This window comes from Miscanthus floridulus, chromosome 4 (genome assembly GCF_019320115.1).
Source record: "Miscanthus floridulus cultivar M001 chromosome 4, ASM1932011v1, whole genome shotgun sequence".
Lineage (NCBI taxonomy): Eukaryota > Viridiplantae > Streptophyta > Magnoliopsida > Poales > Poaceae > Miscanthus > Miscanthus floridulus.
In genome coordinates, this window is record NC_089583.1 from 52,387,941 (window position 1) to 52,532,119 (window position 144,179).

Here is a 144,179-nt window from a genome sequence, read left to right on the forward strand (position 1 = left end):
GAATTCACATGTCATGCACTAGATGGTCCATGTGTCGCATTTTTATTTAATTACATGGCCTATCCTAGTTCTACCATGTGCATGACTAATTACATCAGAAAGTAATTCGAGATCATCACTACTATACAGATTGACTACATAATTACTCAAGCTAGCAATCAAATACCATCAATTAACATTTCACACTGTCAGTAGTAAGCCACTAACAGAGTATCACCACAACAAACCATCACATGAGTCCACACAATAGACCACAAATGTTCACCGCATCAAGCCATAGGAGTTGAAGACTAAGAATTAATTGTCTAGAGAGCTTAAGTGCATGACTTGCTCAAAGAGCCTATTGTACTCTTCCTGTTGTCGTTTCTTGAATTCCTCAAACTCCCTTTTTAGACATTTCCGTCTTCCTCTTTAGTTCATCCACTAGTTCAACGAGGGTAGTAGAACTTTCCTCTTCACTAGCAAGCTGATCTCGAAGCGTTATCTCCACCGATGTCTCTGCTCTAGTGGAGCTTGTCAGGATACCGACATTATTAAAAAAAGGTTTTTGCCATTTGCCTAGGAGGGGGCTTTCTCTGGGAGAGGCAGAGAACCTTGGAAACAACATCAGCACTAGTCATTGGTTGCTACCCATCAGCAACAGGTTCTGCATACATAGCTTCCATAGCTTCCTAAAAAATCAATCAATAAAACATTAGGTTACAAGTAGTGGAAGAGGACTTCAATTGAAAATTCAAGAGATTAATTCATAACAAGTAATGCATAGGACTTCCTCAACCTACTACTGATAGAGATTATATAAGCATAATGCATAATCTTTTGCAGTCTACTACCAATAGAGAATACATAAGCACAATATGCAGGTACCATATTGATTGGTGTAAAATTGCAACTACAAAATTAAATGATGTTGCCACATTAGGCTCCTGCTGCATTTCCTTCTTTTATGGCAATGGCTTTAGTAGATTTCAAGGAAAGTAAATGAAGGTACTTATAACTGCTGCTCCTGCTGCATCACCCAGGCCCTTTTTTGTACTAGTATGGAAGTCCTTGAAGACTTCCATAGCATTAACATCTTCATTAGGTCGACCATGTTGTTCATGTCCTAGATCATCATGTTGTTCATCAAGTCCTTGATCGTGTTCTATGGCCTTCCTCTTGTTCTCCCTCTGTTCACATTGCACATGAGTTTCTGTTTATATTTATACAAAGGCAAGAGTAATGACAAACCACAAAGATCACTTACAAATATTTGTAGCTGGACAACATAGGACCAAAATCCTATAGACCGGTGGTACTTCACTTTTGCACGGTTTCACTTGTTCATCTTAGATGTTTCCTATAGCTTCATTTGTGTTAGACTATAGAACAAGTAGACCATAGCAAGAGTAGATAGGAAATCGATGGGTTCACACACACCTTGTTTTTAGCACTAGACCAAATCTCAACAAGTTCACATCACTGTGCATGGATCATGGATGGGACAGGAGAGATCATACAGATCGGATCAGTAGGGATGCCATTGAAGTAGGTTTGATTCATCCTATAGCATGGCGGTCATACCCCAGACTACAATACATTCTAGTAACCTTCTTGTATTGGTCGGTGAGCCTTGTTAATGTCCTAGCCTTGACTACACATAGTAGTGTGAATCAAAAGTAATTCCATTAAAGTTGCACAAAGCAGAGTTGAATGTCAAGAGGGGACACCCATACATATAGTTAGCCTCTCCATAAAATTTTTGTAATGGATGATACCAGAGAGCTTCTTGTAATGTCTCCAATGCATCAAAATTGGTACTTGATGCCTAACTACTACACCTACCTCTAGGGCAAACTTGGCAGCTTGCACTAGATCATGTTGCCTTCTGTTCCCCTCGACAATAGAGATGGGCAGCTTGCACTGGATCATGTGTCCTTCTATTCTCCAAGGCAACAGAGATGGCTAGCTTGCACTAGATCATGTGGCCTTTTGTCCCCATTGGCAATAGAGGTGGGCTTCCTCAATCATCCCAATGATTTACACATTTTATCAAGCAAAATTCCAAGATTTTGAGGCCTTGGCTTCCTTGCTCTGCTTGGCAATGGTACTACAAAGTTTTTATACATTTAGATTGTTAGAAAAGTAATATGGATATCAAATAGCTAGTGTGAATTGATTATATTGATAGACATATATAAGGTAATACCAACCTTGGCAACTTTCATTGTTCTACGGGTGGAGGAGATGGGAGTTTGCTCATAGGGCTCCTCTTCGGCATGGCTATCATCATCTGGCCATGGGCAGTCTCTCACAGGGCTAGGTTGGGTGATGTCCTAACAAATGTCTCTAGTCAATTCATGAACTTTGAATTGATCCCTAGGTTTAGGTGTCCGTGGTGATGGAGAATTATGTTCACCTACTGCTGATACCTCCACCCTTTAGCCAGCAACAGCCCTCTGAGTACAAACTCCATGAGCAAACTCTCCTAGTCATGTTGTGTGGTAGAACCGCCCAAAATAACATGCTTTCGGAGGCTCTCGTCTTCCACTAGACACTAAGCACCTTGAAAGTGAGCTACATCAGACAATTCCATCGAGCACACCCCAAGGGAGAACTCGAAACAATCCACGTTTTACATCTAGAATCCGATAACGAGTACAAGTTTACAATACTTAGTCCATTTCATACAATAATAGTTCTTGGAAATTATTTATTACAATACCAGAGTTCAGAGTGCGATAATTAAACATCAGTATGAAAATAAACATCTAGTGGAAAACAATACAAGGATCCGTCTGTGCCCACCAAAATAATCCTCCACATAAGAGCTACTCCTCAAGCTGCACCTGCAATAGGGGTAAAATAAACCTTGAGTTCATAATGTACTCGCAAGACATAACTGACTAGTGGGAATAGTTTCCTGAGTCCAAGGAGTATGATAGGCAATATGGGTTTGTTGTTTTCTTTTTGTTTACGAAAAGCATTACTAATAGTTCATCCTTATAGTCAAGTTTTATTTGCAGTTATGATTACTTCATTAGCTAACCATTTTAGGTAAGCACCTATTCTACTTTCAAGCTAGGGTTGAGCAATCAGAACCATTTCACCATCTTTCATCCTCAAGTTCTTACTACGGTGCTAGACCATAGCCTAAGTTGTATCATCTCACGGAAATGGCGATTTATGAACTAATGTATCCTAGCTAGGTACCCTAAAACACATGCCCTGTTTCTACCCCCAAGCACAAATAAGACCAACTCATTCCACTCCTGTCATGGGGTCTAGGTCCCCGCCAAACTTAGACTCCAAGCCCTATCAATGAAATCTAGTCAGGTAGTCTACCGAGGGGCATACCCATGGTAGTAGATGATTGGTGGAGGTGCGTGTAATAGGAACTAGATGGTGACACGGGCGTAGAGACAACGATTTAGATAGGTTTAGGCCATCTGATCAACGTAATACCCTATGTCCTGTGTCTTTGGTGGATTGTTTTGAATATGAGATGAATTCAGGGGGGATCCCTACCCACCTTATATACTCTAGGAGGTAGGGTTACAAGTTGGTTTAGGCCTAGATCTATTTGGCTATGTGGTAAGTATTTACAACTGAATACGATATCTATCATATCCGAACAAATCTTCCTTCATTGCTAAGATGTCTTTTGATTGCCTTGTGGCGCACGCTGACCAGAACTAGGGCACCATAGTCCTTGATCTTATGGGCTGGACCTCCCCTGGCGGTGCAGCCCATGTCCATTGTTGTGGGTACCTAGGGTTATAGCCCCCACAGCTAGTCCCCGAGTGCCTTGTATCCACTTGAGCAATGCCGTCTTGATCAAGTTTGAGTAGTTTAACTTGGAGTTAGAGAGTAAATCTAGCAATCCGACCAGTTCAACTGGTAGTTCAATCAACAAGATGAAGTGTCGACTAGTTTAACTGGCAATTCGACTAGTTTAACTGGTAATCCAATAAGCAAACTAAAGTGCCGACTAGTTTAACTAGTGATCCGAGCGGTGGAAGTGGAAGCCGACCAGTTTAACTAGTATGCAAATCTCGGACTTAGCCAAGTAAGGCCTGCTAGAAGGATGTAAGGAGCTCAAGTTTAAAATTTAAAAAATTGTCCACCTTCGATGAAGTGTACACACTTAGGCCTCGTTGGTGAAGTCAGATGATCATCATCCATGACTTAGTCAAAGAGGATGTTAGTATTGATACATGCACTGCTAGGAGCAATGTATGCATTGTAGTCCTTGAGCTTGATAGTAGGTGAAGAATACACCTAGTGTCAGGATCAATGGATATCAGCGTCTGAAAAAGAAAAATGAGAACTTAGCCAACCATTAAATTTGATACAAGCACCACTAGGTGCAATGTATACATTGTAGTCCCTAAGCCTGATAGTAGGTGAAGAATACACCTGGTGTTAGGATCAAAGAATTACAATGATCACTTAGTCATAATAATTGAGTCTCAACTTAGTCGAGCACACAACCAATCCCCAACTTAGCAAAAGACTAGTAAGAGGAAAAAAATAGTACATTCACTGCTAGGTGAAGTGTACACACTTAGTCCCTGAGACTGCTATACGATAGAGCAGTGTCTTGTAGTAGGATCAAAGAAACAAGTGAAAAGGACAAAATCCGCATGCTTAGCACTAGATGTTGTAGTAACATATGGAGAGTACTTAGCACTTAACATGGAGAGAGTGATTAGCAATTGACCGTGGTGAATTTTGGAGAGTGCTTAGCACTATACCATGGTGAAATAGGAGAACATGGAGAGTGCTTAGCACTATACCATGGCAAAATTGGAGAACATGGAGTGTGCTTAGCATTATACCATGGTGAAATTTCAAGAATATGGAGAACATTGGAGAGCATGGAGAGTGCTTAGCACTATACCATGGTGAAAATTGGAGAGCATGGAGAGTGCTTAGCACTATATCGTGGTGAACATTGGAGAACATGGAGAACATTGGAGAGCATGGAGAGTGCTTAGCACTATACCATGGAAAAAATTGGAGAGCATGGAGAGGTAAACCAATGAAGCAGGCTCAGCCATTTAGTATGCCCGTAGGCCCATTAGACGGGTCGAATATCCTTTGACGGACAAGTTGAGGGGCATGAAGGAAGTGGCACAAACATTGCGGAGGGGTGTGAACAATGCGGTGGGGTCAACGCGGTATCCCAAAAACCCTTAAGATAAAAGGTCAGGGTTGAACCAATTAAATCTACCCATGATGGCGCACTCCACTCATTACGCACTAGCGCATCATCTTCCTTGCAACCACACAACACTTTGGCACTTCGCCTTCTCGCACCCTTCTACAATTACAACTATGGCCTTTCCACATCCTAGAAGACCCTAGAAGGAATGGTGTTTGAAGGAGTCCTTCAAGATCAAGTAACCGCTGGATGGCGCCCCGCTCTAGGTGAACCATTCTCGACCCCCGATACTAGCGAACTCATTGTATTCGTGGCTTATTTCATTCATAGATTTAGGATTCCAATGCATCCTTTCCAATGGAAACTACTTGGCTACTATGGCATTAGCTTGTGGCATCTCCATTCCAATAGTATTCCTCATATCTCCCTCTTCATCAATCTGTGTGAAGCATTCATCGGAATCGCTCTGCACTTCAATCTTTTTTGCTATTTCTTCTGCCTCAAACCCTTTTCTAGATCTGGGTCCCCTAAAGTGGTTAGCGGAGTTTATTTGTAGCTGAGGGATGGAATGGTTAAGGAATATATACAAGTGCCTCTCAACACATCATTGAAAGGATGGAATGCTAAGTTGTTCTATATCTGAAATGTTGAACCGAGCCTATTGGCTAACATAGACCACTTAGCAGTGCCAAGCGCAAACTAGTCGGCAAGACTGAACAACTCGGATATGACCCAAGTTGTTGATCTTCTATAGATTCTAGGTCAGATGCGTAACAATCTTGATGGAGTTGGTGTAGCCATCAACTTCGTCATACGCCAGATCCAACCGAGCAAGGAGAGGTTCCGCCGCTCATATGTGTACATAGGGGATGAAGTTACCACTCGAGAAGCCCCTAAGAAGATAAATAAGGATGACGCCTAAGGTCACCTCCTAGAGCTCTTTTCAAGTAACACCAAACTGAGCAACATAGGATAGCAAAGAACATACAACATCATGAATCGACCACCACTAGTAAAAATATACCGTGTGAAGTCCTTGTAATGTCAAATCTTGTTGATGTTGAAACATCTTCATGAAACTTGTTGTCGATAGAATATGCTCGGCAGTTCACTAAGGGGCATCCTGTGATGGTAGATTTGTCAGTGGGGATGCACATAATTAGGAACCAGATGGTGACACAAGGCGCAGAGACAGCGATTTAGATAGGTTCGGGCCGTCTGATCGACATAATACCCTACATCCTGTGTTTTTGGTGTATTGTATTGAATACATGATGTCGAGTAGAGGACCCCTGCCTCTCCTTATATACTCTAGAGGGGTAGGGTTACAAGTAAAGTATCCTATTTGGTACTATACAATGTCTTGCGGTGCACGCCGAGCAGCGCTGTGCATGCCTTGATCTTGTGGGCTGGGCCACCCTTGATGGTGCGGCCCATGTCTTGGGGGCCATACCCCATAGCTAGTCCTCGAGCCTAGCAGTAGGTGACAGTAGTCACATGGTGCTAGGGTCATAAAGTAGAAAACTAGTCGAGCAGGCAGCCAGTCCCCGGGCAGTAGCCTCAAGATGAGAACAAGCACATTCACCGCAAGGTGAAGTGTGCCCACTTAGTCCCCGAGCCTGCTGGAAGATGAAGAATGAATCTTGTAGCAGGGTCAAAGGAAAAGAAGTCTGAAAGCTTGCCGACGTAGTCTGACATGCACATATCAAGACCCTAGACGTGCTGCCTAAGATCAGCACCCTGATCCAAACAGCATGGAGCAGCTTGTTAGTGCACTAATGAGATGTAGCAAGATCCAACCACCAAGGGAGCACCGAAGAGCGAGGAGTCCCCGGCGTCGTTGGCGATGTCTGAGCACGGAGGAGCGAGGAGTCCCCAGCGTCGATGGCGATGACCAAGCACCAAGGAGCGAGGAGTCCCCAGCATAGGTGATGATGTCCGAGCACCAAGGAGCGAGGAGTCCCTGACGTCGCTAGCGATGACCTAGCACCGAGGAGCGAGGAGTCCCCGACATAGGCGGCGATGTCCGAGCACCGAGGAGCGAGGAGTCCCCGGCATCACTGGCGATGACCGAGCACCAAGGAGCGAGGAGTCCCTGGTGTCGCTGGCAATGACTGAGCACCATGGAGCAAGGAGTCCCCAGTGTAGGTGGCGATGTCCAAGCACTGAGGAGCAAGGAGTCCCCGACATCGCTGGTAATGACCGAGCACCGAGGAGCAAGGAGTCCCCGGTGTCACTGGTGATGACCGAGCATCGAGAAGTGAGGAGTCTTCGGCGTCGCTGGCGATGACCGAGGAGCGCAGAGTCCCCAACATCACTGGTGATGACCAAGCTCTGAGGAGTCCCTTGCGTAGGTGGCGATGTTCGAGCACCGATGAGTCCCTAGCGAAGCTGGCGATGTCTGAGCATCAAGGAGTCCCTGGTGAAGTTAGCGAGGTCTGAGCACCAAGGAGCGAGGAGTCCCTGACATAGGCGGTGATGACCGAGCACTGAGGAGTGAGGAGTCCCTGGCATAGCTGGCAATGACCGAGCACCGAGGAGTCCCTGGCGTAGCTGGCGATGACCGAGCACCAAGGAGCGAGGAGTCCCTGGCATCGGCGGCGATGTCCAAGCACCGATGAGTCCCTAGTGAAGCTAGCGATGTCCGAGCATCGAGGAGTCCCTGGCGAAGCTGGCAAGGTCCGAGCACTAAGGAGCAAGGAGTCCCTGGTGTCGCTGACGATGACCGAGCACTAAGGAGCGAGGTGTCCCCAACATCACCGGTGATGATCGAGCACCGAGGAGCAAGGAGTCCCTGACATCACTAGCGATGTTCGAGCATCAAGGAGTGAGGAGCCCCCGGCGTCACTGGTGATATCTGAGCACCGAGGAGTCCCCAGCGTTGCTGGTGATGACCGAGCACCGAGGAGCGAGGAGTCCTCAACGTCGCTGGCGATGACCGAGCACCGAGGAGCAAGGAGTCCTTGGCGTCATTGGCGATGACCGTGCACCAAGGAGCAAGGAGTCCCTGACATAGGTAGTGAGGTCTAAGCACCGACGTAGCTGACGATGTCCGTGTGGTGAAGTGTGCCAACTTAGTCCTCGAGCATGATGAATTCGAGCGCTGAGGAGTAACCGGTGTAGCAGGTGATGAAGCACAAGCGGCGAACAGTCTGGTCAACTGGTCGGCGGCAAAGTGAGCATTGAGTAGAAGCGACCGGTGAACAGTCTGATCAACTAGTTGGCGGCGAAGTGAGCATTGAGTAGAAGTGACCGATGAACAGTCCGATCAACTGGTCAGCGACAGAGTCCATGGACCAAGCGGTCCGACCAGTTGATCGGTGGAGAAGTCTAAGCACCAGGTGGTCTGATCACCTAAATGATGATCTTGTAATACAAATATGTAGAATGGGTAGTACATGATGTAAAAATATATGAACTTTGGAGAAAAAATAGCGTATGTAGCTTGGCGATCAGTTGGAGCGAAGATGCATTTATATTTAATATAAACCACACGAGCAGTTAGTGTGTAGCTAAGTCTCCAGCCCTAGCTAGCCCATAGTCCATAACGTTGAGCGCGGAGCCCGTGCATGTGTAAGAGGAACAAGCATGACCAAGGAGCCGCTGCCGACCACCCATAATGCAAAGGGCAGAAGATCATGCACGTGTAGGGAGGAGCCGGAGACAGGGCCATCTCTAGAGGCGTCCGAGCATCAACATGACTGTTCAAGGGTTCAGAAAATTGTTTGAATAGCAAATATGGAGAAAACAGTTTGGAGAAACATTGTGGCAATATACGGAGATTGGAGAATATTTAGAAGAATATTAAAGCGTGACTTAGCTTTAGATGGAGCATCTAGTCGGTGATGTATGGTGTTATCTGGTCGGCGTTGACAGCGAGCACCTGGCAGGCGGTGAGTTGTTGGTGAAGACGACCTCGAAGGTGGTTCTGAGATTGAATCTACTATTATGGGGGCTATGTAGCCAGCGATGAATCATAGACTGGCATGGATCTCTATGAGATTGATGACAAGAATGTGTTGTTGGTTTGAGGTCCATCTGGCTCGCCATGGATCAAGCGCACACCCCCTACCTGGCACGCTAACTATCCGACAGAATATGCTCGGCAGTCCACCAAGGGGCATCCCACGATCGTAGATTTGTCAGTGGGGATGCGCATAATCAGGAACCAGATGGTGACACAAGGCGTGGAGACAGCAATTTGGATAGGTTTGGGCCGTCTAATCGATGTAATACCCTACATCCGGTGTCTTTGGTGTATTGTATTGAATACATGATGTCGAGTAGAGGACCCCTACCTCTCCTTATATACTATGGAGGGGTAAGGTTACAAGTAAAGTATCCTATTTGGTACTATACAATGTCTTACAGTGCACGCCGAGCAGCGCTGTTCATGCCTTAATCTTGTGGGCTGGGCCACCCCTGATGGTGTGGCCCATGTCTTGGGGCCATACCCCCACGCTTGTGGATAGGATCATGCTATATATGTCTTTGACATGCCGGATGGTACCTAGCCAAAGGGTGCATAGATGCCCCTCCAACCAATGCTCTGGCAGGAAATGGTGGAGAAAGCTCCCAAGCATCGGCAGCCACCGCACTGGGAAAGAATCGGCCCAACTAGAACTAGTGAAGAAGAAGAAGAAGAAGCCAAATACTCTGCCACCATGAAAGAGTGGCAGGATCTCGATTAGAGAGCCTTTAGCAAGATGATAAACTATCACAGACTAGTCGGATGATGGTGAAGAAGCAGGTGAGATGCTTGCAGCAGCAGAGCTGTATAGATGGCCGCTCCAACACCAACCACCAGAGCCTCTGACTGGCTAGCCCAAGGTGCAGCCGTCCTGAGACCCACTCAGGGCGAAGTCCCTAAGCCTAGATGAGAGGCTTCGGTCAGGTGGGGCACCATGGCTGAGGACAAAAGCACCAGAGGTGAACCGGCCACCTCCTGTGTTCTTAAGATTCATGTCGGCAACTAAAGGGTAGGGGAGCTCCAACAAGCCCTGGCCATATAGAGCTACACATAGGAAGTCCAACGAGTAAGTGTCTCTAATCTAGACTTAGTCCAAGCAAAATGAAAATTGAAGTATTGATGATATGATGTCATGTTGTAGAGATACATCAACTGAGGAATTATGCTCGGTCGACATCGGTGCTGCTCGAAAGGACACCGAGCCGAGTGCCATGGCTGCTACTGCTGCTCAGGGTGCTAGGGTGAGATAGCCAGAAGAAATGCGAGAGGCACCCATAGACCAGGCTAGTCCCCAAGACGAAGTCCCTGAGCACCCTAAGCAAATCAATGAAGAGGTTGCCACCGAGCTGACCAGTCACCCAGAGCCAGGGGTGAAACATCCTCAATTTTCCATGAAGGGAAAATCCACAGAATGAATTATAATATGATGAAACCATTAATTGATTCCATCATTTTATCATATATTAGTCGATATCACTGTCATACATCATAAGATTACAAGAATACAAGATATTCCGTCACTGGGGAACACACCTATTACAGAGTTAATCTAGTAGAAAACTATCGAGTGAAGGCTCCTCCTTCACGGGCATCATTAGAGTTGGCAGTAGTGCAGCGTAGATTCCATATCCGAACCAAACTTGAGCATAGGCATGAGACCTCCTAATCCTTTTAGAGTCAGCATCTCTGAGAAGCAGGAAATATGCACACCGCCAGATGTGTGCTGGCCATGGTCAGCACCGATGAGCTTTAGTGGAAAAGATAAAACTAGAGGATCTGGCGATCCTAACATTTGGCTGTGGTTTGCATCCTTAGCGCATGAGAAGTAAGTAACAGTAGTAATGTAATAATAATATTCAGTTTTGAACACATTCCCTAGCCACAGATCCACATCCATCCATATCCATCCACCAACCCATCCCAACCATAACCACACCCCCATCACCACATCTCATCTCACACACTCAGGTCGACAGGCCGACTCCCTCTCGGCCTTGTCTCAATGGCCCACGGCCCCCAAGGCTCACGACCAGAAAATACCCCAACCCTGGAGGGAGGAAAGGACTCATCTCCTATCTAGTTTAAGCAAAACCCAGGAAAGGTCCATAGCCGACAAGTCGGCATATGTATCAATTGATCAACCATACACTCTGCATAGGTTTTACATACCCACAAGATTAGCCATCTTTGGAGCCATGTATCTCCTAGGCAGAATTCCAGTCGCTTGCTAGCCTAGAACGATGCCACCCTACCTCTCAGCCCTGAAACATCCCAAGTCTAGTCTGGGATGGCTGATACTATGAGTCATAGACAGAGCCGGGGCCCACCGGATGTCAAGAGCCGGTCCACAAGGCCTCCTGAAGTCTCGGAAGGGTGTGGGGGAAAAACCACACACCCCGTACCTCCTTGCACATGTTCGCCTAGCAGTAGTGGCATCACTCTACCAAGTAGTCCGACCGTCCCGCACCATATAGGGCGAGTGGGATGTAAAGGATTCTCGGTGAGTCTGAGTACTAGTAAGTCCTTAGGGATGACCAAACCAGAATGTCTTCCTTAGGGTTTCCATTTTACGTGCCACCACAGCACCTCTACCCTGGGCTCCACCTCTCTGAGGTTCACACCCAAGGCCACCTCCAATTACCATTTACCCACCATAGGTATTCCATATCCAAGTGCCCAGGTAGCACCACATGGCAAGACTCGCCCCAGGCTCGTCGTTATTCTAGCTCGGTCGACACAACCCTCACTCTCCACGCACCCAAGACACACGCAGCATGCTCACACACCACGAAGTCCGGCTCCCATAGCCAAACCATTCCTAGGGGTTCACCACCAGCATCACATCCCTGACATAATGCGAAGTGGAGTTAATAATAAGTATAGTGATGTAATATGCAAGCAGACAGGCAAGTAAGCATATATAAGTGAGTGAATGCGCAAGGCAGGGTGACGTGGTAGAGTGGGTTGCATCAGGGTGATAATGGCTCAGGTAGTAGCATGCATCAATATACTAGCAAATGATTAAATATAAAGCGTTAGCAGTTCTAGATATTATGCAATGTCTAATAGGATTCTCTAAAAGAGGGTGCTGCCATGACACCTGCGATGTAGAGGTAGTAGTGGTACAATTCTTCATTCATTGGTGTTCCATTAGCGGGGTCATCTCCTCCTGCGTTGACTCCATTCTGCAGTCCTTGTTGTTGTCCACATTCTCTTGGTCTAATCGTCAGCTACTCCGCAAAGCGACACGCAAGGCAAGAGAGCACTCAACACTCGAAAGGACGACAAGACACAGGAAAATCCAATAACACCAGCAAGGCAATAAGAGATACACGGCTTAGCCCTCTCAGCGGTTGTCCTATTTCCTCGGGCCAAGAATCACAAGTGGTGGTTTGCTAAGCAGAAGCTTAAGTCATGGCCAAGCCGGTATGGCTTTACGATAAACGGTTTAAGCCAGAGCTTATCCAGAGCAAACACCACGGCTCACGATCTTTTGATCCGGTGTCATTGAATTGATGGGGAATGGAAGTCGAGTCCCAAGAAAGAAGAATGACAGGGTTTAGCTCTTATAGCCTTATCCCGCAAGTCACAATTGGACACGAGTAGCAAACAAGAATGATTAACACTATTGTAACTTGGCTCCAATGTACTTCGGCTCTCCCGCTATGGTAGAAAGCGGTAGCATAAAGAGATTGGACATCAGCGGCCCCCCCTCGACCCACATGACACAATAACGTCGGGAGGCGAGAAGAGAGTTGCTCAACACGGCAAAAGATGCGGGGGTTAGCTAGGCACATCCATGTCATGTTCTCAGACACATCTTCAGGAAAGATGGTTTTAGACGGTCGATCGGGTCGACACACATGGGTCTGAGGTACAACATAGACTATAGCTTCACTAACTAAAAAGAGATAGTCCAGTCTTTGATCCAATCACCATGGACGAGGTGGGATCGAATAGAGCGGGCTAATAGGGCAATAACAGCAAAGAACGGAGGTCTGCTCCTTCCAACACACACGCCACTGACAGAAGACAGGGCATCAGAAGGAGCGACTCACTAAAGAATACAAGTGCGCAACCCACTCATAGGGTACCCTGACCTGGGTGCACTGGCACTAAGTCATCTCTCTGATTCATAATGGTGCGATGGTCACCGCGAGAATCAAAGAAACACGATGGTCGAACGGGGTACAAGCATACAAGGGCTTGTGCACGAAGAAGCAAACAAAAGCGAAAGAGAGGTGTAGCTCCATGGTCATGGCGAGGCGAACTCGTGGCCACAAGCTACACCAATGAGTTGGCATCCATCATTCCATGATTGTTATCTCCCAGGTCATCTCCCACAGGACTTGGTCATGGAGGGCTCAAAGCGTGCGGGTGATATCCGCATCGATGTTAGTATCGACATCGAATCCATCACGACCATGTTCTAGGGCCAAAGACAGGAGCTAACACTCATGGTACTATGAAGTCAACTAAAAAGCGAGGGGTCAAGTTACACTTGGCATCACGGTCATGGTGAGACGGTCCAAACGAGGTACAATCCCTTAGCCAGCTCGAAGGCTCGGCACATAGGCAACAACACCAACAACCAGCGATAAGAACCAAACACAACCGAAAGACGCAACAACTCGACATGACTACGGAGTAGCACATCTCTGTAGCAACGAGGGAACTTGCATAAGGGCATGGCATAAGTGGATTCAGATAGGCATAGATCGTGAAAGACTGGTGTAAGATCGAGTGTATGAAAGAGAGAAGGGAGGGCTTTCATCGGCATCGGAAATGGCGTCCAACTAGGATTCATCCTTGCGGCAAAGGTGAAGATGGCCACGGGTGGTTGTAACTTGTCCTAGAGGGTTGTGGCTTGTTCTGGCCAGCTAAGGCCAGCTACGGCCTACTGTGGCTAGCTGTGGCTTGCTACGGCTCACTGTGGCTGGCTGCGGCTAGCTACAAGTGGCTATGGTTGGCTAAAGGCTGGCTATGGCTGGCCGGGCATGGCAGCGACTGGCCAGGAGGTGGCTACTGCTGTGATGTTGAGGCAAAAAGAGGTCTTGGGCTAGCGAGTGAGCGTGCATGGTTGTCCAAGCGGTGGCGTCGGCAAGGCCCGGTTTGCCGCCGTGATGTTCGTGTGCACCGCGAGCGTCAGGCTACGGCGGATCTTGCATGAGCGCGGCTTGGCACATCGAACGATGACATGATGAGGCCAGTGGGGGTGTGGCGATGAGGCTTGTGCGTGTGCCTACACTGTGGCGGCGCATGTCCGCGGCTCATGGCGTGTGAGCGCGAACGGCAATGGCGCCTCTGTAGGTGTTTGGTGAAGGTCCGAAAGGACTTGGCTTGCGCTCAGGCACGTGGTTGTGACCGTGAGTGGTCCACTATGATGGTGGTGTGCCGGAGCTTGCGCGGTGGCATGCAAGGCATGGCCGCATGTCACCGCTTGCAGGCGCGCGTGTGGGTGCGGTGCTCACGCGTGTGGCTGCAACCACTGTGGTCGGCTGTGGCGGTGATGCTGTGCTGTGTAGCTGGGGTATCCGGGTGCAGGTACTAGCCAGGGCGAGGGTAGCAGTAAGGGAGAGACTTGGCAGTGCATGTGCTAGTGCGGTATCTCCTTGCTAGTCCATGACGTGCCGGCACTCACGCAACGGTGTGCTAAAGGACGACCGAGCAGCACCGCGTGCAGCTGTGCATGTGTTTAAGCAGTGTGGCACCATGGCGGTGCGCCGTGGTCGACCGGTGAGTCGGTGACAATGGCTTGACGGCCAGCAAATAGAGATGGCAACAAGGGAATGCATAAAGGCGGAACTTTGGGGCTGGCTGTGATCGTGTGCCGCATTGTAACATCGTAGGCGAGGTTGCCGGGCTGGTGTGGTTGTGTCCGGTACTAGCACAGCGGAGTGGTGACTACGGCAGCGCGTGTAGTAGCACCGGGTCATGTGCCGCGTGCCAGTCGGTGCCATGGCCGTGAGGGTGGTGAGGCAAGCACTCATGTGCATGACGTGGACATCATGTTCCTGAGTAGCCAAGAACAGGCACTATTCCGGTGGCCATGCATGCAAGTGCAGGTGCCACAGGCAATGCGGCACGAAGGCCGGACAGACATGCATCAAGGTAATGAATCAAAGGCGGAGCTTTGGGGGTCTGGTGCTTACCGACGGGCTTGGCGCCAGGCGTCTGCGCGGTGCCGTTTGGGACACAATACAGGGGGATGTAGAGAGCATCGGTGTGGCGATGCTGCCATTCTTGGACGCGAACGACGTGATGTAGGCGCCCTGAGGTGGCAGCTTTGGCTGCAAGGGGCGCGGTTCCGGCAGTGCAGGTCGTGGCCACGGGGAGGGCATCGGCGTTCATCAAGGTGCGTTGGTGCAGGGGCTCGGCGCGGTGTAGATGGTGGCCGGGGCAAGGCAGGGCGCTCAGGTCATCATGGTCATGGGCCTGGAGTAGGGGCGCATCATGGTGCTCGGTGTAGGGGTGTCGTAGATGTCGAGGGCGTCGATGGGATGAGGCTGGTTCAAAGCAGGGCGAGCAGCCATGGAGGTCGTAGGGTGGTCGTGACCGGCTAGCGGCCTCCACCGGCGTGGCAGTAGGCGACCGGGTGGAGCTTGATGCGGCGCGGCGCGTCCCAGCACAGAGAGGCTATGACTTTCCTATGGTGAACCAGACATGGCGTGAAGGCCGATCTTCAGGCGAGGGCGACGATAGGGAATGGAAAAACAGGAGCTTTAGCAAGGATTTTGCTCACCGGTGTTCCATCACTTGGTAGGGAGGCGGCTTCGGCTACAGGTTGGTGGTCAGAGACGATCGCCGTGCAGACGTCGTGGTGGTCGTGATGAAGGACGATGGTGGCTTGGGGCGATGGACCATGTCTACGACCGGCTCGACGTCGCTCTAGCAAGGCGCCGGTGGCAGCATGGGCTTGACGATGTTCGTGTGGGTCGAAGTGGAGGGCACCAAAGCAGTCTCAGTGGAGCACGACGACATCGGCGTGGAGAGGCTCATCGTGGCTGAGACAGGGTCAGGCTTGGCATGGCCGCGGCCGAGGACGAGGTGTGGAGCAGTGGCTCAAGGTGGACGCCGACGAGGTGGTGCCGCTACATGGACGTCGCGGGGTTGCTGCTTGGCGTAGAGAAAGAGGGAGAGGGAAGGTGGCGGCGGCTGAGAAATGGAGGAGAAGGGGCGGCGGCGGCTCAGCTATTTATGCTCGTGGGCTAGGGCTTCTAAGAGCTCCGTCCATCCTCGACGTCCGTGCACGGGCAGAGACACGTGGCGCGCATCAAGCGGCACAGAGGCCGAGGCGCGTGGGGCCACGAGCTTGCATGCGGTGCGCGTGCAGGGCGCGTGCACGCGTGATAGAGCGAGCGGCGGTGGCGGCGGCATCTGGAGGCTAGGGCGGTGCGCCCTAGGGTTAGGGTTGGAGTGGGGCTTCGGCTACTGGCTAGGTGCTGTTGGGCCGCGTGGCTGGGCCAGCAGGCTCGTGTGCTCGTGGGCCAGTGGGGTGCGAGACGGGTCGGCGGGGCAAGGAGAGGGGGCTCGATTGGGCTGCTGCGCTGGTTGGGCCAAGCATGCCACACACGCACGAGCAGGCCAGAAGCAGGGGGCTAGGTTGGGCTGGTTCGGTTACTTGGGCCAGATGCCCCTTTTCTTTTTCCTCTGTCTTCTTTTCCTTTTCTTTTTCTTATTTCTATCCTACTCTATGCCATGGGTTTCTCACATTGGAATACATGTGTTGCCAACACGTATACCTCCTAGTGTGGTCCTCTAGGGGTCACTTAAGGCTCTTGGGTCCATGTGAAGGGTTGACAACTCACGTGCATTGATTTGATAAAGATAGTTGGTTGACTATAGAAATTAGGTCAAGGGGTTTATGAGAGATTCTAGAAGGAGTCAAAAGGATTTGCTACAGACTTGTGCTCTCCAACACAAAACACTAAACCAACAAAAGAACTCTGACAAACTCCTACAAGTAATTCTATATGCATGTAACAATTTATTTATAAATTGTTCTTAGTTTGACCTTGCATCTACATGCTTCACTCAATTGCAAGAAAAATTTTAAAAAGTTCGTATTTTTGGCTTCTCCAAAAACTCGGGTTGTTACAAAGGGTCAGTCCCCAGGCTTAGACACTAGTAATGGAACTTGTCCCCTCTATCCGACCATGAGCCGTTCAAGCACCAAGGAAGGCAAGGGTGTCCCCTGAGGTGATTGAAGAAATTGAGCACGAAGCGCCAAATACCCGGGATCCTCCTCAGCTTTTGTGGACCTTCGTATGTGGCAGGGATACAATGGAGTTGGTGGAGGACGAGGAGGTGAGAGAGTAGGTGAAGAAACTTAGGGTGGCACTAGCATCAGTGTCTGGCTAGATTGAAGTAAGTTAGTCTGCACGACCAATTAAGATTGTACATCATGCCTATTAATTGTTGGTCATCACAGGATGTAATGAAGATCTTTGAGAACTGCAAATGCCAGCTAGAGCGGGTGGCTCCATCTATTGTCAAAAACCAGTGGCTGCGTGAGTCTATGAAGACTCTAGATAAAATGCTGGCTGAAGCTCACGCCGACCAAGATAAGTTGCTAGCAGAAAAGATGCAACTTGAAGCAGAGAACTAGGAGCTAAAGAATCAGCTAGGCGATAGCGTGGTCCAAGAAAAAAGTAAGGCCTTAGGCCCCATGGTGTATTGCCTTCATCTCCTCAATTCACCCATGCTGATAGTAATCTTTCATTTGAGTAGAGCTTGATGAAGCAAAAAGGCGGGCGGAGACCAAAGCACATTTGGCGCTTGATGACAAGGCAGAGGCAGAGACCCAAGCATGTCTGGCATGTGATGCCAAAGCAGAGGCAGAGACCCAAGCTCTACTAGTGTGTGAAGCCAAAGTGCTAGTAGAGAAATAAATAGATGAAGCTCAGACGGTGGAAAAATGACTCGCCAAAGAACTAAAACATAAGTTACCCCTTATGTCAATACCCTTCTTGCTAAACTTGTTTAAGATGATTCCCCTCTTGTCTGTAGTGATCCCAACCAATAGTCAAGCGCAATTCCACGACTTCAAGCTCCGGTTGGAGGCCAATAGAAGTAAGGTGAAGGCCATGACCGACGGGATGAAACCCGTGCTAGACCTTATCAACCCATAGTGGCCGGAGCTCGATAGGCCACCATAGTCAGATGTCATCGTGGAGAGGTGCAAGTCGGCGCTGGAGAACTTCAAGCATTATGCTCATGGCATCGCTTCCTCTGCCATGGGCCATGCACTGGTGGTTGTCCGATCGGTCTACTCCTCGGTGAAGCTTGAACAAATCGATGGTGGCTTTGCTCAAAATCTGAGAGATGAGCAAATCACTGAGCTGGAGGAGGAGGTGGCTGATTTAGCAATCAAGCTGGCGGATGACTTGGATATATTCGGTGATGCTGATCATCAACCATGATGACATGTAATAGATTTGCCTGCGTTATGCCGAACAACTGGTTGGCCATGGTAGTAGATGATTGGTGGGTAGGTGCGTATCACCTCGGGTGTTAGTCCCAAGTTAATTAGTGGATTTGGACTTAAGTAGGATATATCAAGCAATGATTATGATCTGTAGTTCATAATCTAGAAGTAATGATGAAGGTATTGAGGTCAAACCTATGAAAAGGAGCCCCAACTTGAACCTGGACAATACACTTTGCTTACATGTTGACCCTTTTCAAATGTAGGCTTGAGTAGTGTTCAACATGCCTCTTCCATGAGCATCACCTTAGCGTCAAGCCATCTTGACAATTGGAAAAGTTTCATGAAGTTTAGAATCAAAAGGTCACATGAAATGATAAGTTATAACCTTTCTTGAATTGCTTCATTAGGTGAATGGGAACATGGGATGTTGACCAAACCTTGCTACCTTGCCCAAATGAATCTAATTGAACTCTACAACAAAAGTCATGAAGGGTTCATGTTGAGCAAATGTCAAGAAAATGCTTCTAAGTGTAGGAATAGCTAACATTGCCTTTTTCATGATATGGTTTTGACCTATGTTTACCAACTATTTGGAGTGCTTGCATGGAGTTGGACCTTAAATAAAAGTTGAAGTTTCAATGGAGTACAATAAACTTTATTTTTGGACCAAGACCTATTTCAACTCCTAAGTGTCTCAAACAGTGGTCTCAAGTTTGAATCAGCTACTGTTTTGAGCCCCGAAAAATATTCGATTGAGATTAGTGGCAAGGATAGTTGGCCTGTCGGGTTCTCATGTTTTTTGTTAAGCAACTTGACTTAATCCCAAAATAAAAGTTGGAGTTTACATCTTTGAGAAGGACATATAAAAGGTTTGGATCAGTTTGACCATGTTTGGACCAAGTAATTGGAGCACAAGAAAAGCAAGGCTTAAACCTCGTCAAGTCATTAACACTATCAACTTTGGGCTTAATTAACCGCTAATGGAGAGCTCTAATGGTCATATGCCCTTAATGAAAGTTGTAGAGCAGTTCATGGGCTTCAACTTTACTTCTGGGCCTAGGGTCCATTTCAGCCCATAGCTGGCCCAAAATAGGGTCCCGCAGTGGCAACACCGTCGCCTGCCAAGTGCTCGATGCTATGTCGGCATGGCGACCATGCTGAGCACCATGCCCTCCTACTCCCTAAGCCCCTACTGGCAACTTCCTCTGCACTCGCCTAATGCTTCCATGTGGACATGCCCGAGCTACACTTCTCGCTCACCCTCTCGCTGTGCTCCCTCCGTTCCGTCCTCGCTTTGTAGCTCATGGGAGCGGGCGCCACCATGGCCAAGGCGGGCCAAGCTTTCCACTACTGTGTTCCCTTCCCTATGGGCCTTCTTCACCCAAGGCAAGTGCTGCTACGCCTCCATCGCCATATGCCGCCCTAACGCGCCCCTTTTTCTAGTCTCGCCCGCCGCTACAGTTGGTCATCACTGGAGCTGTGCCTCTGCGCACCACGCACACGTGTGCCTGGGCCATCTTGGGGTGTCTCTAGCTGAGCTAAGCAGCCCTACGGATGCGAGCAATCCCTAGGATGCTCCATCGCCACTCCTCGGCCACCGGCATGGCCTCCTTTAGCTGGAACCGCGAGCTCCCGCACGTCCCTGTTTCAAAATCACATGAAGGGCCTTGCGCAAGAATTCAAATAAAGGGAAGGGCCTATCTGCACACCTGTGACTCATGTGAATAGTGCCTAGGAGGACCTTTTTGCTGGAATTTAATTTTGTGGAAGTTTGGGGTCCTCGGTGCAAGTTTGTTTTTCTTTTATGGCTAAAACTTTGGAAATCATAATAAATCAAACAAAATCATAAAATAGAAAATGAAGACTCTTTGGAATCCTTATGAGTAGATATACATAGTAGAGTCATCATATGATATGTGTTAGTAGAAAGTTTCTGATGTTTTTATTTTCTTATAATATGCTTTTAGAAATCCTTTTATGTTTGTCAGATGCATATCTCAAGGTAGGAATGTCATAAAAATGTGATTCTAGTTTTGGGAGTCTTATTTTGCCATGTGCTGGCTAAGAAAAATATTAAACATGTTGTTTGATCACTATTTTTATGATGTTTTGATTTAATCATGATTAATGGTTAATTCTAGCTTACTTTGCTTGCTATCATCATATCTACTATTGTACTGCTCAAAATGACATAAACATTTTATTCTAGTATACTTATAGCATGTGTGAGGTCTGGTTAAAATTTAATAATTGTTGGTGCATGTATGACTGAGGTATGAATTTAGCTTGATTAATGCTTGATAAATGGTTTTAAATAGTTTATAAATAATTTATATATGTAAAAATGTGAAATGTGGTTCGTTTGCCCTTGCATGGTGATATTGTGACCAGAGAAATCATAATATGGCTATATGTTTATAGAAAATGATGATCTTTAGATTTATCTTGCTTTTTCATGTTTTCTTGCAATAGCAATTTGTCTTTTTCATAGTAATTAAATTATAAATCCTCAGCATGTGAAATTTATGCAGTAGCCATGTTTTGATAACAACTACCACTCATAAAAGTCTCATCCCCAAACTAGTTGTTCTCGTATATCACTAAAATTACATATATATTTATTAGGAGAAAGGATTAATGAAAGCATAATTGTAGATAAAGCTTGTAATTGTATTGGGTGATGCTTTGAGTGATTGGTATTCAATAAAGTGTTGCTAAATATGTTAGTGGTGCTTGAAGTTCTTGAATGGCTCATGTGTGTATGCTCTTTGTTAGCAAAACAAGTGAAACATTAAATTGTTATATTCTGAAAATGGCTGCATGTGCATTTTCTGTTGTGATGATAACTTTGTGATGCAAATAATGTTTTCTATAGATATGTTGAATACAAAAGTTGTAGATAATTTTTTTATATTTCTTTTCCTAAAATGTCATGATTTTAGGCCTGATGGTTTAGGAGTTATAGATTTTACAAGTTTGCTATCAGGTTTTGCATGTCCTCTGGATAGATCTGAATGATTGTATTATTTGACTCATTTAAGCATGGAATCATGTATTGGTGATAATAGGAGAGTTGTAGTGCTTTTTCTAATATTTCTAAAATGTTTAAGATCACTGTTTTTTGTTGTCTAGAACTCTAGTTATTGTTGTTCAAAGTGGAATGGTAGATTCTATCCAAATCTGGATAGAGATTCCTTCTTGGTGTTGTTTATCCTTGTTAGATGTAGAATCATCTTAAGATGATAATAATAAAGTTATAAATAACTTAATAAGATTTCTATAAAGTTAAGAATCATATTTACTTGATATCTAGAACTTCAGATATACATTTATGAAGTTACTGTCAGATTTATGTCATAGTTTGTGCAGATCTGCTTGTTAGTATTTTTCAACATTGTTAACCTTTAAATCAGCTCTAGGTGTAAATAACAAAGTTGTAGAAAATTTATTTAGCTTTCCAGAAAGTCTAGGGTCACCTTTATTGGATGCTAGGATCTCTATTTATGAGTGAAACAAGTGATTGTTGTGCTGCTGTCTAGGAACTGCATGTGTAGGTTGATTGCTTTAGCTTGCCTTGGTTGGTTAAACATGTTAAGTTGACATCAATTGATGAATACTTGCCATGGCTACACATAAGTAATTTGGGTGCCATGCTTGATGTGCTTGCCATCTCCTATGTTATGCTTGAGTGATGATTAAGTTAAATAGCTCGGGGTGCTTACATCGGTTTGGTGTACTTTTATGAATGCTTTACGTATTGCACTTCCATGCATTCATTCATATGCATTGTTGCACCTCATTTAGGTACGCTAGATGCACCACATGAAGGACATGATGTTGGAGCCAAACCTGAAGATAGAGTTTGGTGAACCCATTTAGAAGACGGAAGGACTAAGCAGGTACCAATATGGGAGATGCTCACCAAGCGAGTGTCATCTAACAAACACTGACCTAGTGTTGGATCCTAGGCAAGCCTCAGAGCATTCTAAGCCTGCTATGTTTTACAAATATCAACTTGAGTCCTTTTATATTTGATGCATTAGGTTATAAGAGTTGATTAGAACCACTTGATGCATATAATTTCCTTGTCCAGAAATATACCTTGAACCCTATGTAGGTATAGGATCGAATATATGCTTAGCAATGCTTAGACTAGTAGAAGTAGGGTGATTTCCTGTCACCAGTGAAATATTGGTGGATACTAAAGCACGGTTGGCTATATTTGCTATCATGAAAAATAACCATGTGATGGTGAATAAATGGAGACCAGATGGGATATAGTGATTGAGAAGCAGCAGGACATGGAGCTCTTGTCTGCATGTTTTATCCCGTTTGTGTCGATTAAGGACCATACCATTGCTAACACTTCTGCCGAGATTGAACGCATACCTCTCACTTAGCTGGCCAGATAACTCATTTCGACCATGAGGCCAAGTAGCTCAACTTAGGCCAGGCCTTGTTCTGTAAAAGTGCGCACTCTGGATGGTAGTAAGGATGTCTAGGGGAGCTAGAGATGAGCCCAAGGGCAGGCCAGGCCTGAACGTCCTGGTAGCTGGTTGTCCTTGATTGTGCGGCACTGGGCAAACCCATGAAATGTGGACTTGAGTTGTATCAAAGGTGACCTAAGGTGACCGTTGATCTAGTCTGCCTGGGTTTGTATTAGGAATAAATTCCAAATTGGTTGAAATCGATTTGAATCGCCGTCTCTCCTAGATAGTGAGAAACTCGACTAGCTTCAGCATCGTAGTAATTGAATCATGGAATATGATGGTTATGATGAACATGGAATTATTACACCGGCTATGGTTACTATTGTTTTGCTACTAAATGATATACCACATGTTTGGCACATGTTAGTTGCTAATCTAGGGATGAATAGCTATAATTAACTTGATCACTGAATTATAAAATGTATAGCTGAATTAGTGTCATTTTATGCAAAATGTTGTCAAGCTAGCTCCTCTTATAAAGCCTTGCATGATCCTTGGAGTCACTTTATTTTTTGTTATGACGGGTAAGTCTAGCTGAGTACATTCGAGTACATAGGGTTTATCCCACCATGTTGGAGGTGAAATTTTTAGCCTGAGGAAGATGGTGGCTAACCACTAGTGGGCTCGGTGACTCTATATTTATTTCCCATCTATATGATTTTGCTAGAGGATGTCACTTATGCTAGCAATGTATTGAGAACTTATATTAATGTAATCATTGAAAGCTATGTTGTTTCCCTTAACCAGTTTTGAAACCCAAACTTGTAATATTATTTCCGCTGCAACTCTGTGTATGTGATGGGTATTTGCTTAATCATGCGATCTTGGTTGCGATGTTGATTTACTGAGGTCCTGCGTGACACTCGGCAAACTACCGGGTTTATATAAGTGAAAGTATGTGTGCGTCAACGTGTTAAACGAGGATAGTCGTACTTGATCTTGTATAAATTAGGTGGTTCTATCACAAAGTGCTAGTAGAGCTTTTGAAGTATGGCTCAGGGCTTTTCCTCTAGGATTGTATGGAGCGTGTCATCCAGAAGATCTATTTGGATTTGCACCATGTTTACCATTGGCGCAGGCTGGTCGACCTCAAGGAAGTTGATCTGATAGAGGTCATCGACATGGCTATGCTTGGCGTGGTCGGCAAAAAGATGGTGCATGGCTTCCTGACAGATTGGACCCACACCCACTAGCCCAAAAGAATAGGGCTTTGACATGCTCTCCATCGAGGAGAGGAGTGGTCGGTTTTGAACGGTACACCCTTTTGGAGTTGCCGTGATCACCAAATTAGAATCTAGCCACCTTGAATGAAGTGGCTGAGCAGGTCACTTGGTTGTAGTGGCTTGGTGATCTTAGAGTATGAGAAATTCATTGCTCACTCTAGTTGATCTAAGACCAAACCCACGAGGAGCTGACATTCCGCTAAGCGGTCTATGACCCGATCGATGGATGCAATCAGATCATCATTGTTGATGGATCTCCTAACCCAGCGACAGGACATCGGGATTAGAGATGTCATTGCAAGTGTTGGCATGATCGACGCAGGGTGATCCTGCACCGCTTCCATGATCTCCCCATTGCTATCGGTGCCGATGATCCAAATCATGGATCTAACCATGAAGATCTGGTTTGGCTCGGAAAAGGCCATAGAGCTCGGGAAAGTGACCATCTGGTTGCCCATGGAATCAGCACACACACCGCCTAATTAGCGTGCCACTATTGATGAAATCTCGTCGGTAGTCTATCGAGGGGTATACCCACTGTAGTAGATGATTGGTGGTGTGCATAATAGAAACCAGATGGTGACATGGGAGCAGATATAATGATTTAGATAGGTTTAGGCTATCTAATCAACGTAATACCCTAAGTCCTATGTCTTTGGTGGATTATATTGAATATGAGGTAGGGTTACAAGTTAGTTTAGGCCTAGATCTATTTGGCTATATGTTAAGTATTTACAACGAATATGATATCTATCATATCCAAACAGATCTTCTTCCATCACCAAGATATCTTCTGATTGCCTTGTGGTGCACACCGACCAGAACTGGGCACCGTAGGCCTTGATCTTATGGGCTAGACCTCCTCTAGCTGTGCGGCCCATGTCCATTGCTATGGGTACCTAGGGTTATACCCCCCACAAGCCCCCACACTTGAGACTTAGTCTTAGTATGGTGCTTAGACCTCCACCTTTCCCCGTCTCCAATCAGTTAGTTCAAAAAGAGCAGGAACCCATAACAAGAGTGTAACAAGCCTTCCCGCTCCCATAAGCAGGTATGTGCATAGGATAATAAGTCTGTGACCTGACTACCTTCCACAACAACGAATGGTCCTTAATCAACATGGATAGGGAAAACTTTGTAACCAAGCTAAGCCTCATTGGCCACAGGACACAACCTGTTACACCCACCAATACCCATACCATATCCCTCACCTGTCTCCATTTTTACTTTCATCATTTTATTATGAGAGTAATAATAATCATCTATTGTGAGTAACGATAGGTTACTCATGCTACTAAAATCCTAAACATAGCAGCTACTCGAACCTATACTAGTAGGACTCATAGGACAGATATATCTATGCATGTGGTTTCCATAAAATTCCTATAACATAAATGCACATCACATATATAAATAGTGATTATCCAAAAATAAGGGGTTATGCACTAGGGCTTGCCTTGGGCAAGTGCGGTGTCAGCTGAGTCAGTCAGTGGTGGCTCTAGGACCTCCACCTGGATGAGAATCTCCTCCTCGTACTCCTCGATGATCTCCTCAAAGTCGTGATCATCGATGATAATGATCTCTGCCAACTCGTTCTCTATAGGCATGCGATGATGATGCAACACTTAACATTTAAGCAATAGCAACTCCTAAACTAAGAATACTCATACTAAGCTACTAAGCTAGCTCTAATGACTAAGGTACTAAGCTAACTATCATTTTCATCAAGCAAGGTGTTGGATTCAACTAACAAACACCTAGTTTTACAAATGAAGGATATATCTTTATTTCTACTAATGATTTAATGTATATTTCAAACAAAGAGCATTTAACTACCCTAATGCTTAATCTATTTTGAAGCTACCAAAATTACAATGAGCACATAATAATACGATGAAGCTACCATAAAAATTTCAGGACTAAAGCTATCACCAATTTACCACAAAAATTCCTACAATATTGAACCTAATAATATTAAGCACTCACAAATGATTTAATAGCTCCTAGTATCAACATGTACATATATGAACTAAATATACTAACATATAGAGCACAATTTTAGGAACCTAACAAAATTTGTTTCACAATTTTTGGATAACTACATAATTTTATATGATTTACCAAAGATTAGCTCAGAAATTAAATTAGAAAACTATTGCTAATTCCTTATGAAAAGAAAAACAAAATCTCCCATGCGGCCCACGCGATGCAGCGCGCACGCAGCGGCCCACGCGAGGCTAGCCTACACGGAGACGACCCATGCTGGGGAATCCCGCATGCGTCAACGACTTTACAAAAGAGACCTCGAACTCCTCCCAATTTGTAATTAAGTACTAACACTATTTTCTCCTCTCTTAGAACTTGTCACTTAACCCCCTGGCCTTTCCCTAATTCACCCATGAGCACCCCCAGTTACCTAGCGCACAACGGAGCGGTGAGCGGCGGCACTGGGTGCTTACGCTAGCCACCTGAGACCTATGCAGGCCCACCTAATAGGTCGATCACCATCTCTAACCCAAGCGGCTACGCTAAGCCACGGTGAAGGGTGGCATGACTGGGTGGGGAAGACTGTAGCTATATGAAAGGTGCTATATGAAATCTTTCTTGATAGCTATTGTTATAAGAAAACTTAGCTAGAGTCTTGCATTCGTCCCACTTTTCTAGAAAAGAGATGACATAAGCCCTCAATATTCTTCAAGTACCTAATTGACCCTTTCTGTCTGACCGTCAGTTTGTGGATGATAAGCTCAACTTCTGAGCAGACAAGTACCAAGACAAAAACTGATCCTCTATCCAAAACAATGGTAAGAGGAACTCCATGTAGGGTCACAACCCGATCAAAATACAACTTGGCATACTTCTTGGCTGAATACCTTGTATCCACTGAGAGGAAATGAGCAAACTTGGTAAGGTGATCCACAATGACCCAAATAGAGTCATACCCCTTTATCATGTGGGGCAAACCCACAACAAAGTCCATGGAAATATCCTCCCATTTCCAAACAGGGATAGGCAAAGGGCTATAGAAATCCAGGCGTACGCATATGGTCCACCTTAACCCTTCCACAAATGTCACATTTTGAGGTGTATTTGGTAATATCCTATTTCATATTTGGCCACCAATACAAGTCACACAAATCATGATACATCTTGTTACTTCCCGGATGAATGGATAATTTGGAGTTGTGAGCTTCATCCAAAATTTTTCTCCTAAGCTCATCACTTGAGGGAACCACCAATCGGTTCTTGAACTTCACCACACCTTGATCATCAAACACTGAAATGAGGACCACACCCTTCGGCAATTAACTTCTTGATATGCAGAATTTCTGAAACATCTTGCCTTTGCTCTATAATAATTTGGTCAAGTAGATCCAAGACTAGAGCAATATGGGCTAACACCTCAGAATGGTTGAGAGACAAAGATTCTTCTTCAACTTGATGTGATTTCTAACTTAAGGCATCAGCTACCACATTAGTTTTTCTAGGGTGATAATGAACTTCTAAGTTATAATCTTTGATTAACTCAAGCCACCTCCATTGCCTCATATTCAACTCAGATTGAGTGAAAATATAATTGAGGCTCTTGTGTTATGTAAAAATGTGTACTTTATTTCCCAATAGGTAATGTCTCCAAATTTTTAGAGCGTGCACCACTACAGCCAGCTCTAAATTGTGGGTGGGATAATTCAACCCGTGCTTTTTTAGCTAATGCAAAGCATAAGCGATCACATGTCTGCCTTGCATAAGCACACATCCCAGTCCAGTCCTAGAAGCATCACAATACACATCAAACGACCTATCAATATCTGGTTGGGCAAGAATAGGAGTAGAGGTAAGAAACTTCTTCAGGGCTTGGAAAGCTTCTTCACAAGTCAGACTCTATACAAACTTGACATCCTTATAGAGCCACTTGGTCATTTGTTGAGCTACCTTAGAAAACTTAGGGATGAAGCACCGATAATAACCAGCAAGACCAAGGAATAGATGAATCTGATGCATTGACTTTGGAGATTTCCAATTTAACACATCCTGCACCTTGCCAAGATCCACAGAGATACCTTCAGGTGTCAAGACATGTCCCAAAAACTGCACTCGATCCAACCAAAACTCACACTTGCTGAATTTGGTAGATAGCTTGTGTTCCCTTAACCGAGTCAATACTATCCAAAGATGCTATGCATGCTCTTCATTGTTCTTAGAGTATATCAAAATATCATCAATGAACACCACTACAAACTTGTCCAACTCTGGCATAAAGACTGAGGTCATGAGGTACATGAAGAATTGTAGAGCATTGGTGAGACCAAAAGATATGAGTAGGTATTCATAAAGCCCATACCTACTAGAGAAAGCTATCTTTAGTATATCTTGTGGCTAGATCTTAATTTGGTGATAACTAGAATGAAGATCAATCTTTGAAAACACTTTTGCACTAGCCAACTGATCGAACAAAGTATCAATACAAGATAAAGGATACTTGTTCTTAATGGTGAGAGGGTGATAATCCACACACATCCGAAGAGTGTTGTCCTTCTTATTCACAAAAATAGCTAGACAACCCCATGGTGAAGAGCTTGGATGAATGAATCCCTTCTCCAACAATTCTTCTAACTATTTCTTCATCTTAGCCAATTCTTTTGAAGCCATGTGGTAAGGACACTTCAAAATAGGAGTAGTACCAGGTTTTAACTCAATTACAAACTCAACCTACCGATCTGGTGGTAACCCAGGTAGATCCTTGGGGAAGACATCGGAAAACTCACAAACCATAGGAATAAAAGCAAGATCAAGAGAAGCTTCAGTATGAGCAACAACTGGCAAGGTGGGGACTGAAGGCATAAGGAGAGACATTCTATCCTTAGAAGAAGGAAGCTTCAACTCAACAATTCTCTAACTAAGGTTTCGGACTACTCCATAACTTCTCAACCAGTTTATTCCCAGAATTGCATCTATGCCTTGCCTAGGCAATAACATGAACTGGAGATGATAAGAGTGAGTTGCTAGCACTAGCCTCATTATGTCCGTCCAAGTGTTAACGCACAACTATGCACCCAGAGCTCTGATTCTATAGGCAATAGGAATAGCCATAGTAGATATATTGTGTCATTGTACAAACCTCATACTCATGAATGAATGTGATGCACCAGAATCAAATAATACATATGTTGGGTGAGAATCAATGGTGAACATACCAGCCATCACGGGCTTTCCCTATGGGATCTCCTCAGCCTTAGTGAAGTTAACATGTCCCAAATGGCTCACAGGCATCTTCTTCCTGATGATAGTGCTCTTGACCAAATGAGAGTTGGTTTAAGGCTAAGAAGACTAAGTGAAAAGGTTCTAGGGGCACTCCCGAGCATAGTGGCCTTCCTTGCCACACTTGAAATAAGCACCTGGCTTGTTCCCCTATCCCTAACGAGGCAAAACCTGCTGTCCTTGAGGCTGCTGCACCTTCTAGTAGGTGCACGGTATTGAGTGGGATGTGTCTGGTGAGTATGTTGAGTCTAGCGAGATGACTGTCCACCCAGAGAGTGATAGGACACCCTCCTCACAACCTATACCTTCTAATACTATGGGTGACTAGAAGACCCAATGATCACCCTCTTGTGCTTCCACTTAGCCTGAGAGTCACGCTAAAGTCCCTCCATAGCAATGTGTCGGTGCAAAAATGTGTCAATGCGCCTGGCACACAGCAAGCCAGATGGATCAGCTTGATGGAGCAAGGCTAGAGATCCGCTTGGCTTCAACGTAGGGCTAGCCGATCCTGTGAATTCCCAAAGGTGTGCCAGTCAATTTGACCTGCAATTGACAAGGAGAGAAAGTTTATTAGTAATTTAAGGTGGAACATGTCGGTCTTGCCCAGATAGTTCCAAGTGTGCTGCTTCAGGAGAAGCCATACAGGAAAAATCGACTAAACAGCCGATACGCGAAGAAATGGGCTGTTAAGGACTATAAAGCTCATGGGTTGCGATTGAATTTATGATAACAAGTACAATGCACACAGATGTAAGTAAAATCATCAGCTAGGTGAATATTACTAGTGTAAAGCATTTGTACTAGACTGCCGATATGCTAATAAATTAACTGTCTAGTACAAATGGATCTACAAATGCTCTGAATCTAATCTCTTACTATCAACAGTGAGGTTCGACCGGATCAATTGCAGCTATGATGATAATAACAAACTAAAACCGAAGAATCCATAAAACCATCTATACATTGATAGGTTTTCTGAAAGACATGCTATATGTGTGAAAGCACAAGTGAATCAGCTGAAAAAGCTAATTTAGGTAGAAAAGGTACTATAGCAAATGAACAATCGACTATTTAACATGGACAGATCTATGAACTCATCAACCTAACCTTTTATCTTAAACAATGAGGTTCGACCGGATCGATGGTAGCCATGATAAAGAAAACAAATCAACACTTTAATGTAAATAGATCTATTCACATTTAATAGAATCATAGAGACACACTGTAGGCATTAAAGCACAGGCGATCGGCTATTTAGCCGATGCAGGCATAACAAATAGCCAAGGTCATGCCTGGTCGAAAGAAAATCTACCAGCTAGCATCCTCTAATCTAAAGTACTAACAGTGGGGGTCGACCAGATTGATACATCCATAATAGTGAGCTATGGACCAGATTCAACAAGCTAGTAAACCTTCTCAAGATCAGACATGCCTTGACTGCGTACTATGCACAACCAAGATCGAAGTAGAACGGCCGATGAAACATAATCCATTGTTTAAAGTAAGAACCATCATAATGTAATAAATAAACGATGGATTAAAAGGATGTGAGGTCAATCTAGATTGACCTCGATCAGGCAAGTTGATATCGCTAAAAACTAATGACAATAAGAACATCAGCAAGATCAATAACTTAATGAATCTACCAGAAGGATGCCACCCTTAGGTCGAGCTAATAACTTGACCTTAATCTAATTCGAGCAGTGGAGGTCGAACTTAACTAATGCAGCCATACTTGAACTAGATAAGAATCGATAACCAGCTTATGCTAGAGCTTGTAGTGGAGGTCAAACTTAACTGATGCAGCCTTACGAATAGAAGTATAAGCCATGATGGTACTCACAGACAAGCCGGAGGTCGGCCGGACCAATGCAGCCATACTTGTTGAAGAACTCACCAAGATCTACACTACTCCCACTCCTAAGGGTTGGCATGAAGCCAAAAAAAGTAATTGGTATTGATTTATTGGATGTCCTTTACAATAGCTGGGGTCCAATATTTATACCTAGAACCTAAGCATGAATCCTACTCAAGTACAACTCATTACAATCTTCAGTATAAGAGAAAACATTCCTAATTTAAGATAACTTGGACCCTGATCTTTCCCTTTTTGTTGAGTCCGACATGTCTTTCCTAACGCCAACCATAGCTCATTGATGTTGTCTGCTGATGTCATCCAAAGAGAGTCGATCCTAGTGCCGCATCTGAATTAGCTGATATCGATCCTTAGGCAATCGATTCCTTGATGACTTAATCTTGGAAGTTTTGAGTTTTCCCATGTTCTTCTTCCAAATTTTGGTGTAAACACATGCCCCCCAATTTTGGGATAAAAATAATTTTATTCCAAAATTACCATGTTTGTACCTTTGATGGGTCCATAGTCATGGGTAGAGAATCTTGATCTAGGGCCTACTATCCTTCACCTTCACCAACGTCCTTGTCTACTCATGAGCCCATACCTCAAAAGTTTCACGAGAGCATTATTGCTTCATGGGCGCTTGGATTCATTCTTCCAGATCGACTATAAATGTCTGTCTGACTCTAGCGAGAGCACCCCAACAACTCAGTTAGGTTTCTCTTCTACTTGCCTCCTCAAATGCCCTTAGCTTTGCCAGATCCTCCATGGTCTAATTCTTTGCTGTGAGGGTCTTGAGCGGTTAGAAGAATTCTTATGCATAGGGTGATTATGTTGCTCATTTCAGTGCCTTGTCGAGCAAGAGAATCAGCTGCTGTCGTTAGAAGAATTCTTGTGACATCACCAGAGTTTTCTCACCATGATCGCAGAGCTATTCTAGTGTTTGCAAGGGTTAAAATGTGTGGACACCTTTCCCTTGTTCACTCCATCAAATGCTCATCGAGGAAACCACAGACTTCTTTCCCACGGTTTCCGAGCCACTAAGAAATTGATTGTATATATGGGCATCTTTTTAGCAGGCGGCCTTTTCTCTCCCCTAATGCCACTTTTATCTATAGGCTAATATGACTCGGTCCATGATGACCTTTGGGCTTGTGGGGATCTGGACTTCCTTCAATCCAAAACTTTCTTAGTGGGCTAATCGTCAGTTAATGTAAACCTTTTGCATCAATCCCATAGTATCTTTAATTATGGGAAGCAATAAGTCTGAATCTATCATTTTTTATGATTTGTTCCCTGAATTTCTAGAGTGTTGATCTATTTCCGTAACTGACTTTAATTCCATAACCCTGACAAAACTCATCTTCTCACCTTTTTGGCTATATATATGGGCCATGGCTATGGATCAAAAAACAACCTGCTTTGACTCAAACCTTCTATGTCTTTAGTGCGATTTGCTTTTCAATAGGCTCAAAGGCATGGAGAATGGCAAGAGGTCTGCTGATGAGGCCCTTGACGAGTATATGCCACCACACTAGTGTCTTCATCATCAGGAGGATGCAACCTGTGATCTTAGGTAGATGGACTTTCATCTAAACATGTTGTAGGATGTTCTCACTATCTTGGAACATAGGGCCGACTCCACTCAAGCGAGGCTAGCTGAGGCCAAGGCTAGAATCATGGGTGAGATGTTCACCACAATTTTTTATTTTTCTTAGTTCCATCTTCAGGATCTTGATTATCTCTCCCTCAAATCTTTCTAGACCTATCAGCCTTTCCCTTGTTCACTCCATCAAATGCTCATCGGGGAAACCACAAACTTCTTCCCATGGTTTCCCAGCCACTGAGAAATTGATTGGATATATGGGCATATTTTTAGCAGGTGGCCCTTTCTCTCCCCTGATGCCACTTTTATCTATGGGCCGATATGACTCGGTCCATGATGACCTTTGGCCTTGTGGGGATTTGGACTCCCTTCAATCCAAAACAGTCTTAGTGGGCTAATAGTCAGTTAATGTAAACCTTTTGCATCAATCCCGTAGTATCTTTAATTATGGGAAGCTATAAGTCCAAATCCATAGCTTTTTATGATCTGTTCCCTAAATTTCTAGAGTGTTGATCCATTTCCATTACTGACTTTAATTCCATAACCCCGACAAAACTCATCTTCTCACCCCCTAGGGTATATATATGGGCCACGGTTGTGGATCAAAAAACAACCTACTTTGTCTCAAACCTTCTATGTCTTTAGTGCGATTTGCTTTTCAATAGGCTCGAAGGCATGAAGAATGGCAAGAGGTCTGCTGAAGAGGCCCTTGATGAGTCTGTGCCACCATGCTAGTGTCTTCGTCATTAGGAGGTTGCAACCCATGATCTTGGGCTAATGGACCTTCATCTGAACATGTTGTAGGATGTTCTCACTGTCTCAGAACATAGGGCCGACTCCACTCAAGCAAGGCTAGCTGAGGCTAAGGCTAGAATCATGGGTGAGATGTTCACCACATTTTTTTGTTTTTCTTAGTTCCATCTTCAGGATCTTGATTATCTCTCCCTCGAAGATTTCTAGACCTATCGGCCCAGTTTGAAAGCCTCCAATCAGCTGCAGAGTATGTGGCAGGATTCAACAATGCTAGGGGTGCCGTGCTGATGGTTTGCCTATATGATGTTCCAAACTACATCAGAGAGGTTGCCCTTCATGGTGTTCATCATGGTGATGTCGTGGCATTAGCTGTCGTGCAAGCTCATTCTGGCCACGAGCTTCGACTTCTTCCCCATGGTTTCCTAGCCATTGAGCACCCTGAGGACCATGAGCGCCTGGTCAAGGACTTCTTCAACACCACCAACTCTGTAGCCCTTGCTTCCTAGGCAGAAGACATAGTGAACAAAGTGTTCCCTATCCTTTAGCTTGTAATAGAAGAAGCTAGCAAACAATCTCTTTGTTCCAAGTGGCTTCTCTTTTGCCCTGTATTCATGTTCCATGTACCAATCTATCTATGTTTATTTTTGTTCTATAGGCGATATATATCGTATCACCTTTTACCCCTTCGGGTTTATTTTTTGAACTATAGGCAATACCCTTCTGGTATCGTCTATTAGAGCCAATGATTGAACAAATCGGCTATCAAGTATTAATCCAAATGATAGGATAATATTTCTTTAGGTATTTTTCATTGATTGCTCTATCAAACTCCTCTTCTCCTCCTAGTGTTTTCAAAATATAAGCATTGCTACACGCACAACGTTTAATCCGATAAGGTCCTTCACAATTAGGTGAACACTTGCGGAACTTGCTATCTCTTGACCCAATTAGTAATTTTACTTTCCAGACCAAGTCCCCTTTAGAAAATTGTTTGCTCTTGACCTTCTTATTGTAATATTTCACAATCCTTAGCTTATTGGCTTCTATATTCTCCAGAGCACGCAGTCGATGGCAAATTGAGTCTTCTTGGTCAGCTATCATAAGATTCTTGTAAACTTCAGCTGACAAATAATTTTGCAGCATGACATGCCTTGATCTAGTTTGAATTTCCTAGGGAAGGACTGCATTATGACCATACACAAGTTCATAAGGTGACACTTTAATCGATCCATGATAGACCATCCTATATGCCCATAATGGCTCATTAAGCATTGAATGCCACTTCCTTGGCTGCTCTTTGAACTTTTTCTTGATCAGCTTAATCATAATTTGATTGGACTCCTCTGCTTGGCCATTAGCCTAAGCATAGTAAGAAGAATTTAATAACTTAATTCTCATACTGGCTGCAAAATCTTTGAATTCTTCTGATGTAAACATTGTCCCCTGATCAGTAGTGATAGTTTGAGGAATCCCAAAATGATACACAATATGCTCTTTGACAAAATCTACCATGCTCTTTGAGGTTACCATATTCAAAGGAATTGCCTCAACCCACTTAGTGAAATAATCTATTGCTACCAATATAAACTTATGTCCTTTACTTAAAGGCTTAAAAATCTAGCCAATTAGATCAATTCCCCAACCTCAAAATGGCCACGGTTTGATTATTGGATTCATAGCCGATGCAGGCAATTTTTGAATATTACCAAAATATTGAAAATCCCGGTACCCCTTGTAATATTCAAAACAATCTTCTAGTATTGTTGGCCAGAAATATCCAGTGCTGCGGATAATCCATTTCATCTTATAAGTCGATTGATGAGCTCCACATATCCCCTCATGCACTTCACCCATCAACACTTTAGCCTCTTCTTGATTTAAGCATTTAAGCAACACCCCATCGACTGTCTTGTAATATAGCTGATCATCTAGCAAAACATACTTACTCGACTTATACCTTAGTTTCCTAGTAACCTTCTGTGATGGATTCTCAAGGTAATCAGCTATTTCAACTCTCCAATCATTATTCGAGGTCTCACTACTTAAGACCTCTTGAAACACTCAATAACCTAACACACTTTGAGCTAAACAATTAACCTCTTGATTTTGTGCTCTTGAAATATGCTGAAGAGAAACAAGAGGAAATTCCTTGAGTAACCTTTGGCACTCATCATAGTATCCCCTCAGAGTATCTTCTTTACATTCATATAGGCCGATCAACTGATTAATAATTAGCTATGAATCTCCAAATACATCAATTGCCTCGGCCTTTACTTCATGAAGAAGTTGAAGCCCCTTAAGAATAGCTTCATATTCTGCTTAGTTATTGGTAATCATTGGTTCAGTTAGAAAAGAAAACTCAAAACTTTGCTCCCTGAGGTGAAATAATAATAATACCAATGCCACGACCTTGCTTGCATGATGATCCATCAAAGAATAAGGTCCAAGGTACCAGCTCTACATAGCCAACACTTGGCTTATGATGCTAGCTGACAAAATTGGCTATTACTTTCCCTTTGACTGCTTTAGTTGATTCGTATCTCAAGTCAAATTCCGACAATACAAGAATCCACTTCCTCATTCTCCCATTTAATATCGGCATCGATAGCATGTGCTTGATCACATCAGCCTTGGAAACAACTATACACTTAGCTGATAGCAAGTAATGTCGTAACTTAGTGCAAGAGAAATATAAGCACAAGCATAACTTTTCAATAGGAGAATATCTTGTTTCTAGATCCAAAAGTCTTCTAGTTAGATAGAAAATGAGTCATTCTTTTCCTTTAAACTCTTGCATTAAGGTCGATCCAATTGTTTGGTCATCGGCCGATATGTACAACTTAAAAGGCTTACCTTGCTGAGGAGGGACCAGCATTGGTGGACCTTTCATGTATTCTTTTATCTCCTCAAATGTCTTTTGTTGTATGTCACCCCACTTAAATTCTTGATCATTTTCAACTTCAACAAGGGAGAAAACGATAGAACCATTTCTGACAAATTTGAAATAAACCTAAGGAAAGATTGTAACTCTATTTTAGTAGTCGGGGGCACTGCTTCATCAATTGTTTTTATACTTTTTTGACTAGTTTCGATTTCTCTCTCATGGACCATAAAACCTAAAAATTGTCCAGCTGATACTCCAAAGTCACACTTATTGGGATTCATCTTTAGACCATGTTTTCTTATGCACTCTAGAGTCTCTCGCAAATCAACTAGATGTTCCTTGTACCCCTTAGATTTTACCATCACATAGTCAATGTAGATTTCAACAATCCTACCGATCAACTTATGAAAAATATAATTCATTGCCCTCTAATAGGTTGCACTAGTATTCTTCAAACCAAAGGTCATCACAACCCATTCAAATAAACTGACTACGTCAGGGCATCTAAAAGCTATTTTTGCTATGTCTTCCTCAGCCATAAAAATTTGACTATATCCTACATTATCGTCCATGAAACTAATAACCTTGTGTCTGTCTACTGCATCTACCAACATATCTGTCGCAGAACCGACCAATTTATAAGAATACAAGTACAATGGCAATCCGCAAGCGGTCGCACTGTCATACTTGAACCCATATAAACCCGGTAGTCCGTCGAGTACCACAACGGGTCTTGATAAACGATTTACAACAACCAAGATCATACAGGATTCAACATACATGCCACATATTACATAAAGTTCACAGATACTTTTCATCATCAGAGTACGAATAAAAGTTATTACAAACCCAGTTTGATAAATAAAGCAGAAGCAAATAAGTTCGAAGATAAAGTTTCCAACATAGTTTGATACAGTGCCAAGCCAGATCACGGTCCACAAAAGCAAAGATAGGAATTACTAAGGAAGCCTGCCCAAGTCTTACTCCTCATCCACAGCGGGATAGAAGCAACTCTTGCAATAACCATGATACACAGTGCCATCTGCAACAATAGGAAAATAAACCCTGAGTACGAGAAGGTACTCAGCTAGACTTACCCGTCATGAACCAGAAATAAAATGACTTCAAGGATTATGCAAGGCTGTATAAGTGGATGTAACTTGACAACATTTTGCGTAAAAAGCAATTTACCCATTGTACAATTATGATTCCTTTATCAAGTTAATTATAACTATCCATTTCTAGATTAGCAACTATCCTGTGCCAAACATGTGGTATATCATTTAAAAGCATACAATAGTAACCATAACAAGTATTGTAATTCCATATTCATCTGAACCATCATGTTTCATAATATAGTTGCTACAATGTTGGGACTAGCCAAGTTTCTCACTATCCGGGAAAGACGGTGATTTGAATCGATTTCAACCAGCTGGGAATTTATTCCTAACACAAACCTAGATCTACCAGCCACGATAGTCTTAGGTCACCTTTGGTACAACTCAGGTACACATTTCGTGGGTCCGTACCGTGCCGCACAATCTGGAACACTAGATGCCAGGATGCTTAGGCCAAGCCTACCCTTGGGCTCAGTCTGATCGTTCCCCGGAAGGAGTGCACAACAGAACGGTTCCCGGCCTGAGTTGAATTACTCGGCTTCGCGGTCGGAACGAGTTATCCGGCCAGCTAAGTGAGAGGCATGCATTCAATCTTGTCAGAAGCGCCAACAATGGTACGGTCCTTAATCGACACAGATGGGGATAAGTCTGCACCCAAGACCTCCATGCCTTGTTGCTTCTCTATCGACTTCCCGTCCGGTCTCAATTTATTTTTACCTCATGGTTCTGTTCCACGATAGCAGATATAGCCAACCGTGCTCTGGTATCCACCTATATTCTCACGCTACACGGCGACAATTCTCTGCGCCGGTCGGCCACCGAAATGGTGATTCAGTTCGTCAGACAAGTAATCGTTCATGCCTGACAGCGCGGTTTGCTGACGTTCATTCACTTAAACCGTGCAGCAAAATCGAAATCCGTCAACAACAAACTTGTAGATCTATGTACCATCTCCAACTCTTGTTAAGGCAGCATACTCTAATTCACAACATAAACCAAGTAAAATCATCCCCAAAGTGAGCCTGTCAGTCGGTCAGTGTTCATGACTTAGCGAAATTTGCTAAGTGCTGAAATCAGTGATTTGATGATTCTTGAAATCCAAATTCAAGCATGTTAGGAGCTGAATCAATCAATGACCCAAAAATAAAAGTTGTTCCTTATACCAAACACTACAACATTGCTTTAGTGAACTCCTCCATGCAAGGTCTCTAACACCTAGTTCCAATTTGGTCAAACATGTCACATTTAAAAGAGGAAACACATCAAAGCATGGCTTAATGACCAAACTAGCCCTAGCCCTAAATACCAAAGTTGTTCATGATGATATCCTAAGCATGTTTAAGCAATTTGCAAGGCCATTCAATCATTTCATGTAGTAGTCACTCATAGAGCTATTGAAAGTAATCACATGAAATATGCCTTAAAGACTTGACCATGAAAAATGACATTCATGATCCATGTTCCATTTGTGAACCTAAGCATTGCCAAATATTTTTGGTGACTCAAATCTACCAAGTACATGTTTACATTCATGATCAGTTGCATATGTACAAAGAAACATGCAATAACAAGCAACGTTGCAGATGTTTCAAACAAATGTTTCAATTGTAAATGCTTGTTTATGAATGCGTGATGATCATGCTCATGTTATGCAAGTCAAGTTATGTAAGGCTAACACCCGAGGTGTTACAATATCAGCTATCGATATCGGATAACCATCCATGGGTGTAGCTTTGTTCAGATCTCTAAAATCGATGCAAACTCTTAATTTCCCATTCTTCTTATACATAGGAACAACATTCGATATCCACTCTGCATATCGGCTTGGTCGAATAAATTCTGCTTCTAGTAATCTTTTAGTCTCCTTTTTGATATCATCAAGAATGTTTGGGTTGAATCTCCTCAGAGCTTGTTTAAACGGTCGATATCTAGGTTTGGTTGGCAACCGATGTTTAACAATCGATCGGTCTACACCAGGCATCTCATAGTATTCCCAAGCAAAACAATCTTTAAATTCCTTTAATAAATCCACCAACTCTTGCTTATACTCAGGATCCAACTTAGCACTTACATACGTCGCCCTAGGCCTATCTCCAGAACCAATATCTATCTCTTCTAATTCATCGACCAATGTAAAGCCATGTCCTAGTTTACCATTTGTACCATCTATTGCATTATCCATTAAAACAAATTCTCAAAGCCAATTGCTTGGATCAGCTGTTGGCTTTCAACATTGATCTTAATGAAGCCTCCTTCCCATAGCTTGCTAGGAAAACACTCAAAGTCTTCCAGTTCCCAATATGCTAGATTGGTTGTTGCGATACTTACATAATCATCAGTGTGAACCAGCTCAACATCATCTCCATGCCACTGAACCAAGCATTGATGCATAGTCGATGGTACACAACAATTTGCATGAATCCAATCATGACCAAGGAGTAAACTGTATGACCCTTTTTCATCAATGACCAAGAATGTGGTGAGCAGAGTTTTACTTCTGATTGTCAATTCAACGTTCATTGCCCCCTGGTCTTGGATGCATTACCCCCCAAAATCCTTAAGCATCATGTAAGTCTCAATCAAATCTTCTAATCCCTTGCCAAGTTTAGGAAAAGTAGTATAAGGCATAAGATTGATAGAAGCACCTCCATCCACCAATATTTTGTTCATCAACTTCCCATCAATGAAAACCTTTACATATAAAGCTTTTAAGTGCCAATGCTTGACTAGCTTATCGAATATAGCTTGATGTACAACTATTAACTTGGCAACTATCTCCTCATACTCTGATTCATCAAAATTTGAATGGACTTCTTGGTCTGTTGGAGCTCTAAATTCTGACGGCAATAGAAAAGCCATTTGAATATTAGCCGATGGTTGACCCCTATCGACTATTTGTTTAGCACGCCACACCTAAGGTCTACCAGATGCCTGAGCCTATTCTAGCTCTATGTTCCTTAGGCATTGTACCCTTCTTTTCTAGCTTGTTGTCAAACCTCCTAGACACCATTGCCCTTCCTACCAAACATACTCTTCCTCATTATCTTCTTCTTCACAATCACCCTAGTTTTGATCAACAACTCACTTTCCAAGCCAATCATGAACACTTCTATTTTTAAGCATTGATCCATATTGTTATGATGATACTCATCTTGAGCATGGATAGACCGGCGGTTGGCTTGAGATTGCCTAAACTCCCAATATTGCTCACTGCATTCTAGGCAATTATTTCTAGTAGGCAATTTCAAACCTTCATTCCAACAATTTGTGAAGAAATGACAATTCCAATGTGATTCAGCTTGCTTTCTTTCATACCTCTCTTTCTCCTACTGACGCTGGTATTCTTTCTCTTCTAACCAATGCTGATAATCCTTTTTCTTCTGCTGCTTCCACTTATTTAACCAAAATTGAGATGTGACATGCGGCCTTATCACCCCATTTCTTGACGTCTCTCCCTGCTCGTATCAGCCCTTCTGTTGGTCATGACACCTTCTAATCTCTCTATATTCATTAGCCGATATTTGCATCTCATGATCGACTGTTCTAGTTTCTCTTGCTCTAGTTGATGTCAGGACCTTAGTCTTTCCTTTGACCAACCTAGCATCAGCCATGTTCTGATCTCTAGGGAAAGGATTATCATCGACTTTCATCTTCCGAGGTGTATCAAATTTGAGCTTCCCTAGCTGAATAGACTTCTATATTTGTTGCCAAAAAATTCTGCACACATTAGTAGAATGAGAAGTAGCGTTATGAAACTTGTTCTTATTCTTCAACTGATCAAGAGGCAACATAACATGATTGGCGGGCAACTTGATTTGTCCCTTCTAAAGCAAGAAATCGAAGAGCTTGTCTGATTTTGTGACGTCGAAATCATAGCTTTCTTCAACTCCTTTTCCCCAAAGATTTGGCACCATTACTGTCATATTACCCCAATTCCATTTGGCTATAGCAATCTCTTCTTCTTCATCGTCTCCATCACCGTCATCAACTGAATATGGGTTATAGGCTTCAGCAATCATGGTGTTCTTCTAGAATTAGGTATCCCTGCGCATACTCAGGGATTGGCTATTGAGTGCTGCCACTCATTGAGCCAACTGACCTAAATTGTCAAACTCTTGCCCCAGTAGCTTCTCTATCCACATTGGCAACATTTCTTGAATAGCCAAAGTAGCTAGCTGATCATTAGTTAGATTCAATGAGAAGCACAAATTTTTGGTCTCTTAGAATAATGGAGACGGGGATCCCGATCTTCCGTCAGGTGGTGGTAACTATCGTTGTGGCGGAGAATGACACACCGATCTGGCTTCAGATCGAAAGATCGAACCCTGCAACCTTAGCACCACAGCTCCTCTGGTTATCAACCGAGTCTCGGACCAGGTTAACCTCGCCAAGAAGGCTAATCCCTGCCTACGCAATGAAGAACACAAGCAAGAACAAGAAAGAACACAACCAAATTGTAGATGAATGATTAATCTCTCAAAGTTGGGGTCTCACAAACCGATGAATGGCGAAACTGTTCTTGACAGAATAATCTAAGCAAAACCCAAAACCTAATGACAGCAGTAGCGTATGATTATAAAGGTCTTAGGGTCATCGCCTACTAATGAGGACATCACTACTTCATCGCATACAAGCCAAGTAGAGGAGGACGTCCAGCATGGGCGTCCAATTCATCTTTTTCATGGTGGAAGCCGAGTCCAACTCAAGTTCGAGTCTAGTTTGGGCTCCAAGACTAGTCTGCCTTAAACTGGTCACCCAAGACGCATCCGAACTCTGTTTTCGATGATCCACATATGGATGGAAAGCTAATTTGATAAGGAAGCCAATCCAAGTGGTTTAACATCAAAAGCTTTTCTTAATCAATGGGAATCATCGAAACAATTCAGCATCCAGAATCTACCAGGGTGCTGCGACACCAGTTTTTGGTCCGTTGGACCGTATATCATGTTTGGGCCCATTAGGGGGCGCGTCCAGGGGGTGACGCCCAAGACTCTATAAATACCAGCCGTCACTCTCCTTAGGGTTTGGGTTTTGTTTAGTTCTTGATTTCCTCATGAAACAGATATCGTTTTGCTACAACTATGCCGCCAAGGCTGCTTGCTGTGAACCAGGGCCCCAGTTCTTGATCTTGTTCGCCTGTGGCGATTAGTCCTTTCGAATAAAGACTTGAACTCCATCTTATTTTCATAAGCCTCATATTTATTTGCAATTTCAGATTGCATTCATCCCATTCTTGCTTGTGTTCTCGATTCGCTTGTAGGAAAGCCTTCTCGGCGAGGTCAATCGCGTTCGCGTGGTTGATAACCAACGGAGCAGTGGTGTAACGGTTGCGGGGGTCCAAATCAGTCTTGATTCGAAGCCTAGATCATGAACATCGAGTCTCCACCAATCGACACTATCATACCTTTCAGAAGATCGGGCCTAGTCTACATCAAGTGGTACAGAGACCTTGTTGCCCGTTAGGTATACCTTTGTTTTCCTCCTTTAGATTATTACTATTTTTGCATTACCTACAGTCCACAAAAAGCCAAAAAAATATATACATCGTCACATATTCCCTGTCCTATAGAGTCATTGTGCCGTGCAATTTTGTCTCTGTTTCGCGTTGTTGAGTTTGTGCCCTAGGTCAAGTTCTTGTTGCTAGTTTTAGATCGTTTTTTAAGTCCAGTTTGTGTTTTCCCTTTGTTTTTCATCATAATCCGTGAACACCTTCAAGTATTGCTGTGATTCCTTTGTATTCATCAAACCCTAGTCCACGCCATCTTACATGTTACACTTGTCTTCACTGTTTTCATCAAATCCTTGCTGTCGTGACCAATTTTGCGCACATTGTTCCCATTTTGTCCTCTAATTCGGAGTCTGTTCTTAAAACTAGTCTAGTTTTCGCATACGAACTCCGTTTTTGGCGTTCCATATATGCAAATCGATCAAAAAAAATTTCAGATCCGTCTATCCCTTGCTTTGTTGGGGTTCAGAATTTTTAGATTGGTCAAAAAGTGGTCACAAGATCCTCGTTTCGTGGTCACAAGGTTTTTGTCGATTTTCATCCAGTTTTCTGAAAATTCCACAGGCCATGTCTTACACTTGTTTGAGCTCATATTTTCTGTGGTTACTTCTTTTGTGCTCCTAAGTAAAGGAAAAATATCAAAAAAATAAAATAAAAAAGTCAAAATTTCCCAAAAAACAACGACAGCCCAAAAAATAGAAAAAAAGAGAGGGGCAAAAGAGGAACAATATCTAGAGGAGCACATAGAGAGCGCCATTTGAGTTGTATTTGCGTGTACTGATTTCTACCTTGTTCCTAATCATATTTTTGCTGTCCACATCACTTGATACATCTGGTACTTGGAACATGAGTAGGCTAGCAACTAAGACAAGTACTTGGGATACTTATTCAGCTTTGCTATTCAGTTGTGAATTTTGTTATTCCTTGATACTATATTGTGCATGTCCAAGCTCCACTTTCTTCTAACCAAGTACAGGTTTGCCTTGCAACTGTTACACTCAAGCTACAATGGTATCACAATCACCGACCGATTGCATCGCCTGTTGCTTTGGTAAGAACACTTGTAAGACCGTGGTAAGACGCTTGAGAGTTGAGTGCCTTATTTTTCCTTGTCCACAACCTAAGTAGTTGGTAGGGATAATACTATTTGTGTTGTCTTTTTCTTTCTACTAACCATGTCAGGAAAAGCCGGAGGCAGCGGCCAAGGAAACGAGGATGCACCTATGGATTTCAATGACTGTGTTTCTAAGAATGAGCTCCATGCCATTCTTGATGACAAGTTCAATGAGATCCTTCAACAAATCACCAATTTGGCCAAGAGGATTGAAGATGTTGAATAGCGACATCCGGAACCATGTCCTAAAGAAGATGATGATGATCTCTCTAAGGAGGACGATGGCGACGTAGAGGCTGAAGCTAAAGCTCAACGACGTGCTGAGGATGCACATAACCGTAATTGGTTGAACTTTAACCGACGCGGTATGGGAGGTAACAACCAAGGTAATAATGATCTTTTCTCTAAAACCAAGTTTAAGATACCTCTTTTTTCTGGTTCTGCTGATCCTGAAGCATATTTAGATTGGGAGATGGTTGTAGATCAAAAATTTAGCTCCCATCAAGTACCTAAAGAATATAGAGTTAGACTTGCTACTAGTGAGTTTACTAGTTTTGCTCTTTTCTGGTGGAATGATATTTGCAATAATGCTAATGCTAATGCTCAAATACCTCAAACCTAGACTATACTTAAATGATGAATGAAATCAAGATTTGTTCCTCCATACTATCAACGTGATCTATGATTAAAACTACAACGTTTAAATCAAGGTAGTAAAACTATTGAGGAATATTATCAGGAGCTTTTAATTGGTCTAGCACATAGTAACATACAAGAGGACGATATGGATAAGTGTTCTAGATTTTTTGGAGGTTTATGTCATGAAATACAGGATGTTCTTGACTATAAAGAATGGACTAGATTTTCCCAATTATATCATTATGCTATTAAAGCTGAAAGAGAAGTACAGGGATGACAACCTAGGTGATCCACGACTCCATCCATTCCTTCACGTCCAACCGAGGTGAGTAAATTTTCTAATGTGCAGACACCACCAGCGCCTATAAAGAAGAATTCTCCAATCACACCTTTTTCTAGTGGATCTGCTACACCTTCCTCTAGCAGCTCTTCTAAAGTTGTGTGCCACCGCTGCAAGGGCATGGGACATATTGCTAAAGAATGCCCCAGCAAATACGCATATATTGCTATTGATGATGGTGGGTATGCTAGTGCTAGTGATGAAGAGAATGAATTTGCACTTGCAACTGATCTTTATGTAGATAAATTTGCGGATAGTGCTGAAGATCTTGATGAGGTAATTGATAGTGTGGCATGCACTAAAGACTACAAATCAATCCTTGTTCAGCGTGTTTTGAGTACACAAGTTGAGCCAGTAGACAAGCTACAATGCCATAATTTGTTTCAAATGTTCCTCATTGTCAATAATTTCCGTGTTCGTGCTATAATTGATGGAGGGAGTAGTAATAATTTAGTAAGTTCTGAGCTTGTCAAGACTCTTGGTTTATCTACACGTGCTCTTCCACATTCATACCATGTTCAGTGGTTCAACAATAGTGGTAAGGCAAAGGTAACACAATCTGCTCGTGTGCAATTTTTTATCGGGTCATACCATGATTATGCTAATTTTGATGTCATGCCTATGCAAGCTTGTTCACTTTTGTTAGGCTGCCCTTGGCAATATGATAATAATGTTGTACATCATGGTAGGCAAAATAGATATACTTTTATGTTTAAAGGAAAGACCATTGCTTTACTTCCTTTATCACCTGCTGAAATTGTGCAATATGAAAAGGAACTTGCTGAAAAGAAAAAGAAAGGTCATGATAAAGACTTTAGCAAACCAACAAATGAACCATCAAGTAACATGAAAGAAGTTTTATTTGCTCTTAAATCTGTTCTTGTTGATCATGATGAACCATGTTATGCTCTAACTTGTACATCACCGATATGTCCACTTGGTCCTACTCCTAGTGCTATGCCTCTTGTTGGTACTAACCTTTTACAGGAGGAGGGCGAATTCCCAATAGGGAAGCCACCATGGCAGCCGCCTTTGCGAAGGATGGGGTGCCAAGATGAACGTCTTCTTCTGGAACCATCGTTGCTGTCATCCAATGGAGGAGACGATCTACTTCAGTCGAGGATGACTTCAATTCAAGAAAGGGAGGATGATGAGGACATCACTACTTCATCGCATACAAGCCATATAGAGGAGGACGTCCAGCATGGGCATCCAATTCATCTTTTTCGTGGTGGAAGCCGAGTCCAACTCAAGTTCGAGTCCGGTTCAGGCTACAGGATCAGTCTGCCTTAAACTGGTCACCCAGGACGCATCCGGACTCCGTTTTCGATGATCCACATATGGATGGAAAGCTAATTTGATAAGGAAGCCAATCCAAGTGGTTTCATGTCAAAAGCGCTTCGGAATCAATAGGAATTGTCGAAACAAGTCAGCGTCCAGAATCTGCCAGGGTGCTGTGACACTAGTTTTTGGTCTGTTGGACCGTGTATCATGTTTGGGCCCATTAGGGGGCGTGTCCAGGGGGGTGACGCCCAAGACTCTATAAATACCAGCCATCACTCTCCTTAGGATTTGGGTTTTGTTTAATTCTTAATTTCCTCGTGAAACAGACATCGTTTTGCTACAACTGTGCCGCTAAGGCTGCTTGCTGTGAACCAGGGCCCCAGTTATTGATCTTGTTCGCCTGTGGCGATTAGTCCTTTCGAATAAAGACTTGAACTCCATCTTATTTTCATAAGCCTCATATTTATTTGCAATTTCAGATTGCGTTCATCCCGTTCTTGCTTGTGTTCTCGATTCGCTTGCAAGAAAGCCTTCTCGGCGAGGTCAATCGCGTTCGCGTGGTTGATAACCAACGGAGCAGTGGTGTAACGGTTGCGGGGCTCCGAATCAGTCTTGGTTCGAAGCCTAAATCATGAATGTTGAGTCTCCACCAATCGACGCTATCATACCTTTCAGAAAATCAGGCCTTGTCTACATCACCTACCCTGGACGCGCCCCCTAATGGGCCAAAACACGATACACGGTCCAACGGACCAAAAGAAGGTGTCGTAGCACCCTAGCAGATTCTGGATGCAGACTTATTTTAATGATTCCTGTTGATTCCGAACAAGTTTTGATATGAAACCACTTGGATTGGCTTCCTTATCAAATTAGCTTTCCATCCATATGTGGATCATCAAAAACGGAGTCCGGATGCATCCTGGGTGACCAGTTTAAGGCAGACTGGTCCTGTAGGCCGAGGCAGACTCGAATTCTTGTTGGACTGGGCCTCCGGCTTGTGTTGGACGTCCTTGCTGGTCATCATCACCTCCACCACTTCCTCTAAGTCCTTCATGACCCTCTCCAATGTTCCTAAGCAAGATAACATCATTAGGTAGTAGTCTATTCTCAAAAGTATGAAAAAAAATCACTTAAGAACGAGCTAACCTCTAAATTGAGTTGTCGCTTTCGAGCCCGGGTCATTGGACCTTGGATGACGGTTGGAGGATCAGCGGGTACTTCTGAAGAAGTGATGTCCTCATCATCCTCCCGCTCTTGAATTGGAGTCATCATCGACTCAAGCTCATCTTCTTCTCCCAAATAAGGTTTCAAATCTGCAGTGTTAAAGGTGGGACTAACCTCGAACTCGGGTGGCAATTCAAGTTTGTAGGCATTATCATTTATTTTCTCAATGATCTTATAAGGACCAGCTGCTCTTGGCATTAATTTAGACTTACGCAGCCCAGGAAATCTATCTTTTCTTAAATGTAACCAAACCAAATCACTCGGTTCAAGTTTGATCTCTTTTCTACCTTTACTACCAGCAATTCTATACTTTTCATTCATGCTTTCAATATTTGCTTTAGTTGTTTCATGCAACTTACGAATAAAATCAGCATGCTCTCTAGCATCACTATGTATTCTCTCAGTGGTAGGTAAAGGCAAAAGATCAATAGGAGCACAGGGGTTAAAACCATACACTACCTGAAAAGGACTTACCTTGGTGGTGGAATGTTCCGCCCTGTTATATGCAAACTCCACATGCAGCAAACACTCTTCCCACATCTTCAAATTGTTCTTCAAAATTGCTCTCAACATGGTGGATAATGTTTGATTCACAACCTCAGTTTGCCAATCAGTTTGGGGATGACATGTTGTAGAAAATAGCAGCTTGGTCCTCAATTTATTCCACAACGTGCACCAAAAATGACTCAAGAATTTTGCGTCATGATCTAAAATAAAAGTAGAAGGCATACCATGCAAGCAAATGATTTCTTGAAAGAAAAGGTCAGCAATATGAACAGCATCGTCGCTCTTATGACAAGGAATAAAATGTGCCATCTTAGAAAAACAATCAACCACCACAAAAATACTATCCCTCCCCCTCTTAGTCCTTGGCAAACCCAACACAAAATCCATAGATATATCAGCCCAAGGAGTAGAAAGAACAGGAAGAGGCATATACAAACCATGTGGGTTCAACCGTGACTTAGCTTTTTGACATGTGGCACACTGAGCCACGTACCACTCTACATCTTGCCTCATCCTTGGCCAAAAGAAGTGTGTGGACAGCACCTCCTCCGTCTTCTTGGCACCAAAATGTCCCATCAATCCGTCTCCATGTGCCTCCTGCAACAACAAAAGATGAACGGAACCAACTAGAATGCATAGGCGGTTAGCTCTAAACAAAGACCCATCATTGATCATAAACTTATTCCATGCATGTCCCTCTATAATTAAGCAACATGTCCTTAAAATTAGGATCAAGCACATATTGTTCTTTTATTGATTGAGGACCAAAAATCCGACAATCAAGTTGGGACAGCAATGTATATCTTCTAGACAAAGCATCAACAATCACATTATCCTTCCCTTTCTTGTGTTTGATAATATAAGGAAAAGATTCAATAAATTCAACCCATTTAGCATGCCTATGATTTAGATTATTTTGAGAGCAAAGATACTTAAGCGATTCATGATTAGAATGAATAACAAATTCTTTAGGCCACAAATAATGACGCCACATCTCTAAAGAACGAACAAGTGCATACAATTCCTTATCATACGTGAAATAATTAAGAACAGGACTGTGGAATTTTTCACTAAAATAAGCAACAGGTTTACCATCTTTCATCAAAACACCACCAATGCCAACTCCACTAGCATCACATTCTAGCTCAAAAGTCTTACCAAAATTTGGAAGTTGCAGCAATGGTGCGTGTGTAAGCTTGTCCTTCAAAGTGTCAAGGGACTCCTCATGTGCCTTTCCCTAATGAAACACCACCCCTTTCTTTGTCAACTCATGCAATGGGGCAGCAATGGTGCTAAAATCTTTGATGAAGCGGTGGTAGAATCCTGCAAGACCAAGAAAACTCCTCACCTGTGTGATGGTTTGGGAACCGGCTAGCTCTTTATGGCTTCAATTTTCATCTCGTCCACCTCAATGCCCTATGGAGTTACAACATAGCCAAGAAAAGAAACTCGATCTGTGCAAAAGATGCACTTATCAAGGTTACCAAATAAACGTGCATCACGTAAAGCATTAAAAATAGCACGTAAGTGATCCATATGTTCATCAAAAGACTTGCTATAAATCAATATATCATCAAAGTAAACTACCACAAAATGACCAATAAAAGCTCTTAAAACTTCATTCATTAAGCGCATGAAAGTGCTAGGTGCATTTGTCAAACCAAAAGGCATAACTAACCACTCATACAACCCGAATTTGGTTTTAAACGCAGTTTTCCATTCATCTCCAAGTTTCATTCTAATCTGGTGGTAGCCACTTCGCATGTCAATCTTAGTGAAAATTATAGAACCACACAACTCATCAAGCATGTCGTCTAGCCTAGGAATAGGATGACGATACCGAATAGTAATATTATTGATGGCTCTACAATCAACACACATACGCCAAGTTCCATCTTTCTTAGGAACCAAAAGTATAGGAACAACACAAGGACTAAGGCTTTTACGTACATACCCGTGGTCCAAAAGGTCTTGGACTTGCCGCTGAATTTCCTTAGTCTCCTCGGGATTGGTTCAATAGGCAGCACAGTTGGGCAAGGTTGCTCCCGAAATCAAATCAATTTGATGCTCTATTCCTCTCATAGGTGGCAGCCCTGGGGGTATCTCAGCTGGAAAACTGTCCTCATACTCCTACAAAAGGTTAGTGACAGCAGGAGGTACCGAGCTAATAATATCATCAAGTGAAAACATAGCTCATTTGCATACAAAAGCATAGCAAATATCATCATCAGAAATTTTAGAAAACATGTAGACTCCATGATCCAAATGCACACGATGTATGTCAACACTATCCTGCAAAAGATTAGAACTAACCAAAGACAATGTAGGAATAGATGGTCGAGCAAACATAGGTAGCAACCAACAATGCTCCCCTTCTTGGAAGTGAACTTGTTTCTTTAAGGAACATGAGAAAATGTTTGTATTATTATGGCTACCCTCTAAACAATCATAATCTTGTACAACAACAGGAGAATTCATATTATTATGAATGTATACTCGATGTATCATATATTGTCCCTTGTTGTTATATCTGCCAATAACATGATATGTGTGTTTAGAAAACTAAGGCAAATCAGCATATTTAAAAAGGCTCTCTTCCAAACAATCTAGGTTACACAAAACATCAAATTCAATGTAACCCAAAGTATGTAAAGAAGACAACAGTTTGAACTCATCAATTTTAGTAGCAATGTGAATAACATGTTTATTTTCAGCACAAGTCACTGGTTCCAAAACATGTAAACCTGAAGCATCTTTAACCAATTCATCTTTGTCACAAGGAACATCAAGCAAATTATCATGGGACAAAGATAAATCAAGAGAGGGTTCCACTAACAATTGCTCTATGACAGCATGGTTTGTGGAAAAATTTAGTACATTAAGACAATTTTCACCTTCCGTGAGTGTAGGACCATGGGCATTACCTATGTTCTTAGCATGAGTAATAGGTGCATGGTGAAGTGATGGTTCTGAATTTGCATATGAGGTTGTGAGCTCCCCATTTTCTTCCACATCATTCTCTCGCTTATGTACATTATTATGCAGAAGGTTAGTCATAGCAAGAGGAATAACAACAGACTCTTCCTCTAAATGGTGCACCTCAGCATATGAAGTCAAAATAGGAGGTGGACTAACAAAGGTTTCTCGCATAAGAAGTTTCATATCATTCCAAGTTTGAAGTTTATCAGAAGGATCTAAAGACTCCCACCAAGATAACGTAGAATGTCGCAAAACACTAGCTGCATTTTTTACCTTCCTCCTTGGACACATAAAGCGAGTAGCAAATATGTTATTGATGGTAATTTCCCACTCCATGTACTCATCAGCACCTATACCATCATAAGTCGGTGGATACGAACAACCTGTCATTGTAAACACAAAAACAAGGAACAAACGGTGAAAGTTATCCCTACCAAATGACTATGTGGTTGCAGTGGTGTCACTTTTCACAGCAAGTGGAAGCGTCTTACCAAGCTCTTACAAAGTTCTTACCAACACAAGCAGTGGTGGTACAATCGGTGGCTGGTTCATGATACCTGTGAGGCAGTGGTACCGAGATTGCAAAGCCCTTTTTCTGTACTGATCTGAAGAATTTGTGGAGCTTGGAAGGCAAACAAAGAGTAATATGTATATTTGGCACACAAGTTAGTAACAGAAAGTAATGCTGAATTATAGTCCAAAGTACTTGTTCTCGTTGCTGGTCTAAAATGTTTTAAGTACCAGGTGTGTGACAGGTGTATGAAAAACAAGTATGTTGGATAGCAAGGTGATAGGTGTATAAAAAACAAGTATGGTGGATGGAAACAACAACACAAACAAGGAATCAAATAGCACACGCTAACACAGCTCACTTTGGTCTTCTCTATGTGCTCCTCTAGATATTGTTCCTCTTTTGCCCCTCTCTTTTTTTTTATTTTTTGGGCTATCATTATTTTTTTGGAGAATTTCAAATTTTTTATTTTACTTTTTTGATATTTTTCCTTCACTTAGGAGCACAAAAGAAGTAAGCACAAAAAATATGAGCCTAAACAAGTGAAAGACGTGGCCTGTGGAAATTTTAGAAAACTTGCTCAAAATCGACAAAAACCTTGTGACCACAAAAAGAGGATCTTTTGACCAATTTAAAAATCTCCAACCTTGACAAAGAAGGGGATGGATGGATCTGAAATATTTTTCTGATCGATTTTGATATATGGAACGTCGAAATCGGAGTTCGTATGTGAAAACTAGACCAGTTTTAAGAATTGGCTCCGAATTAGAGGACAAAATAGGAACAATGTGCACAAAACTGGTCACAACAACAAAGATTTGATGGAAATGATGGGGGAAAACACACGAACTAGACTCTAACACGACCCAACCAGCAACAAGACCTCGACCAGGACACAAACTCAACACGATGGACTCTGAAATTGAAATATGCAAAGGCTATGGCACAGAAGGTTCTAGGCCAGGAAAAACGAGTATGGCACTGGACTATGGGACTAATGCGAAACACTCAAACTAGGGAATAAATGTGAACCTGATGGTATACCTTAGCTCTGATTACCACTTAATGGAGACAGGGATCCCGATCTTCCGTCAGGTGGTGGTAACTATTGTTGTGGCGGAGAATGACACACCGATCCAGCTTCAGATCGAAAGATCAAACCCTGCAATCTTAGCACCACAACTCCTCTGGTTATCAACTGAGTCTCGAACTAGGTTGAGCTCACCAAGAAGGCTAATCACTACTTGCACAACAAAGAACACAAGCAAGAACAAGAAAGAACACAACCAAATTGCAGATGAATGATTAATCTCTCAAAGTTGGGGTCTCACAAACCGATGAATGGCAAAACTGTTCTTAACAGAATAATCTAAGCAAAACCCAAAACCTAATGACGGTGGTGGCATATGATTATAAAGGTCTTAGGGTCATCGCCTACCCTGGACGCGCCCCCTAATGGGCCCAAACACGATACACGGTCCAACGGACCAAAAGAAGGTGTTGCAGCACCCTGGCAGATTCTGGATGCAGATTTGTTTCGATGATTCCTGTTGATTCCAAACAAGTTTTGATATGAAACCACTTGGATTGGCTTCCTTATCAAATTAGCTTTCCATCCATATGTGGATCATCAAAAACGGAGTCCGGATGCGTCCTGAGTGACCAGTTTAAGGCAGACTGGTCCTGGAGGCCGAGGCAGACTCGAATTCTTGTTGGACTGGGCCTCCGGCTTGTGTTGGACGTCCTTGCTGGTCATCATCACCTCCACCACTTCCTCTAAGTCCTTCATGACCCTCTCCAATGTTCCTAAGCAAGATAACATCATTAGGTAGTAGTCTATTCTCAAAAGTATGAAAAGTATCGCTTAGGAACGAGCTAACCTCTAAATTGAGTTGTTGCTTTCGAGCCCGGGTCATTGGACCTTGCATGATGGTTGAAGGATCAGTGGGTACCTCTAAAGAAGTGATGTCCTCATCATGGAATCTCTGAAAAAACTCAATGCCCGATTCATTAGTTCTCGACCTTATGGTCGTCAAATTGGTAATTTTCTTTTCTCTTATCCCAGTGTAAAAATATGTATGAAACTTCTTCTCGAGGTTAGCCCAATTGGCAATGGAATTAACTGGCAACGATGAAAACCAAGTGAAGGCTGGTCCTAATAGGGACAAGGGGAAGAAACAAACTCGATGGGCCTCTTCAATGGATGCTTCGCCCAACTGTGTAAGATATCGACTGACATGTTCTATTGTGATTTTGCTATCTTGGCTAGTGAACTTAGCAAACTCTGGGAGCCAGTAATTTGTAGGACGAGCGACTAAATCATACCACTTTGGATATAGATGTTTTTATGAAAAGGTCTACCCTTTTGGCTTCAAACTAAACTGATTCTTCATCATCTCGGTCACTCTGAGCAACAACTCATTAGCACTTGAATCTAGATTTCTTTGCAACTGTTGGCCCATCTGTGGATTAAAATTCTAGGTACCTTGATAACTTGGAATTGGAATAATATGAAGGGTATTGTAATCTATGCCATAATGATATCCCTATGGAATCTCTATCTATTGGGTCCTTTGCTAATTTGTTGCTTGGTGTTTCTAGTTATAAATGTTAGGATCTATATCTCTATGAATCCTTTGAACTAATAGCACTATTTTTTGAGCCAACGATGATATCTAGCCTGCTGTGCCAAAATTAACCATTTGATTTTGAACTTGCCCCATCGGCTATTGCACATGCTGCAGTGATGATCCAGGATTATACTGCATCTAATTAGTAGTAGCACTCCGTACTTGCTTAGATGAGCTCTGAAGTGCCTAGACATCATCATTACCAGCTGGCGCTGCTTCTTGATGGCTAGTATCGGCTTGATTAGTCCTCTGAGTTGATGAATGTGGAATATTGGAGTAAACCAGTCCAACCTAATCAATTGGATATCTATGAAACACCTCTTTCATGGTGTTGTGGAATGTGTTCAAGAAACTGTATTATGGTTAAATATAGCATCATGAACAAATTTGTTTACAGCCTCTATGAAGAAACACCTATCCTTAGCTTCGTCTATTTCTAACTGCCCATGCAACAAAACTCTTGGTAGTGGATATTTCTGAACAACTTTATTGTCACATGTCTTGGTGTAGGACAACAAATACTTGTTCTGAAATTCTTCTATAGCCTTACTGATGACATCTTTATCCTCATTAGGTAGGTCTTCAAAAGGCACGATAAGGATGTCACCATTATTGTGAGTTGCCATGATGATTATGGTGTCCCACCTGGCGTCCTAGAACGTGTGTCAATACAAAAATATGTCGATGTGCCTAGCACATAGCAAGCTAGAAGGATCAGCTTGGTGCAACAAGGCTAGAGATCCGCTTGGCTTCAACATAGTGCTAGCCGATCCTATGAATTCCCAAAGGCGTACCAGTGAATTTGACCTACAATTGACAAGGAGAGAAAGTTTATCAGTAATTTAAGGTGGAACATGCCAGTCTTGCCCAAACAGTTCTAGGTGTGCCGCTTTGGGAGCAGCCAAATGGGAAAAATTGACTAAACAGCCGATACGCGAAGAAATCGGTTGTTAAGGACTATAAAGCTCGTTGGTTGCGATTGATTTTATGATGACAAGTACAATGCACGTAGATGTAAGCAAAATCATCAGCTAGGTGGATATTACCAGTGTAAAGCATTGAGATGATGGATCTAACAAAAAAGGATATGACATGCGAACAAATCAACTGTTAGTACAAATGGATCTACAAACGCTCCCAATCTAATCTATTACTATCAATAGTGAGGTTTGACTAGATCGATGATAGGTATGATGATAATAACAAACTAAAACCGAAGAATCCATAAAACCATCTATTCATTGATAGGTTTTCTAAAAGACATGCTATATGTGTGAAAGCACAAGCGAATCGGCTGAAATAGCCGATTCAGGTAGAAAAGGGACTACGACATGTGAACAATCGACTATTTAACATGGATAGATCTATGAACTCATTAGACCTAACCTATTATCTTTAATAGTGGGGTTCGACTGGATCGATGATAGCCATGATAAAGACAACAAATCAACCCTTTAAAGTAAATAGATCTATTCACATTTAACAGAATCATGGAGACACACTATAGGCGTTAAAGCATAGGCAATCGACTTTTTAGCCGATATGGGCATAGCAAACAGAGCCAGGGTCATGCCTGGTGGAAAGCAAATCTACCAGCTAGCATCCTCCAATCTAAAGTACTAACAGTGGGGGTCGACCGGATCGATACATCCATAATAGCGAGCTATGGACCAGATTCAACTAGCTAGGAAACCTTCTCAAGATTAGACATGCCTTGACCGCGTACTATGCATGACCAAGATCGAAGTAGAACAACCGATGAAACATAATCCATCGTTTAAAGTAAGAACCGTCGCAATCTAACAAAATAAATGATGGATTAAAAGGATGTGAGGCCGATCTAGATCGATCTCGATCGGGCAGGTTGATATCGCTGAAAACTAATGACAATAAGAATATCAGCAAGATTGGTAACTTAATGAATCTACTAGAAGGATGCAAGCCTTACGTAGAGCCGATAACTTAACCTTAATATAATTCAAGAAGTGGAGATCAAACTTAACCGATGCAATGATACTTGGACTAGATAAGAATTGATAACTAGCTTATGCTAGAGCTTGTACCAGAGGTCGAACTTAACCGATGCAGCCTTACGAACAGAAGTATAAGCCATGACGGTACTCATAGACAAGCCAAAGGTCATCCAAACCGATGCAGCCCTACTTGTTGAAGAACTCACCGAGATCTACACTATTCCTACTCATAAGGGTTGGCATGAAGCTAAAAAAAGTAATTGGTATTGATTGATTGGATGTCCTTTACAATAGTCGAGGTCTAATATTTATACCCGGAACCTAAGCATGAATCCTACTCAAGTACGACTCATTACAATCTTCGATATAAGAGAAAACATTCCTCACTTAAGATAATTTGAACCCTAATCTTTCCCTTTTTGAAGAGTCTGACATGTATTTCTAGATGCCAACTGTATCTCATTGACGTTGTCTGCTGATGTCATCCGATGAGAGCCGATCCTATTGTCGCATCTGAATCTGCTGATATCGATCCTTATGTAATCGATTCCTTGATGACTTAATCTTGGAAGTTTCAAGTTTTCCCATGTTCTTCCTCCAAATTTTGGTGTAAACACAATGGCAACATTCATCAAAGCCCTAAAGGTTTGATAGCTCCCAATATACAGCTTCTCTTGCATGATGCAAGAGTGACCACAATTGAAATGGTCCATCTTCTTCTCATCGGTATCCACATGAGTCCTAGTATACTGTGCAAGATGGTTAAAGTTGTTCACATACTCCATCATAGTCATGTTTCCTTGCTTTAGCTCTAGAAACTCGGATGGCTTCCTATTCATCAAACTAGCAGGAATATAGTACTGACGAAAAGCAATGGTAAACTCCCACCAAGTCACATGGTGGTCCATAGGCTGCATGGCATTGAAAGTGTCCCACCAAGCACTGGTAGATCCCAAAAGTTGTTGTGCAGCAAAGCACAACTTCTGCTAGTCAGTCATACTGAGTAGCTGAAACTTTTGCTCCATAATACGAAGCCAATGCTCCACGTCCAGAGGCTCAGCAATTGACGTGAACATGGGCGGATGTGTCCCCAAGAAGTCTTGATAGGAACATGGCCTCTAGGGACCACGAGCACCACCCCCATTCCTACCATTACCACCAGGGCCTCCACGTGTGAAGCCACCAATAGCCTATGCTAGCATCTCTAAGGCACGGGCTGACTCGCGATGAGTAGCCAATATCTCAGCCATCATCTCAGCATGGGTCATCGGAGGTGGTGGTTGTGGTAGAGGAGGAGGACCAAGGAATGGGGCCTCATGGCTCTCCCCATTGGCATTGCCATGATCATCACCATGACCATTTTTGCACTAGTCTTCACCAACACCATGGCCTGTCCTAGCACTGGTGCTCCCACGACCTGACCTTAGGTTCATCTGTTAATAGATAGGAACCCACCATTAGGAACAAGGCCTCCATACTTAGAAACAAAAGGCTAAAGAGATGATAAGGCCTAATAAATGGTTACAAGCAAGAGCTATTCCTTAAGAATTAAAACATTTCTCTTTATTTATTATCCTATCAATTTACTATCCAAAAAATATACATGTGGGGGAGTTTAGTTTAAGCAAGATTCTCTTTTCATGATGCATGGATCGACCTATTTGTTCGCTCAAGCCAGAATATAATGGCATTCGTACATAATTTTTGGCACAGCGCACACTCACTTCCCATATGCTAAACGATTCTTATGTAGCGTAAGTTAGCGTACCTATAGAAGATTGATTAGATAAAACCAGTGCCACTATCCTAGATAGACCATATTACTAGGGCTTATACTTATTTACGTAATTTATTGCATTCTACTTTTCGCAAAGCTTTTGTTGGTCAAATTTTAGGTTTTGAAAAGGGTTTTTAAACTCATAGACTCATTACTAGGCTCTAATACCACCTATGGCACAACTACCCAAAATAACATGCTTTCAGAGGCGCTCGTCTTCCACTAGACACTAAGCACCTCGAAAGTGAGCTATATCGGACAATTCCGTTGAGCACACCCCAAGGGAGAACTCAAAACAATCCATGTTTTATATCCAGAATCTGATAATGAGTATGAGTTTACAATACCTAGTCCATTTCATACAACAATAGTTCTTGGAAATTATTTATTACAATACCAGAGTTTAGAGTGCGATAATTAAATAGTGGAATGAAAATAAACATCTAGCAGAAATAATACAAGGATCTGTATGTGCCCACTAGAATAAACCTCCACACAAGAGCTACTCCTCAAGCTACGCCTACAATAGGGGTAAAATAAACTCTGAGTACACAATGTACTCGCAAGACTTACCCAAATAGTGGGAATAGTTTCTCGACTCCTAGGAGTATGATAGGCAATATGGGTTTGCTATTTTATTTTTGTTTACGAAAAGCATCACTAATAGTTCATTCTTATAGTTAGGTTTTATTAGCAGTCATGATTACTTCATTAGCTAACCATCCTAGGTAAGCACCTATTCTACTTTCAAGCAAGGGTTGAGCAATCAGAACCATTTCACCATCTTTCATCTTCTAGTTCCTACTATGGTGCTAGACCATAGCCAAGTCGTACCATCTCATAGAAACAACATTTCATGAACCAATGTATCCCAGATGGGTACCCTATAACACACGCCCCATTTGAACCCTAGGTATAAACAAGACCAACCCATTCCACTCCTATCATGGGGTCTAGGTACCCATCCAAACTTGGACTCTAAGCCCCCACATTTGAGACCCAGTCTCAATATGGTGCTTAGACCTCCACCTTTCCCTGCCTCCAATCAGTTAGTCAGAAAAGAGCCAGAACCCATAATAAGAGTGTAACGAGCCTTCCTACTCTCATAAGCATGTATGTGCTTAGGATAATAAGTCTGTGATCTGACTACCATCCACAATAATGGACAGTCCTTAATTGCATGGATAGGAAATATAGTGTAACCAAGCTAAGCCCCGTTGGCCATGGGACACAACCTGTTACACCCACCAATACCCATAGCATATCCCTTCCCTGTCTCTATTTTTCCTTTCATCATTTTATTATGAGAGTAATAACAATCACCTATTGTGAGTAACGACAGGTTCCTCATGCTACCAAAATCCTAAGCATAGTAGCTACTTGAACCTATACTAGTATGACTCATAGGACAGATATATCTATGCATGTGGTTTCCATTAAATTCCTGTAACGTAAATGCACATCACATATATAAATAGTGATTATCTAAAAAATAAGGCTTATGCACTGGGGCTTGCCTTGAGCAGGTGCGGTGTCAGCTGAGTCAGTCAGTGGTGGGTCTAGGACCTCCTCCTACATGAGAATCTCCTCCTTGTACTCCTTAATGATCTCCTCAAACTTGTAATCGCCGGTGGTCATGATCTCCACCAACTCGTTCTCTACATACATGCGATGATGATGCAACACTTAGCATTTAAGCAATAGCAACTCCTAAACTAAGAATATGCATACTAAGCTACTAAGCTAGCTCTAATGACTAAGGTACTAAGCTAACTATCATTTTCATCAAGCAAGGTGTTGGATTCAACTAACAAACACCTAGCTTTACAAATGAAGGATATATCTTTATTTCTACTAATGATTTAGTGTATATTTGAAACAACGAGCATTTAACTACCCTAATGCTTAATCTATTCTAAAGCTACAAAAATTATAGTGAGCACAAAATAATACAATGAAGCTACCATAAAAATTTCAGGACTAAAGCTATCACCAATTTACCACAAAAATTCCTACAATATTTAACCTAATAATATTAAGCACTCTCAAATGATTTAATAGCTCCTCGTATCAACATGTACATAGCTAAACTAAATACACTAACATATAGAGCACAATTTTAGGAACCTAATAAAATTTGTTTCATAATTTTTGGACACCTACATAATTTTATATGATTCACCAAAGATCAGCTCAGAAATTAAATTAGAAAACTATTTCTAGTTCCTTATGAAAAGAAAAACAAAATCTCCCGTGCTGCCCACACTTGCAGCCCACGCGATGTAGTGCATGCGCGCACAGTGGCCCGCAGGTGCAGCCAACATGGAGACGGCCCACACCGAGGATTCCCACATGTCTCGATGACTTTGCAAAAGAGACCTCAAACTCCTCTCATTTTACAATTAAGTACTAACACTATTTTCTCCTCTCTCAGAACTTCTCACTTAACCCCCTAGCCTTACCCTAATTCACCTGCGTGCACCCCCAGCGACACAACGCACAGCGGCACGGCGAGCGACGCCTGCCTCCTAGGACCTATGCGGGCCCACCTAACGGGTCGATCAACATCTCTGACCTGAGTGGCTATGCTAAGTTGTGGTGCAGGGTGACACGACTGGCTAGGGAAGGCTATAGCAACACGTGACCATCCATGATGGCGGCGCCACTGGTCTAGTGGGTTGGGGTTGTTATAGGCCTAATAGGTTAGCGGGTGAGCATTAGGAGGCTACCATGGACCAGTCCGAGGTGATGGTTGGGACGGAGGATGAAGGAGGAAGGCTAGCCATGTGTAGCTGAGCCGTGTGGTGGCACACCATGGTGGCACGGTCACATCAATGATGATAGGGAGGCGGTAGTGGTTCGGCTGATGTGCACAAGTTGGAGAGGGAGGTGAGGCGAAGCTGGTGGTGCAGGTGAATTGCCTCGAGAGGGACGGTAGGAGGACTGCACACATCCATGGCCTAACACGGCCTTATTGGCATGGTAGCGGGGTAGGGACAGGTGGCTAGGTAGCTTGATGTCAGAGCCAATAATGTGATGAATCGACTTGAGGTGGTTTCTCCCTAATGAATTTAATGACGTGGCTCGACTACGGCAGCAGAGGGAGAAAGAGAGAGAAACATGGCATGGCATGTGGGCTTGTCTCGTCCTCACCTTGGTGAGATGTGGTCGATGTCATCATGGAGGCCCATGTGCATATGATAGCAGATAGGCTCACATGTTTAGGATTGGCATGGCCCACGCGCCGTAGTGCCATCAATGACAAGGTGACAGCGAGCCCGACCACATGTGCACAACAGAGGTGACATCGCACTAGGCTGGAAGCAATGTAGAGATGCAGAGGGAGGCACAAACATGATGGTAAGGTGATGGCACTAGCAGCAGCTATGTCATGGTGTAGGGCGTGTCGCAGTATGGTAGCACGGCGGGGCCGGCGGTAGCACCGCTCGAGCAGCAGCGGCTTCGTGCTCACAAAAGCCAATGGCAGCCAGGCCACATAGCAGCCATGGATGGCCACGCATGGTAGGACACATGCACGTAGGACAACTAGCATGGCGATGCCAAGTGGCCGAGCATAGTGACCACGCCCGCGTAGCCAACTGGCCCGAGACCGAGTCATTCACGAATTTTAAAGCATCCAAAACACTAAATGGTTGCTTCTAGAGCCAAACCATCTGCACCATGCTCAAGATGGCTTATGAGACTACCAAATCATGCTATGACACTACACCACCCCTTAACCCAATCTCTCAAAATAATTTGCTAAACATAGCAATGTCTAGCTATTGACAAACTTGGAAATTTTCTAAGTTTTGAGCTGAACTTGATTTCAATTTGCAATTTCATGGCTAGTAGAAATATTAGCTAGTAATGTCATTTTTCAATAGAAAGTATTTCACTATCATCTACAAAGTTTGTACCTCAAACTTTATTAAAGTATCACACACATGGTCTATAGTATTTTTGCTAAATAAAAATTGGTTTTCAACCCTACATGATATACATGAGCTATTGAAACAACTTTCATTTAACATTTTAATTGATCATTTTAAGTTACAAGAAATTTGTCTACACATTCTATCACATGCATTAACATGTAAACATGATCCTCATGACATGTTTTGGTAAATGATTTAGGGTGTAACACCGAGGGTGTTACATGTTGAGTTCTCTCAGCTTGTAGTGCCTTTGCCCAGGTCTCATGGCAGCATTGTCTTTTGTCTTACTGGTAGAGACTCCTCTATGGCTTCTTTGACCTAGACACTAAAATTGGAGATACAAATTTAAGCAGCAAGCATGTACAAATTGGATTATCCAAATAGTAAAGCATTGTGTTGCTACCTACACCTGCCCTTCGAACTAAATACAAGATAGAACAAGCACCTCAATTGCTAGGGGTACTGGCTCATCTTCTAAATCTGAATCTGTTTCATCTATATCATCAGATCCCTCAACTACCTCCCCTGGTTTAAGGATATATTCCCAATCTTCATCGTGTCTACCCTTTGTGCTTGAATTTTTGCCTTTGGAGACATAGGGTTTTGGCCCACACGTATTCCAAGTTCTTCCATCTTTCTAGATTATAAAGGCATTTATTAACTAAAGCTTCTATAGAATGTCAACACAATAGAGCAAGAGTATGCAAATAAGCACCTAACTAGTAACTATAACTTATACAGAAGTCATTAATCCAATAAAGGACATGTTAGCTACACTCAACTATAGGAAATATGTAACCCCATCACTATCTGCATATCCTTAGTTTCAGCCACTATAGTAGAGCATACATCAAAAAAGAAATTTGGGTATCTCTTCCTTTGTGTCTGTGTTCGCGGAGCTGGTGTGGCTAGCATTGATAAAGGGGTACTAGATCTAGGTTTGGCTAGGGTTTAGATCCGATCAGTCATGGCAGGTGCCAAGGTAGGGGATCTGAATTTGGCTTGTACCAGTCATCGATGAGGTCCTTCCATCGTTAGCTAACCTGCTGTTGATGGATCGAAGGGGATCTGGTTTAGGCTAGGGTTCAAAAATGTTTGAGAGAGGGTGCGGCTAGAGAGTGGAGAGGGAGTCGAGCTGCTTGTGCCGATGGTGCCTATTGGCGGTTCTTAACTCACATTTTTAATAGCCAACTATCATATAACAACTACTAAAATAAACACCAAGCTTAGACATAGGGTTTTAGAACTAACAATCTCCACAAGTTTTGGTGTTTGACCATTTGCAGGAGAGCATTCAAGGAATACATGGAAAGTACATTCATAATTTGCAAGGAAACAAAGTATGACATGGTATTGTGCAAAGCAAAAAGAGCTTAGAAGGAGAAGGCCCACTACCAAGTGAAATCAAGGCCCAACCATGTGGAGAAAGAGATCCCAAACCTAAATCAAATGATCTCCAATTGGCAGTAAAACTTGATAGGCATGGCCTATACACCCCTAGAGGCCCACCATGCAAAGGCAGTTGGTCAGAGGGCCTAGTTAGGGGTCGACTAACCCCTAGGGGTCACCCCCTAGCGCCTCTCTACTGCTCCTTCGAATGGCGATCACATGGTGCCATGTAGAGACGGTGAGACTAGGCTTCACACAAAATATAGACACACACACACACACCGCCTTACTCCACCTATAAAAGGAGGCCTCCCCCTCCTCATTCTAGACACCACAACAAGGAAGAAGAGCACTCCTCACTTGAGTTAGAGCAACACTTCCAAAGGCTTAGGCCCTAGTAGCTAGCTAGAGTTACAAGGGAGAGATGTGAGGGAGAGTTTAGGGAAGAGCTAGGCTTGTCGGTGTCTCCCCACCTTGTACCTCAATGGGTACTTAGTGCCTCAATGGTTTTCCCTCTAAGTGAGTTTTTGTGATTCCTTTGGTATAAAATCTTTGACTAGTTAAGCTATACTCTTACTAGTTTGTGGGTTCATCATCCGTCCCCATGGTGGATGCTCTAGTAGAAGGGTGCTGATAGAGATGGATAACCTAGGCATGCATGCTAGAGTAATAGTTGATGCGTAGATGTGGTGTCTAGGCTAGAAGCTATCTTTGTTTTCTTCGTTCACCATGGTTGAGGGGTAGGCAGCAGCCAGACTCGTTGCTAGACGAGTCATAGTACTATAGATCCTCCTCCTCACTAGAGTCACAGTCGGTGCTGTACAAGCCATCACTTGAGTATGTTGCCATTGCTCATCACTATTATTACTACTCGAATCGCTAGTGTAGTAGTTGAGGGGTTGATGCGTTTTCCTGCTCTAATAATGAGAAAGTCCATAGCTCTGTGTATTTAATGTGCCGGTCTTTCTCATAATCAGAGCAGAAAAATGCACCAACCCCTCAACTACTACTCTGGCTACTCATATTTTGAATCTATTTTATTAGTAATTAGTAACGCTAGGGGGACTCACATCTTCTAATGTTTGTTAGTGTCTACGTCGAGTATAAATATCCTTCCTGGTCTCTTTTACTTTTCACATGCAAGTTGCTAGCCGAGGAAAGGAGCTAGTGTTACAACTTCGTTAGCAGCTATAACAATAGTGATCGTCCTTGTTTTAGTGATTTTAGTTTCTTTGTCATTTTATTCTAGTTAGGATCTCAACCGAGGCTAAGATATGGCCTAGGTAATATTCTGTTGCTTTGTACTAGTTCTTACTTGTTCAAGGTGTAGTGTTTCATATGTGGTTTTTCCTAATGATTTTTTTCCTTATGTTTTTTGTTCTGTATGTATACAGAGAGATGTCATCATACCACAACACCCATGTTTACTCCACCAGCAAGCTTGCACTTTGGCAGCTAGGAGTGTTGCTAGATATCGTACAATGGGTGCTTGTTGCTTGGGGACGTCTGTTCATCAACACCCCCGATGGATCATTGTTGAAGCTGAAGTTCGTTATATGCATCATCAAGATTGCTTTGTTATAGTTGTCGAAGACTATGATAGTGGCAATTTTTTTATCCATGTTAGGAATTTCAAGCAAATGAAAAGACTTGGTAGTGTTACTATATTTGTGGGAGGAGACTCTGTCATCTTCACTCATGTTGACCAACTGAATGAAATTTGTCAATCGTCTGACATGAGTCCCCTTGGTAAGATGTGTTATTTTAGACATTAGAAATTAGACAAATACTACGTAATGTACTTTTGTATATAATGGAATGAAGTTTTTATGTTGGTCCAACTATATTTATCTTCCTTATTTCTTTCATACTTCATATACTTTGGTTGATTCTTATTACATTGAGTTTTTTATTTTGTCAAATTTCATAATTCTGACTCATCAATTTGGGATGGAAGGAGTAGTTGAATTTTGATTTGGGCAGATCACATCCATCAAAGGATGGATGCTCAACTATTGAAATGTTTCTACACCCTATAGATAGAACGATCCTTTAAACTTTTGAATAGTCGGACACTAGTGGAGCGATAAGATTTATCATAGAAGGTTCGGTGGTTAGAAATCATGACTACCCAGGGTAGCATTGATGAATGACGTGCGACATCCATTTTCTTCTTGTAGGCTCCTAGATTCCCACGCAGGCACGCTCGTGTGGGTGCCGTCAACAGACAGTTCCAGCAGGGTTGTCACCTCGTGGCCTATCGCATTCTTGTGATAGGGCGAAGCCAAACTACCCACCCACGCAAACATGTTAGTGGTCATGGGGTGTGGGGTGGTTCGACGCCCCCCAAACTATAGAAGATGCAAGGGCATGAGAGGAAAGGTTATCTAATGCCTTTGGCGGTCATCTACCTTCCCTCCCTAGATCTCCTCCTTCCATCCCAAAGCTTTTCCCTCCACCCTATTGTACCCTTTGCGCCGCTAACACCTCCTATGAGGACCATGACCACGCAGTGGATGAAGTTGTCTATTGAACGCAAGGCATTCGATGAGCTACGACTAAAGGTGGTGATCCTAGAGGCCACCGATGCGATCGGGTGGAGAGTCCCATCGAGAACCAAAGTGGAACTGATGCCAAAGGAGAATGAGGTCATCTCTTTCACCCATTTCCACTCTTTCGGGTTCAGGGTGCTAGCACACCCCTTACTCTGGTGGTTGCTATACTACCACAAGCTCTGCCTCCATGACTTGACCCCATAGGGGATCCTCCACCTCTCCATCTTCATCATGCTGTGCAAGGGCTTCCTAGGAGTGCCTGCCCACTATGAGCTATGGCGGTCTTTATTCTGGGTGGTTCATTTAGTGCTCGGGGGGTCCATCTTCGATGGATGGGGGCACCTTGATCTAACTTCATCCCAAAATGGAGGACAGGTACCTAAGGCTTGACCGCTACCTTTCTATGGACTTGTGGTGGCAAAAGTGGTGGCTCTACGTCCCTAATGAGAGCCTACCACTGCCATCTTATTCCCCTAACCGGCTGCATGTGAGCTCCTAGAGCTGTGGGAGCAACTACCGCCATAGGAGGACACATAGCATGTGCCCTACTTGTTGGATGAGATCATGAACCTAAAGGGCTAGGGACTGATGGGGACTGAGGGTGATCCATACCTTCATTGTCCTTTGGGTCCTCCCACTTGAAGATGAGGCACCTCCCTAGTTGGTGTTTCGAGGCCTGATGGACCTACAATCAGATTGAGGGTCACCATCCATGAGGATGACCTAAACCTAATGGGTGACGAAGGTTATGGGAGAGTGCATGATGGATCATGACAGGGGGAGTCCCCAGAGGCCATCAGTGTTGACCATCCTCCACTAATAGATGGACATCTCCTCGGCATGGTCTTGTACCCACCCCAAGATCTAACTGATGAGGTGATTTTTTTGTGTACCATTGTTCATGATGTATCTCTTCATTAAATTAACTAGAGTATGCAAGCAATGCTCACGCTAGTATTTGTGTCCATGCTGCTAAATTTAACTAGTATTTGGAAATTGCCTACTTTCTCAATAGGTGGACATGGGCATGATGATGTCTCAAGGATTGTGGGCACTACAGCCAGGGTTCTTCATTCATGGTCATGCTCAAAAAGTAGCGCTGAGAACCATCCCCCGGTGGGGGCAACCAACAGCAATGATTCCATCCCCTGCTGCAACGGATCGTCCCATAAGTCATTTGCCCTCTCAATCAGATTGCTCTCCCCCTTATCCTATGGTCTTGAACTTGGCTTGCATTGTGCAGAAAGCCATCCCATTACCACACATTGCCGCCCGATCTCGCTAGTCCCCGCATAGTCTTCTGGTGATGAATCAGTCATACGATGAAGAATACTTTAAGTTAAAGGAGTCTTACCTCAAGGCCACAAAATTGTAGTCAGGGGCTAGTTTGATGCTGATAAGCTATGCGATGAGGAAGCATGTGCATAAGCACAAGAAGGCATCTAGGGAGGCTCTCTAGGATATAGATGATGCTTATGTAGCATATGGGGCCCTATAGACTTAGATGGAACAGATCGACCAGCAGAGGGCTGCAACCTAGGTAGATAGGGTTGATGATCAGGCTATGCTGGCCAGACTATGGGAGCAGCTAAGGCCGCTCATGCTGAGGCATTCAATGCTATGCACTAGTAGATCCTAGCTAACAACCTCATAGCTCTAGCAGAAGCAGCACGAGACAGAGCCAAGGCTGAGGCCGTGCAATAGGCACATGTGGAGTGGGATTTGCACCATTAGCTTGCTCATACCCAGAATGTGGTGGTTGATCTCTAGCAAGAGATGCATTATCTGAACAACCAACTACACCTGATCTTTGATGAGGAATATGTTGGTAGAAAAAGATGGATGGGAAGAAGAAGAAGTGGAGCCTGTAGATGAGGATGATGTTATATCCAACCTCGACAGTGAGCACGCTGACCAGTCGACCTTAGGTGAGGCCACATTGTGCCACCGCCATCACCGCCATGGTTGTGGTGCACCACCATGCTCGAGCTCACCCATGGATGGCCCTAACTAGAGCCTCTCTAACCTCCCTCTCCCTCGAGTTGTCTTTGTCATAGGTCCTAGTAACTAGTGCCACAGCCCGTTGAACTGCTACCGCCTCGCTGGCGCTGGAATGCTTGTCCACGCTGTGCACGTCTACCATTACCGTGAGCACAAGCTTGCCATGTCCAGACCTAATTGGTTCCCCTCTTCTCCCTCTTTTGGTCATTTCTACACTGCCTTGAGCCCTAGTACCTAACCCTAGGACGAAAGCATGTTGCCGACAAGCACCTTATCGGAATGGCAAGCACCACCACCATGCACTGAGCACCACCCAGCTCCCCGCACATGGCTAGACCTCATCGCCGCTCCACCATGGCTCGATCCAAACCCTAGAGCTCCGCTAAATTCCCCTGGAGCCATAGATGGGCTTAGGCGATCCTGCCATTGCTATAGACAGCGATGCCACCACCATGCTGCGCCATCGGCCAATGTCAAGCTAGCTTAGGCAAGCCCCTTAGTCGACTAACCACACTAGTAGATGCGCACGGAGGTGGTGAACACGATGGTGGCGACCATACCATCATAGACCTTGTCCGTCAGTGAGCTCTTGCCGATCAACCGCCACCTCTGCTCTGTTGAGTATGACATGTGGGGCCAGGTTGACCTCAAGTCCTAGCTGTCAGTGCCTCAGGGTGTACCTAGCTGTAGAATGAGTTTAAGATTATATTTTAATTCTTTTTTTAAAAATTGAATACAAACTCCAAAAATTCATATCTAGAGCTAGGAGTGTCCAAATTGAGTGAACCAAATTTTGTTGGATTCATGTTGATAAGCACTATCTGTCAAAAATAAGAAACTTGATATATGCTACAATTTTTATATCTTGTTTAAATTATTTTGTTTATTCTTATTAATCTTAGAAAATGCATAACTTGAGTTTGGAAGACGCAAAAAATATGTTTCCAATTTTGGTAGCCTTGTTTTGACATGCTAAAACTAGGAAAAATATTAAGTCTACAGTGAGCATGCTTAGAATGTGACTTTGTGATTTAACTTGAGTAAATGCTTGTTTTTTGGGAAATTAATTGTTGTGATTATATGTAACCTATAAGCATGAATTAATTTCCACAAGTATGCTAATGTTATGGAGAATGTAGGAAAAATTTAAAATCTATTGCTTGACAAATTTCACTATACAAAGTATATTTAAGTAGAATTATGCCATGCAACTTTTAATTTTTGTAGATGCTGCTATACATATTCAAATGATGTGAAATTTTAACAATGATCTCTTGAGAGTATGTTTAAGGTACTATAATTTTTCCACAATTTTTTGTGCAATGGAAGTAGTAGTTCCAATTTTCATTCAAGTTAAATAAGTTAATAAAGGCTTATATGCAATTGATTTAGGTCCAACCATTATACCTTTCAACATTTTGGTGGTGTATATAATTAGTGGGTACAGTTTGTTGTGACCAATTTTGATTGAGTGTATGCAGTTATATATTTATTGCTCTATAATTCAATTGCATCTAGTTTTGAGTTGTTTGCTTTGTATTAGCATGATGCTTGTTAAATTAGGTGATTAGGTTAATTAAAATAAGTTGTTAGATGCAAGTGATAGACACCTTAATAATGATGAACAACTCTATCTTAGGTTGCTAGGGCATGGTGAGTGTATGTTTAAGTCATAAGCTGGCTTTCAATTCACATGTAAGCCACTTTGGAGCATTTTATCTAGAAAACCAGCTTGAATTAGACCACACTTCCTTAAGCAAAGTTGTAGATCTCGTATAGATCTACATTTTGTAGTAATGAAGTTTTTAGTAACTCAAGCTAGATTAGGAGATAGAGAGGGGGAAAAAGTGGTTGTTAGTCGGTCTGAATCGGCCCTCCACAGCGCGTGTCGTGGCCGACCAGCGCAGGGCACGGCCACCACTTGGTGTTCGTACGCCATCGTTGGCCCTGCTCATCAGGCCATGGAGGAGGGTAAAGGCACCACGCTGCTGCTACTTGCCCATCTTTGCTCTCACTGGCTCCCTCGCTCTCTCCCTCTTGCTCACGCGTAGCTCTAGAGCGAAAGAGCAGTAGCTCCATCGCTGCCGTGTCGTCACCGCTCTCGCCCACCGCCCATGCCACACCGCCATCTGATTGGTCTCACTAACTTGCTTCATCGTGACATACTCCACCTCCTTGACCTGCTACCATCGCTAGTGGACCTTAGGTGAGGCGACATTGCACCTACTACCATCGCAGCCATGGTTGTGGTGCACCCCTGCACTCGAGCTCGCCCATGGATGGCCCTAACTGGTGTCTCTCTGACCTCCCTCTCCCTCGAGTTATCTTTGCCATTAGTCCTAGTAACTAGTGCCATAGCCCATTGAACCACTACTACCTCGCTGGAGCTGGAACACGTGTCCACATCGTGCGCATCCACCATGGCCACTGAGCACGAGCTCACCATGGCTAGTCCTAACTAGTTCCCATTTTCTCCCTTTTTGCTCGTTTTCGCACCTGCCTTGAGCCCTAGTACCTTACCCTAGGATGAATGCATGTCGCCGTTAGGACACCTTGTCGAAATGGTAAGCACCACCACCATGCACTGAGTGTTGCCCAGCTCCATGCATGTGGCCGAACCTCATAGCCACTCCACCATGGCTCATTCCAAACCCTAGAGCTCCACTAAATTCCCCTAGAGCCCTAGATGGACTTAGGCGATCCTGCCATTGCTGAAGACGGCAATGCCACTACCATGTCACGATGTCGCCCGCCATGGCCACTGTCAAGCTAGCTCCAACAATCCCCTTGGTTGACTAACCCCACCAGTAGATGCTCACGGAGGTGGTGAACATGATGGTGGTGACCATATCGCCGGAGACCTCAGCGTCGGTGAGCTCTCACCGGTCAACCACTGCCTCTGCTCTGGTGAGTATGACATGTGGGGCTAGGGTTGACCCTGGGTCCTAGCTATTAGTGCCTCATGGTGTACCTCGCTATAGAATGACTTTAAGATTATATTTTAATTCTTTTTTAGAAATTTAATACAAACTTCAAAAATTCATATCTTGAGCTAGGAGTGTCCAAATTGAGTGAACCAAATTTTGTTGGATTCATGTTGATAAGTACTATCTATCAAAAATATGAAACTTGATATTGCTATAGTTTTTATACCTTGTTAAAATTATTTTATTTATTCCTATTAATCTTAGAAAATGCATAACTTGGGTTTCGAAGATGCTAAAAATATGATTCCTAATTTTGCTAGCCTTATTTTGACATGCTGAAACTACAAAAAATATTAAGTCTACAGTGAGCATGCTTGGAATGTGACTATGATTTAACTTGATTAAATGCTAGTTTTTGGGAAATTAATTGTGGTGATTATATGTAACCTATAAGCATGAATTAATTTCCATAGTATGCTGATGTTATGGAGAATGTAGGAAAAATTTAAAATCTATTGCTTGACACTTTTCACTATACTAAGTATATTTAAGTAGATTTATGCCATGCAACTTGTTATTTTTGTAGAGGCTGCTATTCATATCCAAATGATGTGAAATTTTAATGATGGTCTCTTGAGAGCATGTTTAAGCTACTGTAATTTTTCCAAAATTTTTTGTGCAATACAAGTAGTAGTTCCAATTTTCAATCGAATTAAATAAGTTAATAAAGGCTTAAATACAATTGATTTAGGTCCAACCATTATACCTTTCAACATGTTGGTGATGTATATAATCAGTGGGTATAGTTTGTTGTGTCCAATTTTGACTGAGTGTATGTAGTTATATATTTATTGCTCTATAATTCAATTGCATCTAGTTTTGAGTTGTTTGCTTTGTATTAGCATGAAGCTTGTTAAATTAGGTGATTAGGTTAATTAAAATAAGTTGTTAGATGCAGGTGATAGACACCTTAATAATGATGAACAACTCTATCTTAGGTTGCTAGAGCATGGTGAGTGTATGTTTAAGTTACTAGAGAAGAGATATTCACCTACTCAGTAAAAAAATTAATCTTGCCATTACCATGGTACCTTTGTTGTTAAGTATATGTGTGTTTATGCATTCCATCATATCCTATCATCCATGTCATTGCCTATGCATTCCTATATTTTATTCGCATGCTCATGCATATATGATTGCTAGAGGGCATAACTGCTGCTGGAATTCGAGATAGTTGAAGAAGAGGACCAGGACGAACCACAGTATGTGGCTCTAGAAAGCGAAGAGCAGGCCCTGGAGTAATTGCCGGAGTGCCCAGATCATAGACCTACATCCTTTCTAAAAGGACAAGCCTCGGAGCATTTTAAGCCTCCTATGTTTTATGAATATCACTTGAGTCCTTTATGTTTGATGCATTAGGTTATAAGAGTTGATTGGAAACACTTGATGCATGGAACTACCTTGTCCAAAAATGTACCTTGAACCCTATGTAGGTCTAGGATCGAACATAAGCTTAGCAATGCTTAGTTTAGAACAAGTCAAGTGATTTCCTATCCCCTGCGAGATATAGGTGGATACTGGAGCACGGTTGTCTATATTTGCTATCATAAAAAATAACCATGGAATGATATCTAAGTGGAGACCATGCGGGATTTGGTAGAAAAAGGTGTTGGGTTGGCCATGTTGATCCTGTCTATGTCGATTAAGGTCCTTACCATTGCTAGCACTTCTACTGAGATTGAACACATGCCTCTCACTTATTTGGTTGGATAACTTGTTTCGACCACAAAGCCAAGTAGCTCAACTTAGGCCAAGCCTCATTCTATAAGAGTGCGCACAATGGATGGTAGTAAGGATGTGTGGGGAGCCCAACATGAGTCCAAGGGTAGGCTAGGGCCTGAATGTCCTGGCAGCTGGTCAGTCCCTGATTTTGTGGCACTGATTGAACCCACAACATGTGCACCTGAGTTGTGCCAAAGGTTACCTAATGCAACCCCAATGTGGGAAGTGTGGGTTTGTGTTAGGAATAACTACCCAGCTGGTTGCAAATGATTCGAATCATCGTCTCTCCCGAATAGTGAGAAACTCGACTAGCTCTAGCATCGTAGTAACTGAACTATGGAATTTGATGGTTATGATGAACATGGGAATGTTATACCAGCTATGCTTATTATTGTTATGCTACATAATCATATATCACATATTTGGCACATGTTAGATGCTAATCTAGAGATGAATAGCAACAATTAACTTGGAATCAAATTATAAAATGTATAGCTCAACTAGTGGCTTTTATACAAAATGTTGTCAAGCTAGCTCCACTTATAAAGCCTTGCATGACCCTTGGTGCCATCTTATTTTTGGTTTATGATGGGTAAGTCTAGCTGAGTACTTTCTCATACTCAGGGATTATTTCCCCTTGTTGCAGATAGCACGGTATACCATGGGTATTGTAAGAATTGCTTCTCTCCCGCCATGGACAAGAAGTAAGGCCATGGGCAAGGCTCTTCTAGGTTATCTAATCTATGATGCCTTTGTTGGAAGTGATCACAAACTGCCATGTATTTGAACAAGGGTGTGGGATGTTAGTTTTAAAATGATATTAGCTTCTGTTATTGTATTTGAACTTGGTATTGTAATAACTATATTTGAACTCCGATGTATGTTGAGGTAGTTGTGAACTTATGTAACATGTGGCTTGTATGTTGAATCATGTACGATCTTGGTTGTATGTTGGATTATTTGAGGTCCTTCATGATACTCGACAGACTACTGGGTTTACATGAGCTCAAGTATGACCATGCAATCGCTTCGGTGGTTGCCATTGTACTTGTGTTCTTATAAATTGATTGGTTCTACCACATTAAACTCTGTTGAGCTTGGTGTAGCTCAGGTCTTTTTGTCATTTTGTAGATGGTTTCTAGCCCCTATTGGTTGCTTTTCACTGTAGATTTCTTTCTAGTTGTCTTTGATCTGATCTATAATATGCTAAACATTCATGAGTGCCTTTGATCTCTGTTGAAGCCAACTCGTGTCTTTGATAAAACTTGTTGAACTTGAAAGAATCATGTAGCGAGGAGTTCATCTGAATAAGTCTAGAATATGTTTTTGCTTTTGCCTTTCTATTGTTTTGTTTTAATTTTATTTGTTTCCCATTGGGATTTAATGAAAGTACTTGTATGAAATAGGTTTCCTTGTATAACGTGAGATGTGTCTAGCCTAGTCAGATTTACAGTGCTCATGTGATAGAACCGCCCAATTTATATAAGATCAAGTACGGTTATCCCCGCTAACACGTTGACAGCACCCATACTTTCACTCATATAAACCCGGTAGTCCGCCGAGTATCCCAAAAGACCTCGGTAAATCAACATCACAACCAAGATCGCGTGATTAAACAAATACACATCACATACATTGGGTTGCAGCAGAAATAATATTACAAAGGGGTTAACGAATAATAGTACAAGTTTGGGTTTCAAAACCGCTTAGTGAAAACAGCATAGCTTTCAAATGATTACATTAATATAAGTTCCAAATATATTGCTAGCTTAGTGACATCATCTGACAAAAGCATATAGATGAGAAGTAAGTATAGAATCACCGAGCCCACCGGCGGTTAGCCACCATCTTCAACAGGACGAAAACTTCACCTGCAACATGGTGGGATAAACCCTAAGTACTCGAATGTACTCAGCCAGACTTACCCGTCTTAAACCAAAATAAAGCGACACCAAGGATTATGCAAGGCTTTCTTTAGTGGGCTAGCTGACTCATTTGCGAAAAGCATAAGCTATCATGAAGAAACCATTTTAAGTACTTTGCATCATCTTTATTATGACCTATCCATCTAGGTAAGCACCTATACTATAGCAATCACTTGATTAACCAATAACATCCAATTACCAATTTAGATTTAGCATATCCCATATCATCCAGATAACCATCATTGTTCCATAATAATTACTACGATGCCATAAATCGAGTCAAGTGCTCACTATCCAGGAGCGATGGTGATTCGAATCGATTCCTAACCAGCTGGTGATTTATTCCTTACACAAACCTCACTCACCCGCTAAAGTGAGATATTGATCACCGAGTCAACTATCCAGGAATCTCGAGTTTGCCTAGGAACCACATGTACCCGGGGGCCGACCTGGCTACACATTGGTCTTATCATCTCGCCCCCAGTGTCCTACCACACCTGCTCCGGCACAGTGCGCTGCGGGCAATCTACTCGGCCCGAATAATCTCCCAGCTTTGCGGTCGGAAGGTACTTTATCCGGCCAGCTAAATGTAAGGCATGCGTTCAACATGACTCGAGGCCCAACAACGGACGGTCCTTAATCGACATAGACGGAAACTAATAGCACCCTAGAACCCTGTCTGGTTGCCTCCAACTTTTCCATCCGGTCTCCAATTATCCATCACACATGGTTAATTCCAGGATATCATTCTTTCCATAGCTAAATTCTTCCAGTAACCACCTATAAATGTAGGTGACCGGATATCACCGATCGCTACCGGTCTAAGCAAGGCTAAGCAGTTATTTGATCCTGACCTAATAGGGTAATAAGGCTAATAAGGTAAGCAAGGATAATACTAAATGCATCAACGGTTTCAATCAACTCCTACAACTTAATGCAACAATATATAACTCATATATAGAAAGAATTGCTTTTATAAAGTAGGAGACTTGGAATGCTCCGGGGCTTGCCTGGGACCCGACACAAGTTAGTTCAGTTAGCTTGCACCGTCTCCGGGTTCGGCTCCAACATCCCGTCCTTCACGAGGTTCATCTAGCATACCTAAATGAGATGCAAGATGCATGTGTATGAATGTGATGAATTGTAACACAAGATGCATCCCATAAGCATTCAAGATAAACACAAGATTATGCAAGACATAGACACCAATAGCTATTTAACTAACCTCACACCACTAACTATAGAGAGCAAGCACATCAAGCATGGCACAAGTTTCCCAAGATCTCAGGTGCTCTAACTCAGTCATCATTCAAGGCATAAGTCACACTTAACAGTATACAAGCAAACACTATAATTGGAATCTGCCAATTTCTGGACATGCAAACAACAGCTATAAGATTTAGCTATAACTGAAGTTACACAAATCCAAATGACTTGCAAGAAGACATTATGGAAATCTTATGAAAGTTCCTACAATTCATCTTTAATCATCTTAGCATGATTCTCAAGTTAACTAAGTCAAATATATCTATTTACAGAAACTGGTCTACAATTGATAGAAAGCAGCCATTTCTGAAACCCAACTTTAAACGGCTGTACCTCTTAAACTACTTGGCCAAATGACACCAAATTTTACTAGAAGCTAGATACATGAATTATCTACAACTTTTGTATAAACAAGTTTCACAACAAAGCAAATTATCATGAAGAACTTTGCTAAGTTCCCAGATCTATCCATAAACCACATCGGCAAGAAAATAATTATTAACTTATGTTGCAAATACATAATTGGGCAAAACCTAACTTTTCCAACATTTCACACATGACTAAAGAACACCAGAAAACCTAGTGTCCATGACCAAACAAATTCTTTTAATGCATTTCTTAATTTATTTTAGATAACAAGGTGACTTAATGAACATATACCAAAAGTATACAATAAATTCTACAAAAATGACAGTGGCTCACATATCCTCTCAATAGTCTACTGTACAAATTTCACTCCATTTGAATATGTATAGCAACCTCTATGAAAAAGACAAGTTGCTAAAGCAAGAAATCATGTGAGAGCAAGATAAACCAATAACTCACTCATACTTCATCCAATACTCATGAAATTTTTACCACACATCAACTATCACATGAGTAGCATGCCACAAAAATTTCACTTCATTTGGAGCCCTAGATCTACAGTTATGAAAAATAACAAATTCAACTAGCATTACAACCTTACTGCACAAATCTATTTTTACCATAAAATATTTAAACCAAAACATGCCATATTATAGATCCACTGCATAGACAATTTCACAAGGATTCCAAAAAGTTCTCATTTACTATTTTATGAATTTTCTATGATTTACTATGAATTTCCAAAGTTCCTACAAAATAATTACAAATCAGTCCTTATGGCACTATTCACATGAGTCACAGGTTCTGCAGAAAGGCCCCTGCTCTTCTTTGAATTGCTGTACGAGGTCCCTGACGCGAATTTGGAGCAGAGGATCGTCGGGGAATTGGCCGGTGGCGGACCGGAGAAGGGCTGGCGGTGGCGGGGGAGGATTGCGTGAGAACCAGAGTGTCCTCCCGCACCCGTGTGTGCACTCGAACTTGCCGGAGGTGGCCCACGATGGCCTGGCCACGCGCGTGCGCGGTGCGCAGGGGCGTAGCTCCGGCGGCGACGGTAGAGGAGCTGGCCGGCGTTGGCGGGCAGTGGCTGGCAGCGGCGTGGAGCACCAGCGAGAGAGTACGCACAACTAGGAGCCCACAGCTCGGCTTACGGTGGCCCAAGGACGGCTGGCCATGGAGCTTCGGCGGTGACGGCCATGGCGGATGTGGCCGCATGCAGCAGCAGAGCGAGAGGGAAGGAGAGTGGAGAGGCGAGCGGGGAATGGGGCAGCCCACGTGCTCGGTTGAAGAAGTAGAGGCGCGATAGAGAGGCAGGGCATGCAGCAGCGGCGGGGGCGCGCTGCTCGTGCATGGCCGCCACGCATAGGCCGCGCGGCGTCCTCTGGGGCATTTCTGCGAACACTTGGTGGGCGACGGAGTGGTCGGCGTGGAGCACGGGTTGGGCCAAATCTGGGCCGATTTAGACCTCGGGCCCAAAACAAAGTTTGAAGCCCGCGAGCTGCTCTACATTTTTCATTTAGAGACCAAGGTCATTAGAGCTCCTCAATAGCGGGTAATTAGGCCACAAACTGTCAGTGTCAGCGCCTTGATAACGGTCACGAAAATTCACTTTCGAAAGTCAAAACTCGGTCAAACTCAGTGCAACTTTTTGCATGCTCTTCTCCATAATATAACCTTCAACTTTTATTTTTGGACCAACTCAAGTTGCTTAACGAATTTCAGAGAACGCGGAATGCCAACGTCGTTGCTTAGCGAAACTCCAGACTTAGAATATTTCTAAGTGCTGAAAACAACAGCAAATTCAATCTTGTGACCTTGATTTGACTTACTTCCAAGCTGATCTAGCTCTTAGTCAACAAACAAAGTTTGTTCTACATGATATGGACTACAAGTTTCATTTAAGGTCCAACCTCAAAACTAGTATAGAACCTGCTGTTCTACTTTGACCAAAGTAGGATCGTGATGAAGCTTAAATTATCCTTTTTGATCCATTGGAGCATTTTCTTGGCATTTGCCCAACATGAACCTTTCATGACTTTTGTTGTAGAGTTCATCTAGAGTCATTTTGGTAAGGTTGCAAGGTTTGGTTGACATCTCATGTTCCCATTCACTTAATAGTGCAATTCAAGCACTTAGTAAAATCATTCCAACAAGGATATAACTTATCATTTCATGTGACTTTTTGATTCCAAACTTCATGAAACTTTTTGAGTGTCCTAATATAGATGGGTATTGATGTGAGACACATGAAGATATCCCAATCACACCACTCAAGCATATATCTTGAAAAGGGGTCTATAGGCGAGCAAAGGTGCAATATCCAAGTTTAGGTTGGGGCTCGTTTCTATAGGTTTGACCTTGACATCTTATCATCACTTAATATACCATGTTTTAGCTCAAACCCATTGCTTAACTGGTGGCAAACACCTAGGGTGTTACAGCCCTCCTCCCTTAAAAGAATCAGCGTCCCGAGATTCAGGACGAAAGACTTTTGTGGAAGAGAGACATGCTACCAGTTTCCAATATCAGCCAGAGCTTTAGGCTACATAGCTTCAAGCATAAGAGAGGCTAATTTGGTCAAGACACTTTCTGATACTTGTCCTTTGTAGTAAGTTTTGTCTGAAGAATTTCCTTCATTGGCCTTCATGATGTATTGTTACTTTGGGAGGAATCCAAGATAGCAATGTCCTACGTACTTCGTCCTTGATGTACGAAGAGCGATACAAACATAGACTAAATACTTGCAACATCTACTTCCCAAGTGGATATAGCACAGACCATATGGCACTTTGCACTAGATGATAATCTTCGGAAGGATACTCGTTGTAATGGTTCCATGTGTGCAGTTCTCTTTCTCTGATAACAATATTGTATGGTCTGAGTCTGCCGAGTGAGTGGTAAACGTAATAGCTGACTCTGTCGGCTCAATGTTCTCGATGATCATTCCTTAGGGAGCCTTTGGATCCAAGTTGCAACAGTGATTCTGGGTGGGATATGATGCAACCTCTTGGGTAAAAACACATATAAGGTACCAAAGGCATGTCAGCATTGGAGAACCATTGACGTAGAAGGATGTTAGCGAGGCTTGGAGGACAACACAAGTTGCAAGTAATCACAAAACTAGGGACTAGTTCACTACCAAGCAGGTTGAGTACAATTTGCCTTCGTGGTGCAGTTACACAGCAAGTTGGTTGGCTTGCATCGTAGCAAAACCAGCTTTATTAAACTATATTTGACGTCGAGGCTTCCATTCTTAGGCCAATCGATATCTCAAAAACCATAATCCAAAAATCTGTGGTTTGACACCTTTCCAATTGCTTTCGAATTGCAAGGGCACAATTTTGACTTCTAGAACACCTTGACTGCTCACACATTGCTGATCTAAGAGGGCAAAGGCAAGGCACATAGGGGTGCAATTAGTCTTCTCAAGGGTATGGAGGGTTGTCTAATCAGCAATATACCTACAAGTTGTAATTCCTTGGCATGAATTACAAACACAACCGTCTAATGCAAATGATGATCGTAGTCACCGCGAAATTGCAGATTCTATACCCTTTTGTTTTCTATTCATATCTCACAAACTACTGCTCCAATATGCACAAAATTTGGTGGGCTTGTAGATCCATGGGTCTTCTAACTACTCACCAAAAATCAACTCAAACGGACACCGTTTGACCATCCAAATAATTCCTCTACCAAAACTATTGTGTTCTGAAATGGCAGCAACCGAGCCGACAAGGTATCTCTCAAATCCGATGTTTTACTCAGCCAATACTCAAACCAACTTAGGACATTGAAGGATCCTAAGCAAAGAATGAGATCACCAAGTTTGGGGTCAATTCAACTTCGTTTGAGTTACTAATCGCTGACTTGAAGATAACCGGTTTAGTGCCACAAAAGATGGACAGATTTCATGTCCTCCCTTTTCTTCGCTCCACACGTTGAGGTGTGTGTTTGGCACTCTCTAATCTTTCTCATAGTAGCAGCAGCTTTTCTCTAGCCAAGGATGGAGGCTATAGTCTTCCTACCATGCTTCTTAGGTAACAATTTCCGTCGTTGATCTAGATACCAACTTGATGATGCACAAGCATTGGACTTGTGGCTGTTTTCACAAGGCACAAAACATTATTCCACATGTAGGGCATTTCTACATTGACAAGGAACCATTCCTATATATCCTTCGGCACTTCATCCAATAGAGTCCGGACACATGTGTAATTGGCACCTTGGGGCATAAAGATGCTAACTAAAATCAGGGACGTGCTTTCACTAGCTCCTACCTAGCCGATACAACATCTTGTACTATATACGTGATTGTCCATGATGGAATTGACTTGATAGCACATTTGGAGAAGAAGTAGCACTTGCATTGCAGGGCCAGGTTTGCTGTTTCCTTGATCAACATTGTTCTGTGAGATCTGGCCTTCATAGTTACCAAATAGTCATTACTTAACTGAAGACTAACTTTCCTACTGGTAACAAATCAGTTGTCCCTCAACACTAAAAAGGTTCCAAATCTTCACTCTTGATAATAAAAATTGTGGTCGAAGCCTACAGATGGTCGCCATTGAAGTCAGCAGAAAGGGGCACACCAAGAAGGTCGGTTTGTCTACGTGATCCTTATGCACCTAAAGATTGAGAACTTGGATAGGAACTCATATATACTAGGTGACCTATTACAGCACATAATATCTTGGTCCATTTACCTTCCGACTGATAACTTGTTCAACCTTAAGTGTTGTGCATCTTTTCTGATCCAACTGGAATGACCTAAGTCGCTCACTAGATGACCGACTTCATTACACGGACAGCTAAGGAGGGTCACTTGCCTATCACCTTGTAGTCCTGTTTATGTTCCTATTAGTGACCTGTTCTTCAAAGGTTAACCATTGGACTACTCCATAAGGAAGTCCTATTGCATCTAGTTCGACATATAAATCTCTTGACATGATAAGGAGAGATAACCAAGGAAGAGCTCAAGTGAGAATAACATATCGGTGTAGTTCTATAATGGATCATGACTAGAAACCTCGATACTAGCGCATGCTGAGTAGCATAGCCTTGTGTGTGCACCCACAGGAGGCTCTCGGTTTCATCGTGGCACCGTAGATCGCTAATTGTGGCACCATTACTAAACATACAGCCCACAAGAAATCTCACATGGCATAAACTGGGTGGCATAGGAGCAAGCACTATGTGACAGAGGGACAACAAACAAAGGTAGTCACAAGGTTAGGAGTCAACAAATAGGGGATCCGAAAATCAAAACACAACACAAGAGAGCATAGCTTAATTGCCAAAGACAACTGAGCAGGGGACTTCTTGCCGAATTTCCATATGCATCTTGTGTCCACCAAGTGATTACCAAAACTTGGACATGGTTCTAGGACAGCGCTCTTCAACACTTGTATGCTTACCGAGGACAAAAGGGGTGATAACTATGGCACTAATTAGATAACAAGCATACATACCCACCACTTGGCTAAACTAGAGGACATTATAGGTTAAGCATGTAACCATAATTATTTCTAGCAAGGCTAAGCACACACTTTTCTCAAGCACTTCCTATTCAAGCAACATGGAACAAGGCATTCTTGTTTAACTCCACACAAGGAAGATAGTGCAATACATCGACCACAAGTTACTTAGTACTTAGAATAAAGGAAGGGAAGCATATTTATGCACAAGCACAATCATGATGCATGCTCGTCCTATTCGTCCTCACGAAATTGCTAGCCTAAGGTGGCAATCACGTTCTATGTCAGTGGCATAACACGTACTCTCTTGATATATAGCTAGTCGTCAGCTACATTCAATCTATGCATTCATGGTTAGCGTACCTGCAGGCAAATTCATTGCAGCCCATCCCCACAAAGAGATAAACAAGCACACAATGAAAGCAGTAAACTAAGATACTCTCCATATATACATCCCTAGATGTATATACTTCGATATCCATAGCTACCTGATAAATATACCCGTAATTAAGTACCTTCATATATACATGGGTGTAACATGTAAATATTCTAGTAACCATAACTAACTCTCCCCTAGACCGATAGTTGGACGGTCATACTCTCACAACTCACACTTACCTGGGCATAGAGGCAATTGATCCATACAGTACCATTCAAGCGAATGACATCCATACAATAGCACGCCATATGGACGATGAAAGAAAAATTGCAATACAGTACATCTCTCAAAGTTAGTACTTAGATAGCCACCTAATAGTTCTTAACTAGGCATAAAGGAGGATGTCGCTAGCATAGTTTTGCAATTTAGTTTTGACAAATTTGCCTGTAGCTAAAGTTTTAGTTAAATAGACTTTTTAAAACCAAAACTTGGCTTTTAAAACTATGTACCTAACAGTATTATGCTTAATCTCGCTCTGATACCAGCTGTGATAGAACCGCCCAATTTATACAAGATCAAGTATGGTTGTCCCCGCTAACACGTTGACACACCCATACTTTCACTCATATAAACCCGGTAGTCCGCCAAGTATCCTGAAAGACCTCGGTAAATCAACATCACAACCAAGATCGCGTGATTAAGCAAATACACATCACATACATTGGGTTGCAGCGGAAATAATATTACAAAGGGGTTAACAAATAATAGTACAAGTTTGGGTTTCAAAACCGCTTAGTGAAAACAACATAGCTTTCAAATGATTACATTAATATAAGTTCCAAATATATTGCTAGCTTAGTGACATCATCCGACAAAAGCATATAGATGAGAAGTAAGTATAGAATCACCGAGCCCATCGGCGGTTAGCCACCATCTTTAACAGGCCGAAAACTTCACCTGCAACATGGTGGGATAAACCCTGAGTACTTGAATGTACTCAGCCAGACTTACCCATCTTAAACCAAAATAAAGCGACAGCAAGGATTATGCAAGGCTTTCTTTAGTGGGCTAGCTGACTCATTTGCGAAAAGCATAAGCTATCATCAAGAAACCATTTTAAGTACTTTGCATCATCTTTATTATGACATATCCATCTAGGTAAGCACCTATACTATAGCAATCACTTGATTAACCAATAACATCCAGTTACCAATTTAGATTTAGCATATCCCATACCATCCAGATAACCATCATTGTTCCATAATAATTACTATGATGCCATAACTCGAGTCAAGTGCTCACTATCCAGGAGCGATGGCGATTCAAATCGATTCCTAACCAGCTGGTGATTTATTCCTTACACAAACCTCACTCACCTGCTAAAGTGAGATATTGATCACCGAGTCAACTATCTAGGAATCTCGAGTTTGCCAGGAACCACATGTACCCGGGGGCCGACCGACTGCACTTTGGTCTTATCATCTCGCCCCCGTGTCCTACCACACCTGCTCCGGCACAGTACACTATGGGCAATCTACTCGGCCTGAATAATCTCCCAGCTTCACGGTCGGAAGGTACTTTATCCGGCTAGCTAAATGTAAGGCATGCGTTCAACATGACTCGAGGCCCAACAACGGATGGTCCTTAATCGACACAGACGGAAACTAACAGCACCCCAGAACCCTGTCTGGTTGCCTCCAACTTTTCTGTCCGGTCTCCAATTATCCATCACACATGGTTAATTCTTGGATATCATTCTTTCCATAGCTAAATTCTTCCAGTAACCACCTATAAATGTAGGTGACCGGATATCACCGATCGCTACCGGTCTAAGCAAGGCTAAGCAGTTATTCGATCCTGACCTAATAGGGTAATAAGGTAATAAGGTAAGCAAGGATAATACTAAATGCATCAATGGTTTCAATCAACTCCTACAACTTACTGCAACAATATATAACTCATATATAGAAAGAATTGCTTTTATAAAGTAGGAGACTTAGAATGCTCCGGGGCTTGCTTGGGACCTGACACAAGTCAGTTCAGTTAGCTTGCACCGTCTCTGGGTTTTGCTGCAACATCCTGTCCTTCATGAGGTTCATCTAGCGTACCTAAATGAGATGCAAGATGCATGTGTATGAATGTGATGAATTGTAACACAAGATGCATCCCATAAGCATTCAAGATAAACACAAGATTATGCAAGACATAGACACCAATAGCTATTTAACTAACCTCACACCACTAACTATAGAGAGCAAGAACATCAAGCATGGCACAAGTTTCCCAAGATCTCAGGTGCTCTAACTCAGTCATCATTCAAGGCATAAGTCACGCTTAACAATATACAAGCAAACACTATAATTGGAATCTACCAATTTCTGGACATGCAAACAGCAGCTAAAAGATTTAGCTATAACTGAAGTTACACAAATCCAAATGACTTGCAAGAAGACATTATGGAAATCTTATGAAATTTTCTACAATTCATCTTTAATCATCTTAGCATGATTCTCAAGTTAACTAAGTCAAATATATCTATTTACAGAAACTGGTCTACAATTGATAGAAAGTAGCCATTTCTGAAACCCAACTTTAAACAGCTATAACTCTTAAACTACTTGGCCAAATGACACCAAATTTTAATAGAAGCTAGATACATGAATTATCTACAACGTTTGTATAAACAAGTTTCACAACAAAGCACATTATCATGAAGAACTTTGCTAAGTTCCCAGATCTGTCCATAAACCACATCGGCAAGAAAATAATTATTAACTTATGTTGCAAATACATAATTGAGCAAAACCAACTTTTCCAAAATTTCACACATGACTAAAGAACACCAGAAAACCTAGTGTCCATGACCAAACAAATTCTTTTAATGCATTTCTTAATTTATTTTAGATAACAAGGTGACTTAATGAACATATACCAAAATATACAATAAATTCTACAAAAATTACAGTGGCTCACATATCCTCTCAATAGTCTACTGTACAAATTTCACTCCATTTGAATATGTATAGCAACCTCTATGAAAAAGACAAGTTGCTAAAGCAAGAAATCATGTGAGAGCAAGATAAACCAATAACTCACTCATACTTCATCCAATACTAATGAAATTTTTACCACACATCAACCATCACATGAGTAGCATGCCACAAAAATTTCACTTCATTTGGAGCCCTAGATCTACAGTTATGAAAAATATCAAATTCAACTAGCATTACAACCTTACTGCACAAATCTATTTTTATCGTAAAATATTTAAACTAAAACATGCCATATTATAGATCCACTGCATAGACAATTTCACAAGGATACCAAAAAGTCCTCATTTACTATTTTACGAATTTTCTATGATTTACTATGAATTTCCAAAGTTCCTGCAAAATAATTACAAACCAGTCCTTATGGCACTATTCACATGAGTCACAGGTTCTGCAAAAAGGCCCCTGCTCTTCTTTGAATTGCTGTACGAGGTCCCTGACGCAAATTTGGAGCAAAGGATCGCCGGGGAATCGGCCGGTGGCGGCCGGAGAAGGGTTGGCGGTGGCGGGGGAGGATTGCGTGAGCACCAGAGTGTCCTCCCGCACCCATGTGTGCACTCAAACTTGCCGGAGGTGGCCCACGATGGCCTGGCCACGCACGTGCGTGGCGCGCAGGGGTGCAGCTCCGGCGACGACGGTGGAGGAGCTGGCCGGCGTTGGCGGGCGGTGGCTGGCAGCGGCATGGAGCACCAGCGAGAGCGTACACACAACTAGGAGCCCACAGCTCGGCTTGCGGTGGCCCAAGGACGGCTGGCCATGGAGCTTCGGCGGCGATGGCCATGGCGGACGTGGCTGCACGTAGCAGCAGAGCGAGAGGGAAGGAGAGTGGAGAGGCGAGCGGGGAATGGGGCAGCCCATGCGCTCGGTTGAAGGAGCAGAGGCACGATAGAGAGGCAGGGCACACGGCAGCGGCGGGGGCACGCTGCTCGTGCATGGCCGCCACGCACAGGCCATGCGGCGTCCTCTAGGGCGTTTCCGCGAACACTTGGCGGGCGGCGGAGTGGCCGGCGTGGAGCGCGGGTTGGGCCAGATCTGGGTCGATTTAGACCTTAGGCCCAAAACAAAGTTTGAAGCCCGCAAGCTGCTCTACATTTTTCATTTAGAGACCAAGGTCATTAGAGCTCTTCAACAGTGGGTAATTAGGCCACAAACTGTCAGTGTTAGCGCCTTTATAACGGTCACGAAAATTCACTTTCGGAAGTCAAAACTCGGTCAAACTCAGTGCAACTTTTTTGCATGCTCTTCTCCATAATATAACCTTCAACTTTTATTTTTGGACCAACTCAAGTTGCTTAACGAATTTTGGAGAACGTGGAATGCCAACGTCGTTGCTTAGCGAAACTCCAGACTTAGAATATTTCTAAGTGCTGAAAACAACAGCAAATTCGATCTTGTGACCTTAATTTGACCTACTTCCAAGCTGATCTAGCTCTTAGTCCAAAAACAAAGTTTGTTCTACATGATATGGACTACAACTTTCATTTAAGGTCCAACCTCAAAACTAGTATAGAACCTGCTGTTCTACTTTGACCAATGTAGGATCGTGATGAAGCTTAAATTATCCTTTTTGATCCATTGGAGCATTTTCTTGGCATTTGCCCAACATGAACCTTTCATGACTTTTGTTGTAGAGTTCATCTAGAGTCATTTTGGCAAGGTTGCAAGGTTTGGTTGACATCTCATGTTCTCATTCACTTAATAGTGCAATTCAAGCACTTAGTAAAATCATTCCAACAAGGATATAACTTATCATTTCATGTGACTTTTTGATTCAAACTTCATGAAACTTTTCGAGTGTCCAATATAGATGGGTATTGATGTGAGACACATGAAGATATCCCAATCACACCACCCAAGCATATATCTTGAAAAGGGGTCTATAGACGAGCAAAGGTGCAATATCCAAGTTTAGGTTGGGGCTCATTTCTATAGGTTTGACCTTGACATCTTCATCATCACTTAATATACCATGTTTTAGCTCAAACCCATTGCTTAATTGGTGGCAAGCACCTAGGGTGTTATAGCTCGCACTTTCTTGCATGCATAGTAAATTTGAATAGCTATGTGGCTCCCTAAAGGAAACAAATTGGAAGACGGTACATGTGACAACCATTATAATTTCAGCACCAGGAGCAAGTCTTGCACTTAGAATCTGTTGAGCTTGGTGTAGCTTAGGTCATTTGGTTTTAGTTTGTTTTTTTGTTGCCTTGGTGTGTTTGTTAGTCTTTGTTGAACTTGCAAGAACCTTGCAGTGAGGAGCAAGTCTCGCCTCAGTCTAATGTAGAGCATAGGAGCCATTGGTGTTGAAATGTTATTACACACATAAGAAAGTCTAATTATAAGTCTTGCCTCAGTCCAGTGGAGAGCAGAGGAGCCATTGGTGTTGAAATGTTATTGCACACATAGGAAAGTCTCGAGGGAGCGCGACGGTACTCGAGGTGAATCACATCGGTTGGAAAACAATCTTTAACTTGCCTTGCCCTAGAGTCCATTTGATGGTCCAAGAATTGTAAATCTAGCCGTGCTAGACATGCTTTCATTTTGCCCCTCGACTGCTATAACTGTTTGGATTAGAATCAAATAAGTACAGAAAAGACCTATCACAACTGCACCAGGCATGCAAGTTTCAAGCGTGTCAAAAGCTCCTTTTCTCCATTCACTTTTTGTGTCCAGCTTTCCTACTCCTATCACATTTGCTTCACTCTCATATTTTACTGCACTCGAAAGAGTCCGAATACGGCACATTTGATCTCATCGAACACTATATAGTACAGAGCTATGAGTAAAACTATTGCCTACATAGTGCACTCGGTCACAACATTTGTATTAGTAGTAGTAGTAGTCATGAGTGGCTTTGATCTGTGTTGAACCCAACTCATCTTATTTTCGTGTATTTGATAAGGTTTGTTGAACTTGCAAGAATCATGCATCAAGGATTATTTTTATTTAGAAAGTTTATACTTCACAGGATCACGCAAGGTCCATCGCAAGTAGGCACTCATGGGTGGCATCAACTGCCTGTTACAGCAAGGGACGTCGCCTCCCAACCCATCGCATTGATGCGATGCGGCGAAGCCCCGTGCCCACCCATGCAAACATCTCAGTCGTGGGGTGGTTAACAGCCCCCAAACTATAGCAGTAGAGACAAGGGGCAAGAGGGAAGGTTATACCTGCTACCTTCTCTCTCTAGAGCTCCTAATTCCATCCCAAAGCTTTTGCCTGTCACCCTACTACACCACCGATGCCTCCTGCTAGGACCATGGTGGAGCGGATGAGGTCGTCTGTCGATGTGGGGTCCCTAGAGTACTTCTACACCACAATCCTCCACCAACAGACAGATCTCTTATTAGTGTGGTCTCTCACCTACCAGTTCCCCCTTTGGAGGTGGATCATCATCGCTGTTCACATTGTTTATCTTCATTTAACTAGAGTATGCAAGCAATGCTCACACTAGTATTTGTGTTCATGCTATTTAATTTAACTAGTATTTGAAATTTGCCTACTATCTCAATAGGTGAACATGGGTACGATGGTGTCTTGAGCCTCGTTGGCCCTAGGGGCCCATTCTTCATCCATGGTCATGCTCGAAAAGCGGCCCCATGAGGCATGCTCTGATGGAGGCAGCTGATGAGATCCAGACATGTGGGTATGTTAAGCCTCAGGTCCAATGGTTCCCAAATTAGGAAGACACCTCGACTGACCCCTCTAGGATCACTCGATGGCTCGGGGGCTATAACCATCAGATACGCTTGCATGCACCCTTTGAGAAGGAACCCTGCTAGGCCTGACTATGATGCGACCTCCGCTGGGGGCTCAAGGCTTGCTCGAGCCCCTAGGCTCCTGATCTATGCCAACTCTCTAGCCTGGCCCTTGGCTCCAGCATGCCATACAATGCCAGTTAAGGCCTGATCACAAGAAGATAAGCATCAAGCTACCGAGGCTTGGGGGCTCCCTCGATGTGACAGAACCACCCAATTTATATAAGATCAAGTACGGTTGTCCCCATTTAACACATTGATGCGCACAAACTTTCACTTATATAAACTCGGTAGTGCGCCGAGTGTCACGAAGGACCTCGGTAAATCCACATCACAACCAAGATCACACGATTAAGCAAATACACATCATATACACAGAGTTGCAGTCAAAATAATGTTTAGAATGAGTTCACAAATAATAATACTAGTTTGGGTTTCAAAATTGATTAGTGAAAACAACATAGCTTTCAACTTATTACAATAATATAAGTTCCAAATACATTGTTAGCATACGTGACATCCTCCAACAATAGCATATAGACAACAAAAACATATAGAGTCACTAAGCCCACCGGAGGTTAGCCACCATCTTTAGCAGGCTAAGAATTTCACCTCCAACATGGTGGGATAAACCCTAAGTACTCGAATGTACTCAGCTAGACTTACCCATCATAAACCAAAAATAAAGTGACACCAAGGAGTATGCAAGGCTTTATCAGTGGAGTTAGCTTGACAACATTCTTGCATAAAAGCTTAAGTAATATAACTTAGAGATTTAATATCTTTAGCATCAAATTGAATAACTATTCAATTAAGCATCTCTAGATTAGCACCTATACTAGAGCAATCACTTAATTAAGCTAACAAGCATTAGTAACCATATCCGGTGTATTAATTTGAGCATCATCATAACCATCAATTTCCATCAATTAATGCTACATTGCCGCTGCTCAGTCAAGTTCTCACTATCCGAGAGAGACAATGACTCGAATCAATTCCAACTAGCTAGGGAGTTATTCCTAATACAAACCCAGGCAGACCAAATCAATGGTCACCTTAGGTCACCTTTGGTACAACTCAGTTCCACATTTCATAGGTTCGATCAGCGCTACATAATCAGGGACGACCAGCTACTTGGACGTTCAAGCCCAGCCTGCCCTTAGGCTCACGTCTGGCTTCCCGCACATCCATACTACCATCTAGAGTGTGCACTCTTAAAGAACGGGACCTGGCCTGAGTTGAGCTACTCGGCTTCATGGTCGAAATGGCTTATCCAGCCAACTAAGTGCTAGGCATGCGTTCAACATGACATGAGGATGTACAGCGAATTGGTCCTTAACCAAGACAGATGGGGATAAATAGGCACCAAGACCTCCATGCCTTGATGCTTATCTATCACAATCCTGCCTGGTCTCCTTTTATTCATCAACACATGGTTATTTCCATGATACCTATTATGTCCAACCATGACCAGATATCTACCTATGTCTTGTAGGACAAGAAATCACCTAACTTCTACCGAACTAAGCATATATTCGATCCTGGACCTAAATAGGATTTAAGATATATTTGTCTAGACAAGGAAAGTATATGCAACAAGTGGTTCCAATCAACCCCTAGTACTTAATGCATCAATATAAAAGGACTCGAGTTGATATTTAGAAAACATAGGAGGCTTAGAATGCTCTAGGGCTTATCTAGGATCCGACACAAGTCAATTCAGTTAGCTCGCACCGTCTTGGTGACATCTCCGGTTCTAGCACTTGCTTAGTCCTTCCATCTTCGGGATAGGTCCACCATACACCATCTTCAGGTTAGGCTCCAATATCATGTCCTTCCACCATTCACATGGTTCATCTAGCACACCTAAATGAGATGCACCATGAAGATATATGAATGGAAAGAATGGACATAAGGGATGCATCATATAAAAGGATTCAAAACAAGCTCAAGGTTACACAAGAAGGCATAACACCTAGAGTTGTTTAACTAAACATCACACCATCTATTATAAAAATATAGCAAGCACATCAAGCATGGCACCCAGTTAACTTAACTTTAGCTATTCCAAGCATTCATCAATCAAGAATTAACTAAACGTGTTTAGCCAAATAAGAGTAAGCTAAAGCAATCACATAGCCCATGTACAGAAATCTGGACAGCAGCACAACAGTCACTTGTTGTAGATATAACTAGAGTTATATGCATTCAATAAAAGTGATCTTGGACTTTCTGGAAAGATAATGACATTCTCTACAACTTTGTTATTCATACCAAAAGCTAATTCATAGGTTAACATGATCAAATATGCCAATATTTCAGGTCTGCACAAACAAGAACAAAAAACTAATAGTAAATTCAGAGATGCATAACGGGAGTTCTAGACATTCAGCAAACATGATTCTTAACTTTATGGAAATATTATTAAGTTATCTATAACTTTCTTATTATCATCATAAGATGATTCTACAGCTAACCAGGTTAAACAACCCAATGAAGACATCTCTGTCTAGATTTGGATAGAACTCTGCCTTTCCACTTTGAACAACAATAACTAGAGTTCTAGACCACAAAAAGAAGTGATCTCAGACATTTTAGAACGCTTATGAAAATCACCACAACTCTTATAACATCACCAGAAGGTGATTCAAAACTTAGCAAAGCCAAACAACACAATCATTCAGATCTGCACAGAGAGCATTTAAAACCTGATAGGGAAATTGTGAAATCTATAGTTCCTAAACCATCAGGCCTAAAATCATGCAGTTTTAGTACAAGCAATATAAGGAAATTATCTACAACTTTTGTATTCCACATATCTACAGAAAACATCATTTGTATCTCGAAAATATTACCACCACAAAAACCGTACATGCTGCCATAACAGCAGAGATACAACTATATGCATTTACCATTATGGTTGTTAACAACTAACATTTTGTTGCTATATTTGCAGCTCCATGCAACTTCTAACTATAACCAAGCAATCACATTACCTAGCACCAATTATTAGAAGTATTACATGGCATAAAGACAAGCATCTACTAACAAACTTTCATTAGATTTTCTATATATAAAAACCTATATATTAATTATAGGTGATGTTGCAAACGCCTCATTGTGATCTCATTTTTTTATGAGAGATAGATGATGATAAAACATGATTACTGTACAAATCTTACATGCTTAGGTTTTATAGATTAATTATTACAAAAAAAGACAATTTGCCAGTGCAAGAAAACATTTGAGAGCAAGATAAATCTAAAACACACTATTTTCTACAAACACATGGTCATATTATATGTTATTATGGTAGAACAACATCATACAAAGGTAGAGGAACAACATTTGCCATTTTTACACCTTCATAAAAATTATAACTTATTTTAAACCATTTATCATGCACTGAACAAGTTAAATCAATAACTCAAACATACTGCATCCAATGAGCATGAAATTTTTACCACAACACACATATAGTATCAGTAGCCTACCATAAAAATTTCATAGCAATTGGAGCACAACAACTTTAGATATGAATTTATTTCTAGGAACCCTAATTAACATAGATAAATAAAAACAGCAAAAACCTTCTTCTAACGCTTATCATATTATGACTCTAACGCATAGATCTACTTTCAAGGATTCTAAAAAGTCTTCATTTGCTATTTTACAATTTTTCTATGATTTATTATGAACTTCCAAATTTTAGCCATAAAAGAAAAGTACATTTGCAAAGAGGACACTACACTTTCCACTAAATAGATTTCAGCAAACAGATCCTACCAGGCACTATTTATCTGAGTCACAAGATTCATAGTTAGGCCCTTCCCTTACTCATTTGAGCATGAGGTCCTTCTATTCCAACGAGTCGAGATAAGGGAATGACAGCGAGGATGGCCAGCCGGTGGCCCGTCAACGACGAGGAGTAGCGCGGAGCATCCCAAGGACCGTGCGCACCCATAGGGTGCTCAGCTCAGGTGGAGACGGCCCAAGGCAGCCTAGCCATGCGCACCGGCGTCTGCCTGCCGTGCGACATAGTGGTGGCGGTGCTTTGGTGAGGGTTGCCTTAGGCGAGCGTGCGCGAGAGATGGAGCATGATGAGGCAAAGGCATTGATAGAGGTGGAGGGTTGTGAGGTGCTTGAGGGTGGAGGAACGATGGTGGCCATGGAGCTCGATCGCTGGCGGCCATGGCGGGCTTGTCTGTGAGTAGTAGTAGCGTGAGAGGAAGAGGAGAGTGATTGAGGGAGGAGTGGAGAGCGGCTCGGCATCCCCATCGCACAAGGAGAGAGTAGGGGCACACGGCAAGGAGGTGCTGGCGTGCTGCCCTGCATGGACACCACAAAGGCATTAAGCCGAGCAGGTGTCGGGCGTTGATGTGGCCACTGGGGGACACCATTTTGGGGCAGCTATGGGCCGATTTGGTCCTTGGGCTTTAAACGAAGATGATCATATCTGAATACTCTCCAACTTTGATTAAGGGTGCTTTGCCATTAGAGCAACAAATTAGTGGGTAATTAGCGCCCAACATGATAATGTCAGCGCATTGACAGCGATGAGCAAAAATCCAAATTAATGGTCAAAATGAAGTCAAAATGGTGCCATCTTTTTGCATGCTCTTCCCCAAAATATATAGTCGAACTTTTATATTTGGCTCAACTTGAGTTGCTTAACAAAAGCATGAGAACGCGGTGTGTCAATTAAGTGGTTACTAATATTTCTGAGTCTGAAAACAGCCACAGATTCAATCTTCGAGCCTCTGTTTGACAAACTTAGAGGGTGATTTAGGATTGGGTCTTTGAACAAAGTTTGTTGTACACATCTTGCTCTGCAACTTTGCTTAAAGGATGATGGACTAGTTTGTATTGGATGGAGAGATACAAGGCTCCAAAGTGTAGTACCTGAAACTAAAACCAAAATTCAGTTCACAACTAGGAAATAGTTAGCTATTGCTGTTTTTGAACTTATTGTTGAAGGTCCAAACATGATCCAAACCTAATGAGACTTGTTTTATTGTTATCTCCATGGATAACACTTCAACTTATATTAAGGAATCCAATTGAGTTACCATACAATTTTGCAAGTGAAAAATGTCGCAAACTTGGCGCAAACCTGGTGTCAATTGTGGACTTAGAAATATTTTGAGCTTGACAAAACAGCAGCAGATTTGGATTCAAACTTTGAACCTCTTTTTGACCTTCTTCCAGGTTGATTTAGGGCTGGGTCCAAAAACAAAGTTTGCTATGCATTACTTAAACTTCAACTTGTGTTAAAGGTTAAACTTCATAACTTGTTTCCACACTATTATTTGACCTTGGTCAAAGCAGCATCTCAATACACCCTAAATTAGAGTTTTAGACAGATTGATGCATTTTCTTGGCATTTGCTCAACATGAACCCTGCATGACTTTTGTGGTAGAGTTCAATTAGAGTCATTTGGTCAAGGTAGCAAGGTTTGGTCGACATCCCATGTTTCCATTCACTTAATAAAGCAATTCAAGCAAGGTTATAACTTATCATTTCATGTGACTTCTTGGTTCCAAACTTCAGGAAACTTTTCCAATAGTCAACGTAGATGGAAATGGATATAAGGCACATGAAAGGGACACTTTTAACATTACTTAGGCATATGTCTGAAAAGGGTCAACATAAAAGCAAAGGTGTGTTGTCCAAGTTTAAGTTGGGTCTCATTCTTAGAGAGTTGACCCCAACACCTTTGTCCCCACATACAAGTTTGAACTAGAGATCTTGATTATGACTAAACTTGTCATGTTGGAGCTCAAACCCACTACTTAACTGGTGACAAACACCTAGGGTATTATAGCCCTCCCCCTTACGAGAATCTCGCCCTGAGATTCGATGCGAAAGACTTTTTAAGGGAAGAGAAGCATGTCATCCATTTCCCAATATCAGTGATAGCATTAGGCTACTTAGCTTTGAGCATCAGAGAGGCTAATTTGGTCAAGACACTCTTTGATACTTGTTCTTCATAGGGAATTTTGTCTGAAGAATTTCCTTCATTGACTTCCATCAAGCACTATTACTTAGGGAGGAATACAAGATAGCATAGTACTTTGTTCTCGGGATACATATAGTGCTACGGAGCAAAAACTAACTACTTGTACTTATCTATTTCTCTAGTAAAGATAGCATGAACAACTTTCAATAAGGGATGAGATCATAGATGGGGTAAACGTCTTCTGAGGTGGTGAAAAACCGACTAATCCAATAGGCCATGCCTATGTCGGTCGTAACTGTCCAATCACTCAAATGCCAACTGATGGAAAACTACATAATGTTCCATCTATATAGTTCTCTTTCTCTAATGATAATACTGTATTATCTGAGTTTGTTGAGTGAGCGGTGAATATGATAGCTGACTCTGTCGGCTCAGCATTTTTGACGATCATTAGTTAAGGGGATTCTCGTATCCAAGCGGCAATAGTTATCTAGGTTGAATTTGATGCAATCTCTTGGGTAAAAACACACAGCAAGTACCAAAGGATGAGCTAATGTTAAATATTGCTACTAAAAAGGAGAATAGTGATGCTCAAAGGACAGTAGTGGTCGAGTATTTATTCATGAAGTTTGAAAAGCAATCCTCTACCAAAGTAGCTTGAGTACAACATTCTTTCATGGTACAATTACAATCCAACAAAGCTTACTTGTTGAACTACTTTTGACATTGAGGCTTTCTTTCTAATGTCATTCAATAACTCAAAATCATAATCTAAAATCTATTGTTTGACACTTTTCAAATTGTTTTCAACTCATAATGGCACAAATTGACTTATATAACACCTTGACTGCTCAACCATTGTTGAAATGAGATGGCAAAAGTAAGGCACAAAGAGGTGTAAGGAGTCTCCTCTAGGGCACCTAAAGGATTATCTAATGGCAAAACATTGACCATGTTGCTAATCTTGGCATCAATTACAAAGACAACATTTCTAATGTGAGGGATGATAGCAGTCAATAGAGAAATCATAGATTCTATACACCTTGGTTTTTAGTTCATGTCTCACAAACTACTACTCCATTCCACATGAATTTTCATAGGCATGTACACCCACGAGTCCTCTAACAACTGACAAAAATTTAGCTCAAACGAACATCGTTTGACTATCCATACAAATCATCTACCAAAACTGCTCTGTTCTAAAATTTTAATGACCTAAACTAACAAAACATCTTTCAACTCCAATGCTTTACTCAATCAATCCTCAAACCAACTTAAGATATTGAAGTACCTTAAATGAGGAAGGAGCATGCCAAGTTTTCTGGCAATCTAACCATGTTTGAGCCCCTAATCACCGGCTTAAAGATAACTAATTTAGTGCCATGAAATCTAGATAGATTTCTAGCTCTTCTTTTCCGTTGCTTCACACATTGGGGAGTGTGTTCTACACTCTTTAACTCTTCTTATAGAAGCAGTAGTAGCTTTCTTACTAAGGAGAGAGGCTAGGGTTTGTCCTTGCCTGCCTCTTAGGAAACAACCTCAGCCATTGATTTAGACACCAACTCAACGATGCACAAGCACTAGACTTGTGGGCTGTTTTTGCAGGACACAATGCATACTCCATGTGGAGGGGCAGTCCGGCAAAGATAAGGGACCATTTCTAACTACCCTTCTATTTTTTATCCAATAGGGTCTTGAACAAATCCATTGATAGCACCATATACATAACGATGCTGACCGAAACTAGGGACATGCTTTCTCTAGCTCTTTACTTAGCTGATACAACATCTTGCACTACCCATGTGATTGTCCAAGATGGAATTGACTTGATGACATAGGGTCTGGAGAAGGAAGTAGTACTTGCATTGTTGACCGGCTTTGCTGTTTCTTTGCTTAACATTGTTCTATGAGACATAGGCTTCATAGCTACCAAAGAGTCGTTACCTAGGCCGATGTATGAACAGATGGTTGCCATCGAAGTCAGTAGACAAGGGTTCACAACAGAGAGGGTTGATTTCGACTGTATGATCATCAAGCACCTAAAGATCAAGAACTTGATCAGGAAGCTCATGAGCACCAGGTTACCTATTGTAGCACATAATATCCTAGTCCATTTATCATTAGACTCCTAACTTGTTCTACCTTAAGTGTGGTGCACCTTTCTGATCCAACGGGGTTGACACAAGTTGCTAGCTAGATGACCGATGTCATTATAGGGACAGTCAAGTAGAGTCACTTGTCTACCACCTCTTGTAGTCTGCTATTGTTTATGTCGGTGATCTATTCTTCTAGGTTATCCTTTTTGCAACTTTAGAAGGAAACTCTATATTTTTTGGTCTAATATATGGATCTTCCGATAAGATATGGAGAGATTGCCAAGAAAAAGCTCACAAGGAGACAACTCATCGGTGTAGTTCCATAATGGGTCATGACTAGAAACCTCAATACCAGCGCGTGTCGAGCAGCACAACCTTGTGTTGGCCACCATAGGAGGCTCTCGGTTTCGTCACAACACCGTAGATCGCTAATCGTGGCACTATTACTAAATGTACAACCCACAAGAGTTCTCACGTGGCACAAATTGGGTTGCATAGGAGCATGCACCATGCAAAGGAGGGATAGCAAGCAAAGGTGGTCACAAGGTTAGGAGTCAACAAGGGGTGGTCCAAAGTAACGACATGGCACATGAGAAACATAAATTATCTAATGAAGACAACTAAGCGTGAGACTCATGCTTTAATTTCACACACACCCTGCGTTTACCAAGGAGATTACCAGATAAAAGATTACATGAGATTTGGTCTTGTTGGGCAGCAACATGAGATCAAGACCGATAAACATTTTGAGACTTGAGAGAGTTGGAGATTAAACAAGCGAGATTCGAGGGACAGAGTCGATACACTACTCAGAGATTCAGTTGATAAAGCAATGAAATGATTTGCAAGGAAAAGACTCTAAGGTTTAGGCAGTAAGAGGTTAGCATTGCACCGGATCACCTTTAGGATAAGGGCACAGATGTTCAACAAGGATTTTTGGGTAGGGTCTTCACTCATAGGAGCAAGACATCCATGACATATGTAAGCGTTTAAGGGAACCAAGCTTAGGCTCACAAGTCAAGCAAAGGCATGGATACCCAAACATTCAAGGGCTAACAATCACACATACATCATGGTAATACCTAGAAAGCAAGCAACCACATGTCTAGAGAAGTAATGTGAAGATAACTTAAAAGGAAGAACCTAACATTATATTTAAAAGAAAAGCAGGTGTAGGCTTCTAACAAGGTATCACTACTAGTTTTAGTTTTCAAAAGGGTGAAGTTTTTGCTAACTACTAACCTATCATCTATTTCCTTTGGAAGCAAACATACAAGGCAAAGCTAATCCCACAATATCTTTAAGCACAACTATTCAAATAGCATGGAACAAGGTATTTTGCCTAGCTTTACATAGGAAAGATAGTAACATCACATTGATCACAAGTTACTTAGTTTTAGAACAAAGTGAGGGAAGCATATTTATGCACAAGCACAATCATGATGCATGACCGTCCTATTCGTCCTCACAAAATTGCTAGCCTAAGGTGGCAATCACATTATATATCGGTGGCATAACACTTATTCTCTCGACTTATAGCTAGTCGTCAGCTACATTCAATCTACGCATTCGTGGTTAGCATACCTAAAGAAGATTCCATTTCAGCCCAACCCCACAATTAAATGTATGCAAAAATGAAAATCTAGTCTCTAGGTTTCATTCTAAATACTTGCATATATATATAATGTATATACTTCTATATCAAAGGTACCCACTAGTAAATATGTCTATACATACATACAAAATATGCATATATAGCCATACCAAGGCTAACCCACAATTAGATACTTTCGTATATATATGAGATATATATACTTTAGTATCAAAACTACCTCTCCCCTTTGACCACATGCTCACATCTTGTGGTCATGCCACTCACCAACTTACCTAGGCATAGAGGTATATTGATCCATACATTACCATTCAAGCGAATGACATCCATACAATAGCATGCCGTATTGATGACAAAATAAATATTACAATTAAGTAAATCCTCCATAGTTAGTATGTGTTTACTTAGCCACCTAGTAGTCCTTAATTGGGCTTAACTAAAGGTTGTCGCTAGCATAGTTTTGTAAATTTGTTTTGACAAATTTGCCTGTAGCTAAGGTTTTAATCGAAATAGGCTTTTAAAATCAAAACTTTGTTTTTAAAACTATGTACATGATAGTATTATGCTTAATCTTATGACAGAACCACCCAATTTATACAAGATCAAGTATAATTGTCCCCGTTTAACACATTGACATGCACATATTTTCACTTATATAAACCCAGTAGTCAGCCATAATGAAGGACCTCAGTAAATCCACATCACAACCAAGATGGCACGATTAAGTAAATACACATCATATACACAGAGTTGCAATGGAAATAATGTTTACAATGAGTTCACAAATAATAATACAAGTTTGGGTTTCAAAATCGATTAGTGAAAACAACATAGCTTTCGACTGATTAAAATAATATAAGTTCCAAATACATTGCTAGCATATGTGACATCCTCCAACAATAGCATATAGATGATGAATACATATAGAGTCGCCGAGCCCACCAGTGTTTAGCCACCATCTTTAGCAGGTCGAGAATTTCACCTGTAACTTGGTGGGATAAACCCTAAGTACTCGAATGTACTCAGCTAGACTTACCCGTCATAAACCAAAAATAAAGTGACACCACGGTGTATGCAAGGCTTTATCGGTGGAGTTAGCTTGACAAATTTTTGCATAAAAGCTTAAGTAACATAAGTTAGAGATTTAATATCTTTCGCATCAAATTGAATACCTATTCAATTAAGAATATCTAGATTAGCACATGTACTAGAGCAATCACTTGATTAAGCTAACAAGCATTAGTAACCATATCTGGTGTATTAATTTGAGCATCATCATAACCATCAAGTTCCATCAATTAATGCTACGTTGCCACTACTCAGTCAAGTTCTCACTATCTGAGAGAGACAGTGACACAAATGGATTCCAACCAGCTGGGGAGTTATTCCTAACACAAACCCAGGCTGACTAGAACAACGGTCACCTTTGGTACAACTCAGGTCCACATTTCATGAGTTCTATCAGCGCTGCACAATCAGGGATGACCAGCTACTAGGACGTTTAGGCTCGGCCTGCCCTTGGTCTCACGTCTAGCTCTCTGCACATCCTTACTACAATCTAGAATGCGCACTCTTACAGAATGGGGCCCGACCTAAGTTGAGATCCTCGGCTTCGTGGTTGAAATGGCTTATCTGGGCAACTAAGTGCTAGGCATGCATTCAACATGACATGAGGACATACAGCAAATCAGTCCTTAATCAAAATAGACGGAGATAAATAGGCACCAAGACCTCCATGCTTTGTTGCTTCTCTAACACAATCCTGCCCAGTCTCCTTTTATTCATCAACACATGGTTATTTCCACGATAGCAAGTATAGCCAATCGTGAGCAGATAACTACCTATATCTTGCAGGTGAGAGGAAATCACCTGACTTCTTCCAGACTAAGCATATATTTGATCCTGAACCTATATAGGATTCAAGATACAGTTGTCTCAACAAGGAAAGTATATGCACCAAGTGGTTCCAATAAACCCCTAGTACTTAATGCATCAATATAAAAGGACTCGAGTTGATATTTAGAAAACATAGGAGGCTTAGAATGCTCTAGAGCTTATCTAGGATCTGACACAAGTCAGTTCAGTTAGCTCACACTGTCTTGGTGACATCTCTGGTCCTAGCACTTGCTTAGTCCTTCCATCTTCGAGATTGGTCCACCATACACCATCTTTGAGTTAGGCTCCAACATCATGTCCTTACACCATTCATGTGGTTCATCTAGCATACCTAAATGAGATTTACCATGCAGATATATGAATGGAAAGAATGTCCACAAGGGATGCATCATATAAAACCATTCAAAACAAGCTCAAGGTTACACAAGAAGCCATAGCACCTAGAGTTGTTTAACTAAACATCACACCATCTATTATAAAAAGATAGCAAGCACATCAAGCATGGCACCCAGTTAACTTAAGCTTAGCTATTCCAAGCATTTATCAATCAAGAATTAACTAAACATGTTTTGCCAAATAAGAGTAAGCTAAAGCAATCAACTAGCCTATGTATAGAAATCTAGATAGTAGCACAGTAGTCACTTGTTGCAGCCATAACTGGAGTTATAAGCATTCAATAAAAGTGATCTTGGACTTTCTAGAAACATAATAAAATTGTCTACAACTTTGTTATTCATACCAAAAGCTAATTCAGAGTTAACATGATCAAATATGCCAATATTTTAGGTCTGCACAGAAAAGGATAGAAATCTAACAGTAAATTTAGGTCTGATCAAATATGCGTTCAATAGCAGTCACATGAATCATAACTTTATGGAAAGCTTATTAAGTTATCTATAACTTTCTTATTATCATCTTAAGATGATTCTATTGCTAACATGGTTAAACAACCCAATGAAGACATCTCTATCTAGATTTGGACAGAACTCTGTCATTCTACTTTGAACAGCAATAACTAGAGTTCTAGACCACCAAAAGAAGTGATCTCAGACATTTTAGAAATCTTATGAAAATCACTACAACTCTTCTAACATCACCAGAAGGTGATTCAAAACTTAGCTAAGCCAAACAATACAATCATTCAGATATGCACAGAGAGCATGCAAAACCTGATAGGGAAATTGTAAAATCTATAGCTCCTAAACCATCATGCGTAAAATCATGAAATTTTAGGACATGAAAGATAAGGAAATTATCTACAACTTTTGTATTCAACATATCTACAGAAAACATAATTTGCATCTCAAAAATATCACCACCAAAAACTATATATGCAGCCATAATAGCAGAGATACAACTATATGCATTTACCATTTAGGTTGTTAACAACTAACATTTTGTTGCTATATATGTAGCTCCATGCAACTTCTAACTATAACCAAGTAATCACATTACCTAGCAACAATTATTAGAAGTATTACATGGCATAAACACAAGCATCTACTAACAAACTTTCATTAGCTTTTCTATATAAAAAACCTATATATTAATTATAGGTGATGTTGCAAACAACTTATTTGGACCTAATTTTTTTATGAGAGATAGATGATGACAAAACATGATTATTGTATAAATCTTACATGCTTAGGTTTTATAGATTAATTATTACAAAAAAAGACAATTTGCTAATGCAAGAAATCATGTGAGAGCAAGATAAATCTAAAACACTTTATTTTATGCAAACACATGGCCACATTATATGTTATTATATTATGGTAGCACAACGTCATACAAAGGTAGGGGAACAATATTTTCCATTTTTACACCTTCATAAAAATTATAACTTATTTAAAGCCATTTATCAAGCACTAAAAAAGTTAAATCAATAACTCAACCATACTGCATCCAATGAGCATCAATTTTTTACCATAGCACAAATATAGCATCAGTAGTCTACCTTAAAAATTTCATAGCAATTGGAGCAACACAACTTTAGATATGAATTTATTTCTAGAAAACAATAATTAACATAGATAAATAAAAACATCAAAAACCTTCTACTAACACATATCATATTATGACTCTAATGCATATATCTACTTTCAAGGATTCCAAAAAGTCTTCACTTGGTATTTTACGATTTTTCTAAGATTTATTATGATTTTCCATAGTTTCAGCCATAAAAGAAAAATACATTTACAAAGAGGACCCTACACTTTCCACTAAATAGATTTTAGCAAACAGATCCTACTAGGCACTATTTATCTAAGTCATGGGATTCACAGTTAGGCCCTTCCCTTTCTCCTTATTTGAGTGTGACATCCTTCTTCTATTCCAATGAGTCGAGATCAGGGGATGATGCGCGGGGATGGCCGGCCAGTGGCCCACCGACAACGAGGAGTGCTGGGGAGCATCCTAGGGACTACATGCACCCATAGGGATGCTTAGCTCGGTGAGAGATGGGCCAAGGTAGCCTGGCCGTGTGCGACAGTGGCTCCCTAACACGCGACACGATGGTGGCAATGCTTCGGTGATGGTTGCTTTAGGTGAGCATGCACAAGAGATGGAGCACAACGAGGCGAAGGTAGTGATAGAGGTGGAGGAACGACAGTAGCCATGGAGCTCGGTCGCGTGGCGGCCATGGCGAGTGTGTCTGCAAGCAATAGTAGCGCGAGAGGAAGAGGAGAGCGAGTGAGGAAGGAGTGGGGAGCATCTGAGAGCGGCTCTGCATCCCCATCACGAGAGGAGAGAGCAGTGGCATGCAGCAAGGAGGTGTGGCTGCCCTGCCCTACATGGACGCCATGAAGGCATTAAGCCGAGCAGGTGTCGGGCGTTAGTGTGGCCATTGCGGGATGCTATTTTGGGCTGGCTATGGGCCGATTTGGTCCTTGGTCTTTAAATGAAGTTGATCATCCCTAAATACTCTCCAACTTTGATTAAGGGTGCATTGCCATTAGAGCAACATATTAGTGGGTAATTAGTGCCCAACATGATAATGTCAGTGCATTGATAGGGATGAGCAAAAATCTAAATTGATGGTCAAAATGAAGTCAAACTAGTGCCATCTTTTTGCATGCTCTTCCCCAAAACATATAGAACAACTTTTATATTTGGCTCAACTTGAGTTGCTTAACAAAAGCATGAGAACACGGCATGTCAGTTAAGTGGTTACTAATATTTCTGTCTAAAAACAGACATAGATTCAATCTTCGAGCCTCTGTTTGACAAACTTAGATTGTGATTTAGGATTGGGTCTTTGAACAAAATTTGTTGTACACATGTTGCTCTACAACTTTTCTTAAAGGATGAAGGAGTGGTTTGTATTGGTTGGAGTGATACAAGGCTCCAAAGTGTAGTACCTGAAACTGAAACCGAAATTCAGTTAAGTCCTAGGAAACAGTTAGCCATTGCTATTTTTGAACTTATTTTTGAAGGTCCAAACATGATCCAAACTTGATCAGACTTGTTTTGTTGTTGTCTCCATGGATAGCACTTCAACTTATATTAAGGAATCCAATTGAGTTACCTTACAATTTTGCAAGAGAAAAATGTCGCAAACTTCGCGCAAACCTACTGTCAATTGAGGACTTAGAAATATTTTGAGCCTAACAAAACTGCAGCAGATTCAAACTTTGAACCTCTTTTTGACCTGCTTCTAGGTTGAGTTAGGGCTGGGTCCAAAAACAAAGTTTGCTATGCATAACTTAAACTTCGACTTATGTTAAAGGTTAAACTTCATAAGTTGTTTCCACACTGTTATTTGACCTTGGTCAAAGCAGCATCTCGATAAACCCTAAATTAGAGTTTTAGACCGATTGAGGCATTTTCTTGACATTTGCTCAGCATGAACCCTTCATGACTTTTATGGTAGAGTTCAATTAGAGTCATTTATGCAAGGTATCCTAGTTTGGTCGGCATCCCATGTTTCCATTCACTTAATAAAGCAATTCAAGCAAGGTTATAACTTATCATTTCATGTGACTTCTTGGCTCCAAATATTAGGAAACTTTTGAATAGTTAGTGTAGATGGAAATGAATATGAGGCACAAGAAATGGACACTTTTAACATTACTCAAGCATACCTCTAAAAAGGGTCAACAAAGAAGCAAAGGTGTGTTGTCCAAGTTTATGTTGGGGCTTATTCTTAGAGAGTTGATCCCAACACCTTTGTCACCACATACAAGTTTGAACTAGAGCTCTTGATTACCACTAAACTTGTCATGTTGGAGCTCAAACCCACTGCTTAACTGGTGACAAACTTCTAGGGTGTTACACTTGGTGCTGCCCCTTGGGCATGGTATTGCTGGCCACTTTCCCAACAAGATCACGCACTAGGCGTGACATAAGAAGACAAAGCATCTCCACGACCTCTAGGGCCTTGGGGGCTCCTGGGCCCACACATCATCCTCTAGAGTCGATCTCCTTCACTACCAAGAAGACTCTAGAAGGTCCACTTGGGGGAGGCCGGTCAAACCCGACACAGTTTGACACACAGAGTGTCAGAATAGAGCAGCCAGACAACGCCCAAGGCTTCTTTAGCTCCACGACACCGCCATGGTCCACAGCACATCACTACAAGGCCCTCCTAGAGTCTAGCGCATGTAGACCATAGACTAGTTCCCCCAAACTACCATGTACCCACCCTATCTCATGTGAAAGAACCGACCAATTTATAAGACCACAAGTACAATGGCAACCACCGAAGCGATCGCACTATCATACTTGAGCCCATATAAACCCAGTAGTTTGTCGAGTATCATGAAGGATCTTGAATAATCCAACATACAACCAAGATAGTACAAGATTCAACATACAAGCCACATGTTACATAACTTAACAAGTAGTTCAACATACATCAAAGTGCGAAAAGAGTTATTACAACCCAAGTTCAAATGTAGTAGCAGAAGCAATATAGTTTTGAAACCATCATCACACACACTTGTTCCAAATATAGGCTAGTGCATGATCAAGTCCAATAAAAAGGATCATAGGTAAGACAACATAGAAGAGCCTTGTGCCTTACTCCTCGTCCATGGCTAGAGAGATGCAATTCTTGCAGTACCCATGGTATACAGTACCATCTACAACAAGTGGGAAATAAACCCTAAGTACAAGAAGGCACTTCACTAGACTTAACCATCATAAACCAAAAATAAATGACACCAAGGATTATGTAAGGCTTTATAAGTGGAGTTGGCTTGACAACATTTTGCATAAAAGCAGAAGTAATATATATTTTGATCGGATCAGTTATTCTAGCAACAAGTTATACCTATTAAAATTAAGCTTGTCTAGGTTGGCATCTATACTAGAGCAATCACTTGATTTAAGATGAAGCAAACAATAGTAACCATATCCAGTATAATATTTGCATGTTCCTCATAACCATCACATTCCATCAAGTTACTAAGATGGAGAAGCTCAGTCAAGTTTCTCACTATCCGAGAGAGACGACGATTCAAATCGATTGCAACTAGCTGGGTAGTTATTCCTAATATAAACCTAGAGATACCTACGCCAAGGCAGTCTTGGATCACCTTTGGTATAACTCAGGTACACATTTCACGGGTTCGATTAGCGCCGCACAATCAGGGACAATAAGCTGCTAGGACATTTAGCCTTATCCTACCCTTAGGCTCATGTCTGGCTCCTTGGTAGTTCGTCTGGCTCCATTGTGCACACTCTTATAGAATAGGGCCCAGCCTAAGTTGAGCTACTCGGCTTTGTGGTTGGAACGAGTTATCTAGCTAGCTAAGTGTGAGGCATGCATTCAAAATGACAAGAGAGCCTCCAATGCTGCGGTCCTTAAGTGGCTCAGGTGGAATCACAAGTGTCAACCTACAACCTAGACTCCACCCAGCCTCCATTTACCTCATCACATGGTTCTTTTCCACGATAGCAAATATATCCAACCATGACCAGACATTCACCTACATCTCATAGGTGATAGGAAATCACCTGACTTCTTCTAAGCTAACCATAGCTAAGCATCTATTCGATCCTAGACCTACATAGGGTTTAGGGTATATATCTGGACAAGGAAATGATATGCATCAAGTGTTTTCAATCAACTCCTATAACTTAATGCATCAAACATAAAAGGACTCAAATTGATATTTGTAAAACATAGGAGGCTTAGAATGCTCTGGGCCTTGCCTTTCACAAAGAGGTAGGCCTATGATTTGGGCAATCTGGTAATTTCTCTAGGGCTTGCTCTTCACTTTCTGGAGCTACTTGTTGTGGTGCCTCCTGGTCCTCTCCTTCCATTGCCTCGAATTCCAATAGCGTTATTCCTTCTGGCGATCCTATATGCATCAGCATGCAATAAGAGACAAAAATGCATAGGTGATGATATGGATGATAGGATATGCTGCAATGCATAAACATACATGTACTTAACAACAAGGTACTATGGTGATGATAGATCAACTTTATTTTTACTGAGTAGGTGTATATCTCTTCTCTAGTACAAGAAACATACACTCACCATGCTTTAACAACCTAAGATAGAGTTGCTTGTCATCATTAAGATGTCTATCACCTACAGCTAGCAACTCATCTTATTAGCCTAATCATCAAATTTTAACAAGCATCAAGCTAATACTAAGCAAACAATTCAAGAACTAGATGTAATTGAATTATAGAGCAATAAATATATAACTGCATACACTCAATCAAAATTATTCACAACCAACTATACCAACAAATTATATACATCACCCACATGTTGAAAGGTATAATGGTTGGACCTAAATCAATTGTATATAAACCTTTATTAGTTTATTTAGTTGGATGAAAATTGGAACTATTACTTCCATTACTCAATAAATTTTGGAAAATTGTAGTAGGTCATACATGCTCTCAAGAGACTACTGTTAAAATTTCATGCCATTTGGATATGTGTAGCAGCCTCTACAAATATGACAAATTACATGCTTTATAGCCACTTAAATATACTTAGAATAGTGAAAAGTGTCAAGTAATAGATTTACTATTTTTCTTACATTCCTTATAACACTAGAACACTATAGAAATTATTTCATGCCCATAAGTTACATAAATCTACCACAATTAATTTCACAATAATTAGCATTTAATTAAGCCAAAATAAGAAATCATATCCCAAGCATGTTTACTGTAGGTTTCATATTTTAACTACAACATGTCAAAACATGACTAACAAAATTGGAATCACATTTTTACCATATACCAAACTCAAGTTATGCATTTTTCTAGATTAATAGGAATAAACAAAATAATTTAAACAGGGTATAAACCTATGGCACTTATCAAGTTTCATATTTTTAAGAGAAAGTACTCAACAATATGAATCTAACAAAATTTGGTTCACTCAATTTGTACACTCCTAGCTCTAATTATGAATTTTTGAAGTTCGAATAAATTTGTGAAAATCATTTACAAAAAACATAAAAATTGTTTAAACACAATGCGCACCTAGGCTTCTGCACCCCACTACGACTAACCCATGGTCCCTATGGTCAACTAACCCCACACATCATAGACATGGAGTAGGGGTGATGCTTTGACCGACGATACCTCGCCGGTGATGTAGTTGGTTGAAGCTATTACAACGATGTAGTTGGTCATGATGATGTAGTTGGTTGAAGCTATTACAACGGTGATAGAACCACCCAATTTATACAAGATCAAGTACAGCTGTCCCCGCTAACATGTTGACACACACATACTCTAACTTATATAAACTTGGTAGTCTGCCGAGTGTCACGCAGGACCTCGGTAAATCAACATCACAACCAAGATCGCATGATTAAGCAAATACACATCACATACGTAGAGTTGTAGCGGCAATAATATTACAAATGGTTTCACAATATATAGTATAAGTTTGGGTTTCAAAACCAATTAGTAAAAACAACATTGCTTTCAAAGGATTACATTAATATAAGTTCCAAATACATTTGTAGCATAAGTGACATCCTCAGATAAAAGCATATAGATGAGAAGTAAATATAGAGTCACCGAGCCCACCGGTGGTTAGCCACCATCTTCAGCAGGCTGAGAACTTCACCTACAACATGGTGGGATAAACCTTAAGTACTCGAATGTACTTAGCTAGACTTACCCATCATAAACCAGAAATAAATTTGACTCCAAGGAGTATGCAAGGCTTTATAAAGTGGAGGTAGCTTGACAAAAATTTGCATAAAAAGCAATTAACTCAATTATACAATTATAATTCTATCCTCAAGTTAATTATAACTATCCATCTCTACATTAGCAACTATCCTGTGCCAAACATGTGGTATATCTTTTTAGAGCATACAATAGTAACCATAGCAGGTATAGTAATTCCATATTTATCCAAACCATCAACTTCCATAATACAATTACTATGATGTTGGGACTAGCCAAGTTTCTCACTATCCAGGAGAGACGGCGATCCAAATCGATTTCAACCAGCTAGGAATTTATTCCTAACACAAACCCAAGCATACCGCATGATGGTAGCCTTAGGTCACCTTTGGTACAACTTAGGTACACATTTTGTGGGTTCGTACTGCGCCGCACAATCGAGGACAACTAGTTGCCAGGACGTTTAGGACTACCCTACCCTTGGGCTCATGTCTGGCTCCCCGCAAGGAGCGCACAACAGAACAGGGCCCGACCTAAGTTGAGCTACTTGGCTTCGCGGTCAGAACGAGTTATCCGGCCAGCTAAGTGATAGCCATGCGTTCAATCTTGTCAGAAGCACCAACAACGGTACGGTCCTTAATCGACATAGATGGGGATAGATCCACATCCAAGACCTCCATGTCTTCTAGCTTCTCTATCGACATCCTGTCCGGTCTCCATTTACATTACCCCATAGTTCTTTTCCATGGTAGCAAATATAGCCAACCATGCTTTGGTACCCACCGATATCTCACAGGTGATAGGAAATCACCCGACTTCTACCGCTCTAAGCATGGCTAAGCATATATTTGATCCTAGACCTGCATAGTGTTAAAGGTATATTTCTGGACAAGGAAATTATATGCATCAAGTGGTTCCAATCAACTCTTATAACCTAATGCATCAATCATAAAGACTTGAGTAATATTTTTTAAAATGCTGGGAGACTTAGAATGCTCTGGGGCTTGCCTGGAATCCAACACTAGATTAGTGCTTGTTAGATGACACTCGCTTGGTGAGCATCTCCTGTTTAGGCATGTACTCTAGGGATCCTTCCATCTTTAGGAAAAGTCCACCATACACCATCTTCGGATTCGGTTCCAACCTCACGTCCTTCACGTGGTTCATCTAGCATACCTAGATGACATGCAAGATGCAAGTGCATGAATATGAAGAATGGTAATATAAGATGCATCATATAATAGCATTCAAGGCAACACACAAGATTATGCAAGACATAGACACCAATAGCTATTTAACTAACATCACACAACTAACTATAGAGATAAAGCACATCAAGCATGACACAAGTTTAACGAGGTCACAAGTATCATAACTTGACCATCAATAAGGGCATAAGCCACATTTAGCAACACATGGAGTAAACAACCACACTAGCATATGTCTATTTCTGGACTAGAAACAACAGCTTCATGTTTGGATCATAACTAGACTTATACAAATCCAATAGCCATGAATCAAGACATTCTGGAAATCTTATGAAATTTCCTACAATTCATCTTTAATCATCTTAGCATGATTCTCAAGTTAACTAAGTCAAATATACCCATTTACAGAAACTAGTCCACAATTGACAGAGAGCAGCCATTTCTGAAACCCAACTTTAAACAGGCATAACTCACAAAATATTTGGCCAAATGCCATGAAAATTTAACACAAGATGTTTACATGAGTTATCTACAAATTTCTGATTATCGTCTTAAGATGATTCTACAGATAACAAGGCCAATTAATCCAATGAATGAATCTCTATCTAAAACATGGACAGAAACTGATATGCCAGTTTAAACAGCTATAAATGGAGTTATACATGTCCAATAAATGTGGTTCTAGACTTTTTAGAAAGCTTAGAAAATTATAAACAACTTTGTTGTAAACACCTAATGCTAATTCTACTATTAAGAAGGTCCCACAATACCAACAAGGAAACCATGTCTGGTTTGGGCAGAAACAGCCACAAAGATTTAAGCAACCATAACTCAAGATCTACTTAACCAACAATTATGATATCTAGCTTTTTGAAAAGCTTATGAAAAGTACTACAACTCATGTATTGTCACCAAAACATGATTCATAACTTAACGGAGCCAATTAATTCAAACATGCAGAACTATTCGGAGTAGGAGCAAAGCAATATAGGGCATTTGTTATTTTTATAACTCTTGAAATATAAATCCTAAACTCCTCAAATTTTTACAAGACAACAACAATCACCTGATGTGCATCCAATAAAAATTTCACATTTATTTGAGCAAAATAACTACAGTTATGAAAAAGACAAGACACAACTAGTATTACAAACCTAACTGCATAAATTGATTTTTACAGCAAAAACTTTAAACTAAACCATGCCATATTATAGATCTAGTGCATAGATAATTTCACAAGGATTCCAAAAAGTCCTCATTTGCTATTTTATGATTTTGCTACAATTTACTACGATTTTTCAAAGTGGATCATTCAAATCTGCCTAAATCAAAGAAAAAGAGATTTAAATCTTGCATCAGGGACCCTGCAGAAAATATAAATCAAACATCAGCGAAGAGGTCCTTATGAGCACTATTCATCAGAGTCATTGCTTTGCACTTAGATCCTTCCCTTTTCTCGAATTGTTGCGCGAGGTCCCTGGCATGGCTTGGAGTAGAGGACGCGCGGGAGCTCACCGGAGGTGGTGCGTCGGCGACGGTGGAGGGGCGGGGAGGGACCAGGGGACCCGCATGCACCTGTGGGTAGCCGCGACATGGCCGAAGATGGCCCGAGGTGGCCCAGCCACATGCGTGGCGGCCACAGCGGACGGCGACAGCCCTGTACGTCGACGCGGCAGCAATTTGCAGTGAGGAGCTCACCGTCTCCGGCGGAGGCAACTTGGCTACAGCTTCCTAGGGCGAAAACCACACAAGAGAGAGAGAGAGCCAAGAGGGAACCGAGCCATGGCAGTCATGTACAGCTTAGCGTTAATGGCAGCGGCAGCCTGCTCCTTCGGTGCCCAGGCAGACAAGGAGAGGGAGGCGAGTGAGTGGGAGCTCTTGAGAGGCAGCGCCAGTCCTCAAATAGAAGAGCAGGGCGAGCTAGCGAGCGGTGCACGCGCATGGAGGCCACGCGGCAGTAAGCAGACTGCACGGTCGACCACCGAACTCTATTTCAAAATTTCTAAAGCAGCAGCAATACTACCTCGAAAGTACGCCTGAAATCTCAATCTTCGTCCCTTCATATCTCCTAAACCAGTTAGTTTTGGCACAAGCTGTAGTAATCAAAGTTGTAGACCTACGCGACATCTCCAACTTTTCTTAAAGCGTCAAAGTCTGATTCGGCCTAGTTGGAGAGATACAAGGCTCCAAAGTGGTGTAAACGAAAACTAAAATCTCAGTTTCAGTCCATTAGGGACTTAGCCAAATTTTTGAGCTCCAAAACAGCCATGGATTCCAACTTGAGGGCTCAGTTTGACTTGCTTCAAAGCTGATCTAGCTCTTAACCATTAAACAAAGTTTGTTCTACTCTACTCAAACTTCAACTTTGCTTTAAGGTGCAACTCCATGCAAGCACTATAAGTGATTGGTCAACATAGGTCAAAGTAGCATCATGGGAAAGCTTAAATCCAAGTTTTAGACCGATGGAGGTATTTTCTTGTCCTCTGCTCAACACGAACCCTTCATGACTTTTGTTGTAGAGTCTAATTAGAGTCATTTGGGCAAGGTTTCAAGGTTTGGTTGATGATCTAGAATTCCATTCACTTTATAAAACAATCTAGGCAAGGACATAACTCATCATTTCATGTGACTTCTTGATTCCAAACTTCACGAAACTTTTCCATGGATCAATATAGATGGATATTGATGTGAGACACATGAAACAAGTACATCCAGCATTACCCAAGCATACTTTTTAGAAAGGGCAGCATGTAAGCAATGGTGCATGGTCCAAGTTTAAGTGCTGGCTCATTTTCATATGTTTGATCTAACATCTCCATCACCACTTAACATGTCATGGTTGAGCTCAACTGGTAACAAACACCTGGGGTGTTACAACCCTCCCCCTTAAAGGAATCACGTCCCAAGATTTAGGATGAAAGACTTTTATGGAAGAGAGACATGCTACCAGTTTCCAATATTAGCGATAGCTTTAGGCTACATAGCTTCAAGCATAAGAGAGGCTAATTTGATCAAGACAACTTTTTGATACTCACTCTTCACAGTGGCTCTTGTCTGAAGAATTTCCTTCGTTAACTCCCATAAAGCATTTGTTGCTTTGGGAGGAGTCCAAGACCACACAACCCTCTACCAAAATGGCTTGGGTACAACTTTCCATAAGGGATGAGATCCTATACGACAAACATCCTCTGAGGCTATGGAAAATCGACTAACCAATAGACAATGTCTATTCCTATCGTAACTGTCCAGTCATTTGATGCCAACTGATGGAAAGCTACATAATGTTCCATGTGTGCAGTTCTCTTTTTTCTCTGATAACAACACTGTATGGTCTGAGTCTGTCGAGTGAGTGGTGAATGTAATAGCTGACTCTGTCGGCTCAATGTTCTTGATGATCATTCTTTAGGGAGCTTCGTATCCAAGTTGCAATAGTTATCTAGGTTGAATCTGATGCAATCTCTTGGGTAAAAACACATAAAAGGTACCAAAGGCATATCAGCATTGGAGAACCATTTGTGGTAGAACCTCCTAAGAAATCGGGCCCACGTGCACCAATCGTTGTCTTAATAGACCTCGGATAGCGTACACAAGTTCCCAACAACTCAACAGGTCTGTCGGGTGTCCTCAAGAAACCCGAATCATCCATGAATCTTTCTTTAAATAGGATCCCAATCACAGACATTGCAGATTACAATAGTTTATTCAAATATATACATCAGAGTGAAATATAGTGGAAGTCTTAAGATATCATAGTTTACAAACTAGTTGTTTCAAACTTACAAAACCATAAGTGTCATACAACCATAGTAGCGGGATAATATTACATTAACATTATCTATCATACAAACTAGTGCCTTGTCCAAAGGCCATTCATCATTCCTCATCGTCATTGACTTCAAACATAGACATGCAGCAGGGACCAAAACAAGCCTACGCATGCGACTCACCTGCAACAAGGGTTAACAATCCCTGAGTATAAAAGTACTCAATAAGACTAACCCAATGAAAAAGGGGTGGAATACTCTAGGGATACAGGTGTTGGGGCAAGGTAAGGGTGTAGCAAGATTCAAAAGTTCTTTGCCAAAAGCTTACTAATCTTGATTCTATTTTCACGTTTTACCCCTAAGTCTTCTTAGTTCATTATCTCAAACTAAGTGTTCATATCCCATGTTCCATTCCTTCTCATTTCTTTCCTTTTTTTAAGTTTTAGTAATTCACCAGTCTTGCATTGCTTCTGCAATGAATCGAGTCTCCATATCCGTAGAGCACCGGCAATTCGAATTGATTCAAGTCCTAGCTGGGGATTCCTTATCACACGACATATGTAGAACTTAATCTTGCATATATCAACCTTGCTACCAGATCCTCCTATACTAAGCCGTCTCCACGCCACCCGATAGCACAGCACACCGACTCCCACCATCTCTCCACTCCCAGTGCATGGGCATTCGTCTTAGTATCGGATTAGCTGAAGTAGGCTTACCGGAGTATGTGACCAGTACTACAAACTGTCTCGTTCAGAAGATCCACAATGAGTGGCCTTTAAGCGACATAGTCGGCAACATTACCCAACATTCAAGATAAGTCACCCGACTAGTCTCTAGTTCATTCTACCTTCTTTCTTTCTTTGGCCAGTATGCCATCTTTGATTGTATCAAAACTTTTACTTTGAAAGCCTACCATAAAGCATACTAAGCATCTATGCCTTTGTAAATGAAATCATCTTCAAGGATGGTAAACAATTAACAAGGTAGGCAATGCATCAAGTAGGTAACATTTGAATTAATCAACTTAATACAATAGGTAACTTAGGTGATAAACTTTTCAAAGTAAACAAGGTAATGGTTTAATAAATAAACTGGGGCTTGCCTTCGTTGATGATCTCGGGTTCCAGATCAGTACCACAATTATCGAATCCCATGACAACCGGGGATTCTTCGACAACTTGCTCAACTAGAATCATTTCACTCTTGGATTCTACACGAAATAATAACATATGCTTCAACATGATGATAATGTAAACATGATGCTTTCATGGTGCATGAAATATAACAACACTTCGAATACAACTTTCCTTCATGGTACAGTTGCAAGCCAATGAAACCAACTTGCAATTCTACCATCAAGGACCACACAAGTGACTTGACCAAATTGATCTTGAAACCCTACTGGTCACAAAATATGACCAAAACAAGATCAAACACTAATCTAAGAGAAGAGCATAGCTTATAAGGAGCAAAGAATTAGAGTAGGCTTAGAAATCTGGTAAACCACAAGTATGGCGTGCTAAACAAACAACCGATAAGGGTCAACCATTAGCTAATATTCAAATGGCTTTTCTTTTACCATCTAAATTTAAAGCTCCAACAGATCAAGAAGTCTATTTGGATTGTAATAAATCAAAGTATGAGGAGATGGCAGCCCAGTTGACATTGATACAACAAGCTATATTTGATAAACCAGTTAAGCATCGACATTTGAAGGCTTTATATGTGAAAGGTTTTGTCGATGGGAAGCTGATGAGTAAAATGTTGGTTGATGGAGTTGCTTCTATTAATCTGATGCCTTCTACTACTTTTCACAAGCTTGGTAAAGGACCAGAAGATCTAATTGAGACTGACATGATGCTTAAGGATTTTGGGGGTAATGCGTCCAAGACCAGGGGCAATAAATGTCGAATTGACAATTGGAAGTAAGACTTTGCTCACTACATTCTTTGTCATTGATGAAAAGGGTTCATATAGTTTACTCCTTGGTCATGACTGGATTCATGCCAATTGTTGTGTACCATCAACTATGCATCAATGCTTGATTTAGTAGCATGGAGACAATATATAGCTGCTTCATGTTGACGATTCTGTGAGTATAGCAACAGCTGATCCAATGTATTAGGAACTAGAAGATTTTGAGTGTTTTTTGACAAGCGATGGGAAGGAGGCTTCATTAGAATCAATGATGAAGGCCAACAGCCGATCCAAGCAGTCGGCTCTAAAAGATTGTTTTAATGGATAATCCAATAGATGGTACAGATGGCAAACTAGGATATGGCTTTACGTCGGCCGATGAGTTAGAAGAAATTGATATTGGTCCTAGAGATAGGCCTAGGCCGACGTATGTAAGTGCTAAATTGGATCCTGAGTATAAACAAGAATTGATAGATTTGTTAAAGAAATTTAAAGATTGTTTTGCTTGGGAATATTAGGAAATGCCTGGCTTAGATCGATCAAATGTTGAACATCGGTTACCAATCAAACCTGGATATCGGCCATTTAAACAAGCTCCAAGGAGATTTAATCCAAATGTTCTTGATAATATTAAGAAGGAGACTGAAAGACTAGTAGAAGTAAAATTTATCTGACCTTGCCGATATGCAGAATGGATATCAAGTGTAGTTCCTATTTATAAGAAACATGGGAAGTTGAGAGTCTGTATTGATTTTAGAGATTTGAACAAGGCTACACCGATGGATGGTTATCCGATGCCAATAGCTGATATGTTGGTAGATGCAGCGACCAGGCACAAGGTAATTAGTTTTATGGATGGTAACATAGGTAATAATCAAATTTTTATGGTTGAAGAAGTGCAATTGGCTTATTTGAAAGGGTTGTGATGACTTTTGGATTGAAGAATGCTGGCGCAACTTATCTGAGGGCGATGAATTATATTTTTCATAAGTTGATCAACAAGATTGTTGAAATATATATTGATGATGTGGTGGTGAAATCCAAAGGGTACAAAGAACATCTGGCTTATTTGTAGGAGACTTTGGAGTGCACAAGAAAACATGGTTTAAAGATGAATCCTAATAAGTGTGCCTTTCGAGTGTTAGCTAGACAATTTTTGTGTTTTATGGTCCATGAGAGAGGAATTGAGATTGGTCAGAAAAGTATGAAAGCAATTGATGAGGAAGTACCTCCAACTAATAAAACAGAATTATAGTCTTTGCTTGGTAAGATTAATTTCATCAAAAGGTTTATTTCAAATATATCAAAAAGGATTCTGCTGTTTTCTCCTTTGTTGAAGTTGAAAAATGATCAAGAATTTAAATGGGGTGATGTACAACAGAAAGCGTTTAAGGAGATAAAAGAGTATATGAAATCTCCACCTATGCTGGTTCCTCCTCAGCAAGGTAAGCCTTTTAAGTTGTACGTGTCAGCCAATAGCTAAACGATTGGGTCAGCCTAGATGCAAGAGTTTGAAGGAAAGGAATGGGTTATTTTCTATTCAAGTAGAAGATTTTTGGATCCAAAAACAAGATATTCTCCCATTGAAAAGTTATGCTTATGCTTATATTTCTCCTCCACTAAATTGCAACATTATTTATTATCCGCTGAGTGTACAGTTGTGTCTAAAGCCGATGTGATCAAACACATGTTGTCAATGCTGATACTAAATGGGAGAATGGGAAAGTGGATTCTTGCATTATCAGAATTTGACTTGAGGTAGCATCAGCTAAAGCAGTCAAAGGACAAGTGATGGCCAATTTTAATACTCAATACCATAAATCAAGCATTGGCTATGTGGAACCTATGCCTTGGACATTGTTCTTTGATGGATCATCGTGCAAGCAAGGTGGTGGCATTGTTATTGTTATTATTTCACCTTGGGGGCAGCTTTTGAGTTTGCCTTTCAAACCAAATGAGTCACAACCTATAATCAAGCAGAATATGAAGCTATTCTTAAGGGACTTCAACTTGTTCAGTAAGTAAAGGCCGAGACAATTGAAATATTTGGAGATTCATAGTTAGTTATTAATCAATTGATTGGCCTGTATGAATGTAAAGTTGATATTCTAAGGGGATACCATGATGAATGTCGAAAGTTACTTGAGGAGTTTCCCCTTACTTCTCTTCAGCATATTCCAACAGACAGAATCAAGAGGCCAATAGGTTAGCTCAGACTACGTCAGGCTATCGAGTGTTCCAAGAAATCTTGAGTAGTGAAACCTTGGCTAATGATTGGAGAGTTGAAATAGTCAATTACCTCAAGAATCTGTAGTATAAGGTTACCAAAAAATTGACATATAAATCGACTAAGTATGTTTTGTTGGATGATTAGTTGTATTACAAAACAGTTGATGGAGTTTTGCTTAAATGTTTAAGTCAAGTAGAAGCAAGAGTATTGATGGGAGAAGTACATGAAGGAATATGTGGAGCTCATCAGTCGGCTTATAAAATGAAATGGGTTATTCATAGGTCTAGATATTTCTGGCCAACAATATTAGAAGATTATTTTGAATATTACAAGGGGTGTTAGGATTGTCAGCATTTTGGTAATGTTTAGAAATCGCATGCATCAGCTATGAGCCCAATAATTAAGCCATGGCCATTCTAAGGGTGGGGAATTGATTTAATTGGCTAGATTTTTCCACATTCAAGTAGACGGCACAAGTTTGTATTGGTAGCAATAGATTATTTTACTAAGTGGGTTGGGGCGATTCCTTTGAAAACAGTGACTTCAAAGAATATGGTTGATTTTGTTAGGGATCATATTGTTTATCATTTTGAGATTCCTCAAACCATTATTACTGATCTAGGGACAATGTTCACATTAGAAGAATTCAAAGATTTTGCAGCCAATATGGGAATTAAATTACTAAATTCTTCTCCTTATTATGTTCAAGCTAATGGCTAGGTAGAGACATCTAATCAAATTTTGATTAAGTTGATTAAGAAGAAAATTGAAGAGCAACCAAGGAAGTGGTACCTAACACTTAATGAAGCATTATGGGCATATAGGATGCCTTGCCATGGATCGATTAAGTCATCACCTTATGAGTTAGTATATGGGCATAATGCAGTTCTTCCTTGGGAGATTCAGACTAGATCAAGATATGTTACATTGCAGAATGATTTGATAGCCGAAGTCTATAAAAACCTTATGATGGATGATTTGGAGGACTAAAGTTGTCATCGGCTACACGCTCTTGAAAATATTGAGGCCAATAAATTAAGGGTTACAAGGCATTATAATAAAAAGGTCAAGAACAAATGGTTTTGCAAAGAAGAGTTAGTTTGGAAAGTAAGATTGCTGATTGGGTCTAAAGACAGTATGTTTGGCAAATAGTTGCCTAATTGGGAAGGTCCTTATCGGGTTAAACATTGTGCGCCTGGCAATGCTTATATTTTGGAAGCCCTAGAAGGGGAAGAGGAGTTTGATAGAGCAATCAATGGAAATTTTCTAAAGAAGTATTATCCTTGTGTTTGGATTAATACTTGTTAGACAATTTGTTTAGTCATCAGCTCTAATAGCTGGTGCCAGGAGGGTATCGGCTTTAGTTCAAAAAGGAAAATAAACTGAAGGGGTAAAAGCTGATGTGATATGTATCGCCTATAGAGCAAAAACACACACAAGGACAATCATGATTCATACTATGGCAGTTTTAGAGATGAATTCATAAGGAAAAGACAAAACTTTATTCATTCATCGTTTGCTCCTAGTACAGACTAATCAAACACCTTGTTCACAACATCTTGGACTGGTGTGATGTCCACAATGGCCACCGTGGCATCGTCGAAGTCCTTAATTAGCTCCATGGTGCGGAGGTCGTGCCCGGTCTGGACTTGCGCCACAACTAGAGCCACCGCTATGCCATGATGAACGCCATGGAGGGCAATCTCTTGGGCACATGCCAAGATGTCATGCAGACGGTTGATGAGTAGAGGGCCCTAGGCATTGACAACTGATGTAGCTATGTTCGCCGCCAGTTGGAGGTTTTCCAATTGTACCATCAGGGCTAGCAATCAAAGAAGCAAGAAGATTGTTAATAAAGGGGCAGTGAAGATTAGAATGAGGGTTTTCTAGAAACTAGGCTTACCCGCCACCATGACATCGGACTCAGCCAACCTCGCCTGAGCTGCATTAGTTTCCTCCTCTATGGTGAGGAGGGTGGGTTGGGAGGCCGTGAGATGGATCTCAAGCTAACCGTTTTCCCAAGTTGCCTTGAAATAATGATCCTTGGCAACCCTCCACTCCTAGAGGAAGCATCGATTGTTGTCGTCGGTGTATGAGTCAGAGGAGTCCGATGATGAGTCTGGCATGGGGACAGCGGTAGGTGCAGCATTAGAGTTCCCATTGGCCCTAGAGGGAAGAGGTTGGAGTCTATCATTCAAGACAAATATGTGGACAAGTTAGAGGATGATTCATTGCCATGAGTAGAGGGCGTTTGGTATTACCTCATGCCACAGTTATCTTCACTGGCCATGGGTGTTGATTTAGATCTTGAAGGGAGGAGAAGAGGAAACTACTATAGGGTTCTTGAAGGTAGAAGGACATGAGAGAATGTGAATAGTTACGGGTGTAGATGTGTTTGAGGCCAAAACCCTTAACTAGTATTTATAGCCACAAAGGCGAGACGACAGATATCTTGGGACATGTGAAAGCAACCCCAATTGATGGAAGGGGAAGCGCCACTTCACTAATACCGAGGGGAATGTGGCATTGATGACTGAGAAGGAATTCGAAAGGTTTTATTATAAAAGCCATTTTTAGATTCAGTTATGTTAGAGTAAAGTCAGAAATAAAAAATCAGCTAATTCAAATTGGCTCTTCTAGCCAAATAAAAAAGTATAGTTATTATCAGGTTTATGTGCTATAGATACTAGAATGTAAATTATAAGTTAAGAGCATATGAATTGCTCATAGTACTTTTAGTCAAATAGCATCAACTTCTACAATTTGTTGTTTATCTTCTTTGGCTGATCCGAGAATGCTCTCAAGACTGCTACGAATAGCTTTGCCTTCTTTGATCTTGGTCTGTATTTCTTGCTTCTTCTGTTTGATAGCATTGGGGATATGAGTCAAGTTTGACTCATGACGTTCAATGGTCGCTTTCACACTTTCATGTTTTTTTTCAAGCTCAGCACGCCTAACTCTCAGCTGGTTTAGTTTTGGCTCAATTTTGGAAGCAGAATTCTTCAAATTGTCAATTAGTTGTGCTAATTCTTTGGCTTCCTATTTGTTAGAATTATTTTTAGCCATCGAAGCTTCATGGTCAATCAGATTTCTTTGAGCCTTTTTCACCTTGGGAGCTTGGTCTTCGATATTGGATACAGGTATCAAGGCCTCAGCAAGATTAGGGGTCAAATTATCCTCGATGGCCAAGAAGATTCTTCTCATTCGGTCTGCATCCTGGACCAAATCGGCTATATTCCTCTCGAGCATTAGTAGCATGTCTTTTAGCCAATTTTTAGTCTCATCTGATAAAGTGTCTTGGGAAGAAATGACTAATAAGCTAATCTCACTTTAATCGATGTATTATTCAAAGTTGGAGTACCTCAGAGCTGGAGAATTAAGTGCCTACATGTGAACAAAAGGAATCTTATTAGAAATGGTTATTGGGTTGACAATGAGATGAATGGTGAGGGGAACACAATACCTTTTCTAGAAGAGATTTTGGCTGAGGGAAAGGAATAGCCGATGATGTGCCAACATCTTTTTCAACATTTGGTTGAATCGGCTCCGGACTTTCGATGTGAGTGTCTATGGGCATCAAGAAGCTTTTTGGTTTATATTTGTTGTAGAAGGATAAGAATGAGCATATTAATTTCTTACCATTGACTGTTTGTTGAATTAGAGAATCAACAGTTTGGGTATTAGCATCAATAGGATCATCTTCAATTGGTGAATCATTGGACCTTTGCCCTTTTGCAGACGTTTTCTCAAGTGGTGTCTGATAAAGTAAAATGATCAGAGAAGAGTGAGGATTACATAAGATTAAAAGGCTTGAAGTGATACCTTGGTAGCATCAGGCGGTGAAGTAGGGAGGTTCTCATCTTCTGCTGTTTTGGGTCTATCAGAAGCATCGATTATTTTAATTGTAATCGGCTCCTTAGGGGGATTAACCGATGAGAGGTTGATTGATGCCGATTCAAATGCCTAGGACAATAATTTGGCACCCAAAGCAGATTGAGATGCAATAGTCAATGACTACAAAAAAGGAATTGAATTAGCAGTTGAATATCATCTAAAGAGGGAAGATAAGTTAAGTTACCTGAGCAATTGATGATTTTGTTCTGTGAAGTCTCTTCCCAGTTGTGGTTTTTTGAGTTACACCTTGGGTTGCCTTGCATTTTGAAGACTAATATGTGAGTATTGTTGGGGCAGCTGGGGTTTTCATCAACTTTTTCAGAGTGGGTGCAGTTGATCCTAGTCTTGAGGCTAGGCATGGTGGATAATATTCTATGGGATGCCATTTCCTATCCACACTTGGTGGATTAAATTTGGTATCCTACAAAAGAATTTGTTAGATGAATTGATAGGAGAACTTGTTAGATAACCCTTCTGGAAGAAAAGTAGTAAGTTACCTCACTATCAGAAACAAATTCTTCATCTAGGGTCAAACAGTTGGGGTGAATTGGACTGTAGAAGAGGTGAGAGTGCCATTCTTGCCACCAGGAATCAAACAAATTTGAGAAGGTAGCTCTTGTCCATTCATGCAAGCAAAGAGAAGGAAGGTTTGATCCCAGTTGAAAAACTCTAGAAGCTTCCATCATCTCACTGATACCTTCTCTTGGCTTCAGAGTGTTCCTAAATAATAGTTGAGGAGGTAGTTGACCAAGGCTAAATTGATGACCAACAAAAGAAGAATTATAGAATTCATAAGTTAGGAGATTATACGGGAGAAAAGAACTAGTAGCCATTTTGCCATGGCCATGGTGAAATTTGGCTGGCAGTACATAGGGTTTGATAATACAATTAAAAATTACAGCTACTATTTCATTTGAGCAACCTAATTTAAACCAAAATTTGACTTGCAGAACTAATTCATTGTCTTCATCTTCACCATAAGGCAACCAAGTAAAGATGTTTGTGTCAAACCCTTTGTAAAATTTCTTAAAAAGGTGGCCTACATCAACAGCAATTGTTATGGCTGATGTAGCTTCACCATAATTCTTACACTGTCGAGTTCTTCCTTCTTTTCCTTTATAATCTTTAGCAAAGTTGGAAGAAGGGAAGCTTAGATTCTTAAGATTGGGTCTTATAATCTTATGCATGTACAGATTTAGCCACAGTTGTATTAACTATCAAGGGCCACTGATGGTATGCACTGGTTCATTTTCTAGTAATTGGACGGATACTTGGTGCATCATGTGATAAGCAGACCCTAGCAGATATTTTTCGAGGGGGATTTCATTGCTGGTTGCTAGACACTCTGCCATGTATTTATGATTCTAAGTTGGTTCACAAGATGACCCACAAAAGATGAATTTTTCCAACCACATGTTCAGGAAAGCTACATGCTCTCTATCAACAACAATCGATCCATCCCCAATATGGTTCAGAATATAGCTTGCCCATCCTATGTAGTATGATATTTTAGCTATTTTCTTAGACCCAGCACTTAAGAAATCATAGGGTTGCATTGATACTCTTATTCTAAGGCCGGTCAACATGTAAATATTAGCCAAAGTCATGGTCATTGGACCATGACCAAAAACAAGCATTCAAAGTGTTGGACCAAAAGTAAGATACAGAAATCAGAAGTGAGTCATTCCTCTACATTCCAGATAGTGAGAGTGTCAGGCATTGTTTCAAGTCATAAATTTTCCAATCTCTAGCCTTTTTCTCTGATACCCTACAGAATCAATCCCTCCATCCCTTAGGCATTTTGGGCCAGTTTCTAAAGGGAGTTTTGGTGTTCTAAGAAGACAAATCAACTACAGATTGTTTGAAAGGGATTCAGTTGGTTTCTTGACTAATAAAATTTGATGGATCAGGTTCACCCATGGGTCCAAGATAATAGGAATTAGGGACAATAGCTAATGGAGTCAAAATTTTGTTCCTCATTTCCTAGAAACCAGTTGGGGTGAATTTAAGAAGGAAAGTACAGGGTAGCGGCTAATACTTGAAAGACAAAAATCTAAAGGCATACCTCAGGAACGTGATTGTTGGTTGCCATTGTAGCTGAAATGGATCTAAATCTAAGGAAGGCTGTAGAAAGGTGGTTTGAAACAGCAGTTTGGCAGAGGAGAAGATCAGCTAGGGTTAAGGCTTTGGTGATGGCGGTTTGATTGTTCAATAGAAAAGGGGAAAGTAAGCAGGCTAAGCCAGTTGGAAATGATACTGTTGGGGTATTATATAGAATTTGGCCCAAGGAATCAAGCGTCACATGTATATTTTGGAATGAGCAGTCGCAACACGGTGAGCAGATAATTAGAAATTTTGGAATAAAATCATTTTTATCCCAAAATTAGGGGCATGTGTTTACACCAAAATTTGGGAAGAAGAACACATGAACTCGAAGCTTCCAGGATTGTGTCATTAAGGAATCGATTAGATGTAAATCAATATCAGCTGATTTAGATGCAATGTCAGAATTGGCTATTTTATAAATGACGTCAGCGGACGACATTAATGGGCTATACTTGAATGGTGCCAGGAAGATGTGTTGGACTCTACAAATAAGGAAAATTATGGTCCAAGTTATTATTAAGTTAGGAAGTTTTCTTTTATTCCAAGAATTGTAATGAGTTGTATTTGAGTAGGATTCATATTTATGTTCTGGGTATAAATATTAGACCCTGGTTATTATAAGAAAAAAATGAACACTCAATTAGTACAATATTTTTGGCTTTCATCATTGCATTAGGAGTAGGAGTACTATAGATCTCAGCGAGTTCTTCAACAAACAGAGCTGCATCGACTGATCGACCTCTAGCTTGCTTGTGAGTACCGTCACGACTTATATTATACTTGTAGAGTTGCATCAGCTGATTGATCTTTTATGAGTCATAGTATAAGTTAGTTATCGATCTGTATTGTAGTTTGTAAGGCTGCATCAGTTGATTAATCTCTTACGAATCATAATATAGATCAAAGTTATCGATCTTGTGTTAAATAACTCATTGTTTAATACAATATTACCAGTTATCGAGTCTGCTAATATTAGTAAAATTTTCTTTGCTATTTTTGGTTGATTCACAAGTTATCAAACTTGTTATAATTAATGTTTTATTAATTATAACAAATCACCTGATTGAGATAGAGATAGATTGGCATCATATCATCTTAAATGGTCGTCCTTTGATCTGTCATGCTTCAAATCTTATAATTGATGGCTTAATTCTACTAGATCGACTGTTTTATCTCTGTTCCAATCAAACATAGTATACATCCAAAGACATGTTTCAATCTTGAACAAACTCACTAGTTAATGAGATCTAATCTAATGACACTACCATAGCTGCATCGATCCAGTCGAACCTCACTGGTAAGACTTTAGATTAGACATTATCGATTAGTGGTCTTGTTCATGATCGAGATATGTACTCTGTTTGTTTGCTATGACCGCATTTGCTATTTTAGCCGATTTGCCTATACTCTCATGCATACAACATGTTTTCATGAATCTGTCAATATATACATGGTTTTATAGGTTGTTTGGCTTTAGTTTATTATCATTATCATTGCTGCATCGATCTGATCAAACCTCACAATTGATGATAACAGATTAGATTTGAATTGTTTGTAGATTCATTTATATTAGATAGTTGATTTGTTCGCATGTTATATTTTTTTATCAAACTTATCGGCTCGACTCTTTATATTGATCATGTTTCATTTAGCCGATGATGCTTTCTTATATCGCTTCTTATGGATACCCTGGGTATCGACTATTTAGTTGATAACCTTATTGAATCGGCTATCTAGCCGTACATTTAGAACTATCTGGTGCAACACCAATATGTTCTACCATTAATTACTGATAAGATTTCAACTCCTTGTCAATTGCAAGTCAAATTGACTGGCACATCATTGGGTTTTTAGAATCGGCTGGTTCTGTGTTGAAGCCAAGCAGATCTCTAGTCTCATTCCACTCAGATCATTTGGCTTGCTGTGTGTTGAACACATCGCCACATTTTTGGTCAACACGTACTATATAGGTAACCTATAACTCTGCGTACTGATGTGGTTAGTAACTGATCTGATGTGGTCGGTAACTAGTCTTGATGGGAATGAAATGTGCGGACTTTATTAAACGGTCCACAATTATCCATATGGAGTCAAAACCCTTTTGAGTGGGTGGGAGTCGAACAATAAAATCCATGCTGATCTCCTCTCACTTCCAACCTAGGATAGACAAAGGTTGGAGTTGTCCAGCAGGTTTTAGATGATCTGCCTTAACTTTGCTACAAGTATCACATCTAGCAACATAGGCTGCGATTTCCTTCTTCATCTTTGTCCACCAAAAATGTGTTTTCAAGTCTTGATACATCTTGCTACTAATAGGATGTATAGACAATTTGGAAGAGTGAGCTTCATCTAAGATTTGGTTTCTAAGCTCATGATCCTTTAGTACTACAAGTCGATTTTTAAACCATAGCACACCTCTTTCTTCTAGTCTAAAATGCTTGGTTTCCTATTCCTTCATCTTTCTCTTGATGTGAAACACACCTACATTGGTCTTTTGAAGTTCAATGATCTTGCTCTCAAGTGAGCAACTGGCAGTGATATTGTGTAACAAAATAGGATGTAAGAGATTAAATCCCGGGCGTGCCTTAGCATTGGCCTGCTTTTGATTTCCTTGTTTTTTATTACTACCTTTCTTAGGATAGGGACATTCTTTAGCCCAATGACCCATTTGATTGTAGTTGAAGCATGGCTGGTTGTTTCTTAGCCCTACTGAGCTTGCTTGGCCTACATTTCCCTTGGGTAGGGCAATGGTGAAAGCCTTGCGATACACTTTTTGCTATTGGTTGGGTTGTGCCTTCTTCTAGGGAGGCCAAAACTTAGGTGCAGGGGGACAAAATTGGGGCCTCATTGTCATAGGACCTTTTGACTAAGACAAGCCTGATGCACCTATTTTAGTGGCTCGCTTCTGGCTCTTTCTGCAGCGTGCAAGTTGTTCTGATTTTCTTAGGTGAGAGCATCACTAACAAATTCATTATAGGTTACACACCTAGAATTGGCCATGGTCTTCATCAATTTGGTGCCCAGCCCATGCTTGAAGCTCTCTATCTTTTTCTCCATGGTGTTCACAAATTCTGGCGCATACTTTGACAAGTTGTTAAAGGCATACATATACTCAGTGAGGGTTTTTGTACCATGTGTTAGCCTCATAAACTCAGCGGCTTTCATCCTCATCAGCCCTAGGGCTATATGGTGTCCATTGAAGGATGTCTTGAACTGCTCCCAAATAACATTATCACCAGTAGGTAGGGCAAATAGATAGTGAGTCCACCAAATACATGTAGGTCCCTGCAATTGATGCGAAGCGTACTCGGCCTTCATTAGCTCATAGACCCTTAACAGATGGAATTTCTATTTAATGGTGTTCAACCATTCATTAGCCTAAAGTGGTTCTTTTGCATCTTTAAAGATAGGAGGCTCTGTGTCTAAGAAGTCCTTGAATGTGCTGTATTGATTTGGCTCTGGACCATGATTCTACTAGCGAAGACGGGCCGTGTTCTACATAATAAGGCATAGTGTTTCCTCCATGGCTCGCTGGTTTCCTAAAAATTGCGTGAAGAACTCATTCGCTAAGGGTGGTGGTGGGGGGGGGTAGGTCATCATCATTTCCACCATGACTGGTACCAGCCCCAGTGCGAGTGCGAGTAATCTACAAAATTGCATCAATAAGTAATTATTGGGTGATGCCAAGAGATTGTGGAGGAATTGCATAATCATGCCAAACTGAATTTACTAGAGAGAATTTAAAAATTCATATAATAAATAGAGGAACAACAATTCATTCCCACCACATAACATCACCAATTGTATTACTTATTATCCTCGCAATGTGTTCCTATGCGCACCATGTTTTACTAGCAAAACAAAACTGGACTTTCATTAGACTTCGAATCATCATGGACTAACAAGCAAGGTTCCATATTACATTAGGGTTACATCACGAGACTAAAACTTAAACTACATGTCCATTACATAAGATAGCAGAGGATAACATCCAGCGCATCAAGCTAGTCACTAAGCTGCTCTACTCATCAGCATGCTCGCTGTCGAGGTCAGATATAGCATCATCCTCAACTATAGGCTCCACTTCTTCTTCCCAACCATCATCTTCTACCAACATCTCTGCATCTTCTCCTTCCTCATCAAGGATTGGGTGTAGTTGGTTCTTAAGATAATGTACCTCATGCTGACGATCGACTATGACATTCTAGGTATGAGCAAGCTGATGGCGCAAATCCCACTCAACACGTGCTTGCTACGCTACCTCAGCCTCGATCCTTTCATGTGTGGCTTCTGCTAGAGCAGTGTGGTTGTTAGCTAGTATCCATTGGCATCTAGGAGAGAATGCCTCAGCGCCAGCACATCTAGCTACTCTCATAGTCCAATCAGCATAGCCTAATCACTAGCCCTTGCTGCCTAGGCTGCATCCCTGTCTTTAGCAGCTGCTCTAGCTGCCCTCCTATGCCTACAGGCATGCTTCATAAGCTAACGCTGTGCAGCCTTGGTCCTCATGAGACTGTCCATGCAAGTGGTGTAGGACTCCTACTAGAAGCCCGAGTGTACTGATGAGCAAAAAACATCTTCATCACGATGAACATAGCGCTCATAGCAGGACTAGAACTCTTTGTTCGCTCATCTTAGTCCCTTAACAACGCATTACAGTTACGTTGTACGCAAACTAAAGTTGATAGATCCACCTGAGGAAAGGTACTAGCAGCATTGCCAGTGAGCTCATCCCCATGTTGTTGACAAATCTTGCTTAGTACCTCGAAATCAACAACTTGGGCACCTTCCCAAGGAGTTCTTCCTTTGGATTCTGATTTCCACTCTGCCATAGGGGTGCTTGGGTATGAGTAGGGATAGTTAGATACACTTCAAACCATGGTTTCCCTTCTAGGTACTCATCCATCTAGAAGTAACGGGGCGGTTCCATATACCCTATGAAGTGCAACACCCTCCAGAGTAGGGTGGGGTGCCAAACAAGTCCAAGAAAGTGTCATTCCCTGTCATTGCTGCCATCTGTACCATCAAAACATGGTGTAACTTTGGTGAGAATAACCTTACATTAGAAAAGAGTTATTTAACAGAATAAGAAAGTTATAAGGGAAGGAACAATGCAAATATGCGAATGAATGAATTATCATGATGCATGCACGTTCCGTATGTCCTCACAAACTTAGGAAAAATTTTAAAATTATAGCGGCATATACGGTGACATACATATGTTCTCTCATAATATAAGCGTAACTAGTTGGGCTACACATTTTGCTATTAGTGTACCTACAAATGAATTTCATTTTAGCCCAACCCCACAATTATATGTATGTGGAAATGAAAATCTAGGCTCTATGTTACAAGCTAAATACTTCCATAAATATATATACCCATTATATATATACTTTCATATCAAAACTACCCAAAAGTAAATATGTCCCATACATACATATAAATATGCATATATAGTCATATCAATGCTAACCAACAATTAAATACCATCATATATATATGAGACATATATATACTCTAGTATCAAAGCTACCTCTCCCCTTAGACCGCACACTCACATCTTGCGGTCCTACCACTCATCATCTTATATGGTCGTAGAGGTATACTGATCCATACATTACCATTCAAGTGAATGGCACCCATACAATAGCACGCCATATGGATGATGAAAGAAAAATTGCAAGAAAGTAAACCCCCAAAGTTAGTACTTACTAAGCCACTTGAAATCCTTAACAGGGCATAAGGAAATGATCACTAGCACACTTTAGATTTCAAATTATAGATTGGAACACACCTATATATATATATATCTATAAGTTGCCAAAAACTGGTTTTGTAAAACAAAAACCTTTGTTTTAAATACACATATGACCAGTAATGTTAAATCTTGCTCCGATACCAGCTGTGGCAGAACTGACCAATTTATAAGAGCACAAGTACAATGGCAACCACTGAAGCGATCGCACTATCATACTTGAGCCCATATAAACTCGGTAGTCCGTCACGTATCACGAAGGATCTTGAATAATCCAACATACAACCAAGATCGTACATGATTCAACATACAAGCCACATGTTACATAAGTTCACAAGTAGTTCAACATACATCAGAGTGCAAAAAGAGTTATTACAGCCCAAGTTCAAATGTACTAGCGGAAGCAATATAGTTTTAAAACCATCATCACACACACTTGTTCCAAATACAAACCAGATTGTGATCAAGTCCAACAAAAGCATCATAGGTAAGACAACATAGAAGAGCCTTGCCTATGGCCTTACTCCTCGTCCATAGCTGGAGAGAAGCAATTCTTGCAGTACCCATGGTATATAGTACCATCTGCAACAAGTGGGAAGTAAACCCTAGGTACAAGAAGGTACTTCACTAGACTTACCCATCATAAACCAAAAATAAAATGACACCGAGGATTATTTAAGGCTTTATAAGTGGAGTTGGCTTGACAACATTTTGAGTAAAAGCGGAAGTAATATATATTTTGATCAGATTAGATATTCTAGCAACAAGTTATACCTATTAAAATTAAGCATGTCTAGGCTGACATCTATACTAGAGCAATCAACTAGTGTTGGCTAAGCATATATTCGATCCTAGACCTACACAGGGTTCAGGGTATATATTTGGATAAGGAAATGATATGCATAAAGTGTTTCCAATCAACTCCTATAACTTAATGCATCAAACATAAAAGGACTTAAATTGATATTTGTAAAACAGAGGAGGCTTAGAATCCTCTGAGGCTTGCCTTTTAGAAAAGAGGTAGGCCTATGATCTAGGCACTCTAGTAATTTCTCTGGGGCCTGCTCTTCACTTTTTGGAGCTACTTGCTATGGTGCCTCCTGGTCCTCTCCTTACACTACCTCAAATTCCAACAATGTTATTCTCTCTAGTGATCCTATATGCATGAGCACACAATAAGAGACAAAAGAATGCATAGGTGATGATATAGATTATAGGATATGCTGCAATGCATAAACATACATGTACTTAACAACAAGGTACTATGGTGATGACAGATCAACTTTATTTTTACTGAGTAGGTGTATATCTCTTCTCTAGTATAAGAAACATACACTCACCATGCTCTAACAACCTAAGATAGAGTTGTTTATCATCATTAACATGTCTATCACCTACAGCTAGCAACTTGTCTTAATTAGCCTAATCATCAAAATTTAACATGCAGCATGCTAATACTAAGTAAACAATTCAAGAACTAGATGTAATTGAATTATAGAGCAATAATATATAACTGCATACACTCAATCAAAATTATTCACAACCAACTATACCAACAGATTATATACATCACCCACATGTTGAAATGTATAATGGTTGGACCTAAATCAATTGTATATAAACCTTTATTACTTTATTTAATTGGATGAAAATTGGAACTGTTACTTCCAGTGCTCAATAAATTCTATAAAAATTACAGTCGCTCATACATGCTCTGAAGAGACTACTGTTAAAATTTAATGCCATTTGGATATGTGCAGTAGCCTCTAAGAATGACAAATTACATGCTTTATAGCCACTTAAATATACTTAGCATAGTGAAAAGTGTCAAGTAACATATTTACTATTTTTCTTACATTTGTTATAATACTATAATACTATGGAAATTATTTCATGCCCATAAGTTACATAAATCTACCACAATTAATTTCACGAGAATTAGCATTTAATTAAGCCAAAATAAGAAATCATATCCCAAGCATGTTAACTATAGGTTTCATATTCTTCTTAACTACAACATGTAAAAACATGACTAACAAAATTGGAATCACATTTTTACTATATGCCCAACTCAAGTTATGCATTTTTCAAGATTAATAGGAATAAAACAAATAATTTAAAAAAGGTATAAAAATATGGCACTTATCAAGTTTCATATTTTTATCAGATAGTACTCATAAGGATGAATCTAACAAAATTTGGTTCACACAATTTGGACACTCCTAGCTCCAGTTATGAATTTTTGAAGTTTGAATCAATTTTTGAAAATCATTTATAGAAAGCATAAAAATTGTTTAAATGCTACGGCACTTGGGACTCAATGGTGTAGTTGGTTGAAGCTATTACAACCTCTAGCTAGGTGGTGGTGGCAATGGCAGATGGTGGTGTAGCACAGTGGTGCTCCGGCCAGCTCTAGCCATGGCATGCTCGGGTGAGCACGGGTACAACTTCATGGTGACCTAGCGAAGATCTAGGGATCGAATTGGGGCTTGCGGTGGCACCAGTGAGGCATGGCTGCGTGCATGGCGGCATGGTGGCGCAAGCGCAATGGCAGTGGCATGATGTTTTGGTGAGCCGGGTGATGGCATTGGTCATCCGTCTTCCATCTTCCATTTGAACATCACCATCCTAAGGCTAAGCCCTAACACCTAAATGCGAGATAGGAACAAGACAAAGCAAGCATGGCCACAATGTGTGCATGGAGGCGATGCTCTCGGCTTAGGTGGTGGACACGCATTCTGGTGCCGACAAGGAGGTAGCGGTTCAACAAGCTGCATCACTAGCTTCTAGGATCTACGGCAAAAATGAACCGAGGGAGAGGGAGTCAAAGAGGCACTCATTGGGGCCATCCACGAGCGAGCTCAAGCTTAGTGATGGTAATGGCAATGGTGGTTGTGGTGATCGTTGTGCCCCGAGGGCTCTCACCTTGGTTCGTACGGCGTCATAGCTAGGTCAAGGTGGAAGAGGGTGTTAAGGCAGAGCTATAGGCAAGATGAATCGATGGCAGTGGCTACATGCATGGCAAATGAGCTCGGTGAAGCTCAGTGGCGATGGCATAGTGTGGCTGCTTGCTCTAGTGTGTGTGTGTCAGAGAAAGCGAGTGAGGGTGAGAGTGAGCGCGAGTGAGGGGCGCCCGACTCGTCCTCCCTCTTGGCACAGCGACACGGGGCCATGGTCGGTGTGTGGACGCCATGCGGCGCATGAGAACTAACACGGTCGGCCATGATCGCGCCTGGCCGATGATAGTTTGAGGCCATCAGACTGACTGACGGCCAATCTTTGCACCTCAATAACTCCTAATCTAGTTTGAGTTAGCGAAAAGTCCACTAATAGAAATTGTAGAGCTATGGGAATATTACAACTTTCCTTTAAGAAGCTTCACCAAGGTTGGCTTGGTTAAGGAGATACAAAGCTCCAAAGTGAGCCACATCAAAACTAAAAACCAATCCAAGACTTAGAAAAAAAATTCAAGTTACAAAACAGCATCAAGTTGATCTTTGTGAGCTTGATTTGACCAACTTAGACACTGATTTAGCTCTTGGTCCTTAAACAAAGTTTGTTCTACATGACATGAACTACAACTTTTATTTAGAGTTCACTACCATGCAAGCTCTATAAGTAATTAGTCAAGTTAGGCCAAACAATCAACTTAATAAAGGCATTTCTAGTAATACCTACACTTAGAAGCATTTTTGGACCAACTCATGAATATAAACTTGGTTTCATTTTCCATCCTAAGTGTGTATAAGGTGTTTTAGTGATAAAACAACAATCACTTGCATTATCCAAGCATGATCACAAGCATATACATGTATAATTAAGCACATGTGATAACATAGAGTATATGAAATGAAATTTCATATGCTAATGCTCATGAATGAATGGGTGATGTTTATGCTCATGCAAATACAAGTGCAGAGTGCAAGATTAACACTGGGTGTTACATCTTGTTATATAAGGGATATGGTCAGACCTAGAGGGAAAAAAGAGCAGATGACCAGATAGATCATTCCATTCCATTCCTTGGCCTCTCTCCGCACCGAGAACAAGGCAACCCACAGAGGGGCACTGAGAGCTCCTCTACCACATCCTATCGTCTTCCTCCTCTTCGACAAGGGGAAGGCTCCACCAGTAGTGAGGCAACCTTAGGATTAGCACCAAGCTAACCCCCTACCAAATCTCTTTACAACCCTGTTGTAACCCCCTAATTTTGGGTGCTTTTGAGTATAAGGATCATTAGCAGTTGGATGTAGTGCATCAATTGGCCCAAACCTAGATAAACTATTATGTCCTCTCTATGATTCTTGTATTTTTAAGTCCACTCAAGCCACCAGAGACCTATACTCTGACACTGACTTGAACAACAATGCTTGCTATGGTTTGAACCCCATGATTGCTAGCATGCCAGGTAGGGGGCAGCGTCAAGTGCAATTCTGGCTCTACGGTGGCTGGAGCCACCCGCCTCATCACCGGAGTAGGCAGCACTAGCCCAGATAGTGGTGTCTGCTTCCCGGTGAGTTCTCCATCATGGTCGGCGCCTTCGCTCTGGGCTAGGTCCTCAACTTTGGGAGCCTAGCCTACGTCACCGACTGCTACGGTGATCTTCATTCACTCCATGATGCTGCACCAGCGGGCAGTGAGCCCCTAACATTGTGCACTCCACCAGGACTTTTAGAGAAGATCTTGAGGTCTTGGCCTGACAAATCCGACATGGTTTGGGCCTAAGCCCCACCATGTCGGACCATCACTAGATGTTTTACATGCCAGCCAATGTCCACCACCAGATCACCACCGGTGAGGTGCACCCACCACCTGACCGCTTCTAAAACTACCTCCTAGACCTACGTTATGGGATCCAAAGTGCAGTGGCATCCTTCTCGATGGAGCTAGAGCACCTCATCAGTCATGAGGCGCCATGAAGTGCCATCCACTTCAATGCGGCGGTGACCAATGTCCTATCACTATGCACCTTCCTCAAGATTGTTTCAAGGAACAACTCAGAGTATGTCTCCGATGATATTGACTACCACACCCCTCCATGCATGTGATGCCACATCAATGGCAAGGTTCTACTAGAGGAGATGCCTAGGCTCACACCGCTAGACTAGAGCCCCCGTAGCCATGTGGCCTACTTTTAGGAGAAGGCGGACTGCTTGCGAGCTTGGTAGGTGGACTTGGAGGTCGCTGAGGCAGAGCTGAAGCACCAAAGGTAGGACTTTCCATAGCAACAAGCCATGCACCCTCCCAGCAATGACGATGACACCTGCATCGGGCTTCCAGCGGCCTCTACTTCCCCCACGCGGCGTACAACATGGAGGCTGCTGCCTACTGCCTAGAAGACATCTCTCACACACCAGACTCAAATACCAACAAGCGGCTAAATGAAGTGAAGTGGCTCCTCTATGTCGCTCTCAAGCAGTAGGTTGAGAGGTCGGCATCCTAGCACCATGCCGCACTATCTCAGCCATCCCACATCACGGCTGCTCCCAATAGGGACTGCTTCGACACTCGTGCCCCATAGGCAGGGGAAGCAGCAGTGACATTGTAACACCCTAGTGTTAAGCATTTCATTTGACACTTGCATTTCATGAGAACAAGCATCATCCAAGCATTCATGGGCATGAGCATATGGAATTTCATCTTATTCTTACATATTATCACATGTGATGTTGATAATATACATGCATATGCTTATGATCATGTGTGACCAATGCAAGAGATGGTTGTGAGTTCACAAAAACACCTTAGACACATCTAGGATGGAAAATGAAATAATGTTTGTATTCATGACATGGGCCAAATTTGCTTCTAAGTCCTACTTTACTCAAAACTTCATTTTTTCATGATACTACTTTGACTATAGTTGAACTATAGTCTAGAGTGTTTACATGATAGTGCACCCTTAATAAAAGTTGTAGTTATTTACATGGGTAACAAACTTTATTTAAGAGTCATGAGCTAATTCAGTGCCTAAAATAGTCAAATAGGGCCCCCAAGAAGCAATCAAATGTTGTTTAGGGACAGAAAGTTTCTAAGTCTGGGACTGATTTATAGTTTAGGGACAGATAGTTGATTTCTAGCCCCTATTGGTTGTTTTTCACTTTAGATTTCTTTCTAGTTGTCTTTGATCTGATCTATAATATGTTAAACATTCATGAGTGCCTTTGGTCTCTGTTGAAGCCAACTCGTGTCTTTGATAAAATTTGTTGAACTTGAAAGAACCATGTGACGAGGAGTTCATCTGAACAAGTCTAGAATACTATTTTTGCTTTTGCTTCTCTGTTCTTATTTGTTTCCTTTAGGGATTCAATGAAAGTACTAGTACAAAATAGGTATCCACATCAATCCACATGTGTTGGAGTGGAATGGAATGAAATTTAGTTTAATTCCACTCTAATCCACTTCAACACATGTGGATTGAGATGAATACATGGACATCTAAACAAGGCCTAAAGAAAACAAATCTAAAGAAGGTACATATGACAACCATTACAATTTTAGCACCAGGAGCATGTCTCACACTTACAATCTATTGAGTATGGTGTAGCTTAGGTCATTTGGCTTCTGTTTGTTTTTTTGTTGCCTTGGTGTCATTGTCAATCTTTGTTGAACTTGCAAGAACCTTACAGCGAGGAGTAAGTCTCGCCTCAGTCTAATGCAGAGTAGAGGAGCTATTGGCATTGAAATGTTATTGCACATTGTTTGTATTTATTAACTTGTCACTTGTTTTGTAGCCACCTATTCCTTACCTACATCTCCTAACATTACCTTACTAGGTTGTCATCCCTAGTGATGGTGCTAGAGAAGCTTGTTGGTATTATCTAGCATTACTACAAGAGTGATACTAAGTAGTTCTTCATTATTTTATGTGACTAGAAAGAATATATAAATATATGAATGAAAAAGGATCTGCAAGCTCATAGATAATATACCATTGTAACACTTCACTCAAGAGTGTTCCAGGTATCATTATTTATATTTTTACCATAGGGAAGGTCTAGCATGGACATGTATTGATAACTTATACTATTGATAGAGAAGTAAACCATAACCAATATTCTACTCAAAACTAGGGTAAGTCATAGGATAAGATATATATATATATATATATATATATATATATATATATATATATATATATATATATATATATATATGATAAGTATTGATCAATGATAACGATAAATCGCCTAGAGTACTCCTTTCTATGGCATTAGCATGGTCAGGTAGAATATTAGAGGAATAATTCCTAAGTCATTCTTAATTACAAGTCAAAGCATATATTGCTTAGTGCAATTATACCTAGTAGTCATTGCTAAGACCATCGTCATATCTACACATAAGGGATATTACTAAGGAAGATTAAGAACAAAGTTTATCTTCCGTTGTAACCGCATCCTACTTGCAAGCCTATATTTGGGGAGTGAACTACAAAGGACTCAACAGGAGTGTCACATCCATGATCTACCACATGACTAGAATATAGGGTGCATCCACAGGTAAACAACGTATAAGCACCATGCTTACACAATGTCAACCACCCACCCATTGATCCTTATAGTGAGCGCTATACGAACTTATGCATGAACATGTTGATAATCCAACTATACTAAGCATATAATCAAAGTAGACGATGAATATTATAACTAAGAACATAAATGAGATGAATACTAATATTGTCATAACAATTGTAGCTAGCATATAAAAGTAATGGAGATACAAAAGAGAGGGGGTATAAAGTTTATACCAATCCACGCTCTTGACATGATCAGGAATCCAAGCGAAGCCTCCTTGCCTCCCTCTAGACCTATCCTAACTAGCCATGCCCTAGAATATGATGGAGCTCTAAGGATGATAAGGGTTCCTATCTTCTCAAATGACTTATGCCTCTGGAGTGGTAGGGGCTGGTATATATAGGCCAGAGCGTCCAACATGAGCCCTTGGATCAAACTGACCTAAAGGACGGCATAGATGCAACCTATTAGGCGGTGGAGAACTAACATTGCTTCATAGAGGCTGATAGTGGGCCTAGGGGCTGGGCAGCCTATAGGTGGGGCCAGCCGGCCCCACCTAGTAGCCATTTGTGGTCTGCCTCGGTGCGGTGTCCTCTAGTGTCTTTCTAAAACCTTATGGTGTCCATTTCACAGTGGATAAGCGTTACTAATTCTGACATGTAGGTCCACCTTGATGGTTTTCTAGATAAACCCTGCAGAAATCACAAATTCACCAAAACTCATGGAATTTATTAGTTTAAACCCCTAGACCTTTATTGGTGATTACTTTTATGCCCTTATTCATGTATTATTGATTGTTTATAATGGTTGTTAACTACCATCAACAAGCTCCCCCAAGCATAACCTTTGCTAGTCTCTTAGAAAAGCTAAACTTAGCAAAAAAATGGATCAGGAGTTGCTATGATGCTTTCACTCCTCAAAAGTACATATGCATTCAAACAAGAATTCTCCTCCAAATTAGAATAAACCGATCTGACTTTCAAACTTACCCATATTACCTTCAACCATGGGGCTTCTTAGCCTTCACTTGGGTCTTGAGCAATTGAAAGATAGAACGATCAAGTCAAACACTATGTCTCAAGTTCTTTGCTCAACTATTATTTTGGAGTTTTTATGGGTTTTCAAAATAAAATTCAGAGCTTCCATTGTATAACACTCTCAAGTCTCTCAATATATGTGGTATTTATGGATCCTCACCAAGGTATTTGTGGATCCTCACCATTGTATAACTAAGGCTTATGTGGAGCTCATAGGAGTGGAGAAAACATGAAAGAACATACTTGCAATACATATATTGTAAAGTCAAACATCAGATCCAAAAAGAGTTAAGTCATACAATCAAATCAAGATGTGCATGTGTGTGGATGTATGGTTGATATATTTGGTGGCTAACCTAATTCTACTTTGTTGCTTGAGAACATATCTCTCTTTGAAACTTGGAAATATTCTTGCAAGAAAACAAGGGCTATCTTATTCATCTCTTTTTTCTCTTTTTTCAAGCGAGCATCTGAGTACCCATCATTTTAGATATCTTGTACACTTGTCCATTTTTTCCAATTCTCTTTTTTTCTTTTTTTATGAACAATTTTTTCATAAGGGTCAACAAAGCTTGACTAAACTCAATGCAAAACAAGCAGCATATAAGTGGAAGTTTTCCTATTCTAAATATCATATATGGCTTTTGTAGAATTTCAAGCTTTGTCTTACACGAGCTTATCATGTAGCATGTTTATGTTTTACAAAAGATAAATCTCCAGAACTTTAGTATCACTTGGAATAAGATAAATAGCAGCTCAGACCTTCTCATATCATATCCGTCAAATACCTAGACTTAGATCAAGCATATGCTACGCATGAGTTTCAAGTTCAGAATAAATTCTTATATCAAAATAGTCTTATCCAAAACTAGGTACTTAAAAGGAATTACAATAGAGCAACTATTCATCATTTTCTTTGTAAGAGATTATTCCTAGAGTCCATTTTATTTATTTAGCTCTTAAACAGAGAAAACTAGACACACACTTTTTATTTTGTTTTCAAAATTTAAGATCACACCTCAAAATATATATAACTAGCTAAGATAAATTTTTATTTTTTTAGTTTGTTGTGCATCTTTTTATTTTAACTAACATGAAGCAAACTTAACAGTAAAACCAAAGGAAAAGAAATACTTATCTACATACATGGAGGATGCTCTTCCCCCATGTTAGATGTTGTCGTGGTGTTTCTTAGATTGAGTCTACCAGCAGAAGTCTTTCTCATCCATCTAGAAGTTGGGTTCCTTATGTAGCGGGTATAGCCGCAATTTGAAAAAAAATTGTACTTCGGGTGAATGAAGACAACGGGTGGCTTTACTCTTGACTATCCTGCAAAATACTCCAACAAGAACACCAAAACTCATGGCATAGATTAGGATAAGGCTTTAGACAAATTTCCTAATTAGCAAAGTTCTAGCAGGATGTCTATTTAATATTTTTGGATTTTCTTATTTATATAATGCAGAAAGAAAATATGTATGCATGATATATATATTTTTTATACCACCACAGTGAATATTCCCATGAGTGTTTACACACCGTAAAATTACTCATGCGGGCCTTAGGATTTTTATAATGTTGGGCCATGGCGCTGGGTGAATTGACGCCCTGGCCAGCAACCAAAGCAGCAGGCTAGCAGGCCAAACAGAAAGAGAGAGGGAGTTGTGCCCTTTTCTTTCTATTTTCTTCTCCTCAAATTCAGTTTAAAACAGTTTTTAACAATTTGATTTAGGAGCAAAAACCAGTCAGCACAGTAAATCAAAATACACTAGTATGTATGCATCAACATGTTTCTAAACCTTATGATGAATTTTAATTTAATGAAAAAAAAATTCTATGGTTTCATAAGCACAAAAATACAAAATTAAATCAAGTTAGCTATATTTTCAAAACAAGTAAATTTCAGGGTGTTACATTACTGCATATCATCATCACTTGGCCAAGCTCCACAGGCGTGCGTTTCCTTCCCCTCTCCCTTCCTCCCTGTTTGGCTGACCTACAGGGGCCCACTGAACAGTGTCATCCTCTACCTCCATCCTGTGTTTACCAAATCCCGTATCTCCTGTGATTCAGCAAGGGAAGCGCACCTAGAGCACTATAAAAGGGTACAAGCCTCTACTGCTCTCGTTTCCCAACCCTAGCACAACCATCACCTTGTTTCGAGCTCGCAGCGCCCCAACGCTAGCTGATGCCGCTGCCGCTCGCTCCGCTGCTTCTTTGTTCGTGTAAGTCCATTGCCGAGCTTCATGTTGGGTTTGCGAAGCCGCTGAGGCACCCCTCTTTTCCATCTCCGAGCCATCCCTAGCCCTAGCCGCTCGCCCAGGATCTCGCCAAGAAGAAGAGCTCATCGCCGCCGCTGTTGCTGTCCCATGCTGCCGCGCCGTCGTGGAGAATCTTCTGCCGCTCCTCGCGCCTAGATTTGCAGGAAGACCTAGAGTCACCAACTCGCCATACCCAACATACTGTCTTTGTTCGCTCCATGCTCCATTGCTGCGACGTACGTACACTTCTTCCCCGGCCGTCGGTGCTCGTTGACTCGTCGTCCTCTCAAGCTGTCGTTGATATGATGGGAGAGACACGGCTCTACCCATCCTATCAAAGTTTGCCATCTGCAAGTTGCCAAGTCCGTCACCTGGGGTTGCCGGCCGCTGTGGAACCACTTATGGAGGCACATGACCGCGTGCATGAAATTCCAGCTGCTGCCTTCTTCGCGTCCTGCATGATCTTCACGTCCAGCCACGCAGGACCATCAACGATGTTGCCTGTTATTCATAGATGTTCATTGGTGAGCATCTCCATGCCTTCCTCTCTATTAATTACACCATGCCGTTGACTATGCTGCTGCATACTGCTTTTGCATACTGGTCTACATGCCTCATCTACATACGGCGAATCATTCATCAGCTGTTTCTTTATTCAAAATTCTACTCCGTCTCTTCTAGATCAATGCAAGATCCATATTCCTTTGGTATATAATAAATCCTAGACTGGGTTTGTATAGCTGCAAAATTAATATTCTTTTGGCATTCAATAAATTTATATTGTCGCAAAGGATTAGAGATTATTATTAATAATATTTCTAAGCCGTTCTAACAATATGAAAATAAATGCTCAAAATAAATATTAATTTGTATGATGTACATATATTAAAATCATTTTTACATGAAAATCTCCTTCCTATCATTCAAACTTCATACTTTGACTATTTGTATTAATTAAACCATAGCATGGATTAGCGTGCTTTTTACGTCCGTGTGCTCGTAGCAATGCGTAGATTAGTTTTTAAATCTTTTTATTGATTGGTGTATTGTTCTAATTTAGCTCTACTTGAATGCTATGCATGTTTGTTTGGATGCTTGTGTGGTGCTTTATGATCTTGTTCAGTCGGTGAGCTATACGTGGTGAACAAGAAGCGGTTCTTCGAAGGTTTGGAGTAGAAGAAGGATCTAAGTTTAAGGCAAGTATAGCATGGGATCTTTCTTGTTGTCCAATTCACTATTAATCATTTAAATCATACTGCATGTGTCTACCTTGATTACCACTAAGGATTTCCTAGCTTTGTGCTTGTACCTTGTCACCTATGGGTTTAAGCATTCGGTAGTGATACTAGTGCTCATTTAAAGACCATGATCTTGTAACTTGACTAATGAAATATGCAATAAACACTAAAAGATGCTTTTTAGCAACGAGAAACAAGGGGCTAGAGCATAGTTTTTGTGATGCTCTAGATTCCTCTCCTTAAGGACTTATCTGTATGTGATCATCTAGGAATTACAGTACAACCATGAGAGCTACATGGCTCTGGCTTTAGTTCAGTATGAAGACATTTTCTAGCTTGTTAATGGTTACCCGAAAGGGCGCAAAAGGGGCTTGCCGAGCTAAGTATAGTGTGGCCTCTGTTCCTAAGAGTACTTCTGCGTGAGTGTGCCTTTCAAAAGGGGGCTCTATATTCCCTTGCTAGTTGGAAACCTAGTGACCCTAACTTGTTAGACGAACTTCTAAAAGACTTCATAGTGAACCCTGTCGACCTTCCTTGGTAGTGGGTCAAGAGATTAGCTACCTCGGGCGAAAGGGTAAATCACGACTCACGGTGAAAGTGTAGAACCTCTGTAGTGTGTAAAACTAGTATGTCAGCCGTGCTCACGGTCACGAGCGGCCTTGGACCCTTATGGAATAGATGATCATTTATGATAATTATGTTTATGTTATTCATTATTCATGTTTACCTAATCATGTGTTTATATGGACTCATGATGAATTTGATGCTATTCAATTACTTAAAATTATGACTCATTAAAAGCTAACCGCAGCAACCAGTGTCATCCTTTTGAACCTCATAAACCCCATGTTATTCTTGTTGAGTACGAGATGTACTTATGCTTGTTTATTTCCATTAGTTGGATAAAAATCCCATATGGGTACCAAATTGCTAGATTCTGGAAGAGTTTTACTAGCTAAGATATATTTTTTAGTTTGTTATGCATCTTTTTATTTTAACTAACATAAAGCAAACTTAATAGTAAAACTAAAGGGAAAGAAGTACTTATCTAAATACATGGCGGATGCTCTTCTCCCAAGCTGGATGTTGTGGTGGTCTATCTTAGATTGAGTCTACCAGCAGAAGTCTTTCTCATCCATCTAGAAGTTGGGTTCCTAGTGTAGCAGGCATAGCCGCAATTTGAAAAAATGTACTTTGGGTGAATGAAGACAATGGGTGGCTTTACTCTTGATCATCCTGCAAAATACTACAACAAGAACACCAAAACTCATGGTATGGATTAGGATAAGGGTTTAGCGGTCAGCCATTCAAAGATTAGTTATCCTTGTGGGTTTAGAGAAATTTCCTAAATAGCAAAGTTCTAGCAGGATATCTATTTAATATTTTTGGATTTTCTTATTTATATAATGCAGAAAGAAAATATGCATGCATGATATATATATTTATATTTTTATGCCACCAAAGTAAATATTCCTGTGGGTGTTTACACACAGTAAAATTACTCACGTGGGGCTTAGGATTTTTATAATGTGATGATGATATGCAGTAATGAAACTTTTTATTTTTCTTTTATGAGTGCAAGAAAAATGTAGAAAAGTAATGCTAAAGTGAAAAAGAATTCATGCAATACTAAAAAGTAAATATGGATAACCACCGATGTTACCTTATGGCCCGGGTGCGGATTTTTAGTCCTCTGGATAGGACTTGGCTGGAGAAAAGTCCTTTACTCTTTGGGTGCATCATCGGGTCTCATCGATGGGGACCCAGATGGCTGCACATCTTGTGACGGTGTCTCTGATGGTGATGTCACCTTCTCTTTCCATACCTGCTTGGTCTATGGGCTTGACTTAGGCAGAGTAGGTTTATCTTTCACAGGCTCTTCATTCACTTAATCTTCCTCCCATCAATTTTTTGGGGGGTTAATTCCTTTGTTGTTGGGATGATCGACATCTCCTCCTAGAGCGGTTCTTCTTCAGCTGTTCATAAGTAGTATAACTATTGAAATAACAACATACCTTCTCTCTAGGGAATTGAAAGTGGACTTGACCAAATTCGACGTAGATGATCGCATTCATAGTGTTCAAGAACAGTCTTCCAAGGATGATGGGTGTATCATCTTCTTCTTCACCCATGTCTAGAACCATGAAGTCAGTAGAGGAATAGTAATCATGTATTCTTACCATGACATCTTTCGTTATTTCTTCAGGAAATCTGATTGATTGGTCTGCCATCTGCAATTGCACATATGTAGGGAACAAAGGTTCATCACCAAATAAATACTCGTACATTACCTTGGACATTAGATTGACACCTGATCTGATGTCATAGAAGGTCTTATGGAAAATTCTTTGTCTAATGGTACACTTGATCATGGGTACTCCTGGATCATCCTTCCTAGCAAGGAATGGTGAAGCGAGGAGGTGGTCGTACTCTGATCAGATTGTGTTGATCATGTTGACTAATTCTTCTTTGTGGTTGCCTGTCCTTGTTCTTCCTCCTCCTCCAATTCTTCTTCTTCTTGGTCACTGTTTTCTCTTCGGGC